Source organism: Balaenoptera ricei, chromosome 3 (assembly GCF_028023285.1).
Source record: "Balaenoptera ricei isolate mBalRic1 chromosome 3, mBalRic1.hap2, whole genome shotgun sequence".
Lineage (NCBI taxonomy): Eukaryota > Metazoa > Chordata > Mammalia > Artiodactyla > Balaenopteridae > Balaenoptera > Balaenoptera ricei.
The window spans coordinates 66,977,866-67,122,044 of NC_082641.1; the positions used below are offsets into that span (position 1 = coordinate 66,977,866).

The following is a 144,179-nucleotide window of genomic DNA, read 5'->3' on the forward strand; positions in this document are numbered from 1 at the left end:
TTAGCATTTTTCTGCATCTCATTTGCTTAAGTTTGTTTTCCTTTTTCCTTCCATATTCCATCTTGTTTGCTTTCTCCTACTCAATCCCACTTCTAATAGAAGGATTTAAGGATTGCAAAGCTCCTCCAAATTTGAATTTGAGGTAAAAATATGCCTATCATCTCAGCTCTCTTCTCTATATGCCATTGCCTTCTTTCCTTCCTGCTCCCTACCCCACCCCTTAGATATTTCTCCTAAGAACAACTTGCTCCTCAAGATCTCAGCTCTTTCACCTTCAGAGGTGAAAAGGATGGAGGCCTTTAATCAGCTGTATCAGCTGTTTTTGTTTCATAAGGAAGCAACCACAATAAAAAACAAAAACCACACTGCCTCAACACCTACTTGTAATTATAAACCAGATACAAATTAAAATAAAAGTCAAACAAACACTGGGGCAAAAGCTCCTTGAGCCAGAGTGTTCCAAAGGGACTGTCTTTCCCTTGGTTTTATTTCACTTTCTCCTAAAGCTTGTTCTTTGATTATTGAATTACAGGGTTCTGTCCTCTCATACCATTTTCAAAGGCTCAGTGTTCTTAATCTATGGCCTGAGAATACCAGCATGAAAGCTCTCTACTGGAATCATCCATGGAAGTGTTTCAAGGGGAAAAGACCCTTTATAACTATCTTAAAGACGTGTGTGTGTGTGTGTGTGTGTGTGTGTGTGTGTGTGTTTGTGTGTGTTCATATGTATAAACAGACCATTTTCTGGGAAAAGGGTCATATCTATTAGTAAAATCCCAAAGATCCCTCCAAAATTAATCACAATTGGTAGGACTTTAATCCTTCATCCAAATACTTCATTCCATTTATTTCAGTTTTGTTCCTGCTTCTCTCATTGCAGTTATATTTTCTTTTTACCCTAGTAGTTCTATACAGGCATTTTAGATCTCGAAGCAGAACTATTTCTTCCTTATTCACTATCATTTGAGAGGATTAACTCCCAGTTTAGGGCCTATGTAATAGACATTTCAATTAAAATAAACTTTTCAAAGAGCGTGGATGTGTGGTGATACAAAAGGTCGTTAAGCTTGGCTCCTGCTGTCTAGGAGTCTATAAGTAAAACAGGAAGGCATATATAGTTTTTAAAAAATGACCATCAACAGCAACCATCGCAGCAATGCGGAGTCATATGGGGGATAATGGGAAGGATAGACGAGGAATTTCTAAACCTACCCGGGAGAGTTAGGACGGACCTGTTGAAATAGGTGATATTCAGATGTATCTTGAAAGGCCTTGAGGAATTTTTATAGGGAGAACAGGTGGGAATGAGCATTCTTGGCAGGAAGGGGGACAACAGTTAGTTTGGGTGTATCTGGGGCCTGAGGTAAATGGGTCAGTGTGGTGGGACCTGTGACTGGTAGGGGACATTGGAGTCAGGTGAATGATCCCAGGTGGATGACTTGGGATTTCAGGTGAAATCATCTATGCATATATATGGGGGGTGTGTGTGTGTCCTTACATATATGCCTATCTAGAGAAAATGTACTTTGGGAGAAGTCTGCTCAGTTGTTGAGAACTTACAGGGCGTGGGATACGGGAAAACAGAAAGTGAGCAGACAGAGACCATGTGGGAACTGAGGAGTCCAGGATCTAGAAAGGCATGTCCAGGTCTGAGGTAGAGACACGGGGGCAGTTCCCTGAGACGTGAAAGAGGACCCGAAGCTGCCAGAGGGGAAAGAAGTCAACACTGCTATATACACTGATTCTATGAGCACTTTAAAATGCAACAATGAATATAGACCCTTAAACACTTCAGTTTGATTGTTTAAATTGGGAGCGTTCAGCTTACTTTATCAAGAAGTATCTTGGGTTTTGTGAAGAGTATTGTGCAGAGTGCAGTGGTTTAGGTCATGCAGTTATGTTCCAAATGAAACCCTATTATTCACTGGTAAAGGTCAAATACAAAATGACTATTTTTGAAAAGGTGACTCACACATAATTCCTTTGCATTTTAATAAATAGCATGTTCATAGATACTTTATCCTGAGCATGTCTTTGGTGCCTTGGCAAATAGGGCCACATAATATTTTCACTGATAAACACATTACCGATGGCAGAGCCTATAGACCACAAAAAGCAAGACTAAACATTGTAAAGTTGTTTGTACGTTACGGCTCTCTGCGAAAGAACCAGACGTTTGTATCCTTTGCCTAGGGCTGCTTAGAGACAGTTTAGCTGTCACATAGTTACTAAATGGCCTTTTAATTTACTGTATATATCTGAACCTGAGGATAATGTTGTGAGTATTTGAGAATTGGCTTATGGACGAAGCTAAATTTGGCTGTTATCAGTGCTAAAGGGGCCAGTTTGCAGAAGAATATTTTTAAGGTGTGCCGAGATAATATATTTGAATTAAATTTAGTGGGCAGAGTATGGAAAGAGTTTGCTCTGAAAATAGCTTTTATCTAAGCCCTTTTCCATGATAAAGATAGAAAATTTTATAAGCTGGTGTTTGTTTGTTTTTCCTCCATCAAGTAATATTTACTAGTTATCTTTTTTGGTGACACAGGTCTTGTTTCTTCCATTGTTACCCTTGATGATTTTGTCTAAGCATGTTGCCAGTGTATACCTTTAAATCAAGAAACCCCAGGGTCTTGCAGGCAGGAGGAAGTGTGATAATGTTTTACAGGATATAGTCACAGATTATAGGATTTGTTAGAAGTGGGGGGAGGGAAGAAACAGCCACCTGGAAGTTGCTTTCCTCCTCTCAGAGCTACAGCAGTCTGTGGAAATGGTGACCAGTACAGTCAGAGAGAAGACCCCCTTCCTGAGCCTTCCTAGGTACCCCCAGGAGGACACATTTGCAGATGGGAGGTAGCAGACAGTGAACCTCTTAGAGTCTGGCCCTGCAGGGCTCTGGACATTTCTGTATGCAGACTTTTTGCAGAAAAACTGAACTGTGTTAATAATGACTATAAGGTGTTTCTCCATAGTTGGTTGTTAGTAATGACTGAAAGGTATTTAAAAAGCAGTTTAGTAGTCTGATTTGACATCTTGTCATTACCACTTAACTTAGATGCTGATCTGCTACATTGATTTTTAAAGCTTTACATATCCTTTGCATTTACGTTGTTAGCTAAGAGCATTTTGTCGAAAAATTTCACCATCTGGCAATTTAATTCTTTCCAAAAGTGTCTCTTGTTTAAATACGAAACCACAGCTTACACTTTTATCTAGGAACCACTTAACTTGAACACAGTTATTTAAAATTTTTAAACTGTGGATAAACCTAGTCACATAAAATTGTAAATACTGTATACTTCAAAATATTACCACCTTCTCCTAACAAAATTTAGTATCAGCAATGTTATTGCCCTGTGTGTTAAAAAAACAAACCAAAGAAAAACCCAAAAACCAACCCAGTATCTTGTTTAGAAAGGTTTTTCTCCTAAAGACAAAGATGCCATCAATGCTAGCTCAGAAGGATCCGTTTAACAGCTGGTGTGTGGCATGCAATGCCTAAACACTTTTTACATAAAGATGGCATGAATCTAATAAATAAAAATTATTCAAATGGTCATAATTTTAAATGCAGTTAAATCAATGCATCTGGGTACATATCATTTAAAAAAATTCTCTCTTCATCCATAGCCTCATCTGGAGTTACTTAGTATGTTTGTTTTGAATCTCTGACTGCTAACCTTAATCCCATTTCTCCAGCATTCTGCTCAGCAGTTGTCCTTATATTATCATGAGGTTGTCGCCAATACCGAAAGTTTAGAATTTGCTTTGAAATTTCAGGATGTTTCCCTGCTCTCAGCTCTATAAAAAAATGTATATATGTGAAAAAAAAGATTTTTAAGTTTCTCTTCAGTGCTTATAGGGAAACTGTTTACCTGAGCATTGGGGGGAGAGAGGAAGCCCTCAGGGTGTGTGTGAACAAATTCAGTATTTGGGAAGAAAGATGCCAGCTGATACTTCAGAATATTGCACTACATCACGAACGTCTGTATTGTTTGTTATATGTGAGGTGGCATAGTTTGAGAACTGCTGAAATACATAACATTGTATGACTCGACCAATTAAGAAACATTTCAGTCAAACCTGGAAGTTGGTCTGCTTTTAAAACTGGTAGGCTTTCACAAGTTCCACTGGGACAAGTTACATGCATTTCCAGTCCTCTATTTAGCAGGCAGAGGAGCACCTGCAGACTTGGAAATTTGTCTCATGACCCTAATTTCTTCCCATATTTACCAAGACCAACTCATACTAAATTGCCCAACAAAACCTGAACAAGCATCAATAATATTTTCCTGTTACACAATTTGCTTTTCATTAAAGGCTACATGAAGAGGAGAAACTCAATTATTTTAAGATAAGTAGTTAGACTAGGTGGAACTCTGCACATTTGCCAGCCATCTGGTTCTGTCACAGACTCCCTAGGGATCCTGAACATGCTTGCAACTGAAAAGAATTTGAACCTGAATGACTTTTAAATTGGGACATAAAATGTGGCAACTCAGACTATGCACAGATACTTAGCAAGGACTAAGGACTACCAATTTTGAGGTTTGTGCTCCATGATGTTTTCTTCAGAGAGAACTAAAAGGGATTCAGACACTTTTTAATAATTGAATAAAAACTCTTTCCCTAAAATTAAACCATACCTATAAGATATACATATAGATAGATAGACAGATAGATAAAGATATATTTTAGTTTTTATTGGAGTATAGTTGATTTACAATGCTGTATTAGTTTCAGGTGTACAACAAAGTGACTCAGTTATACGTGTACATTTATCCACTCTTTTTTTAGATACTTTTCCCATATAGGCCATTACAGAGTATGAGTAGAGTTCCCTGTGCTATACAGTAGGTCCTTATTAGTTATCTATTTAATATATAGTAGTGTGTGTATGTCAATCCCAATCTCCCATTTTATCCCTCCCCCTGCCCCTTATCCCCTGGTAACTGTATGTTTGTTTTCTACATCTGTGACTATACTTCTGTTTTGTGAATAAGTTTATTTGTACCCTTTTTTGAGATTCCACATATAGGCAATATCATATGATATTTGCCTTTCTGTGTCTGACTTACTTCACTCAGTATGACAATCTCTAGATCCATACATGTTGCTGCAAATGACATTATTTTGTTCTTTTTATGGCTGAGTAATATTCCATTGTATATATGTACTACATCTATATGATATACTTTAAATTATTCCGAAAAGTCTTTTGCTCTGAGTGACCTTTCTCATTTGCCAGTTTGCAGGGAAACACATTATCAGTAGTTAAATTCTTATATAAGGAAACTTCTGTAAAGAAAATCCAAAGTGTTATATAGATTAGTCTAAAGACTATAAAGTAACAAATCTCATTTTCATTGTAGAATTTTCTTTTTATTCTTTTAATTGAAATGTATTTGACATATAGCATTGTATAAATTTAAGGTGTACAACATGTTGATTTGATATATTTATATATTGTAATATGATTGTCATTGTAGTGATAATACCACTATCACATTACATAATTATCATTTCTTTTTTTGTGGTGAGAATAAAATAAGATCTAGGAAAGGATTATTTTCATTTTCACATCAGACACCTCTTCATCTTTCTGTCCCTCAGTCAAGCTGCACCGTTTTTGAGATCTGCAGTGAGCAGTATATGAGAGCACAGGCTGCTGGACCGTGTAGGAAGTGGAGAAGTGTGCAGGGTGTTTGATCTCAACAAACTTGCAGTTTTTCTTTATCAAAAATGTCACATGTCAGAACACAGGTGACCAAGTCCTATGTCAGAACACAGCTGACTTTGTATTTTGTCTGGCAAACACCAATTTTAGATCTTTTAAAAATCATTAATAAGGACATTGCCTCCACGGCCTGCCACAATCCCCCATTAACTACCAAAATTACATTTACCTCCACTAAGGGACTGCAGTCTGTGCCAACACAAGCCTAGACAACAGATGTTCCAGGATGATCATTTAAAGATGTCTCAGACTTTTCATGCATGTAATTGACAGTGATTTTGAGACAGTTGACTCTGATTTTGAATCCTAGAGGGATGAGCTCTGATCAATGGAAAAAAAGCTTCACTTGCTACAGGAAGATATGCCAAGCCAGGAAAAAAATTTTTTGGTTCAAATGTCACTAGAATTATATATTAAGAAAATTCAAGGAGTTCAGCCCATGCAGAAAACTTCCAAAGGAACATGTACGGCATAAATCTTACATTGTATTTGATTTTACAATTCAGTAGGTGTTTGTAAACACAAAAGACCACGAATAACCAAAGCAATCTTGAGAAAGAAAAACGGAGCTGGAGTAATAGGCTCCCTGACGTCAGACTATACTACAAAGCTACAGTCATCAAAACAGTATGGTACTGACATGGAAACAGAAATATAGATCAATGGAACAGGATAGAAAGTCCAGAGATAAACACACACACTTATGGTTACCTAATCTATGACAAAGGAGGCAAGAATGTACAATGGAGAAAAAACAGTCTCTTCAGTAAGTGGTGCTGGGAGAACTGGACAGCCACGTGTAAAAGAATGAAATTAGAACACACCCTAACACCATACACAAAAATAAACTCAAAATGGATTAAAGACCTAAATGTAAGGCCAATACAATAAAACTCTTAGAAGGAAACATAGGTAGAACACTCTCTGACATAAATTGCCGCAAGATCTTTTTTGATCCACTTCCTAGAATAATGAAAATAAAAACAAAAATAACAAATGGGACCTAATTAAACTTAAAAGTTTTTGCATAACAAAGGAAACCATAAAAAAAAAAATGAAAAGACAACCCACAGAATGGGAGAAAATATTTGCAAATGCAGCAACCAACAAGGGATTAATCTCCAAAATATACAAACAGCTCATGCAGCTCAGTATCAAAAGAAACAACCCAATCCGAAAAGGCGCGGAAGATCTAGACATTTCTCCAAAGAAGACATACTGATGGTTAAAAAGCACATGAAAAGATGCTCAACATCACTAATTATTAGAGAAATGCAAATCAAAACTATAATGAGCTATCACCTCACACTGGTCAGAATGGCCATCATCAAAAAATCTACAAACAAATGCTGGAGAGGGTGTGGAAAAAAGGGAATCCTCCTACACTGTTGGTGGGAATGCAAACTGGTGCAGCCACTATGGAGAACAACGTGGAGTTTCCTTAAAAAACTAAAAATAGAGCTACTATATGATCCAGTAATCCCACTCCTGGGCATATATCCAGAGAAAACCATAGTTCAAAAAGATACATGCACCCAATGTTCATTGCAACGCCATTTACAATAGCCAAGACATGGGAGCAACCTAAATGTCCATCAACAGAGGAATGGATAAAGAAGATGTACATATATACAACGAAATATTACTCATCCATAAAAAAGAACAAAATAATGCCATTTGCAGCAACATGGTTGAGTGAAGTAAGTCAGACAGAGAAAGACAAATATCATATGATACTGCTTATATGTGGAATCTAAAAAAAAAGCTGCAAATGAACTTATCTACAAAACAGAAATAAAGTTACAGATGTAGAAAATAAACTTATGGTTACTGGGGGTAAGAGGGGGAGGGATAAATTGGAAGACTGGGATTGACACATACATACTACTATATATAAAATAGAAAACTAATAAGAACCTACTGTATAGCACAGGGAACTCTACTCAATACTTTGTAATGGCCTACATAGGAAAAGAATCTAAAAAAGAGTGGATATATGTATATATATAACAGATTCACTTTGTTGTACACCTGAAACTAACACAACATTGTAAATCAACTATACCCCAATAAAAATTTTAAAAAATAAATAAATGTTTGTAAAAACATATGTTTGTGAAGAATTTTGGTAATTCTTTTGAAAACTACATTGTCAAGGACAGAATCATTGTGTCTATTAGAAATATGGGTACAATTTATGAGGCCCAAATTTTGACTGTGGGGCAAGAACTGTTTAGGTCTTCAATTGATCATCACCAGATTGAAGAAGGAATAACTTGCTTTGTGCAGAGCATGGTGTATAGTAGACTAGAGGGCAGTCATTATAAAGTTGCTATTTGATATACTGTGCTTGAAAAGGAAATCACAAATAATGATTATGATGATGATGGTAATGACGACTAATGATGAATATAGCATTTGCTGAGCACCTACTAGCGCCAGGCACCCTTAGAAGCACTTAACGCATTTAATCAGCAAATAACCTTAACCAATGGGATAAATGCTGAGATGAGTTTATTTCCCTCCTTATCTCAGGCATTCATAAATGGACCACTGCCGATAAGATAATAGAGTTGGATAAAATATTCCAGGGCTTTTTGGAGAAGGTCAACCTTGACTGAACACCTGAGAGGTGGCTGGTTTTTTGGGAAAAGTACACTCATCTAGCTCGGGTGGATATTAAGGCAGGAGCTTGGTTGTGCCCACCTTATAGCAGATGTAGCAAAGCTCCACTGGGGCTTGAGTTCCACTGGTTTCTTTAGTTCTCCTTTTACTCTGATCATCCACCTTATAATAGAAAACTCAGGCTGTTCCCCAAAAAGGCAGTATTGCCTATCTTGAGTATGTATGGAAACTTGTGTGGTGTGTTTTGAGTTATTAGATTGATTGGAAGGGCGTAATCACTGGCAGTGGGTGGCTGGAAGAGTGAGGGATGTTAAGTGCCCTGAAAGGTGAGATAATCCCACACAGTAAAGAATCATTTTATCCAAAATGCGCACGGCACTTCTTGAAATGCAGTGCAGGTGATTCAGGTCCACACCAAGAGATAGCCAGGGTGGCTTTATAGTGGCAGACCTGGAATCGAGGATGGTACAGTGGGCAGGAGTTCTTAGAATCAAATCTGGAATACTTTTTTCCAAGTTTTTTGGAAATTGTTAGACTCCAGTGAGAATATACTAATATTATGGCAGATGAGTTTGTTAAACAATTTTTGCATAATGCACCTTTGCTGTGGAAACTTCAGAAGTAGAAATAAAAAGGATAACCCCTTTATGTTATGAGTTTGTTAGTATATATCTTTTATGTTATGAGTATGTTAGTGTATATCCTTCCAGGCTTTACTATGCGTATTAATAAATTGACTGCACAAAGATGAGATCATAAAGACAACACACAACTTCTTTAATTGCCATTTTTGAGTATTTGCATGGAAGGGAATAAGTTTTATAGCCTCAGATAAATACTATATGCTTGTAAATTTTTGATGTTTTAAAAAAATTCTATATGTGAAGAGACAGAAATATTTACATTTCAAGTAGCAGTAAGCTTTAGTGATATTTTCAGTGTTTTATTTATCTTTGCTTTATTCCAAACAAAATTGGAAGTGGTTCATTTACATTACACGTCAAAATTGACTTGTGAAGTAGTGCTTTGGTCAGTAAGATAAGGGCATTTCTGCAGACCGCTGTCACAGGGATAACTTTCTTCCGCAGACTCTCTAAGGCATTAGGCAGCAGTCTCTAGATACTGTTACTCTGTCTATTGCTTTGAGAATTTCTTAGTTTCCAAAGTTCATCCTGAGCAGTGGTCTCCTATCAAACCCTCCAGACCCTGATGCCTGAACTTTCCTCCAATGACCCTTTAATAGGGAGCCAGTTCTCAAGGGATTTGTCATACTTCAACAATTTCTTCTATCTTTTTGGTGGCAGGTAACTGTTATATTGTTAGTGCACCTTAGTGCAGTTAATTTGTTATTAACTGTTAGTTAATTTGTTTTTTTCTTTAGAATTTAAAATTTTTCTTCTTGGTGGGGAGGATACAAAACAGAACTTTATGCTTTCTTTTTGCACAGGCAGTATTCTGATAGGAAGCCTCTATGCCTTGAGCCACTAGTCTTTCCTTTGTTAGTCTAAAGCCAGGGAAGGAAGGGCCAGGTCCCACTCCCTCTGTGAATTCTAGACCATTGGCATCTGTGCTCTCTGGAGGGGCCAGGAAACTAAGGAAGCTGAAGAATGGCTAAAGGACATTTCAAGCTTATTTATTATTGAATCGTGTTGTTCAAGTCTTTCACTTGCCTCAAGGTGAGTTGCAGCTGACTCAGATAGCTCTGTCAGCTTCATAGGCCAGTTAGGTAATCACTTATAGCTTTATTAATGACATAGTTCATACATCTTACATTTACTAGAATTGATGAATCAATTAATTAATTGATTTAGCAAGTGTTTAATTAAAATCTGTAATGATGACTTAATTTTTATCAAAAACCATGCATGACCTTTTCACAAACATAATGGAAAATATGATATTATAAAATTTAACAGTATTTTTTCCTTGAATGTTTGAATTTTGAGTAATTTTCATTATCTTTCTTCCCTATTTTACCAGCATTGTGTTAGCTTGTTTTTTGTTCCGTTTTGTTTTGTTTTGGGTCTGAGGGCCCATGTTGTAATGTAAAGCTCACCGTGAGCATAGGTCTTTTTTCCTGAGATAACTAAATCTCAGAAGCCACTGGCTTCAGTGTGGAGTTTGAATTCTTGTCCCCAAAATGTTTTACACAATTATTGTTACAGCCTTGGGATTTTGGTACTTTAGATGGGAAAGAGTTTGATATTAGGATACATGTGGTTTCAAGTAGTTTTTACAGAAGTGACAATAGTAGAGCAGGCAGGCAGATAAATAGCTTATTACAACACATTTGCTAATGTAATGGGAACTATTACTAGAAGAAAAAGAGCAACTCAAATGAATTAAATGTTTACATTTGAAGAATTTCTAAGTTTGATCAAATTCAAACCAATTATGCTCTTTTTAAAAATTATTTTTAATTGTGAACTATAAATATCAATCCAATCATATATCAGTGGGATGGCTTTGGTTTTTCCTCCTAAGTCTGTTAAGACCAGTGTTTCTCAACCCTGGCTACTGATTAGAATTAACCAGGGGTCTGTGGGGGAAGGTTTAAACAATCCTGATGTCCAGGTTGTACCCTTGAGCATGATCTATGGAGAAGAGACCCAGGCCTCAAAGTTTTCCTAAAACTCCCTAGCTGATTCTAATATGCTTACAACTGCTTTGATAGATTATTGAATTTTTATGTATATTGAACTGAAAGATTGGCTTTTAAAAAACATTTTTTTTCAATTAGAAAAGCAGAATTTGCTTCTCAGCTGCTTGAAATTTGGCTCCTATCACAGGAATAAGTATCTTCCCATGGAGCAAGGATGTTCAATTTGGCAGACCTCAAGTACAGGGAGAGCCACAAAGGACTGTATTTATCTTTCCCCTGAGCTCACAGCAGTCATTACACGCAAATATGTTTATTTATCAGAATAATAAATGAGTGGTTCTGCAGTTCTGTTTCAGATTCACATGCAAGATTCTCAGTATCTTCAAAGAAGGGCCTTTCAAAGACTAAAACCTCAAACTCTCTTGCTTTTTATCTTTTTCTGCTCTCTACATATATATGAGTTTTGGCAGGCAGGATTTTCATTGACTAAAATCAAAGGGAGAAACATTAAAAAAATTTTAAAACAACAACAGAAGAATCCCAGATATTTCAAGCAGGATGAAGAGCTGGCAATCGGGCTCCTTCCTTAGAAAGAAAAATATGGGAACACGGTATTCTTAGAATTCTATCCCCATCCAAGAATCTTACATTTGTTGATCAAACCAATAGTTTCATTGTTAGAAAATGAAGAATCTAAGCTTTCTCTCCACCTTGGGAATACTCTCCTGAATAAACGGACCTCAGGCTGTAGTCAGATACCAACTGAATGAAAGAGCCATCTTTTTATAGCTGAGGCATGTGAAACTGGACAACCCCAGTGAACAGAGATAAGCTGAGAAGGAAAATTGTTTGATTTCAGAAAAAACATGGAGTTACCCTCTGGGCTGACCCAAGTTGTCTCAGATGATGAGTGGCTATGGAGGTGACAAAACTTTATTGGCCTGAAAGAAATATAGAGAAAATAAGTAAGCTTTGTTTGCTCTTAGTGAAAAAAAAAATGTGTGTGCAGTGAATTTCCTCCTTAAGATTGGAGCGAGTAGCCTGCTGTCAGTTTCCTAAATATATCACCTATAGAGAAGCAAAGACTTCAGAGCCATCTTAAGCTCTGCCCCTAAATAATCCTAAATGAAGGGCCCAAGAAATCATACTACCCAATAATGCTTTAATGTAATGCTTGAGGTTTTTTTTTTTATAACTATCCTTGCATATCTGACCATCCTGGACAGGGTCGCTTCTACTCAAGAATAGTCTTAGCATTAAGCCTTGTCACTTGGTAGGGAACCAAGGCCATCACATCTGAACAGTGAACTTGTTTTTATTTAAGCACTATGAAAACCCATAGGACCCTTCAATATAAGTACCAAGCAGGTTTGTATATGACCTAGCCTTAATAATACAAGAGATTTGCTGGAAAAGTGAAGGTGATAGCTTTCATCTGTGTGAGAACTTAAACATTAAAAGAAGATGATTTAATTTCATGTTATCCTTGGACATTCTTCTCCAAGGTTGTTCAGTGTATTTCAAATAAGTATGGGCAACATTTTAAAGTACATTTTTCTGTTTGAATGTCAGTGACCCAAATTGTTTTAGATGTGCTTGCATTCAAGTCATTGCATCAGCAAGAGACTCTTGCACCCAAGAAACCATTTTTAAATACCAGGAATATCCAGAAACTGTTTTCCACGTTGAAAATTCAGGAAGGAATGGAAATATTGAAAAATATGTTCCTTGTTATTGGAGTGTAAAGTGCTAGAGAGAAGGACTTTAGTAAGAAAATTAAAACCTTTCTTTTTAATTCAGTACTACTAATTAAAGTCATACAGTATCTCAAGTATGTAAATCTAATCAATGACATCACAGATTCCTGGGATTGCTGACCTGGTGAACAAAATAAATTGTACTTTGACTCATATAAAAAGCCAGTAGATTTGGGGATAGTACTATTGCTGATTTAACAACAGCACAGGTATACTCCTTTTTGTTGTTGTTGTTAACTTTACAAAATATAGGAAATGGGAATTCAATTGTGTTTACAATTTGAACTCAAATGTATCAGAACAAGGATGAGTTAAATGTCTTTTCTTGAAATAATGTATTTATAGAGTTTGACACAAAGAAAAATAGCTAAGATTCTATAACTCAGAAGAATCAAGAGATACTGCAGTAACACAAAATTGACTTTTAATGTTTGTTTACCAGTTCATTGTATCTTACAGAAAATGAAAACATTTTTTTTTTTTGTAATACAGATTGGTTCTTCTCCTCAGATTTGTACTCGGTAGGTATTAAATGCCTTGAAATACTGACTTCCTTTTAATCAGGTGGCTTAATGACTTTTGTATTTTTCATTTCTCTCGTTGTACATCATTGCTGTGCTGGCAGTAGTGAGCTATGATACAGTTAACTTCTCAACACAACTGTGTCAGTTATCCAACGATCATTCTTGATGCATTCTATGCTGAGAATGGATGGGTAATTCCCTTTTCATCCTTCCCTCTTTAGTGGTCAGCTACTCCTTGAGACCACCATATTCTTTGGAGCATTGAAATCAAGAAACCCAGTATGGCTGCCAGCAACCAAATTGGAATCTCCTTTGAGACTACTTCTAATTGCCAAAATAATAAGTGACTATATTATTGCATAAAATAAAACTTTAACAGGTACCGGCCCCCTTTCTATGAGAGAAAGTTTAAATTTACAAATACCATATTTGACTAGAAATTACTGTGATAAAATATGGCAGCAGTCATTAAAAGATGGCTTCCAGTGTTAACATGACTAACTTGTTTTTATTCTTATACTGTCTTTTATATGAATCATTTCTTTTTGTTTAGGTTTTCCAATGTAGGTGAGTCAGTGAAATGTGCAGATATACTTTGTTCCTTAAACGGGCCAAGTGTTAATTATGGACAAAATGATCAAAAGATTTCCTAACCCAGACTCCCATCTCATCCCTCTGATACTCTTGGTACCCAAGTCTGAGGAGCAATTTTCTGAATTAACCAGTGTTGTACCGACTTTCTGTTAGGAATTGTGTTAGGATAACCTTTCTTTTTCAGACATTCTCAGTGAGATATCTTGAGGAATGAAGTAGGAAAATAGACATTTGTTGGAAAATGGCAAAATAAGAACATTAAAAAGAAACTCTTATTCAAGGAGGAGTCCAAAAAGGTATGGGAACTCTGGTCCTTTGGGGGAAGTCAGAAGAAGATAAAAATTCTGCCCAGCAGTACTCATTCTTTTAAGACATATATATATATATATTTTTTTTTTACAAGCATGGAAAAATGGTGTGCAGTCAGTATAGATTTTAATCAGCTAACAGTCACTCCAGAGATTTTGATCAGCACCAATTCCTGTACTAGTAAGTATTCAAAAGTTAAGAAATGCTACTATGCTTAATATTATAAAGGTAGAGTTCTGCAGCAATAACTGAAAATTATATATCTGCTTCAATAGAAACTTGTTCCCACTTGCAATTCCAATAAGATTCTTGTAACGTGGGTAATAATCACTCAAGTATGGGTTTCCTCCAATGAGCTAACCCCCATATTTGAGGTACGAGAGTCACTATTTTGGAGATAGTCCCTCTTTGAATAATATATTCATCTTCTCCTAGACCATTCAGGTATTTTTAATTTAGAAGTTTGAGTTCTATTTGTATTAGCAGTGTTTGAGTTAAACCTCACAATCTCTTTGGATTTATATTTTTTGTACAATTTGCATATCCAACCTAATGTAAAACTGTGCATGCATACATTCTCATCTTTTAATATGAAAGCATCTGAAAATTTCCAGATATGCTTTTGGTGGAAGAAATGATCTACTTTTATTTATAATATTCTGCCTAGATAATGTATGCATATAGTTATGATTTCATGGAATTCCAATTGTTCTATACCTTCCACACACATAATTCTACATTTATAGAGTAAATTTATTAGAATTATTACAGAGCTTTGAATGCAACCACAATCAATTCAGGAAACAGATTTATTTACTCATGTTCACGGGAGGAAAATCTACATAAAAACATTCATGAAAGCATACGAGCTATGTCATACTTGGATTATTATACTAAATCCCATTTATTAGAACTCACTGTGAAACAATGGGAAACCATGAAATGTAATTTGAATACAAATATTGGTCCCTGTGGGGTCTCAACAGTCATAAAAATATAGGAAAACCGAGCTTTATTTAAGATTGGAGCTGCTAACAGGGAAAATTGTTTTCCTGAAGCTGTTCTTACCCTTTCATTTAAAGCCCTGAAGATTTTAGTGTAAACTCTTTGATGACAGCTTCAGCATTTCATTTAAGCCTAATGATGATCACCAAGAAAAGTGACATCACTGACCACATTTTCTATATGGAGAGAGGTTTAAAACTACTTTGTTGACTTTCTTCCCCAAACACAGGCACCATTTGGGCTTTCTAGTATACATACAAATAGGAATAATAAGAATTTTTAAAGTTGGGTTCTTATTTCTTGGTTAGACAAGTATAGTAATTCATTCCTTTTATGATTTAAATTTTTGTCATGTCATGTAAATAAAGAAATATTAAATATTTTAAAGTTATTTTTATAGGACAATAACATTTCATAGGCTAACATAAAATCAAGCTGCTAAATTTTACAATTTTTCTGTCCAGCAGTTTATCTATATAACTGCCCTGAGTAGATGCTAAATGCTGCTTAGCAAACGGCCCTTAGAATTTAAATATAACTCAGTAAAGCTACTCAAAAGATAAAACAATTCTTCTCAGGCATGTGTAGTTTTAATTAGAAGAAGGTAGGAGTCTCATTGGTTAAATATTACCTGCTTATTTTAGTTTCATACTTCATATAAATGGGATTATTAAGGGGTTTTAACTGTGCTTGTTATACATTGGAGTCCATAAGAATTTTTTTTTTTTTTTTGGTCAAAAAGGCAGGATTTTAAAGAGTAAAATAATTCTGTCTTTTGGAGCTTTGAAATATTTTAGAAAAGTGTAGATTGTTCCCTTGTGAAACTAAGTTTTGTGCAGCCTCTCAGAATCTCAGTTTATGTAAAGAAGGCTGTATTTCAAATCTGTTGCTCTAATCTGTTTATTGTAGTGCATTTCAAAATTGTACAAATGTGTAAAATTTGTGCTTGTGGCAGCTGCTACTCTGAGTAGCTTTACTTTCTTTAATTTAATCCTAGCAATCCTTACGCTATTGCATGCCCCGATCTTGAAAGGATACTTCGTTGGGATGGTGTAGCCTAAACGGTTTGGCTCTAAAGCCTCCTTATGTAGTGCTTCCCTTAAAATTATATTAATTTATAATATATATTGAATGATAACTTTACAAAAACAAATTAATGAATTGGTCTTTATGAAAATGACTTTACAGTAAGTAAAAAAGGGTTATCACAGTTTTGGTAATTTGCATGAGTTCATATTGAAAAAAAAAAACCTTTCACATGTTCTTAATGACTTTAAAACTGACGTGCTCTAGGGGCACGCTCAGTTGTATGCTCTGAAGCAGTAGACACCATACAGCTTATGCTTTTTATCTGGGAAACCCACGAAGCGCACCGCAGCCTCAGTAGGACTGCAGCGCCTTCTTGGCCTAGAGATGGGGTAGCGGACACTGCCGTCCGCCAACCAGCCTGCATCGCAACGGTCATATCCCAGAAGTTTCCAGGCAGCGAATATCTGGCCCACTTTAGCAATCTGAGCACCATCACTGAGACAAGCCTGCACCGCTTCGTCGTAGGTCAGCTTGGTGGGGTGGATCAGGTAGTAGAATCGGCCTGCGGAGAAAAGGAGAGAGGGTCAGTGGGCCTGACTGTGGCTCAGCCCCACAGAGGTGGAAGGAGCCCTAAATGGAAGTGTTTCTCAATGAAGGGGGATATAGAGCAGTGTCTGTAAAGGTTCTGAAACACAGGATTGTCAGTTAAATGTAGTGCCCCTAGGTTGCTCTCCGTTAAATTAGTTTTTTCCTTGCCCCTTAATGTGTGTTCAGACATGGCCCTTTTAGAGCTGTAAAAAAGAAAAGGGAAATGACAGATAGGTCTCTTTTAGCTAATTAGTGGCAAAAAGGGCCCTTCTGTGGCACTAGAGAAGATAGAATTCCATGTTAAAAGCAAGAGCTATTTAAATTCTAGCTGTAGCAAGACTGAAGCCCAGCACAAGTTTCTAGAGAGGCAAAATTTGAATGTGAAAGGATCAAAAAACATTCCTGACAGAAAAGTCCATTTAAAAATAATCAAAAGCCCTCAAGTCCTTTTCATTACAGGTATCAATAAGACATTATTCTTATTCAAAGACTACAGTATGAAAATGCAAAACGTACAGGAAGTCACTTGCCATAAATAATATGGACTCAGAATGTGAACTCAGTCTGTTCACTCACTGGCAAAGAGGATGAAGTTAGTTATTTTTTTCAGTTTCCCTCTGTGGGAGCTCTGACACCTAACCATTGCTTGATTTTACAAGAAAGAGCAAGTTAGTCTCAACCACTAATTCAATTGTGTTAATTACTGAGATTCCTTCAATTTGTATCAAATATGCATGAAATGTATAAAATATGACATCAACTGACTAAAGTGATACCCATCAGTGCAAGATTTTCTCAGACTTTTAGTTTCAGGCAGAGTAGAATCAGACTGTCTAACCTGATTACACATTGTAATGTGATACCCTCCTGCCTCTCTTTAAATACAGATTATTGAAGTCTAAATTAATGCTTGCCAGTTCTTTCTAGACTAAGAGGATATGATTTGGAGAAAGGGCAGCCGTCACGGGAACATTAATAAGAGGGTTAGTTTTATCATCTGTAGCTGAGGCCGGCAAACTACAGCGCACGGGTCCAGTGAGGTTTTATTAGAACACAGCCACACCCATCTGTTTAATATTGTTCATGGCGGCTTTTGTGTTATAACATACAAAGCTACATGGAGTAGTTGCAACAGAGACCATATGGCCCACAAAGCCAAAAATATTTACTGTCTGACCCTTTACAGAAAGTTTGTTGATCCCTGATCCCTTGCTGTTTTCACCAAAGCATGTCACCAGGCACCTGAAATATAAAATAATGGGGCCAGGGCCAGCCTCGTGGGTTTGCGACCTGTACAGTTACACTGGGCCGCACGCGTGATTTAATGCTTTACTGTGTCATCTTAAAATTCTTAATAATTGTTTAACAAGGAGCCCACATTTTGATTTTGCACTGGGCCCTACATGTTACGTCACTGGTTCTGGAAGGAGCAAGATAGGGTTGGGAGCTGTGTCGCATTCAATGAGTCAGTCATCAGCACTGATACAACCTGGATCTCTCACTTCTGCTTTCACCTCCAATGTTATTTCTACTTAATTTTCTTGCAAAGGTCTCTTTATCCTGAGCCCTCTCTTTATCAGAGAGATAATGCTGTCTCTTTATCCTAAGCTTTGCTGATCACCTATGAATAAATTGACATTGTAATTTAGAGAAGAAGACCATGACACAGACGCCATCCTTACTTCAGTGGAGAGGCCTCTGTCCCATGGAGGGCACCTGGTGGCAGCATCACCTTTGGCAGTGAGAAAAAGACTCCATACAACGTGACAGTTAAACTATTTCATAATAACAGTTGGATGCAATAAAACCAAAGAATCATGGAAATATGTACTTTTGCTTGATGTCTGTGGATTTTAAAAAATTACGACATTTCAGAATTTCTTATATCTGGAGCAACACTTCAAAGCTTTTTTTCTTTTTTTTTAAGTAGATAAGATTAAAAGTTTAATGTCACATCACAGTATGTATTGGTCTCTGGGATAGGAAACAAGGCAGTATGGTTAATACCTTACCATTGAAGTTGGATGTAAAACAGAAGACATCGTATCTGCTTTTATCTTTGTCCCAAAACCCGTAGTTCCTGACTCCGGGCACTGTGTTCTGGCCTCCGCAGGGTTCTCTGGGTTTTGTGATGGGATACTGTACAGACCCATCACTGAGCCAGCCAGCATTGCACCAGTCCAGCCCACCCCTCCAGGCATCATACAGCTGGTCAAAGGAGGCGATCGCAGCATCCTGGTCCAGACAAGCCTGCTGTGCCTCGTGAAAGTTGAGATTGTAGCGCCCCAGTCGTGGAAAATAAGGAAATACCACACCTGTCCAAAGGAGGAGGCAAGGAATCGTTAGTGGCACAAATAGTAAGAACTATGAGCAAATCCCACTTGAGTGGGGAAAAACATAATAGAATCTCCATCAGATGAAGAAGCAGTTTTTGTTCAACTTGCAGTGTTTTCTCATGGTCCCATTTCCCTTCAAACAACCTCTCAGCTCTGAGCATCTCACAGTTAGCTCTTTGGTCCGGTAACTTCAGTGATTTACCTCTTTTGCTAAGAGTTCAGCTCAGTCCTCACAATTCTCCTTTCCGAAACGATTCGTCTGCAGATTACAGTTTCCAAATAGCGCTCCCTGAGAACTTACCTATTGCATATCTAACAACAACATAATTAAGTGGTCTTATTTCATATTAATAAGGTAACTTTTTACAGTGAGGCACTTCCGTAAAAAACATCATGGCTCTCTTATCTGTTTCAACTTTCAGTGTAGTTCTTAATCTTATTTTATTCTGTCCTTGAACAATGCGACTAAAATAAGAGTAATGTTTCCATTACTATTTTTCAGTTTCCGTATTCATGTATTGCAAACTGAAACTAAGCTTTTAAAAACATTTTTATTGCAAATAGAAAAAAAAAAGCTTCCAGAAGCTTGTCCTACAAAATAGACATCTGTCAAAGTTATTGCCAAAGGATTAAATATTTTAGAGGACAAAAACCCTTAGTATATGTAAACACTGTGACTTGGCACTTGACTTTGGGAAGATGCAACAGCTTTCCAAAAGCATTTCAGATAATCGTGGGAGGTGACTGAGCTGTTTCACAACTTTCTGCACAGTTTCTTTAAAGGATAAGGATTGCATCATAAGAAAGCAAAGTTGCATCATTTGTTGGACTTTATGAAGGACCACTGTATCAAAATGTCTCCTCCATGGTTGCTAAAAGACAATTAATTTTGAGTGATTATTCAAGGCTTTGCCTTGAATTTTTAAATATAATTAAAAATAATTCATATTTTAGTGTGTGGAATGTAAAAAACTGTCTGCTGACGCAGTAATTTGGTGGATTATACCAAATGTGCTATTTTATGAGACTGCAGGCCCCATACAAGATGGATGCACAACCCACTAATGGTGTAACCAGTACACAGGAAATGTATTCTTTTAGAAATTGTCCTGGAAGACTCTACGAGAAGAAATTTCAGTAGCCTAAATCAAGTCACATCCACTGAAGGTCTCTCTGCTGGACACGTTTGTCCCTGTAGGGCAGTCCAGCTGGCACCATCCACTAGAGGCAGAGATCCAGGAAGGCTTCCTGATCTCATCCTGCCTTCTCAGGTTCTTGGCTGAAGGATCTGTAAGCTGAATCGGAGCCAAAAGTAAGGAGGAAAAGACTCCCTTCATTGCCTCTGGCCCCTGCAGCAATGGGCGGAATGGAGGTGGGGGAGGCCTGAAGATGACTCCTTCCAAGAAGGGCTGTGTCCAGCATCCAGCTAAGACTCAGTCAGCACTGGGAAGGAGCTGCTGTAGTGCTCCCTCCCCCTCGTGCCTTCCATCCTCTTTCTCAGCAACCCCAGGAAAGCCAATGAAAAGGAAAATATTTAATTTATCCAGTAGAGGTTTCCTTGGCAGCTAGACCTTAAGTGAGAGAAAATCTCAAAGTATCTAAACCTAAATTCAACCATTTAGGTTGAATTCCATTTCTCAAATAGCTCAAGATGGTAACAGTGGAGAATGCAGACTATTTTAATTTATAATAATTTTAAAGACCTAGACAGCCTCTCAGTTTAAATTCACCAGACTGTGTTTGGTGGACTCCCATAGGCATTGTGAAAATTTCTTCTTTAGTAATTTGTCCTTGATTAACCACTGAGTTACGTTTGATTCAGTTCCAAATCCATTGTAATATATTTCTGAGTTCCTTTCAAATTTAACATAATTTCATGCAATCATTACTCAAAGTCAAAGTGAAACCCTATATTAAAATTTTACTATTTTTCAATTGTAAGAATAAATGATCAACTTATAGTAACTCAAAAGATTTACTTAGCAGATTTTAATTAATGGTTGGTGATGCTGGAAAGAACACATTCCAAGTAAATCAAGGTCAATTTCTGTGTCCCTGCCAACATTTTAAAAGTTTCACTGTATTGTACACATTTGGTGCATACATTTCAACAATCAAATGTTTCGTGCAAGTGTGGGCATTTCTGGAACTGCATGTTTGTTAGTATTTTATTTATTTGCTCATTTTACTTTCAGCTAGTTAAGATGTCAACATCTAAGACTATAATTACAGAAACCTTCTTGGCTCTGTGGAAAAAAGTGCAATTCCTACAGCTGAATTATGGAGCAAATGGTGATTGCTTTCATCCGGCATTACAAAAATAAGAAAAGTTAAACTTTCATGGGTGAGAAAGAAAGGTATATGATTATTTTCCAAGTATGATTATTTTATACTTATATGTCAAAATATAATCAAAAGCTCTTTTCCATGAAGGGCTGGTATGCATCACTAAAAAGGGGATTAATAAGGAAGATACCTCACATGGAAAAGAATAATATCAAATGATGTGGGTAGTTTAGTCAACTGAAATGTTTTAAAAACACGTTCTTTAAGACTTATAATTGCACAGACCAGTTCATCCTAGTGGTTGGCAAATATCAATTTGTTGGATATATGAAAGGTTCTCATGCCATGGTACATATAAAAGCTTAAGGAAATTTCAGTAACTCCACAAAGTAAATATTTTTAGTAATAAAAAGGTAGAGACCATGCAGAACAATTTTACCTTCTTCAGTGCCTCTCAGAGTACCTTTCAGTGCTATGTACATATCTGAAATTAGCTTTCTATTTCTAAAAGTTCTCAGACTATATTTTTGTGTATTTGGCCCCATTTTCATCAATGGAAGACCAATACAGTGGAAGATTGGAAGCACAAATATGTTTTTCATATCATATCTATATGTTTATTGATTGCGCAAGTGAATTCTGTATTGGGCTACTCATGAATGTCTAGTGACACTCTCCTTGTTATATTCATATAAGGCTTGTCTCTTGCTGGGTGTTGTTTCTAGCAGTGTGGGTAATTTGGTAGTAATCAGAGGGCTTTACCCTATCCAAGATTCTATATGAAAAAAAATTGTGTTTCCACAGCTAATTCCAACTCATATGTAGATCAGTTTTTCAAAAGGGTTTACTTTTTTTTTAATCAGTATGATTTGAAAAACAGATCTTAAAACACAACTAAGAGCAAGGCATTGCACTCAGTACTCCAGGGTACCTTGAGTTTGGAGTGTGACCTCTTTCTGCAAAGAGTCCATGATTTGATATATATACTATGGATATATAAATTTGAATCCAAGACAGAATAAAATCTTATAAATACAAACCATACAATTTGGGCATCTTGAAGAAGAACGATATTTTTCTAATTGGGAAAATTCTTTGAAGCACATAGCATTTAATCTGGTATTAAAGGGCCAATATGATTAAAGGCATTGTACAATTACAGTTGGAAAGGCAGCTTAATTATGATATTCAAAATGATACGCTTCCCTGGTCTTATTTATGCATATTAGAAGATTGACAAGGCGCTTGAGTGAAACTTGCTGATTGGTAGATGGTCCTCTATAAGGATGTAATTGGTAATGGAAAAAGGTCAGGACCTGGAATAAGAGCTAGTAAATGATAACCACAAGGTATCTCTTGTGCTACATGTGGTTTATCATAGCCTTCAAACTCTTACGTATATAATTGCTGCACCTTGAGCATCTACCCCAGACTAGGTGGAAATTGTCAAGTCCCTCCCAGTGTCTATCCTCAGGTAGCAATCAAGGTTCCTCAGATCTTATTCTATAATTAAAATGTTGTAATTTTATTTTAAAATGAGTTCTTATTGCATGTTGAAGTATATATAGATAAAATAATGTCTTGAGATTGTCTTGAAAGTTATTCATTGGGGGTGGGAGTAAATAAAGCAAGATAAAATAAGATTGGCTATATCATGACATTTTTTGAAGCTGGTGATATATAGAGATTCATTATACTAGTCTTTCTACTTTTCCAAATGTTTGAAATTGGCTATAATAAAAAGTTAAAAATGTTTATCCCACCCTGTTGCCATGGCGAGCCTTAAACCAGTCAAGGTGGTTGCTGACTGTCTGTGGCATCTGTTAGTCACATGTTGGCCTTTGAAGAGTTTCTCCCTCACACCTGTGATGCCCTCTTTCCCGCTCTGTCATGCTGTCTACCCCTTGAAAGAACCAGGTTCACCTTTCATGGTCCCAATCAAATGTCTCTTCCTTTCCACCGCCTTCCATTGCATGCAGGCTTTTTTGTATTTGAAAGTATAAACCCATTGTATCAAACATTCACTCACCTATAAACTATTTACTGAGCACTGACTTTGTTTTGGCACTTGACTGCCTCAAGTAGATCCTATTTAGCAGGTGAAGACGGACAATTTGCAAATATTTACAAAACAAAATGTGATTAGAATTACAATGGAAATCTGTATACAGTGCTCTGAGAACATCATAGCTGGGGGTGGAAGGGAAGGGCTCAGGGGGTAGAGTTGATCTTTGATCTTTTTTTAAAAATAAATTTATTTATTTATTTATTTTTGGCTGAGTTGGGTCTTTGTTGTTGCCTGCGGGCTTTCTCTAGTTGTGGCGAGCCAGGGCTACTCTTCGTTGTGGTGCGAGGGCTTCTCATTGCGGTGACTTCTCTTTTTGTGGAGTACAGGCTCTGAGCGCACAGGCTTCAGTAGTTGCAGTGTATGGGCTCAGTAGTTGTGGCTTGTGGGCTCTAGAGCGCAGGCTCAATAGTTGTGGCGCACGGGCTTAGTTGCTCCGCGGCATGTGGGATCTTCCCGGACCAGGGCTCGAACAAGTGTCCCCTGCATTGGCAGGCGGACTCTCAACCACTGCGCCACCAGGGAAGTCCCTTTGATCTTATTCTCGAAGGATTATATTTTCTCCAGTTCAGAAATGAATTCATGTATATAATGTTAAATATGGAAATGTCAGTTATTTCAAGGCAGAGCCTCTGGGGAATGACTGCTTCTGCCCTTGTTATAGTACACAAGAAGGATGGAAAAACATTCTCTGCAGTGAGAATGGGCACACCAAGAAATGAAGTATGACCAAAGACAGTCCCTAGGTCATCTCCCAAATAACTTTGGGGCCTTTGAGAATCTTGAGAAAACTTCAGAAGAACTGAGGCTGTCAAACACCACTGCCTCTCTGAAACCTCCATTTTCCCCCCCCACAACAGAAACTTTCTTCTTCCTGCAAACTCCCAGATCACAGTAGATAAAAGCATAGACTTCATTCAGTGCCCTTGGTGTCAAATTCTAGCCCTAGCTCTTACTCCTAGCCATGTTACCTTAGAAAAGGAGCTTTCCCTAAGTTTCAGCTGTCAAGGGACATTACTGAAAGTGAGCAAAATAAATATGCATATGATTAGAGCAATTTGTTTTACCTACTTACTTTACCAAATTCTACCTTATTTTAAAGTACTTACTTTTGAAAGTATCTTAGAATCTTTAATGGACTGTAAGATTGTTGAATGAAAGGAGCCATGATTTGGAATTTTTTTGTTTCTCATGGTACCAAAACAGCACTTGTAAAAGTATTTATCAATTAAATTGGTTTCTTGGACACATTTACTTAGCTCATATACGTATGTGCTATATGGTAGAGAAATGTTATGAAAGCATGGAAAACATGGAGATTTGGGAGAGTGCAGGGCCTATACAGGAAAAATTACTCTTCTTACAATTTCCCTTCAACACCTCTAATTGTGTCTTAAAGGAAGTCTCAGTTTGACCATAGAGTGTATTATCTTCTAACACGTGTTAAATCTGCTTTTCAAGAAAAGGGAGAGCTGGCTTCATGCTCAAAGCCATCAGCAAGCATGTATCCATTTATAATTAGAAATATCTTATGTTCACTGTACTTATTTTTATGGTTTCCTTCGATTTCTGGCAAGTTATACTGGTTTCTATTTATTTTAAATGTATTTTTAAGTAAGTGTAGGGAGATAATAAATATGGCATGTGAATTACTTAAGTTTAAGAAAAAGTAACTTAACAGATAATACAGTTCAACCTATTATTCATAGATTGGAAGCCAAGGTACAATAAAGATAAGTAACTTGCTCTGGTTACAAAACATACACTGACAAAGCTGGGACTAACATAAGCATCTTGATACTACTAGCATCCAGCGCCTGATGCCTCTTTGATAAAAGAAAGTGACCCTCAATTAATATTTGATGATTGACTGTCTTCTCTAAGCCAATTACTTCTTTCATCCTGAATAATGCCAATGTTCATGGATATGAAAGTGAATCAATAAAAACTCAAAGTATAAGGTGGCATGCAATCAGGAGCCAAGAATTACAACTAAGAGAGACAAGAGAAGGTCACAAAAAAGAACTTTACAACATCAAGCAATGTATCAGATACATAAAGCTAATAAATCTGCATGCATGTGAGGCACTCTGGGGGATTCAGAAGGTCACATCTTCAATGAAGTGCTAGTGCGCCAAACATATTTTTCCAAAAGCCACAAATCTGGCCTAGAATGTGGAAGGAGCTTCTAGCAAACACACACCTATAGTTTATATAAGGAAGGAAAGTCTTCTATTAATGCAGCCAGAGTTCATCCTTCCTTGTAAAGAAACACTGAAATTCATGAATAAAGGGTGTCTTGAGATACATGAGAAACTAAGGAGAGGCCTAAAGGGCTTTGGGCAGAGGGGAGACAGGATGGCATGGATACATTTCATTGTTTAGCTTTGTATACATTTTGATCTTTGAACCTACTGAATGTATTACATATTTAAGAAGTAAAACTCCCCCCACAAAATGCCTTGACCATTTGGTATTCAGTGTCTAAGAGACTCTGGACCATTAAAAACAAATTACTTCTTTACAAGAATATTTAAATAAATCCAGAGTTTACTTTTTTGTTAAATTAAGTTTTCACAGTTATTTTACAGAATACAATTAAATGTATTTTAGTTAGCAGATGTCCTTCACAAAACTTGCCATTATTTTGAAACTGAGTTAATTTTAGAAGCATAATAAAAAAGCCTCCACTCTGAATTTCTTAATAACTATGTAATGAGATTTAAATTTTGAATGGCATAAGGCAGTTTCTGAATGTTGTTAATTCAGTTCCACTGCATGTTTCTCCTACTTGCAAATAGCTTCAAATTTGCATATAACCATTGTGTGTACATTTCAAATATGAAAGCTGGAATCATAGATTGTAGATTACAAAAGAACAGAAAAACATTCTTTACATGGACTTTTGATTTCTCACATCAGCACTGTGGTAACCATTAGACATTACTTGTCATGAAAAAAAAAAGCAATGATTAATTATCATTCCTAAGTTTAACATGATTTATAGATACTTACCTTGTAAATCTAATGCTACCACAGCGGTATCATCTTCTAATCCTTCAATCACCTCGCACTTATATCTCCCATAATCCTCCAGGGTAAGGTCTGTGATCACCAGAGAAGCATCATTATCACTGCCTCCTTTCAGAAATGCTCTACCCTGGTAGCCTCCATAGGTTTTCTTGTGGTATCCCATGGAAACAAAAACATCCACTTCCTTGAGGTAATCTGAAGTTAGCTTGGTCCACTTAATTCGGATTTTGTGGGTTCCTGAGCCAAGTGCTGTAGGGTCTCGGTAAAATTTACATGGCAGTGTAACATTGCCACCTCTGTGTGAGAACACCTTGGCTTGTTCTGCTTCCACGAGTAGACGGGGGCCATTTTCTGCTATAATTGAAAAGAGAGAAAAAAAGGAAAGAACCATTAATATGCTTTTAGACTTTTTTATAATATGAAATATACTACCTACATGGGGTATCTGACAAAGAGTAGCATTGGTGATAAGCTTCTCTGCATTGTTGAGCAGAGATCTCCTTTGAACCACATAGAAAGGTAGCTTTAGTAACTAGAGGGCATCTACAAGGTAGTCATGTCTTTTAAGCCACTGAAAAAAGGAAGGATGTGCATTATAATCAATGAGAAGTATTGGCTATAATACTCTATAGTCATCTGAAGTTTGAAGATGTCATCATAAATTCTATTTATTTTTCTTCTACAGTTAAATATCAAAAACGTAGAAACAAGACCAAGAGAAGTGACAGGGAACCATAACTATTTCATCAATATAAACCCAAAATGTTCAAGCTAGGTAAATTGATCTCTCCCCAGCTGAGCTTTCTAATACGATAAGTCTGTATTATATTTCTAGGAAAAGTATACGGCAACATGATTAACTTTCATTGTACTGTTCTGGCCAAAGAATTAGATTGTCCTTCCATCTCTGACTTCAAATATACACCTGCGATATGCCGTTCTGGAGCATTTCAAGCAACATGTATGTATTATTTTCACACAAAGGCCAGACATCAGAAAGGCATTTTTAATGAGTGCTTTTTAAAAAACTCCAGATTTTGAAATATATTCCTCAAACCTTGGATGTTAAAAATGTATCCAAAGTTGTATTTATTTTCTAATTAACCAGATAATTATGTTTCTTTATTCCCTTAAATCTCCTTCTACACCCCCCCACCCCCCGCTGCCCCTGCTTTCTGCTGTATCTTGGTTAACAGAATCCTCTTGCTTTGCTTCTGCCTTGCCATGCCTTGCCCTTTCGCTTCCCTCCTCCCTCCTCCAAGGACTTTATTGCCTTCCTGGGAGCCAGCCCCATGATATTCCTAGCCTGCCAAGTTAGCACAGCCGTCGGCCTCTGGAGAGCCCGCTGTTATTTTCAGATCTTGGCTTTCTCTGGGGTTTCCCCTGGTTCGCTCATTGCGCTTTTGACCTTGACAAGGTCTCTTGAGGATGTGCAAGCTTTGAAAATGAGAAAGCGATATAAGAATTCCTGGACACACATACCTCATCCACACACAGCTTTCAAAGGCTGCCAAAGCTGTCTTTCAAGCAGCCCTTCCCGCTTTAGGCTGGAGGTTCTGAATAAACCTTGGTCACGAATCATTAGCGATAGTACACAGGTCATCAGGGGAGTAGCCAGTCATCTCCAGACAAACCTCAAAACTTAGTTATTTAATGGCATACGTAGGATTCAGATTTTAAAATAAAGCGACCAAGAATAGACAGTGGTTATATTTTTATCATAGAGCAACCAAAATTCATATTAAAAAATGAACATATTTATGTCAGCCCCAGTCCTCAGAAACTGAACAGCTTAACCACTTTTAAAGCCATCAGTGCCCCTACTTTGAATAGATCATAAAATGAGAGGATAATGGCTTAATTAAAATGAATCACAAATCCAGCTCATTAAGCATTTCCTTTAGATTCTCTTCTTTATCTTCTTATTTAGGCCCATAGAATCATAAGACATAAAAGGTAAATGTTTCCAACTCTACCCTATGTATAATAGTCCCCCTGCAATATCCCCAGGGACTGCATCCATGTTCTTCCTAAATATTTCTAGTATCTTCTTTCTGGGAGGAGGAAAAGGTGCTGTTTAATAAGTCTGCTCAGCAATGCCTGAGGCCCTAGGGAACATGGATCTACCCACTACCTTGGGAGGACGCCTGAAGCTGGGCCTTCCCATGCTGGGACTTGAGTTTAGACAAGACATGAGGCCTTCAAAAAGTTGCAGTTTCATGATTCTCTCAAGCTTTTTACTTTAAAGTCAAAATTAATGCCCAAATGCAGTGGGCTAAAGGGGCGTTACAGTAGTTAAGAACATGGGCTTTGATGTGTTAGAGACCTTGTTCTAACCTCACCTCTTCAATTTGCTAGCTCTGAATCCTTGAGCAAGGTGTGCAAGCCCTAAGCCCCAATTTCCTTACGTGTGAATTAGGGAGAGTAATATCTACTATGTATAGTTGACCTGATAGGCACATAAAGCACTTAAAATAATGGCTGGCCCAAACTGTTCTACTGCATAGTTTTTCCCCTGTATTTCTCCTATATGATACTGCCTAATATTGAGCATAATTTTGACATATATTAACCTTCCATGGTTCCACTTACTTATAAAGTTTTTAACCATGTGGAGTAAAATAATACATACAATGCCACCTGTGTTATATAGGAAACTTGGACATTATTGTGTGGTTTAGCATAATCATAAGGTATTCCAGAATGAATACAAGGCCTGAGTGTTTTATCAATTAAAGAGTTAAAGCACAGATCAAAAGTCTTGTACAAGAGACTGAAACTTCTAATTTTTTTTGAGGTTAATTGTAAATGATCTTGTAGTATTTTAGAAGTATAAGCTTCTGATTTTTTTTTTAGGTACTATTTACTTTTACTCTAGCATTCTGCGTAGATGATGACTTATGTGGTATAATGTTGAGAACTAAGCAGACACCAAAAATCCATTGGCTTCCCACAAAATAATTTTTCTAACAAGCCTGCTAGAATGTATAAATTTCCACCATTCTTATTTTTGGGGCAACTGGGGTGTTGAGGTAGTAGATGCCACGAGGCCCTGGCTGAAATTCAAAGAACCCTAAGAAAGTTGTGTAATGTGTAACACTCTGAGTGACTGAGGGCCATTAACGTTCATTAACCTAAATCCCCAACATGGCCTTTAGAACAATGTGTTTTATTAGTTTGCTTGCTTTTAGAAGCTCAACACTGCAGATTATACAGCACTGAGCATTGCTGGCGGGCGTGGCCTGTTGCAGAGCAGGTAAGATGTAGGAAAGACCACTGGCCAGTGAGTAAGGAGCCCTGGGTTCTGTTGCAGGCTCTAGCAGGGCTTAGCTGTTTGAGTGACAGGTCTACATCATGAGAACATTGAGCTTAAGATTCGTATCTGGCTCCCTATGGCAGGTTGTCATGATAGGGATCAGCCAGGAAACACACTAAGAGGGAGAGGGTAGAGGGCAGGAACAAAGGGAGCCTATAATGCTGATGGCAAACTTTGCACAGTCTTGTCTAGAGTAATCTGATCATTGGGTTAAAAATGTGGATTGGTTTGAAATTAATGTTTAAGTCAAAACTGTTCAATCAATAGGGCAGTTGTAAAGCAAATCAAATGCAAAAGATAAAAATAAACCTTGATCATCAGAATGAGTATTGCTTATCCTTTTTTTTTTTTTTTTTTTTTTAAATATTAACTAGAGAAAACCAAGCAGCACACATGTGCTCATTTTAGGGGGACTGAATTTTTTAAAAGTTCAATCTGTAAGTTACAGGAATTTCATATTTTTATTAGTGAGTGTCAGTGACAGTGACGAAGGATTTGATGCACTTCAAAGACCACAGTTGTCTCCAGGGGAAACAGCAGGGCTTCATTATTACAGTCTGCTGTGAAATCCAGAGGACATCATTCAGTTTCACCAAATTATGAAAGCAATGGCATGACCGAAAAACTGATCTTTGTATCACTCTGTAATTTAGATGAAATCTTTTAAACAATAGGACAAAAACAATTAGTTGCAGAAAAACAATTTAGAAGTATGGTATTGGACTATTACCTATTGTTCTTAGTTCTATTAAAAGTTTAAACATTTGGGGGGGACAGTTCATTGCCAAATAAATAGAGGTAACAGAAAGAAAAAAAAAAGGTGTTATGGGTCAAAGTTTGTCTTTTAAAAATAAATAACTTTTTGGATTGTACAAAATAACCAGTCTTGGTGTTGGTTACTTTCTCACTGGTGTATAATGAAGGAGCCTCCAGACTTTTGGATTTCCTAGACCAATAAAATGTAAAAAGAACCCAAACAAAGAAAATTGAGGAATATATTTAAGATGGCTAAACAAAGACAAAAAAATACTCCCCTCCCAAGAAAAAATTCTACCAACATCATCTGATGGTTCCTTATTTTTGCGGCATTTGTTATCACTTTGGTGGGTTGAGATGTGTAAGACTAGCACTTTGGAAGCTGTTACTTCCTTTAGGGTAGCCAACCTGCCCGATGATGAGCAACCAGGATGGTTTTGTATCCTTATCGTTGTGCTTACCACAGTCTACTGAAAACAGTCACTCCGCCTCCCTAGTCCACGTCTTGTTATATTGTTCCTCCAGCATCAAAATAGTGCCTGGCCTGTGATAAGTGTCTGTGACTGAAATAGACTAATGCCTTCCGGAGGCTGTGCTCAGCTATGGCAGTAGACATAGACCCCTGCCCTTGCTTTATACCATATTGCTCTAAAATGCAAACACTTTATGAAAACAGATAAAGATACATATTAAAGACACAATATTTAAAAAGAATACATAATTTAGACATTTGTCTCTCATCTTACACATGACATTTGAGTAGGATACATAATTTAGGAAAAAATTATCTTACTCATTAATCTTTAACTGTTTATAATTACAGTCAGCCCTCCATATCTGTGTGTGCCTCATTTGGGATTCAACCAATCAGAGATGGAAAATATTTGAAAACGAAATTCCAGAAAGCTCTGAAAAGCAAAACTTCAATTTGCTGCTTGCCTAAGTATTTACATAGCATTTACATTGTATTTACAGCTATTTACATAGCAACATTTACATTGTTTTAGGTATTATAAGGGATGATCCTGTAGGTTAGGTGCAAATACTGCAACATTTTATACAGGGGACTTGAGCATCTGAGGATTCTGGTATTGGAGTTGGGTCTTGGAACGAACCCCCAGTGGACATTGAGGGACGACTGTATTTTGTTTCCTTCCAACTGGAGTGAATCCCATTGTTCCCGATGTTGCTCACTGGGAGCCAGAAGCTCCCATCAGTGAGTGGTCTTGATTCTGCTGTGTCTTGTCAGCTTTGCATCAGAGACGTTTACAAGGGCCCTCCCCACTGCCCCTCCCTCTCTGCATCTAGTCTTTACTGTTCTTTCAGAGGGCTTTTCGTTTATCAGAGACAGAGCTTTAGTTTCTTGCCCAGCTGTTCCTCAATGTAAGGACTCTGACTCTCTCCTCTATGACTCAGCACTTCAGGAAGGGTGACCTGAAGAGGGCAGGAAAGAAGGTTTAAGGAGGATCTATGTCTGCCCTCTGCCCTCTACTACTTGACTTGAGTTTGAAATCCTGCTGTATTTATCCCTGGCCCATCTTTGCTTTCACCTGGAGTTCAAACGCTGACCTGAAGACATATAAGAATATGTGTGCTCCTTACCATTTGTGTAACTTGGAAAGAAATATGTATACTTACATAAACTATATCTGAAGGAATCCCTAGAAACCCATGAAACTAATAACCATGGTAGCCTGTGGAAAGAAAAGGTAGATGTCTGGGTCGAGAGCTCCTGGGATATTTTCACTGTGTACACTCCCATATTTAAAAACTTTTGAACCGTGTGCACGTATCACCTGCGCACGCACTAAGCAGAAATGGAATAAAAATATAAAAAATGGTTGACAAAAATTAACAGAAAACTTAATTGACAAAGATAAACAAAAGCTTTCCCTAAAGTGTCTCTAGAAATACACACAAGAAGCTGGTAGCCAGAATTGCAGTATATTGTTATAATTGCAAGATTATATTTTTGTAGAAGACCTATGGCTCTGTTAATAATAATGTTGTATTTAAACAGGTCTTCAAAACGTGGAAATTTTACCTCGTTTTTTCAATTCCTTTAAGACACCACTGACAAAGGTACTGACTGTCTTCTAGTTTTGACTGTAAAGGAAAAGTCCAAAGCTGGAAATAAGGCGAGTGAAGATTGCTCTTTGCTGTAGAGTGATGACTGCTGTTTCTCACCCTCCGCGACCCTGTCTTTTGGCCTCACAGGCTACAGGAACATACTCCTCCCAACACCCCTCCGCCCTCTGCCGGGGCCTACCTGCTGTCTAAGCACTGTATAGTCATCGTGCCCTGCTAGTTCCTATCAATCTACAGCTGAACCACATTACCTAGAATTGTGTTTTCAGTTTCCTTAAAGGGCATGTGACCTGCATGATCTGATGTGCTGTGCTGCGGAGCATTCCCTTAGGTATTGACCACATCCGTCTTCCTTCCTGTGTGGTCAGACCACTCAGGATGGCTGTTCTCTTACTTTCTGTACATCCCCTGCTCGACCAGTGCCTGCTTCACCTACTCCCTACTCTCATGACTGACCTTCCTACACAGTTGCCCCAGGCCCCAGCTAATGATTATTCTAGCTTTAGATCAGAACGTCTCCACCAGGATAGCTTCTCAAAGGGGAGGTGAGGGGTGAGCTCCTCTTCTGGTTTCCCTGGTAACTGATGAACCAACCTGACATCAATTCCCCCTATAAATGGTAGCCTCCCCTCCCCCTGGGGAGCTAAGACTGCAGCCAGGTCCTGCCTGCCCTCTGCCACACACAGTGGGGTGTCGCTCCAGGACCTTGCTGCAGACGTGTAAGCTCCCCAATCCATTAAACTGTTGATGTCTCTGTTGCTGACTCCGGGCTCTTTCTTCAGTCTTGAAGCTGGGCAGGTACAGGGCTTGTAGGCCTGTGGGGTGCAGCCCAACACTCGCCTTAGAGCTAAATTGATCCTGTGATGGGAGACAGCCCAACACCAACATATAGTGTTGTTTCGGGTGATGTGGATCATGAATGTGTACCATGTTATTATATCTAAGTTTCATAGTAAAAAATAAGGATAAGTGCTATCACTATTTTAGAGCCTGAAGGTTTTTTCAGGGACAGTGGAAATTTTTCTCCCCAAAGGATACTTTAGACAGATCTTTGCCATATAAAAGGTGAGCTTCTTTGCTGGAAATGGGCATCAAGAGCCTCCAAGTAGTTCTAGGGGAACTACTATTGAACATAGTTCAAAAATCTGTGTTCTGAGACGTAAACCTGAAACTGGGTTACTATCTTGAAAAATATTGTCTCTTTTTAATTCCTTTTTCTTCATCTTTTTCAACCAGGAAGAAGTAACGTGTGAGGAGGGTGTTTAGCTCTGTTCTATTAAATTCTTTGTGGCTTTTGTCTTTCCACATTCATTATTGTTTCATCTATTTTCTCAGCAGCTGTAGTTTATTGGTTAAGCATAGGGACTGTGCCTCTTACGTGGTGTCACCTAACCTTTATGTGCCCAGTTTTCTCATCAGGAAAATGGAGTTAAGCCACCTTCCTTGCAGGGTTCTTGGGAGGGTTAAAGGAGGTGATACGCTGAGAGCTTAGCCTAGTGCCTGGCACCCTGAGTGCCCAGTAAATGTTGGCTGTTACTAACAAACATTTCCTGAGTGTCCAAAGTGTGCCAGGTATGCAAACCAGCTTCTTCTTCTTTCCTATGCTCTTTCAGAAGACAGTTCCTAGAAAGTACTGATTCCTGAAAACTCGCATCTCATCAACTGATCATGAGTCTCCTAATCTAGTGGTTCTTAATAGAACAGGAGCTCATTTCAGGACCACCACCTTAAAGCCTTTTCAAAAAAAACCGCTGTATCTAATCCGGCTTCTTCCTGCTTCCTCCTCAGTTTCCTTGGGGGTTCCAGAAAGTCTTCGTTTGGGGGTAGAGGTGGAAAGTGTGTCCTGGTAGCTGTCCCCCCACCTTGTTCCTTGAACTGCTCTTCAGAATCACTATGGTGGCCTGAGGAAAAGTTTCTCCAAGGCTTGAGACCAAATCTTTTTTTTAATAGTGATTTGATTTCTTCTGGAACATAATTATATCAGTTGAATGGAATAAAATGGGAGCCGTTTGTACCCACTGCTTCACTCAGAAGTTTCTCAGAGAAGGCTTAGATGGAGGCTGTATGGTTCCTGGTGGGTCAGGAGCAGAGCAATCAGCCTGCCTGAGTTTGAATCTCAGCTTTACCACTCAACAGCCATACGACCTGGGGCAAGCTACAGACCCTCTCTCAGCTTCAGTGAGGGTAACCACCTTTACACAGTGCGGTGGTGAGGGCTAAAAGAGATGACCTAGGTAATGAAGTTTCTATTGCGCATCACACATAGTAAGTGGTTTTAAATGTTAATATTAATTTATCAGTATTATTGCCATTGGTAAGTCCAATATAACTGGTCCCAAAACTTGAGACGGTCATACTAGCTTTGTCAACTCGGAGTTGTCTGCTCTTGCTAATAATTTTCAGAATTTAGATGTATGCATGTTATCGAAGATTTATGGGTAAAGAAATAGTATTTGGTTTCTATTATTTTAGTCTTAGAAAAAAAATAGAGTTATCACAGATACAGAGAAATTAAGGAATACATTATAAGAAAATAAAATTTGAATGTTTCACTAATATAGTAAATGACAATCTTTGAAGAATCATACTTTCCAGGACTGTAGTACAGACTTCTTTCAAAGGGTGTGGAGACACTGAAACATTAGCATGAGTCATTCTTCTTCATTAGGCTGTAACTAACCACACACTCCCTAATTATTGGAAATGTGTTTTTATGTGGTAAAGGGCTCAAATCTACTTGTCTCTGCTCAGACTATTTCCACTTTGTGGTAAAACGTAAGGTCAAGTTACCCATAATTTGCAGAAAGGACACTGTTGGTTTTATACATTGGTATGGTTAGTGTCTTCACTTAGTGTGAAAGATATCAAGATAGTACTATCCAGAGTCAGTTCTGGAGGCAAAAGGGAACTTTTGATTCTTAATCAACAATCATGAATTGATAGCCTATAATGTGTCAAGTATTAAAAGTTTAGTGCTGATACAAAACGAAAGGTAAGTGGAACACAAAAGCCCAGGTGGGCAAGGCTGAGGGAGAATGAAGGGAGCACCATGGTCCTGAGAACACAGGGAGTGAAAGGCACCGCACCATTGCTGGGTGCACGCACTCCCTGCTAACGGGGAGCAGGTACTCGTTCCCACTGATGTTGTCCAATGGGAATGCAGGCTGAAAAGCAGCAGGTCTTTGGATTTTTCAACAGATGCTAGAAATACACTTTTTTTTTTTTTTTTTGGCTGCGCCTCGTGGCCTGTGGTATCCCACTTCCCCGACCAGGGATCCAACCCCTGCCCTTACGCTCTTGGCAGTGAAAGTGCAGAGTCCTAACCACTGGACCACCAGGAAATTCCCTAGAAATGCACATTTTAATGTGAATATCTCCTATTTTTAAATACTTGCAATTAATTTAGATTTTTTAAGAAAGTTACCTGGGAAAAAAAATTACCACGTATCAGTGATCAGGATTTAGACTCTGGGAAGTGAACATGTGACCTTTGTATCCTCCTTTATCCCACCTGTTGATGCTGAGGGTTTCCAAATTTCAGACCAGGGCGATCTCCTTGTCTCTGCTTGCATTTCCTCCTTCTCCAGGTGATCTCATCTAGTCCCATGGCTATAAATATTTATGTGCTGGTGATTCCAAAACTTTCTAGCAGTGTACTTTTTCCTGAGCTCTGAACTAGTAAATCCAACTACCTGCTGGTCATATATTGGATGCCAAGCAGATAACTTGAGTTCTCCTCTCCTGCCCAGACTTGTTCTTCTCCCAATCTTCCTCAATTCATTTTATGCCTCCATCATCCATCCATTTATTCAAGCCAGAATCTAGCAGGTGTGTTTGATATGCCCCTTTCCCTTAATCCCTACGTCTAGTCTATCAGCAAGTGCTGCCATCTCTACCTCATTTTTTTTTTTTTTTCCAAATTGGTTCATCTCCATCCATCTCCACTGCAACCATCGTGGTCTACACCATCATGATTTCTCACCTAAACTACCTCAAGACCCTCCTAAAGGTCTCCTCACTTTTACTCTTGACCCACCATAATCCAGTAGTCACCTAGTCTTTTGTACATGTAAATCATATTACATCATCCCCTTGCTCAAAACATTTTAGCCATTTTCAAGCACTTTTAGAATAAAATCTGAACTCTATACTCTGAACCAAATAAAAAGTACAATGGTCTCACTCATGCCTCCTCTTCCAGTCTCATCTTAAACCACACCCTCTCCACTGCCAGGCTGTAGTCCCTTTCGCTTCTTTCTGGTTTCAAAATACCATGTTTATTCCCATCTCAGAGAATTTGCACTTCCCATTCTTTCTACCTGGAATGCTCTGTCCCTGGCTTTTGATGTGACTGGCTTCTGCCCACTATTCAGAGCTCAGCCTACAGAGCCCTTCCTAATGCCCCTCTATGGGGTTCATCCTACAGCCTCCTAGGGGCTCTCTCACAAGATTTTCCCCCTTAAAAACACTTTTATATTTATTGTTTATATGTTCATTTGTTTTTATTTATTCAATTACATATGCAAGCCAAATAAATAGTTATAAGAAAAGAGGCCAAAGCTTGGTTTTGGAGCACACTTTGATTTTAATATATTATGGGTAGCCTATAAGTAACTGTTATACATCTTTTAAAATAAGATATTCCGTTTACATGGAAACATCTCTATGAAGTATTAACCACCCAATCAGCTTTGCAGTATTTTAAGCTAATTAAGACCCTTCGTTAATGATTGTGTGATAAAAAACAAGCCAAAGTGAGGACATAAAATAATCATATGTAGATTCTGGAGATTTAAAACCTTTCAGTATAATTTATGACACTTTTCAAGAGAAAATAAGAATTGTTCATAACCCACATTATTCTAAGGAAGAAAACTTTAGAATTTTCCTCTCTATTCTTGAAAAAAGCAAAAAACAGAAAAGGAAAAAACCCTTGTGTGAGTGTTCATTATTTTTTACTAGCAATATTATTGGTCACAGATAATCATAAATCCATTGTGAAAAAATGTAGCCATATAACTAAGAAAATAAAAAGTATATGTAATACATACTGTAGTTTATAAGGAAACCTGTCTTTAACTTACATGCCTTTCACCTGTTTCATCTGCGCCTTCCCTACCATTCAGTTACTCTGAGCCAAATGGACAAACGTCATTTCCAATGCTTTCCAGGAACAAGGCAAAGCAAGGAAGCAAACAAACACCACTTCAAATAGAATCCTCTAGAAGTGGAATCTCCTCACTTCAAGGATATGTTTTCAGTGGTGTTTCTATTTTAAATTTACGATCTCTCTTTAGAAACAAGAAACGACTCTCCCTTCTTTCCACCCCCTTCACCTAATCTGAACCCTTGACTGTAGTAAATGCTCCCTGTTCTAACTTGCTTTGTTAATTTTGTACTTGATGGACTATGGTCTTTCTGTGTTTTTATCCTTAATGTCCTTGTCTTGTTTGAGTGGACAGTGTGTGGAAAAGGTAGGTAGAATTCTTGTTTAACATAATATTCTTTAGTACCTTTTACAGCATAATCCTTGAGTATGTAAAAACATACTACTCAGAGCTTATACATGTGATAATTAGTTACCGAGTAAGCACTCAAGTCAAGCAACCAACGTGTTTAATTAAAACAAGATTAAAATGGCTCCAATTTGTACTGACTACTTGATAATCATTTTTGAGAACACATGTATTTAGTGCTGCTACTACATTGTAGCAATACAAAATACACAAAATGTTTTTGAAGTGATTTGTATAGAACTTTTAGATTTCTTATGCTTTCAGTGTCTTCATTTTGAAATAAAAATATTTCTGTAACAGAGATCCCCTCCCACCCCCTGGATATTTTCACTTTGATACCTCTTAATTAAATATTTTAACTTAGCACTTTGGTAGATTTTTGTACTCCAAAATACTGTCCTAAAAGAGTAGTTTCCATTTTCCATTTAAAATAAAGAGCCAAAGCAATAAAGAAATCTAACTATTCTTTCTTGGTAGCTGGGAAAGTCAGAGAAATATAGCATGTTGAAATTACTTTAACATTAAGCCATTCAGCTATAGGTCAGTGCTTTAGCTGAGTCAACACTGGTTCCAGCAAAGCTGCAACCAAAGAAAAAGGCTTCTCTATTTAATGGATTTTTCTGGGGGGAAAAAAAAAAGCTTTGGGAAAGTTTCCAAACAGTCATTGGCTTCCTGCATAATTTGCCAATTTCAGCACTCAGGATGGAACAGAGAAAGCAATGGCTGTTAGTGTGAATTTGTTGCTACCTGAAAATATTATTAAATATAGGTTTTTATACCTGGAAATATTCTAAAATTCATTGTTTTAATAGATGTATTATAGAATAACATAGAATTCAGCATTTTAGGCTACTCAACAACAAGTTTAGAAATATTCTTAAGGTGTATTTTATGGGTTTAAAAAGTGAGTATGAATACAAAATTCTAAATAGTAGGATATTTTTGTTTGGTAACTATTCTTTTCTTCATATTTCCACCTCTATATAACACTTATTTTATTGTTTCTTGTCATCTTTGTCGCCCCGATAATATTGTCATTAAGCTCATTGAGGAGATGGTTTGTTCTTCCATAGAGAATAACTCAGTATTTTGCACAAAGAAGGCCAATGTTTAGCAAATGCCCGAATGAGTAGATTATTTCAAAAGGACACACAAATGCAAAGAAGACTGGGCAATGGGCTAGCAAATGCAAAGTTGCATTTCATTCCTTGCTTTTTCTATTTATAACCGTTGTGTATGTGTGTATAAATGTATAAACTATATGTGTGTGTGTGTATCTAGTGTACCAACTATATAGTTGAGGAAAATTATTGCCATGCTTGACTTACACCTATAATTTAGAGAAACTGCTTTATTGAATGGCAGTTATCACATTTAGTAGTTCTATATTCATAGTAATGTCTGCCTTTCACTAGACCATAAGCTTGATGAAGACAAAGACCGTGAGTTTTGGTCATCATTCTATTCCCAATGCCTATTAAGGTGCTTACTGTAGATGACACATTTGTGCCCCCCCCCCAAAATTCATATGTTGAAACCTGATTCCCAGTGTGATGATATTTGGAGGTGCGGCCTTTGGAGGTGATTAGGTTATGAGGGTGGAGCCCTCATGAATGGAATTAGTGCCCTTATATAAGGAACCCAGGAGCGGTCCCTTGTCCCCTTCTGCCATGTGAGGACACAGAGAAAAGATGACCATCTCTGAACTAGGAAGCCAGCTCTCACCAGACACCAAATGTGCCAGCACCATGATCTGGGACTTCCCAGCCTCCAGAACTGAGAAATCAATTTCTATTGTTGATAAGCCACCCAGTCTATGGTATTCTGTTATAGCAGGCTGAATAAGTGTATATATATATGTGTGCAGTATTTTTACATATGTATGTATATGCCTATATACATTTTCCTTCTTCTCTTTTGGTTTTATTTATTGTATTTATATGGTGATATTCTTATTCTGATCAAATGATAAGGCTGTGTTTAAAGCAGTAGGTTCTTATTAGCATATTTGGTTTCACATCCTATAGTAAATTAAGAAGAGATTTTAGCATTAGGATGTTGCTAATTTTTATAATTTCATGATGAAATTCTCTAATATTTTATAGCTCATAATTTCTAGATAGTATTATTAACAGTGTATGCATTTAGCCAAATGCAATTTGGAAAATATAGTTGATATTCATGGATTTTGCATTTGTAGCTGCAGATAGTGTACTCTGCCTCGAAAAGAAAAAAATAAATTATAATTTAACTTTTAATAACAGACTCATGGAGTCTGAGTCCAAACAAGTTTTAAGTGGAAGAGAGAACGCTTATCTAGCTCTCCCATTAAACTTTGGCTCTGTAGATGGTTTATGATCATCCATTATTAAATTCACTTCACTCCTTTTGATCCTCTCTGCACCACCAGATCCCAAGTCTGCAGATATTACATAAGGAACACGATAGCATTGCAGTGACCAAATGTAAACCAAATACTCTTCAAAGCTTCGTGCACACATTAGGAGGATTGCTGCATCCTGCCTCTGGTGGATTCTCCTGGATTGTAAGACGCTACGTGCAGTGTGGGAGCAATAAAAAATGACCAAACAAAAATTGCTATCGAAACTCAGAATCCTCTTCCTTATGTGCTGCCTCTCATCGTACAAACCGTAAAGTTTCCTGAGATTTGGAAAGACCGACTAGGACTTGATTAGGAAAAGTTCCTAGATTTTGGTCCTGAATTTATTTAACAAATGTATTGATTACCTATACTATGTGCCCAGTATTAGTTTAGGTGACTGGGATACATCAGACAAAGATCCCTGCCCTCGTGGAGCTGCTATATGTTCTTGTGGCAGAGATGGACACAAACAATTGCATAAAAATAAGTAAAGTAGATATCCAGGACTACAGAGAAAAGGAAAAGAAGATCAGAGATAGATCGGGATGCCACAGGAGGGGAAGAGCACAGTAGTCAGGGTGCATTCATTAAGAAGGTGAAAAATGATCCCAGATTTGAAGAAGGGGGTTAGCCAAGAGAAACTGCTCCTCATCAGCCATGCAACCTGGGCCAAGCAACATTTAAGTGCTGGGTCTTGATCTGCTCATTTATACAATGGCGTATTGATCTCAATGATCTATATTAAAGTCCTTTTAAGTTCTTAAATTCTGTAAACTATGATTTACTTTATGCCAACATTACAGAATGAAAGCAGTGATCTATTAATGTACATTAGGCCCACACAATGTGTCATGTGTTGCTAAATGCCATGGATGCCACAGGATTTGAGAAGTGCTCATTATGATAGTGGTAATTTAGAAGTGTCTCATTGCACTCATTCATGTATTCAGCACATATATTAAGCACCTACTATGTGCCAGGCACTACTGTATAGCTGGAGTGTTACAAAGCTGACAGTCTGATGCTAAGCTAGGATGGAAGAGTGGTTTGGGGCACAAGAAGGGGGAATCAACCACATTGAGTGGAGAGTGTCTACTTCTGTGAGGGATTCTAGATCTACATTATTTTTGCCACCCACAGAGATGAACTTCTGACAACTCTTTCTTTAAAAAAATCTGATTGCTTTATCTTTTGAGAAAAGTGACCATAAGTTTTACTTATTATAAAGAAGGGAACTGTTTTCATCTCTAAGATTTCCTCTTATTATTCTTTTAAAAAGTTTAATGTAGCTTATTTGTGTTCACCTAATAAGTATATTAAGGGGAATATTACTTAAGTTTGGAAAGCTTCATTTTCTACACAGAAAGTAAAAGTGATCAGATAGTGTTTAATACTACTGGAGAAATTTAAAACTGGAATTAAGGAGGGCAAAGAAGGCAACTTATAAAATGTTTACTTGATTAGAACTAAGGTAGTGATATGGTTCTGCTAGCAAATGAATTTGAAAAGCATGACCTTTCCCCACCAGTATTTGTGTTCCTTTTTCTACTTAAAAATCAGTTTTCCGTGACAGTGAAGAAATAATCAACATGGCGATAACAACTATCATCTACTGGAGCTTATTGTGTTCTGGGTACTAAGCACTTTTCCATATATTATCTAATTTAATTCTCACAAAGCTTTATAGAATAACAGTGATTATACCCAATTCTATAGATGAGATAACTGAGACTTGAAGAGATTAAGTAAACTGCCCAAGGTCTAAAGCCAGTAACTGGCATTAGGGGAAAAACACCTGAACTTGTCATCAGAAGACCTGCACTTGGAATGCCAGAGGCAGGAAACACGGGATCGCTGACATGGATAAGATCGGGCGGTTACTATTCAGTATAACTATAATTGTTTTTCAGCTATTTTGGTTAATAGGCAAATGGTCATAAAATTTCTCTGCTGTCCATATAAATGTCTTCGTAAAAGTTGTATTTTAAAAAGTATATTCATCATCTCTGAACTTCTACTGGTAATTGAAAGTCTGCAAAGAGTTTTTTTTATACCAGATCCAAATATTTTAAAAATTGTGCTTTTGTGTGATTTAGTACTCCATACAAAATTCTTCCTAATGAACTCAAGTTTCAAAGGATTGAGAAGTTGTTTGACTAGGCACATCATGAAATGAGGAGTATAATCCATTAGTTGAGATTGTTATAGAGACAATGTCAACAGCAGTTATCTCTTCCTGTAGAAGTATTTGAGGAAATGACTATCCCCCACACTGTGAACAGTATATGATACAGAAGCTGATATCTTGATTGCAAATTTTTAGCAGACTCCATGGACAAGTGTAGTTTACTTTCTTGTATAACCAAGTTGATTCAATAAAAAAATTAAAGGAAGTGAATTAGTACAAGTGCAATTTTATCTAAAGCTTTTCAATAGAAACACTTTGCACAGGAATCTATACTTGCCATTTTTTCCCCTGATATTCTGACATTTTTTTTTTAAACCAGATTAAAAATTTTTTTTTGCCTATATCTCTATAGAATCTCCCACAACTAGATAAGGAGGAAGCCTTCAGAAAAAATAATTAGGTACCTCTTATGCATAAGAGTTAAGAACATATTAAAAAAGTGTTCAGCATCTTTATCAAGGCAGCCAAGGAGAATTTGAGGATTATGTGCATTATTCCCCTGGTATTATTTAAGCCTGGGAAACTTGAGTTACAAAAATAAAAAAATAATTAAAAATGAGAGATAGAAAAGGTGTTTTTGTAGTAACACAAATTTTGAATAATTTTCTGTCACTGAGAGCTCATACTGCTTATCAGTACAAATTGGGAATTTGAGATTCAGATTACTAATTTAATCATTTGATTGCAAAATTCTTATAAAATTTTATGAAGGCTTCAGCTCCCTTAAATTCCTTCTGGGCCATGTTTTTGTTTTGTTTTTGGAGGGCTGTTTGATAAATAAAAGTTTTAAATATGAGAAAATAATCCAGTATTTCAAGTAGGTAATGCAGTTTATCTGCTTTAATGATTATCTGCTGTGCTGTGGGTTTATTTTTGTGTTATAAAAGGTGACTGAAATTATGGCAGGCCATTTGGAAGTGTTTCTCTGAAGGGCTGAGAACATGAAAGTTCAATCTGAATGCTATAATAAAGTAAAAAGAAAACTTTTTGTTGGATAAAAACTAATGAGAACAGGTATTTCGAGCAATTTTTAAAAAAATTTCAACTATGGACATAGCATCATAATATTGACCCAAATCACATTTCAGTGTTAATTTCCACAAGCAAAACGTAGGCCTTGTAGTTTTTGTTTGTTTGTTTGTTTGTTTTGTAGTTTTATTACTTGAAAGCTCAAAGCAACTTTCTAAGAACATGAATTTACAATTAAAATGAAGTGGACTAGCAAGTCATTTTTTAAAAAATTGGATAGTGTAGGCAAATAATCTGGATAATTCTGATACCTTGTGTCAGCAATTCCTTTGCACTAAATTTCAACAGAGTATATGGGAATGGAAAGACTGGAGCAACAGAAGTTTTCCTTGCTGAGAAAACTTGCGTCTGACTTACAGGCTTCCTTCAGGAGTAACTTTTAAAATGTTAATATAGTTTTAAAATAATATTTTTATACTCTGCATGAAATTTAGACTAAATGATTTATACATCGATAACAGGTATCTAGTCTAGTAATGGCTTGAAACCATTGCTAAAGTTTATCCTCCATCGGATTTAAAACTGCTGTTGTTAACAATTACTAGGTATTACTGTCTGGCTGAATTGACTTCTGTGACTTGATGTTAAAAGGATGTTCTCCCTCATCAGAAATCTCTATGTGTAAATGTCTTAAGTCTCTGGGAAACAGCTTTGATTCTACTATATACAGTAAAGGAAACAGCTGAGTCAGCAGCTTGCAGAGTAAAACTTATGATTATGTAATTCCTTTTTATGGTCCAACAGTGAAAATCGTAAAGCTGTTAGAAACAAAGAGAACTGAAAGAGAAATGCCTAAAATAGCTAGACATTGTCACATTCAGAATTCTATCTGGGTAGTTGTAATACATGCAGGAAAATACTTCCAGCCAGACCTACACTATCATTTGACCTTCACAAGTCATACTTTTCAACAGTGGATGCAGTTTTCTGAGACTACACTTTTGACCTTGAAGCTATAACTTGATGTTTTATGTCTCTTAGCAAACTTATAATGTTCTGGTCCCCAAACAGAGTTCATCTAAAATTCATACCATCATATGTTTAAACTGTTAAATCCTGTCATTCTTATTTTAATTATTCAGCATACAAGGGCAAAGAGAGAAGCTCCAGCTCCTTTAGAATTATATTTTTCTTATTGCATTGAAATGCAACATTGAAAGCTAAGTCTTATGGAAAGCTAAGTCTCTTAGCCTGCTTAATGCAGGATGTCCCTCATCTGAAGCTGGGGCTGAGGAAATAGCTGCATTGTACTGCAGCCTCAAATCCTGCTACAGCTCCCAGGCTTAGGATTCAGCTGAGCTGAAAAGAAATATGCAGGGCAATACATTGGTCTATGGGAACTAAAGCTTTACCGAAGGAAATTTTAATAGGGTAAGTTACTTTTTCCTGAACCTTAGCTTGTCTGACTTTCATTTTCACGTTGTTTTTCTTAATGATGATTCTAACAAAATTACCTTACATCTCAAGTTTTACTTCCTATTTCTCCCCCCCTTTTGCCTTGCCTCTAAATAAACTTTCTACCCTCCATTCTACTTAGAAGATAGCAACTGAAAAGCCTTGAACAATTGCATCAGCTCCCTGCAGTTGGACATTCTTAAGCCAATCCACTTTAATTGTCCCTGATTCTTAACTCTACTGTAATGCAATAGCATTCAGAAGCCAGGGAGCATGTTCACCAATTCGCTGAAAGGAAAAGTCAATGCAGCAGAACTAAAATTAAGAAACACTAACCAAGCATCTCAACTCTAAGTAACTTGAAATGAATTTGACTTTCATAAGAGAAGCTGTGTTTTCTTACCTTGGATGTGAATAACTCTGTCATGATCTACAGTATAGTTGTCTGAATGATGATCGGCCCAGCAGATTGAAATCAGCACCAGAAGAAGTAGACTCTTCATCTTTGTAGCCCAAAGAATCTTCTTCACTGTGAGAGCATCACATACAAAGAGGCTTGTGAGATTTGGAACCCTTTGGAGTGTTGCACTGCACAACTTATTACTGCCTTATCATCATAGAATGGGTCTGTAAAAATATTTAACCCGATGTGCTCAGAAAGTTACTGTAGCTGTCTTTGGGAGCTGAAGACTGCAGCTTTGAACAATTCCAATTTCTCTTATGTAGCCAGAGTCCAAACAGTGTTTAACTCTATCTTTGCAGAATTGTAAATCTTGAAATTTATTTAGAACAGTATAGTTTCGATGTAGAGAGTTACAGCAAGTTACAAAAAGACGTGGCAAGGATATAAACAGACTTCTCAAAAATATTTAAACCTCTGAATTTGAAGTATAGGTTAATAAAACAGTTTGATATAGCTACATATGAATATTTATCATCAGGTTTAATTCAGAACTGAATCCATTCATTTTACATATGGCTTCCTAAGCAGGTTAGATTTGCTTGTTCTAAATAGAAAAGAGGACAAACAAAAACATGCCTGATTAAACAGAAGCAGCACATTTGTTACAGACTCACCATCTTAAACACTGCTTGGGTCTATGGTGAATAGTTGAAAATTATAGACAAACTCGGTTAGAGTTGTGCATGCTACCACTGCAGGCATCCTGATTGATTTTTCATTCATTTCTACCTAAAATGCTGACGCATCAACTTGGAGTGCCAGGTAGGGTCTCTGCAGTCAGCAGAGCCACGGCTGCAGGGACCGTCCCTGCCAGCCTCGCAGGGCAATTAGGCAAATAAAGAGCTGAAATAGACCGCCAGGCGCAGCTCTAGTTCTGAGTGAAAGAGGCTGAGCCATCGCCTGGCTGTCCTTTATTGCAAGACCGATTTGACAAAAAGGGACACAATCCCCCCAAAACTTTGTCATTCTAAGGACCAAAAAGTGATTCCAAATAATACAAACCGGACGACCTTTGCAGTATTTGCCAGGCAAGATTTTCAGTGTAGCTCCTCCTTTAATGTGGAAGCTGAGGCAGACATTAACAAGAGCTTTCTTTTTCTCTCATGCACACAGCAGCCTTAACAATACTTGGCTATTTTTAAGACTGAAATTGCACAGTAATGACTTCTCACGCTAGTTTGTTTTTTCCAGGAAAGCCTAACTCCCTGGAATACTTATTAAAGAGCTCTGAGTCTGTTCCTGGAGGTCCTTGCAGGCCAGCCTCTTCTGCAGAGCCTAATGCACTACTCACAGACGGCCCCCAAGTCTCTTGGGACAGCAGTACCTCTCTGCCTTCTCCCATACTTTGAAATCGGCATCGTTGTGATGCTTATGGATTCAGTCTCTCATGTTTGCTTTAAGCCTTTTCTTTTTCTTCATTATGTCACAGAAAGAAGATGGTGGATGAGCAAATTGAGAAACTTACTTTCCCAGGAAACTAAAACTGCCACCTGCAAAATTCTCTCCGATTTACTGATCCTGTTTTCAGGAGTTCACTTGCTTGCTCCTCTGAGGTTTCTTGGGAAATGATTATTTTTTTGAAGCAACTGACTTTTGTCCATAGGAATACTGTTAACAAATATTACCTGTTTCCAGCCCCGAACTACGCTTTGGGTGAACAGATATAATAGAGGTGACCTTTTGGAATTTGGAATATGATTGACACAGTTATAGACAGACACATAAGACAGTGGGCCAACGGGTATACGAGGTGTCCTGTGCTCTTTGCTCACCACGGGAATCAGAGGAGAGGGGGAAATGTGGAAGAGAGGGTGTGAGAAAAACATACAATTTTGACTGTTAAAGGAGACATTCTAAGAAGGGTCAAGATGAGCAGAGGCAGAGAATTTGCTAGATTATCTTTCACATTAGGGTGGACATCTACAGTATAATTTATAGGGAGTTGTGTACTCCCCCCTAAAAACACACACACACAGTTATGCATCCTACCACAGAAGTCACCCTGATTTTTACTCATTTGTACCTAAAATATATCACACACAAATATATCTACTTTAATTCCATATCATAGTATTAAAAATTATATCACTAAGGATTCATTCCATTGTGTCACAGTATTAAGTATCCAACGACCCAATTTTAAAATGCAAACATCCTGGGGTGGGGGCAGTGCTGGAGATAAATAATAATAATAACAGCAGTTCCTTTTAATTGAACGTCTACTATCTGCCAAGTGCTCTGCTAAGCACCGTGCGTGTAATGGCTCATGCAGTCCTTATAATAACCCTGTGAGACAAATCTTTCCATTTTTTCTGACACAGTTACCTTGTTGGAGGTCACACATCTAAGAAAGCGACAATGTTTGTATTTGCCTTAGGCAAAAGCAACACCTACTTTGAGTTGCACTTATTTTTCTGGAAGAGAAAGTTATATGTTTTGTTGCCTTTCTTATTTAGGCTCTTTTACTTGAACGTAGGTGATATGAAAACTTTGACTTATGTTATATGTGAGTATAAACTTTTTTTCCCAAGGCTTCCATATGAGAGTCAGATGGCACTTTTCGTGGCAAGGTCGTGCCCTGCCTTGTTTACAGCACCACTCTGGTGCCATGAGCACCACCACGGTGGCTCACGTGTGGGCACACACACGTGCATTCACACGCGCACCATCTTTAATTAAAATAGCTGAGGACATTGCACATCCTCAGTGCAAATACCCCTACACGGGCATCAGTGCAGTCCAGGTAGGAGAAAGTGGAAATGGTCTTTGTTACCCTGGCGGTATAACAACTGTGTCACCAAAAGACATGAAACTAGGAAGGCAAACCTCAGGGACACAATTTTCAGGTGTTTAAGCAAACTGCAAGTACACGCGAGGCACTGCACACTAGGTTGAGGTTCCTGAGGATGAGGGCTGTGCCAGCTGTCTGTGTGCTGGTCCTCAAAGGAGAAGGACACTGAACCCTGTTTATTTGCATTTGTAATGATGTATTCTCTGAATTTCCAGGTATTTTTGGTTAAAATTTTTCAGTTATTGATAAGAGCAGAATTTAGGAAATTTGGGGGCTTTTATAGAACCAGTTATTGGCAGCCTTGAATTAACAGTCTTAGTTCACCTGCAGCTCACACACTGATGGTCTCTTTCTACAGTCTACCAAACCTTGCCACCGTGATGCTGCAGCCAGCTTCAAGATGAGTTCAGATTAAGATGTCTGTTCACAGTCACAGGCATGGTAGTACTGTGATTTTACAGTTCTGCTTTGGTGACAATTGAACCACTATTTGGAAGCAAGATATCTGCCCAACTTAAAAGTCTAATAGTTCGATAGACACAAAGATATACAATACCAACAGTCTAATACCAAAGTGGCCGACTGCTATTTCTTAAACACCTACTGTGTTAAAATTATTGTATTAGGCGATGGGGAAATAAAGTGGAAGGCATGTATGCTATTTTCTGTGTCTTGAGAGCTAATGCCACATATTTCCTGAACTACTGTTACAGTAGAGCCCTCTGTATCCATGGGTTCTGCATCCTCGGAGTCAACCGATCTCAGAACAAAAATATTTGGGAAAAAAATTGCAGAAAGTACCAAAAAAGCAAAACTTTAATTTCAAATATTTTCATAGCATTTACATTGTATTAGTTATTATAAGTAATCTAGAAATGATTTAAAGTATACAAGAGGATGTGCCTAGGTTATATGCAAATATATTAGGGACTTGAGCATTTTATTTTATTTTTTTTTAATAAATTTATTTATTTTTTGGCTGCATTGGGTCTTTGTTGCTGTGCGCAGGCTTTCTCTAGTTGCAGCGAGCGGGGGCTACTCTTCGTTGAGGTGTGCGAGCTTCTCATTGCGGTGGCCTCTCTTGCTGTGGAGCACGGGCTCTAGGTGCATGGGCTTCAGTAGTTGTGGTGCATGGGCTTAGTTGCTCCGCAGCATGTAGGATCTTCCCGGACCAGGGCTCGAACCCGTGTCCCCTGCATTGGCAGGCGGATTCTTAACCGCTGCGCCACCAGGGAAGCCCTTGAGCATTTTATATAAGGGACTTGAGCATCTGTGGGTTTTGGTATCCACAGGGCATCCTGGAACCAATTCCCACAAGGACTCTGGGGACAACTGTACATGCCTGGTACTGTCCTTGAAGCTTCACCCATTTAATTGTTATTTCTCAGAACAGCTCAATTGAAGTATGTTAGTATACACATTTTACAGCTCTGGAAACACGTCAGGGTGGTGAAGTCCGCATCATGTAAGGTGAAAAGCTGGGGATCTGGGCAGTCTGATGTGACCCCAGAGCCTGCACAATCCACCGCCATCACTGGTGTCCGGTGTACCCTGAGGAATGCCATCAGCTCTCACAACTCTTTCAAGGCTTCACACAAGCTGCAGTGCTTCTCCTCATCCTTCTCTCACTGGGTTGTAGGCATAGCACTGATCACAGCACTGTTGGCACAAGACGTGTGTACATCCAAAGTTGGAATGCTTTCCTCACTGCACGCCCATCCTGTGTGCCAAGAGGAAGGGCAAATGGAAAACTGGACCTGGGAGAAACAGTTACCAGGACTAAAGGAGCCAAGACTGAGGCGAGATTTACACTGTTTGAAGATCACGTGTGTAGTTATATAGAGGACAGGTGAAGAGTTGTTTTTTTCCCTCCATTGAGGGCATAATTAAATACACCAGGTTTCAATTCAGCACTTGAAATTTAGTTTACAGGTTATGAGAATCAATACAGAGGTTGCTAGAAACTGAATGAGCAAACCATAAAATCTGATTGGACAGAATTATTTTACAATAGACTGAATCTTCTCCTCCTTGATATCTTTCAAGTCTGATCTAGTTACAGGCAGAAGACGGTCCATGATCAGTGGTGCAGTGAAATGAAAAAAAAACAAGGGACTGCAAAAGTATACTTTTTCATTAGGTTAAATTAATTCAACTTTTAAAAATTGTTCTTTTTTTCTGAAGTAACTTTTCTGACTATTTTTCTGTTAGAATGGCCTTTATTTCATGGAATTATAACTTCTAGACTTTTTAAAATTGTAGATTATTTTATACTTACTTAGCAATATATTTTTAATGACAATCTTATGCTGACTCATCACTTGTTTTGTTTTTGTTGGTTGGCTTTGTTTTCTGTTTTGACTCTGCAGGTGTGTAAAATCCAGAAGTCAGACCACTGACCCAAATGATGGCTAAAGAACTCAGACTACTGATGCATTTGAATTGTTCAGTGTGCGGAGGGACCCCTGGGTGTTTACCTAAGCCCCAGGATTTACTGCACACAATGGGGCAGAATGCAGAACTGCTTGGAATATACCCAATGATCAAAAGAGAAGCCATGAATGAAAAAAATCTGTGTTCAATTATACACCAATAACTACCCTCAGGGAGTGAGTCTGTATAAACTCCAAGTGAACAAAACATCTGCCCTGTCATCTTGCATTGCTCTATGAAAGTGCAAAATACTGAAGTAGAAGAGAATTTATGATGCCCTGAATTAGATGTCTAGCCACAGACATTGGGGTAACCTCCTTCTCAGGCCATGGTCAGTCTACTGCTTCCTTGGCATGATCCTTTGGCAACCTAAGAAGCTGGAAAAAGTCCTAGGTCAGGAGGAAGAAAACATGAGTTCTATACCAGGTCCCATCATCAACACATCAGGTCTCAATTTTTTCACCTACAAAATAGTAATTTTTTTCCCCAAGGTGAAAAGTGTTTTTGAAAAGTATAAAAACTATGCAGACTAAGGTATTGTTATCAAGCTGGCATGGTTCACCTCAAACCTGATCAGTTTTCATAGATAAATGTAAGAAAATAGCAAACTAAAGATATCTCCTTCTCAGAGGCAGGTGAGTTTTTAAAAGTTCACTATCGCTTGTATGTGGAATCTAAAAATGATACAAATGAACTTATATACAAAACAGACCCACAGACAGAAAACAAACTTATGGTTACCAAAGGGGAAAGGTGCGGGGGAGGGATAAATTAGGAGTTTGGGATTAACATATTAACATAACACGCTACTATATATGAAATAGATAACCATCAAGGGCCTACTGTATAGCACAGAGAACTCTACTCAATATTTTGTAATAACCTATCAGAGAAAAGAATCTGAAAAAGAATATATATATATATATTATATATATCTGAGTCACTTTGCTGTACACCTGAAACTAACACAACATTGTAAATCAACTATACTTCAATTTAAAAAAAAAGCTCACTATTTGGAATGAGTGCAGGAATCAAAACACAGAGGAGCGCCTGAAGCAGCAGTAGTAACAGCACCAGGCAACTCATTAAAAAAGCGAATTCCCTGGCCCCTACGACAGATCTCCTGAATCAGAAACTGAGGGTAGGGCCCAGCTGGCAGTGTTTCACAAGCCCTGCCCCCTCCTCCAGGTGAGTCTGACGCAGGCTCAGATTGGAGAACCACGTGTCTAAGCCTTTAAGAATACCAGGCGTTCTTCATCTCGTGCTTGAGCTTCAGGGAGTCAAAGCTGAGTTACGAAAGGATCACGCCAAGGACAAGGAAGCAACAGACCGACCGTTTCTAGACTACGAGGTCACCAGGGTGTCCGGTAATGTTAAAGCCTTAGAATAATTGAACCTAGGGTCCTCACGACTCTCAAAATAAGCTGCATTTAAAATTTTATGACTTTTTTCCTTCCTCCTCCATACTTTGAAATCAGCCTATTTAATTTCCATTTTGCCCCTAAATTTTTCATTTCAAAGATGTTTTTTATCTTTTGTTTTGCTTTTCTGCTTCTGTTTCTCCATTTGTTACCTACAAATCTTACCCATCCACTGTAACCATTTTTTTCTCTTCTCTTTTCCCTGTATTTATTATATTTATTACATTATTTGATATTGGATGTGATCATATGATTTATCATCCAAACCAGGGCAGAGAGTGAACAGAAGAACTATTTATAACTGTATGGGAAACCAGTACCATGTAAATTGGGGCTATCCTAGGGAGATGGGCAATATGTTATCAGTGTGATGGAGGAAAGGCAGAATTTAGTTTCATTCTTTGCTCTGTCACTCCAGTTGTGTGACTCTTAAGTAATTCAACTGCTTCAGGGTCAGATTTTTTTTATCCATCAATTAGAATAGTTGATGACAAATGTCAAAGTCTTCCACACAGTCTTTGCTGTTATTATTATTCAACTTTTTCTTAACAGAGATATCAAGCCCTCCATTCTACTTACATTGCATTTTAGGACTGTTCACCTCAAAAAACAAATTAATGGATTTTTAAAGGGATGACATCAATAACGCTTGTTTAAGTAGCATTTTGATTCACTTCTTGCTTTGTGGCTGGTTATTCTTTGCCAGCTGTCTCTTGGAGGAATATTGATAGAGTTTGGGACAAACTCAGCAACTCTTCACTTAATCAAAGCACATTTGCTCCAGCAGCTCATTGACCCATCTGAACCTGCTTTAGATAATTCCTGAGATAGGGGTTAGACTTCTCCAAAACCAGCTTTAGGAAAGGGTTCCACAGTGGTTTTTTTTCTTGATTGCTTTTCTAAAACATAAAAAGCATATACAAATAAAAGCACATATTATATTTGGTGTTTATAGTGTTCAGTCCTGCAAGTTTTTATTGAATCCCTAGGGAGTATGGGGGAAAGCAGTGCATATAGATACTAATAAGCACAGTGACTTATTTGGACTTTTCTTGTTTCTGAGTAACTAATAGTCTGGCATTGCTCAACGAATAAATGAATGAGGCATAGACACTCCCAGGTTATAGACTATGTGAAACCCTAACCTTATAGTGATGCTTAAGAGCTGGGAACACTTCATTCAGTGTTTATTTACATGCAATACCTTTGGTTGGAATTGTATTGGAGAGTAGGCAGCATAAACTATGCCTCTCCAATCTTGTGGGATAATACCAGTGGACAGGTAGATGTCAAAGTCCACTCATATAACAAGACGGAAAAAATATAAGTTGTAACTATAGTAATGCCTGCGCATTTACACGGGCAGTCAGTAAGACTGTCTTCCCAGGTCATGCCAAGGAAATTCCAGACTTCCTCTCATTATATTCCAATATTCTAGTTCTTTTTTTTTTTTTTTTTAGAGGGAAGGATTTTTAAATTTATTTATTTATTTATTTATGGCTGTGTTGGGTCTTCATTTCTGTGTGAGGGCTTTCTCCAGTTGCGGCAAGTGGGGGCCACTCTTCATCGCGGTGCGCGGGCCTCTCACTATCGCGGCCTCTCTTGTTGCGGAGCACAGGCTCCAGACGCGCAGGCTCAGTAGTTGTGGCTCACGGGCCCAGTTGCTCCGCGGCATGTGGGATCTTCCCAGACCAGGGCTCGAACCCGTGTCCCCTGCATTGGCAGGCAGATTCTCAACCACTGCCCCACCAGGGAAGCCCCCAATATTCTAGTTCTAATGCTAGTGGATAATTCACAATCTGTTAGAGAAAAAACTAGTATAAGATATGGACAAGACTTAAGGTCTCAAAGCCCTGGAGTGTAGTGGACGTTGCTACAGCAGCTTGGGCATGTTCCCGTGAGCTGTGTGTGCGCCACCTGCAGGGTTCTCACGTCTACTCAAAAGCCTTTCAGTTACGTGAGATTTCTATGTTTTTAGGGTTGGGGCATGTCTTCCATAATTAACAGTTTGTTTCTTAACCAGAGAGTTATTAGTAAAGGAGGTCAATAAATACCTGTGAAGAAATACATTTTGATGATAATGGTGAGATTAAAAGAAAATGAATCTTTTACCTTCCCTTCTGTTTACCTGTGGGGAACTTATCCTACATTTGTTGCCCTAAAAAAAAATCATAATTTTACCATAGAACATTAAAAATTAGACTATAACTGATATGAATATTACATTGCTATGCAATTAAAAATGCATCCTTCATAGAATGCAGAAAACATTCATTTTCTATCATTACACATAAAAAAAAATTTCAAAAATCAAATCGCCTCATGAGCAATTCTTAAAAGATGATTAAACCTGTTGGTATATAAATTAGCAGTGCTGTCACTTCCCAAGCTCACTCACAATCTCTTTTATAGTTTGATTGCTAAATGCTGCCATGCTACATGGTGTCTTGGCATTATAATCATGATCAAATTATGAGAATAATAAGTCCACATGCTAGAGGTAATTTTGACTAAAATTAAAATTTCACTAAAATTTTGTTTCTGGACTAGAATAACCTCCTCAAAAACCAAACAAGAAAAACTTGTACATATGTTAGCATTGTTCTGAAAAAAGTTGTTTTACTCTAAACCATATACTTGCTAGGCATACTTGTATAGGTAACACATCATTTTATAGATTCATTCTTCCTTGAGTCCATGATCAAAATTCTCAGTAGCATCATTAACAAAGCATTATACTGAATAATATAAAATTAAACGTTAAAAATATTTTTCTTAATGTATAAAATCAAATGACTTACTGCCATTCTCAGTAATACTAAATGATTTTTGAATGCTGACAAGGAATTTGGCACTAAATTAAAAACTCTACAAAGGTAAACATATTCCCTAGTGAATTGCAATGCAAATAGAACTTAAACACAGGCATTTTAAAGAGATTGGAAGGCCCCTTTTAACCAATGATGTATAGTAAACAGTTTTTCCTGAAGCACTGTAAAAGAATGAATATATATATATACACCTATATGAATATTAAGAGCTTAGATTGCTATCTCATTGTTTCCTAACATAACAAATCTAAAAACACAAAAGTGAATAAAATAAAACAACTTCCATTTTTATTAATCTTTTACATCATTTTAACACCATGGAAAATAACTCTCCTCTTTGTATTTTAATGTGCAAATATGAATAAGATGGTAAGTGTTAGGACTGCTTTTAAATGTAGGTTACATAAAAGCAAGTTACTCTAGCTCATATTCACACAACTAAATAAATCCAAACCTCTTAGCTATAGACTTTATAATTTGAAACAATTTTTTTAAGCTATTTAGAAGTACAGTTTATACCTATAGAAAACTGATCATAACATGAATTTCAACTAAATTGCTTTTGAAAGTGTTTCTAATTAAGCTAGCAAAACAGTATTTTAAGGCTCCATTTCGTTTAAAGTGTTAGCATTTCTTATAAAGATCAAAATTTCAACAGCTGTCAGTTAAACATTATATTAACACTAGATCTAAAAATACAACTGCAAATTATCTACAAGACAGCTTTGGTGCATCACAGATGTGACAGTAACAAGTTTTCAACATAATGCAAAATCCACCTCTAAGCTCCCCACTGTATCCTACATGGAATTCTAAACTAGCTGACAAACAACAAGAATCAGGCAACTCACATATTTTAAACGATGATCAGACTCTGAGAAGGTGTAGAAAGATTTTAAATATATGTCAATTCTGGTTTTTTACTGAATACAATGAAGAGTTTTATGATCAATGTTTTCCTGAGGTATCTGATCATACTAAGTCATGATAAAAACAAAAATAAATCCATTAATGATCTTTAGAGCATAAACTTCTCTCCTCTTTGCTTGCTGCAGCCCCCCACCTCTTTTGGCTGTCACTTTTTTTTTTTTTTTTTTTTTTATTTATTTATTTTTGGCTGTGTTGGGTCTTCGTTTCTGTGCGAGGGCTTTCTCTCGTTGCGGCAAGCGGGGGCCACTCCTCATCACAGTGCGTAGGCCTCTCACCGTCGCGGCCTCTCTTGTTGCGGAGCACAGGCTCCAGACACACAGGCTCAGCAGTTGTGGCTCACGGGCTTAGCTGCTCCGCGGCATGTGGGATCCTCCCAGACCAGGGCTCGAACCCGTGTCCCCTGAATTAGCAGGCAGATCCTCAACCACTGCGCCACCAGGGAAGCCCCTTGGCTGTCACTTTTAAGATATCTTCCAAGACCCTGAAGCAGGTTTACTATTGGTCCACATCCTACGTCAAAGCATGATCTCATCAGAATTCAGTTCATTGGCTTATGAATAACAAAGCCTGTTCCAGTCTGAAAGGCTGTGTCTACACAGCACAAAAAGGGAAAATCCAGTATTCTCCGCAAATATTGACTGCTAAGCTCATTAAATCAAGTTTCCAAATTGGTTTTGTGATACAAGATACAACCCAAGAATATGTCTTAATAGATTTTTAAGTTACAGTGATCTTTCAGTGTTTTTTAAGCTTTTAAAACTAAATAATCCTCATTTACATCTTTAGCTGAGGAATTTTTTCATTCTGAAAACATCATTTTTTTTTAATTTTAATTTTTTTAAACATCTTTATTGGAGTATAATTGCTTTGAAAACAACATCATTTAATCAACCTTTATAGCCACTGAAGCTTAGACAGTCAGAGCTCTAGGCTCTAAAAATATCTACATAATTTATAACTTTCATAAAGAAGAATGCCATTTAAAACTTTTATGTAATATAGGTATTAGTCTTGCCATTGATTTAGAAGTAAATAATCATCTGTGAGTATAATGCATAAAAATATGGGCAGTATTATCAGAAGAATGGAAAGTAGGTACACATAGATCTCGAAGGTTTTTCAGTGTCCTAAATACCATAAAATTACCACCCCGAACCCTCCCACAGACTTTCAACCTCCCTCCATATTCCCTCCACTAGAATTACCAATACAAAGTTGCCCAAGGTCTTTTCCATTTCAAACTTGACCATGGTTTTGTAAGATATTATGGAGAGTCTCAAGTCCATGCTAGCGAGAGCAGTGTAAAGGTGACAGAGTTCCTGGGTGGGTGCTGTTAGAGTTAAGAGGAAAGGAGCAACCATAAAAACTAAACTAAGTTTCACAGAAAGAAATGGCTGTTCATGAACAATTACATAAAGATCAGAATTCTCATCAATGCCGGGTAAATGACAGTTGAGGATTATTTGTGTACTAATGACCTTTGAATAATCTCTTTCATCCTGCTAACTTCAGCAGTACGCAGATCTATCTGTATCTAGGCGATAAAATGTAATCCTGAGAATAAAGTACCTAGAAAGCAAGGGAAATGGTGACACTGTGCAACTCCTCAAAAAATGAACTGCTATTAAAAAGTTGTAGCAAAACCTCACAAACTCAGCTGTCAGTCATCACCCTCAGGTGTTGGTAATAACTGCAACCTGAAAATCATTTTTAGTGCACACAATACTGCAAATACTGAGAGAACCACAAAAGGTATAAATGTCATGGGAAATAAAGTGTCAATGGCTGATTCAGAGTGTGCATTTGCAGACAAGCGTTTAAAAGGCAAAAGCTCCTACCACTGAGAAGCAAGCGGAAAAGAAGAAGAAGAGGAGGAGGAGGAGCGGGAAGGAAAGGAGGAATTGGGGGGAGGAGAAAGAGATGGAAAAGAAGAAGAAAAAGAGGAGGAGGAGGAGGGAGAAGAAAACAGCAGCAGCTGGGCCGTGGAGAAGGAGCAGTGTCCTTAGAGCTCATGGACTCCTGAAAAAGGCCGCCAGCAGCACAGCCACTGGCAATGGGAGGAATGACTTGAAGGACAGATAACCCAATAGAGAAAAAATGGCCAGTTAGGCTAAGTGAACAATCTGAACAGATCCAGGGAGGGAAAAACCAGCCTGACATATCTTGAGGGCTCCTAATATGTACTGTACCGCGTGAAGCCATAATTCAAGTAATTATCCATTGAGCGCCACTTCATGCCAGGCAAGTAGAAATAAGGTTCAGCTTCAGATGGCAAAGCAGTTACCCTTTGGGAGGCTGCGAAGCGGTAGACAGCAGGGTGCTAAGCATATAGAGGCATCTCCGTAGGATACTATTGGAGAAGGAGGAGGAGCTCTGTGGTATGCAGAGGGAATGGCACCCCCTGGAGCTGTGAAATGCAGCAGCCTTGGCAGGCACCTAATCCTGGTGCCTGGGAGTGGCTAGGAATGATTTCACAGAGAAGGTGACTGCTCAGCTGGATCTGAAAGATAAGAAGGAGACAGAGAAGAGGGAAAGGGATATCGCTGTCTGTTAGAATAGCACATGCAAAGGAAATGAGCTGTGAGAGGCTTGGGCTGCTTGTGTGACGACACGTAGCTCCCTGTGACGGGAGAGTGGGATAATCAGAATGGGCTGGCCGGAGACGAGGCTGGACAGGCGGGCAGGGGCAGGGGCAAGAAGGCCTTGCGTGTCACACTTGTTTGCATTTTCCCTGATGCGCTCAGCTCTTCTAAACAAAGTGCCACAACCACCGAGAGTTATTTATCTTTACACGTCTCACAAAAATATTCTCAAAATACAACCCTGTTAGAGCATATTACTAAGAGAGATTTTCTTTTCTTTAAGTATAGTTGATTTACAGTGTTTCAGGTGTACAGCAAAGTGATTCATTTATACATATGTATATATATCTATCCTTCATTTTTTTCCCATTATAGGTTATTACAAGATAATGAATATAGTTCCCTGTGTTATACAGTAGGTCCTTGTAGTTTATTTTATGTATAGTAGTATATGTCTGTTAATCCCAAATTCCTAATTTATTCCCCCCTCCCCTTTCCCCTTTGGTAACCATAAGTTTGTTTTCTAGGTCTGTGAGTTTATTTCTGTTTTGTAAGTAAGTTCATTTGTATCATTTTTTTTTTAGATTCCCCGTATAAGTGATATCATATATAGATAGTATTTGTTTTTCTGTGTCTGACTCACTTCACTTAGTATGGTAATCTCTAGGTCCATCCATGTTGCTGCAAATGGCATTATTTCATTCTTTTTATGGCTAAGTAGTATTCCATTGTATATATATATACCACATCTTCTTTATCCATTCATCTGTTGATGGGCATTTAGGTTGCTTCCATGTCTTGGCTATTGTAAATATTGCTACAATGAACATTGGGGTGCATGTATCTTTTCGAATTAGAGTTTTCCTCTTTTCTGGATATATGCCCAGGAGTGGATTGCTGAATCATATGGTAGTCCTATTTTTAGTTTTTTAAGGAACCTCCATACTGTTCTCCACAGTGGCTGCACCAATTTACATTCCCACTAACGGTGTAGGAGGATTCCCTTTTCTCCACACCCCAAGAGGGATTTTCTTAACCATGTCATATATTCTCTGTTTACTAAGGAAGATGCAAACATAACATGCTTTAAAAAGATTTCCAATTTTTTATGAAAGTAAAATGTAAAAATTTTTGAAAGTAACGGGTTAACTTTTAGTATTGGATTCTCACGCTTCAGGAACACCAGATTAACATAATATTGCTATAAATTCAATGATCAGTGTAATTATGGAACACCTTAGAATTTTAATACATTTTCATATTGGGTTATAGCAAAAGACTGTCAAGCCATGTACTTTAAAGTGCTTCTAGGAATATATTTTATAGGATTTGAGAGCAGAATCCAGCCCATTGCATGGATGCATAACAACTGGAATGCAAGCTCCAAGAAGGTAGAAACTGTTCACCACAATATCCTCTGCACACAGTAGGAGATCAGGGACGCTGGTTTTGCTTTGTGCGCTGTAGGATGAATGGCAGCCTCCAGTGCTGTATAGTACACAATCTGCACAACCATATGCTATAGCTCTCTAGATATTAGATATGCCACACACACACACACACACACACACACACACACACACACACCTTACCTATTGGACAAATCATCACATTTCATACAAACTTAGAAAACGGTCATTTAATTTTCAAATGATAAATGAAGCACCTAAAAGTGTTTGATTCCATGCTAATGTTACAAAAGTTTAAACCCCCTGAGGACAAAAAATGTATTTTATTAGTCTTTGTACTCCTGGCATGTAGTGAGTGTTCAGTGAGTGTTCAGTGAATGAATTAAAAAGATTGGCATTTCTGTGGTTCTAAATGCAGCTGATGGAGGGTGTACTAGAGTTAACTAAGTAATTACTAGAGTCACTACTAGTTACTCCATTTTTTTTGTTGATTTCTGTGACTCTTTCTGGCCTGCCTCAACCTCAACCTGTCATCTTTCAAGTTTGCTCCTCATTTGAAAAGATAATCTGCATAATCTGACTTAAAAGGACCGCTTTTGGCCAAGAGCATATGACTGCCTGTACCTTCCTGCAAGTGTTTCCACCCAGGTTCTTGAAGTTCATTTGTAGAACAACATAAGGCATAAAATCTTTAAAGGCATTTACGTGGACTCTCATTGCTGTCTACCTCCTCTACCCCCATTGCTAATCCCCAGCCCATCTTATTGACAGAATATTCTCACACTGGTAGAAAATAAACACAGTACAAGCCATTGAAGGCTTCGTATGAGTAGAATTGATTTTTCATCAGCATTTCCTATTTGGTTTCTTCACCCAGTACTATGGAGATTGTTTGAAATTGTACTACCACCAACAGCAGACTCAAAGCAAAAACTATAGATGTAAAATGTAGTCAAATAGGGGCAAAAAAGGGAAAGAACAAGACCTGAGGCCAAATTATCTATGTCATTTCCTCCTAATTTAAAATTTGCTTAAGGATCATGACTTTTGATGCACTCCTTACACAATTATCCGAGCTCTGTCATGAAAAGAGAAAGGTATGACATGTAAAACAAAGAAGCAGCTTTTTGCTAGTGGTGAAAAAGTGGAAAAGGGAGCGAGACCAGTCTGTCAAATGTAATCACCTTAGTGAGGCTCTCTGAACTCTGCTGTCCTTTTCTGCCAGGCTAATGGAAGCCTCCCTGGGCTTAGAGGAGAGACAAAGAGAGTGAATAGTAAGAGTAGCCATGAAGTAAGAAAGTTCAATGTCGTTGGACTTTAGATGGTCATTTCGAGCAATGAATGAGTTCAGGGGCAACCACGTCACCTCTTCATTCTGCTAACGCCGAAATGCGTCAGATCCAATGCCAACACAGGCATATGCCGCAGTCCCCACTCCACCCCGCCATGTTAGAAACAGTCTACAAGTGAGCTTAGAAACGCTCAGTGAATCTATGTTGCTGGGCCAAAGGGGTGGTGGAAGAGAGTAAATGGGTGGGGTGCAAAGTACCACAAAACCGAAGGTCATTTAAATTTCAGGAAGTTCAAGGGCAGGATAATGTTTATTTTCTTCACATATGGAAGAGTGTGTCATTTTTTCATTCATTCCTGAATTTCAAGGGAAGAATTTCATTCTATCAAAATGCCATTGCTTAAAAAAAAACAACAACCAGGTTAATAGGTTAAGTTGGCTGTTCGACAGCTAAGATAGTTAAGGTGACAGGTATTTTGGAATAAGATTTAAGATTAAGATTTCCTCTTCCAAGAGGGGAAATGTGCTTAAAGTATTTAATAAAATGTATACAATAAAACTGGTATGAAAAAGGGCAACTTGTCATTGAAAAGCAAACAAACAAAAAACTCCACAGGAAAAGAGGAAGAGACAAGGATCTCATTGAATCATTAACTTCTACGATGTGGTTTAGGCAAAATCAATTTTTAAGAACTGCACAGTTGGCAAATATTCTCTCAGTATGTAGTGAATGGCCAAAGGATACATCTGCAGTTTCTCCAGTTGAGAAGCAGAGCATGGCCTGCTGTTAGGAACCTCTTGACTATGATTTGCATTTTTAGTGATAGTTTAGGAAGGTCTTTGCAAAATAACCCTTTCAGCAAAAGCATAAATTTCTATTTAATCATATGCAAAGGCAGAATAAATAACTACTTACTGGCATCATGTGAAAAACATTTATTCAATAATATTTTAGAGGCAAGTATATAAAATGCAGTCTATATCGCCATTATGGAGACCAAACCAGGAAGGACCTCTTTAAATCCCACTGGATTGCATTTGGTGTCATACTGATGTGATTAGACACTCAACTTCTCCAACTAGGATGCAGCTGCCTTGATCAGAGCAATGCCTACATTGTAGTATCTGTCCTTGAATCTTCAGCTGGAAGAATACCCTCATGACTATCTTGCAATTTATATCTGTCAATTCTAATATTTTGGAACACCTATTCTTTAATCTACATAATGGAAAGAGAAAAAAGAGAGAAAACATCAGGAGGATTGATAAACTTTTATTTTGTGCTCTTTGGTGTTAGAATATCTAAATTCTGGAAGTGCATTTATATAGAACATTCCTAGTTAGTGCTCTTCAACTGAAACATCAAAAGAATATTTCTATCCCCTTGGTTTTCTTAAAGTACAAATATTAGCTAGACAAGAATTTCTGAGTCACAAAACAGGCCAAGTGGGACAGGGTAAATTTGCTCCTGCTTCCCTCCATGTCTTCCTTTGTTTCCATCTTCTTCTTTCTCTTTTTAGGACACGCTTGTGTCTGGGGCATTTTAGCTACTCATGGATCTATACTTCCAGGCTCCCACCTCAGACCTGCTGTCCTGACCCTCTCCTCCCTTGAAACCAACACTTCCTTTGTCTTGAGTCTTCTGATAACTCTTGCTTCTCTACTAATGCTTTTGATTCAAAGGTTTATCTTTCACAGTGAGCATATGAGGCAATGGGAGAAATATTTTGTCCAAGAAGTCATCCCATTGACCACTGAATCACACCATCCACCTTGGCTGCCTGTTCTGGGGCACAGGCTCCATTTATCTCTATGCAGTAGCATAGCTCCTGCCATTCTTTATTTGGTTCTCATCACAAATTAAACTTTTCGGTGCCCACAATGGATCTGGCATAAGCTCACTGGCACAGTCCCACTTTAAGAAGTTCGCATTCTCAACAGCAAAATGAAGCTGCTTCAGAATACTAGCATAATTGGCAAATCAAATTCCCTCCAATAATTAAACACACATGAAAAGCAAATGGTTGTTGACCTCTTTTGTTGGCATCCATGATTTTGGATAATTTCCTGGGATGGTATTTGCCAAATGCAGCTTTGAGTCTTTTTGTGTGTGTGTGATAACGGGTACTTTAGGAAAGCTTATTTAAATGGGAGACATTACTATAGACTGGGGAGACAACAGCCCTAGAAAACGATGCATTCTGGGCAGTGGTGGACAGAAGCAGGAAACCTTCTGCTTATGGACAGTGAGAAATAGCTGCTAATAATTCCACTAATAAAACAATGAGGCAAGAAAGCTAAGCCGAAGGCCGTGACAATATTCATTTGCCAACCAAAGCTCCTTTGGCCAATCACTGATAAAGGTCAGCAGCACCATGGAGAACTTAAATTCAGTGTTCTGTATTCAGAACAATTCTTAGTACAGACATTGTATTTACACAACCAAAAATGCCATTTAGAATGAATTTGCCTGGAGGAGTTGCAAAGTCTACAATAGGTAAATAGTCTACCTTATTTAAATTTGTTCAGTCCACTAGCCAACCACCCCAATTGTTAGGTCCCTGTTTGTGGAAGACTTTCTTTTTTAATGACAGAATTCATTTGACTATCCTTCCTATTTGGGGTGGGTGGGTGGAGAGGGTTTGGGGTTGCTGGATTTAGCCAGGACCAATATTGAGTGCTCTGAATGCTAAGTGGTGACTATTTTCACTGTCAAACTGTTAGACTGACGCATCCAGTGTAGTACTGAAAATCAGAGTTACAGGCATTTGAGTAGTGAAGATGACTAATATTGTCAGCCTGTCCTCTGTTTCTCTGGAGGGAATAGCTACCTAAATGGATAATTTTCAGGGAAATAAAAGGCCTCAAAACTGAAATACAATTTTTTTTTCACTGACCGGCCAAGAAGAGTAACAAGGAAAAAGGAGTCTCTGGAAGAGAATGGAGTGCCCATAAAAGCAACTTCAACTACTTCAGTATTTTGCCTAGGGCAAGCTGTAATGGGGGGATAATATTGAAAGAACACACAGGGGTGATTTCAGACCCAAAAGTGGAAATGAAATGTGCAGGCTAAGTAATAGCCAATTTTCTCAGAATTGCACAGAGTTCTTTATTTACTACATGTCCCAGATATTTTAAATTTATTATACACTGACTTTAATATAGACTGCAGAATGTGTGTATGCATCTATTTACATATAAAAATAAGCAAACCAAGTAGTTTACACACACACACACACACTCTCTCTCTCTTAATTAATTAAGCTTGGCTAATTCTAAGCCCAAATATATACACATCTTTTTTAAAAAAATTTCTTCCATTGGATTTTTTTAGAATTTTTCGCTCTTAAAAGTCAGAGATAGAAAATTCTATATGAATAAACAAAAAACATTGAATTTCTCTTCATTCTTTCTTAGATTCAAAGTTAAAGGACTAAAGTTTTTTTTTTTTATAGTATTATTAGTTCACTACTTTCTTCAAATAACTATTTTTAAAAAGACCACCCAGAAGTTTCAACTAATTGAGGAAGCAGTCTTCAGCTTACTTAAAAAGAAAGGCTACATGGGACACATTCTTGGCACCAGGACTCTGTCATATCTGTTTGGGCTGGATATAATGCAAAGGACAATCTTAAATTTTGAAAGGAACTTGGTATTTTCTTTTTGCCCCTAAAACACCCAAAGCAAGAAAATAGTTAGGAATTTCTGATACCTTTTTCAGAGAGATTGTTTTATAATTGAGGTTTAGTAATGCCAGGGAAAAAATGAGCCACACAAGGAGATCATAAAAGCCAAAATCGCAGATGTAGAAACAGGTTTTAGTAGTGTGATGAGTTTCTGAGTTTGGGGAAAGTATTAAGATGTTATTCAAAGTAGATCATTTAGGCCATGGAATTCTCATTAGCTGTTTGGTCATGAGAGAAACATCTGTAAATGGGAACTAAAAGGCTTTATGAAAAATATTTGATGAATACATTGGGACCTAGAATAAGAAAAATGTTGGGTAATGGTAGAATTAAGTTGGAAATCAATAACAAAAAGATATGTGGAATATATCCATGTATTTAGAAACTAAACTACCAACCTCTAAATAACCCAAGGGTCATAGAAAAAAATCAAAAGGAACATTAAAAATTATTTCCAACTGAATGAAAGTGAAGATTCAACATATCAAAATTTCTGGGATGCAGCTGAAGCATTATGTAGTGAAAAATTTATAGCTTTGGGGCTTCCCTGGTGGTGCAGTGGTTGAGAATCTGCCTGCCAATGCAGGGCACACGGGTTCGAGCCCTGGTCTGGGAGGATCCCACATGCCGCGGAGCAACTAGGCCCGTGAGCCACAACTACTGAGCCTGCGCGTCTGGAGTCTGTGCTCCGCAACAAGAGAGGCCGCGATAATGAGAGGCCCGCGCACCGCGATGAAGAGTGGTCCCCGCTTGCCGCAACTAGAGAAAGCCCATGCACAGCAACGAAGACCCAACACAGCCAAAAATAAATAAATAAATAAATAATTAAAAAAAAATTTATAGCTTTACACACCTACAGTAGAAAAGACGAAAAGTCCCAAGTCAATGACTTCAGATTCCACCTTAAGAAACTAGGAAAAGAAGAGCATATGAAACCTGATATAAGCAGAAGAAAGAATAATAAAGATCAGCACAGAAATCAATGAAGTAGAAAACAGAAACAATGAGAAAATCAATGAAAACAAAAGATGGTTCTGTGAAAAGATCAATAAAATTGATAAACCTCTATCCAGGCTAATCTGATGAAAGATAAACAGTTAATAGGACTAACCATACCAAGTGTTGGAAAGGATGTGGAGCAACTGGAACACTCTGTCACACTGCTGGAGAGAATGTAAAATGACGTGATCACTTTGGAAATTGGCTGTTTATTAAATAAATAAACATAGTTGGATAGTTGAAAACTTTCTGGGTGATGAACGCTTTTATTATCTTAATTGTAGTATTGGTTTTACAGGCATATATACATGCAAAACTTATCATTTGTGCACTTTGAACATGTCCTGTTTATTGCGTGTTGATTGTACCTTAATAAATGTTATAAGTTAATACAATCATCTGTAATTCCAATGGAGATTAATTTTGTTTGCATTTTATTGCATACTTATCCAAACATTTTAGCCAAATAGAAATGCTTTTTATTTTTGCTGAGATGGAACAAAATTATATGGCCTTTTTAAAAGCGATTTTTAAAATTGAATATATAATGGTCATCTTTTCATTTCATTAAATCCTCTTTTACATAGTTTTTAATACCTGCATGTTACACTATTGTATGTGTATGTCAGAAATATTTTAAATAATTACCCAGTTTTGGATATTTAAGTATATTTGTATTGTTTTACTAATAAAAAACATTATTACATAGCTTTAGGTAAATATTTTCTTCAGCTAGATTCTACAACGTGAGGTTACTAAATTAAGATGTATATCCACAAAGTTGTGCAGCCATTACCGCTGTCTAATTCTGGAACATTTCATCACCCCTAAAAGAAACCCTGTACTCATGAGTAGTCACTCCCCATCACCCACCCCCCATTCTCTGGCAAGTATTAATCTACTTTCTGTCTATGTGGATTGATTTATTCCAGACATTTCATGTAAATGGAATCATACAGTATGTGGTCCTTTAATGACTGGCTACTTTCACTGAGCATAATTTCAAGGTTCACCCATTCTGTAGCATGTATAAGTACTTCATTCTTTTTATGGTTGAATAATAATCCATTGTATAGATACACCACATGTTGTTTATCCATTCAGCAGTTGATGGATATTTGGGTTATTTTTTCACTTTCTGGCTCTAGTGAATAATGCTGCTATAAACGTCCATGTACAAGTTTTTACGTGAACATATTATACACCTAGCAATGGAATTGCAGTTCACCAGTTTATATTTCTACCAGTGATGCATGAGGGTTCCAACTTCTCCATGTCCTCACTAGCACCTGTTATTGTCTTTTTAATTATATCCTCCCTAAGTGGGAGTGAAGTTGTATCTCATTTTGTTTTTTATTTGCCTTTCCCTAATGACTAATGATGTTGAGCATCCTTTCATGTGCTTATTGGTCATTTACATATATTCTTGGAAAAAATGTCTCTTCAAATCCTTCGCCCATTTTTAATTTTTTTAAGTGTTGTAAGAGTTATTTATATACTCTAGATACCAGATCCTTACTAGATATATGATTTGCAAAATTTCTCCCAATCTGTGTGTTGTCTTTACATTTTCTTGATATTGTCCTTTGAAGAAAAGTTTTAATTTTGATGAAGTCCAAGTTATCTATTTTTTTATTGGTTGCTTGTGCCTTTGGTGTCATGTCTAAGAAAACATTGCATATTCTAAGTTCATGAATATTAATTTCTATGTTTTCTTCTAAGAGTTCTATAATTTTAGCTTTTATGTTTAGGCCTTTGCTCTATATTGAATTAATTTTTGTGTGTGATATGAACTAGAGGTCCAACTTAATTCTTCTGTATGTGGCTACCTAGTTGTCCCAGCATCAATTTTTAAAACAAGTATACCTTCTCCGTTGAATTGTTTCAGCACTCTTGTTGAAAAGATGGTACTAATTTTTAAGAACTCGTTGTATATTACGGATACTGCTCCTTTGGTGTATGTTGAAGACTTTCCCTCTATTTTGATTAATAGTGTTTTCTGTGTATAGAAATTGTGAACATTTATGAAACTAAATGTATTAGTATTTTCCTCAATGATTTCTTCTGCCATTATTAGATAAATATTTACCTATATTTCCCCTTAGTAGTAGTTTATGAAGATAATATAAATAGCTTTATATGGTGCTTTACGTTTATTATCATGGTAGATTCTCAGAACTACAAACACTATGAGGCAAATACTATCAATCATTCTATTTTAAAATGGATAAGGAAACTCAAGGAGCAATTTGCACAATGTACATAGGTGGTCACAGTAAAATCTGAATTGGGATTTAAGCTCAGGTCTACCTAACTCCATAGTGCAAACTCCAAAATAACTGAAATAACTTAAATTTGAACTTCATCAGCATGGATATAAAAAGTTGCCCCAATACTTTTCTAATGTGGCAACCTTATATATGATACTCAATTCTATTTAAGGATTAGCCTCTCTTGATTAAGGGAAATATAACATTTTTAGTGTAGAATATGCTATTTCAAAAAATTTTAAACATGTTTAATAAATTTTTAATCCCCATGTAATATATTAGCTATGAAAAATCAAATTCACTGTTGTGTGTAAATTATCAATGATTTAAAAAAGAGAATGCTAAGTCAGTAAAAAGTAAACTATCAGTATATAAAATAAAGTTGAGGTTTTAAAAACCATAAAGTAGCCAAACAAATGTAAAATATTTAATACAATGAATGTATCTTACCATCAATAAACTATTGAAGGTAATTTTTTAAAGTATTTATTTATTTATTTGTTTTGGCTGCGCCGGGTCTTAGTTGCGGCACACGGGATCTTCGTTGCGCATGCGGGATTTTTTTTTTTTTTTTTTTTTTTTTTTAGTTGCAGCATGCGACTTCTTAGTTGTGGCATGGGGACTTCTTAGTTGGAGTATGTATGCGGGATCTAGTTCCCCGACCAGGGATCGAACCCGGGCCCCCTGCTTTGGGAGCTCGGAGTCTTACCTACTGGATCACCAGGGAAGTCCCTTGAAGGTGATTTTTTTTTTTTCATAGAATTGATTCCTTCTGTCTTCCATCTCCTTCCATACTCCCCCTTGAAGTAAGTTTCTAATCCCTGTTACGCTTTGTATCTCAGCCCACAGGCAAAGGTTTTACAGAACCCAAATGTAAAGATCTGGCTTTATAAATAAAGGTGCAGTTTGTCTGCATCTCCCTTCACCACTTTTCACTTGGCTGTTTAACCAGTTAGTAAACCACCAAGGGCAGATAATCTTGACGGAGATTATTTTTTATCAAGTGTGTGTGTCCAAAAACTGTTTTGGTGACTTTATGTGGTGACGACTATTATTAGGGCATCTTACATAGAACCTGTTCATGCTGAATGACAAGCACTTTTCTGGTTGTCCTTAAGGAGCATATATACAGTTCAAATTGTAAAATTTATTGATTGATTGATTGATTGGCTGCATTGGGTCTTCATTACTGCACACGGGCTTTTCTCTAGTTGTGGCCAGAGGGGGCTACTCTTTTGTTGCGGTGCGCGGGCTTCTCATTGCGGTGGCTTCTCTTGTTGTGGAGCATGGGCTCTAGGCGCGCCGGCTTTAGTAGTTGTGGCTCGTGGGCTTAATTGCTCCGCAGCATGTGGGATCTTCCCAGACCAGGGATTGATCCTGTGTTCCCTGCATTGGCAGGTGGATTCTTAACCACTGAGCAACCAGGGAAGTCCGAAATTGTAAATTATCAAGGCCCAGGATGCCTTTGTTTTACTTCAAGGAGAAATCCTATGGGCTGTGTAGAGAGTCGCTCTGCTCCTGAGCAATCTTCCTTAATCAAAGGCTCATAGGCATTACACAGAGCACGAGTGCAATTACATCAAAATCTCAACTTCACAGGAAGTCAGTACACTGTAAGGCATTTTTGTGTATGCTTAGGTAATTTTCAATTATATGTCAGGGCACAGATGAAGGGAAATGTTTTTGAATTCATTCAAAATTAAGTTTCCTATACTGTTCACGCATGCACCAAAAATTCAGATTTGTGATTCATGGGAACATTCTGTTACATAAATGAAAAGTGTAAGCAAAGAAAGAACTGATTCCCAATATATTTAATATTAAATCAATCCTGTTCCATAGTTTAGGATAATAGGTTTAATTAAAAATCGATTAAAATGTTGGTAATAATAGGAGCATAATTCAGGCTACACTTCTACTTTAACGTCAAGAGTAGAACAGTGGAATTCTCCTGTTGGTAGGTTGAAACAAATGCTTTATTTAAAATCTACTGCTGTACTGTGTAGAAACCAAGAGGTTTTTAAAAGTGGGAGGCCTGGCATTCACGGTATTGCAGATGTCTCATCTCTGAATGACCCTCTTGCCTTCCGTCAGTCTGAGGTGACAGCTGCTGGCCTATGGCAAATCCATTACCTTTCAGAATTTACAATTATTATTATTATTATTCAGGAGTCACAGATTGTTCACTTCTCATCCTTAGCATGGATACTGCAATACTGGTACAGGCAAGGAGGATTGGGGTGGAGGGAAGCATTTTTTCAAAGAATGTACAGTAATACAAATTAATGTCACATTTTGCTTTATACCAATTACAGTAAATTGGTATTTTCTTTTAATGTTTAGATCTCATATTCTTCAAAATATATTATTTTATCTTTGGGAAATTAGTGCATTACCACTAATCATCACTATTAGACAAGCTTGGTTTCAGTTTTTGATATCCTAACAGTTTAAGGATATAGATATTCAGCGACGGTACAATGCTGTTTTCATTCTGCTATCTGAAGATTAAGTTGAAATAGTAACAATACGTAATGAAGTGAAGTTAATAAAAGAGTGCAGATGATCAATGCCTTCTGTTTTCAAAAGAAAGGTTTTCAAGTCTGCATTGACATTTATTTTCCATTTCTCTGGTGCACTGGCTATTTGTTTAATAAAAAGGAGACCTTTCCAGTGACAAGGACATTATCTTACTCATTTCAATAATTCTGTGAGCACTATCAATCAAGAGGTTTACTTTCAAGTCACGTTAATATAAATGAAGTTTTTCCTTTCAGAGTTTCAAGACTCAAAGCCCGCAAGGGCCGTAAAGCTAATACTAAGAGTAGTTGAAATGTGGCTTAGAAGCTACAAGAAATAAAATGATCTGCAGAGTTTGGAATGATGTGCCCCAAATAACAAAATTTTACAGAACATAACAGTGTTTTGCATTTAGAATTAAATTGCTCACATATAAACTGGGGAAGGTATTAAACTTATTCAATGTAATTTCACAGGGCAAAACGAGAACACGTGGATGGAAGTTAAGGAAGCCAGTTTTGCACAATGTCGGGAAGAACTTTTTGGTAAGTCCTCTAAAAGTGAAATGAATTGCCCTGTGAAATACTAGTGCTTTCTGCAGCTGCAGGTGTTGAAGCAGATCAACAAACGTCTGTCAATTATACTACACAAGGGATTCCTAGAGTGGGTGGAACATTGGAACAGATTTGGTTCTCTGAACTCCAATTTCCAATCTAACCTTTCAGGTCAGAACTCTTTAGGACATCAGATGGATAAACAATCTACTAACAAGAAAGACATTTCAACAAATAAATACAGTATAACACATAGAAAAGTGTGCTAAGTAATTGTGATACAAATAAAATATTAAGAAAGAATTGAGAGAAAAGTGATGAATTCCAGCTAGCAGTACAATGTAAAATTTCTTGGAGGAAGTGTTATATGAAGGATCCTAGCAGGAGTCGTATTTCAGGTAGGAGGGTTAACGTGGTAAGGGATGCCTGCCTGAAAGGAGGGCATGAGCAAAGAATTAGAAGAGTGGAATTCCATGAATGTCTGGTAAGAGAAGAGAAATATTCTGGAGCTTTTAATTATCGGAATCTTTGTGATAAATTTGTATTTACTTTGGCTGCCAAGACCTGTCTTTCAATGCCTTAAACAAATAGTTATAACATTGGAAAATATCTGGCATACATAAAAAAGAATGAAATAATGCCATTTGCAGCAACATGGATGGACCTACAGATGATCATACTAAGGGAGTCAGAAAGAGAAAGACAAATACCATATGATATCACTTATATGTGGAATCTAAAATATGACACAAATGAACTTATCTGCAAACCAGACTCCCAGACATAGAGAACAGACTTGTTGTTGCCAAGGGGGAGGGAGGGGGGTGGGGGAGGGAAGGACTGGGAGTTTGAGATTAGCAGATGCAAACTATTATATATAGGATGGCTAAACAACAAGGTCCTACAGTGTAGCACAGGGAGCTATATTCAATATCCTGGGATAAACCATAATGGAAAAGAATATGAAAAAGAATATATATATGTATAACTGAATCACTTTGCTGTAATATACAGTAAGTCCCCTACATACGAACCTTCAAGTTGTGAACTTTCAAATATGAGAACGTACGTTTGCATGTCCAGTCACATAAGTTAGTTCACGTGTCTGGAGTACATTGTCATGTGCGTGCATCCTCCGTAAGTGGTTGTGCTTTTGTGTACTTTACTGTACAGTACTGTATAGAGTACAGTAGTACAGTGTCTTTATTTTAAGCCCAGGATGTCCGGAAGCAAGCGTAAAAGCAGCGGTGATGTAGCTGGTACTACTGTACTTTTCAAGGTAATGTACTGTAAGATTTAAAATGTTTTCTTTATTTTTTGTGTTTGTTAAGTATTATTTGTGTGAAAAGTATTATAAACCTATTACAGTACAGTACTACATAGACGATTGTGTTAGTTAGGTACCTAACTTTTTTGGACTTACGAACAAATTGGACTTATGAACGTGCTCTCGGAGTGGAACTTGTTTGTATGTAGGGGACTTACTGTATATATATATATATATATATATATATATATATATATATATATATACATACACATATATAGATAGATAGATATAGGTATATATATATATGTGTATATATATATATCACCAGCATAAATCATCAACTTCTCAATCATATTTATTTCTTCTTTGTAATCTAAAATAATCTTAGTGATAAAGATAGATAGGAGACTCCCAAATTGCTTCCAGAATTTTCCTAGATAGCAATAGGACTGTACAGCATCTGAGAACAGATTGCAGGAACTGAGTCACCACTAAGATTTATCTCAGTGCAGCTCCTTTGGGGAACCAGCCACACTGCTGTCCCTCTAGGCTTGAAGACTTTGCTCTCAGAGAAAGTAGGCTGACTCGATAAGATCCACCCAGAAGACGACCAAGCCAACCCACTGATTTTTGGCATTTTCCTAAAGTGAAAAGAAAAGCAAAATTTCCAACTAGCTAATTTTGCTACTTGTTAGTCTATCTGAAGTCTTTTGTTTCTGGAAGTTTTTAACATTCTCTCTTTGTTTTTGTCAGCAGTTTTTCTGTATCATGCCTGGCTGTGAGTTTTTCATTTTTTTATTTTCTGTTTTTTATCCTGTTGGGCTTTGTAGCACTACTTGAATCCCTGACATGGACAGTCACAACGTATTATTTCTAAGAGATTGTTTCTGCCCCACTTGCTGATTCTCCTGCTGGGACACCAGTGTCTATACCCCACATACCTTTTACTTTTTTTCTCCTCCAGTATCTTTCATCCTTTTTCTATCAGGTTTCAGTCTGGTTATTTTTTCAGAACTATTTTCCAGTTTACTAATCGTCTCCTCAATGTATCTAAACTTTTCATAAGCTCATGTATTGAGTTCTTAATTTTGGTTATTACATTTTCTCAGTTCTAGAGTTTCCATTTGAATCATATTTTTGTAGTTTCCAGTTTTTTGCTAAATTTCTTAGGACCCAGTTTCTTAAAATAAACATAAAATCTGTATCTGGTAACTCTAATATTTAGAGCTATTGATCTGTTTCTACTGTTTTAATTTTTCTGGTCATTTGATCCTGTCAGCTGGGATGCCGGGTCACTTTAGATGAGAGATGAGGCTGGAAAGGTAAGATACAGCTGGTCACTGAGAACCCTGCCAATCATATTAAAGAACTTGGACTTAATTTTCACAGCAATAGAAAGGCATCGAAGGGATTTAAGCAGGCAAGTCTTTTCCGTTTACACTTCAGAAAGTATGAGAGAATGTGGGAGAATGCATTAGAAAGCAGTAAGACTTTCTAATCTAAGCAGTAAGACACAAAGACCAGTGGGTAAGGTTTACAGGAATTTGAGAAGAGAGGGTGGCAATTAGGGGTAAGGTTTATGCTAATGGAGATAAAAAGGGTGTATATATCTAAGAGATATTTATGAGCTAGAGTCTACGTGATGATTCCCATGTTTCTGGTTTTTGGAAACTGAGTGAAGAGAAAATGGTGCCATTTACTAAACTAGACAAAAATTGGGGGAAGTTCAAATTCAGGAGAAAGAAAAGGAGTTGATTTGGAGTTGACCTGTGGAGTTTGAGATGTTAGGGTGACTCCCTAGTTGTGAGATGTTCGTGGTCCCGAACACTCGGGAGAAAATTCTGGGCCAGATATAAAGCGCTGGGCATCATCTGCACACAGGTGAGAGTGGTGTAATGCAGAGGAGTAGACGCGAGAGCACAGGTAGGGTGAGGTGTCCTGGGCGGAAGCTGTTAGAGTACAGAGCTGCCAAGGGGCAGGCGGGCTCTTGGAAGCCTGAAACAGACCGAGATGGAGTCAGCAAAGAAGTCTGTGTCGACTAGGGGAGTGGCTGTCACAGAAGCCCAGGGTAGAGATGGTTGTGAAGGGAACGTGGTCACCAGCGTGAAATACCACTCAGCAAACATACTGTAAACAACTCATCGGTGGCCCTGGTGAGGAGCGTTCCACTGGAGTGCAAGGAGAAAGCGCGGTGCCAGCGGGCTGAGGAGTGGATGGGTGAAGGGGTGGAGAGTGAGCGCGGCGTGCTCCTTGCCCTCAGAGTGAAGTCTGGCTCTGAGGGGGGGAGGAGAAAGATGAGTAGATAGGATGTATGTGAGGTTAGGGAATGTTTTATAATTTTAGGACAAAAAGATTTGACCATGATCAAATGCCAATAGGAGGAAATTACCAGAGTGGGACAGGGTGAAGAATACAAGAGAGAAAAAGCCTAATGAATAGCGAATATCTTTGAAAAGACTGGAGAATTCGGGATCTAGAACTCAGGGGGCAATGTCTGCCTGAGATGCTTAGAGGCAAAGGAGAGAGATCCTTTTCTGTTGTTGTTTTTCCTAACAGAAGGGAAAAGAAGGATGTGTTAATCAGGGACTAACTAGTTTTGGTGGCAGGACAAAGAGAGGATTCTTTACAGATGATTGATTAGGGAGGCTTGGATATCTGCTGCAGGAAGTTGGAGAAGCAAAAACTTTCAAGCAATATGGTAGAATGGCCACATAGCATTAAAGATCCAGCTGAAATCAGATACCATGAAGTTGTGCACTGGCCCCGTTCTGCAGGGTGATGAGTTCTCCCAGCAGTTGCCAGCAGTTTGGAGCAGCTGTGGAGGAAAGGGACTGTTTGATGTACCCTGAAAAAGGATCTGGGCCTGCTGGGCCCCTCTGCAGACAACAGGACAAGGCTAATGAGAATGTTGACCAGTTTGATGGACAGTGGAGATGAAAGGGAGCAAGTAGGTAGAAGGAAGTCTGAGATGGAGGTTCCAGGTCTGTTCGGTGAAACAGTAGTCTGTGACTCCACATTTTCTAGTTTGGGTGATTGGGATTATGATGATTTTTAACTTATATATAAGAAGACCGGTTTGCTTGAGACAGTCTTGGTTTATACCTGTTTTGCTGGAGTAATTAAGTAAGGCACCCCATTTCATTTCACTTTCGAAAGTGTCCTGGTTTGGATAATAAATGAAATGTCTTGGTAGCTATATAGAGATGACATGGACCAGGTTTGGTAGAAGGGAGATAATGAGTTTAATTTTGGACATGTTGGGTTCAAGGAGTTTATAGGAAATTCAGGTTGAAAGGTTAAGTAGACCAAACATACAGGCAGATACAACCTATACTCACCCATAAAACATAAATTAATACAGTAATAAATGACTTATAATTTAGCGATTATCTCGAGGGATTTACTAATTTGCAGATAATACATTTAACTCCTAGAAAATACTTGCATTAAATACTTGAGGGCCCTTTCTTGGTATTAAAATATGTGGCATTTCTGAGTGAAATGGAAAATATTAATCATGTGAGGAATCATTGTAACATTGACCGAATTGTCAATCTGGTACAACACATTAATGGACTGAGTTAAATTGGGTCATACCTCAAAACATCACAAGGTGGCAGCACAACTACAATAGTACATATAATTAAGCGAAAAGATCCTTTTCAGATATTCTGCAGTTAGAATATTTAAGAGTTTATAGCCATTGTATATTATATAAATTTTTCTAAATGTATTCTCTTTCATTTAAAAGCAATTAATTTGTTTTATCATTATTGCCAACTTGAAGATGTGAAAATTAAAAAGTTTTATTTTGAAACGTACATTATTTTTAAATATTTAAAATAGACTAAAACACATCACTGATAGACACTCATGGCATTCTTAAGATAGCTATTAGTATCCAGGGTATATCATACAGTAGTTATAAATGTTTTATAAATTTGCATCTTGATTGGTATATTGTAGTTAGATAATTTTATTTACAGTATCTTTTTAATGCATTTATCTCACTCGTGAACATTCACTCAGTAACTTCATTTGTTGGCCTTTACAAGGAGAGTGTTCAGAAGTCTCATGAAGAAATTCTTGTTTGCCATATTTTGGCTTTAGTAACACAAATGTGGGAGGTGGGTAGGGTTATCTGATTTAGCCAATGGAAAATACAGGATACCGGTTAAATTTGAACTTCAGATAAACAGCAAATAATCTCTTTAGTATAAGAATGTACCATGCAATATTTGGGACATACTTATACTAAGAATTACTCAATTCTTCAATATAGTTTACATGGTAATCCAAGTAGGGGGCAACAGGAGGGAGAAGAACTAGGAGGAAAAAAAAAAGCAAGGTGCAGAGAAATCCGGGATTCTAGGCTGCAAATCTGACCTAAGATTTAGAGGTCTTCAGGACCAAGGAACCAGAAAAAGAATTATAAATGGACTTGAACTAGGCTACATTCTGTGGCGAACTCATTTGTATGTTAAGCTAAACAACATGGGCTAAGATTAATCAAGTACTGTGGTGAATTACCATCTACACCACACATTGATTACTGATTTTCAAACAACAAAATGCAACAACATATATTTAAAGCTAGCTCAGTTCTGGACAAAATTGAATAAGTAACTGCAATTCAGACATTTTGGGGGCTTACCCATGCTCAGGGTTATCATTATGAAAATCTGTCATTAGAGCCTGAAGGCTCGGAAATGCGATTTTAATTTCATTTAATTCAACAAACATGTCTGGCACCTTCTATGTGCAGAGGACTGACTAAGACTGTGAGATATAAGAATTAATAAAACATTGATGTTATTCATCTCGGTGGACATTTATTGTTGATAAAATGAAAGTTAAAATCATTTATAAATAATGGCAAACTCATTCTTACCAATTTTTTCCTGGGTTTTAGTCCTTGGTCAACTGTTTCTCCCTTTCTTCTTCCTTGGAATGAGCTCCTTTCTCTTCCATATGATTTGCAACTACCATTTTAATACTAAAGACTTCCAAATATCTATTCCAGCCATGACTTCTCCCCTGTACCTAAGTATGTACATTTAACTAATATGAGTTCTCGGCTGTCCCATGGGCACTTCCTATATTAGACTCACTGTTTTCTCCAGAAACTTTTATTCTTCCTTTATTCCCAGTCTTAGTCAATTGCACCCCTCTTCATGTTATCATCTGCCCTTGAAACATTCACACGATCCTCAAATTCTCTCCCCCATCCAGTGTATCCTTATTAGATCATGCCTATACTGTTCCATGTCCTTTCTAAACTCATTTCCTTCCTCCAGTCTCAATTTCCTTAAATTTAGAGATTTATTAAAATTATCCATTAATTTTATTTACATTATTAATTTTATACCAATAATTATTTTTTAATCTGAGAAGAGTTTATGAATTTAATGACATTGAAAGATAAGAAGAAGACTGATAAGGAAACAAAGGCAGAGTCAGGGAATGGCCTGGGGTTGGGAGGTGTTCAGACATCTGAAATATAGGCACTTGGAAGAGAAGGCGGGGAGACCCGTCAAGCCTCAAGTTCGGCACGGTACTAGGCACTGATGGAAACAACAGGAAGCATTTATAGGGCCCTTACTGAATGTCAGGCACTCATATCTCCCAGCTAGGTGACTGATGCAGGTCAAAGATCACTATCCTCTAAGCTGCAGGGAATTCCGTAGGGGAAGGAAACCAAGTCTCTCAATCTGGGTCATTAGTCCTAGCAATTTAGAGTGATGAACACATCTTTATATTACAGGAGCATCTTACAGGAGCATCAGTGGTGGCATAATCAAAGGAGTGTAATCAAAGAAAACATAAATAAATCTGAAACAACTAATAACGTGATTATCTGTATGCCCTATGTCAAATATAAAATAGGAAAATATTTAAACAGATAACTCTGATCATTTGTTTAAAAAGCCAAGGCAGATTTTCACTGTTTTTTTTTTTTTTCCTCCAGTTAGTTTTCCAGAATCTGTAGTCAGCATTGATGTTGAAATTTCTCTGAAACCAATTGGAAAGTACCTGAGCACACATTTAAAAAAGATGCTGGCTTTGACCCATATTTTCAACATGATGGCCAATTCCTGTGCTTGTCCTATGCATATCCCCGTCTTTTCCTCCTTCAAAACCTTGACTTAGAGGAGTTCTGGACTGAATATGTGGATTCTCACTGCTCCGTCCATCTATTTGGGGTGACGTAAGGGCTCAAACAACAGAACATAAGAAGCTATAGGTGTTCTACCTGTCCAGGGGCGGCCACCCAAGCGTGGTAACAAAGGGCTGAGAGGACCCCCAAGCAAAGAGAACAGGAGGGTTCAAAGGGATGGGCTGGGATGCCCCTTGGGGTGGGGGAGGGAGATTGTGTCTGGGCCAAGCCCTGTGGGGAGGGTGGAAGGACAGGTTGTTCAGGCCGTGGGTTAGCAGGACCCAAGGTCCTGCACATTTCTAGAAACAGGCCTTGAGGGAATCTCTGTGGCCTCACATGGGAATGGGGATAACAGAGATTGAAGACCATGGAGGACTAAATCGGCTTAATTATACACTGTGGTGTAAGGATGGGAAGGCCCCCAGATGCTTGAAATTCTTTTCACAGAAAACAAAACATTTACTTTACAGAGATAAAAGGCTTGAAATGTAAATGCATGAGTGAAACTCATTCACACTTGGGTGTAATCAGTCAGTCAAGAAATCAATAAACAGAGAAGTATCAGATTCTTGGGGTAGGGAGGGGAGAGCAGGAGTCGCAGTTTTAAAGGTGGGGCGGGGGTTGGTGGAGAGTTTGGCTAAGTGCCACGGAAAGAGACCCAGGATACTAGGAAGGCCAGCTTCACCTACTTGGCACATTTTACTAGTGATTTATGAGGTGCGTCCATCTGTCTTCTCCACTGGCTTGTGAACTCCTTGAGCCAGTGACTCTGTAACACCTAGCATGGAGCCTGGTGCAAATGGTAAGCACGAAATCATTCTGTGCTCAGGCTGAATTTTAGTTCCCAACTGGCAGACAGCAGCTGTGTGCAAATGAATTTTTGCTTTTCCTGCCCATCCGCATAGACAGATTATTGGAACCCTTGCCCTCCTGGGGTTTTGGAGTGTCAGAGCTGTGCTCTCAGGCCCATCTGTGCCCACACAACCAAGAAACAAAGCTCTTACTCACTCAGCTAGGAGATGGCAAACAAGGGAAAATGATTTTAAGGATGCATGCTCAAAATTCTCCTAATACAAAAACTATGAGGCGAGAACATTTTGGTTGTTTCTGTCACTTAAAATGTACCTCAGGATCTTGCAACATTTTCCATTCATTATCATCAATGTGGGCTTTTTGATTTTTTTAGTATCAATTTTCATGGTATAAAGTGAAGGGCCCAGCACGCAGAGCTAGCACAGTGCCTGGCAAATAGCAAATGTTCAATAAATTTTTGTTGAATGAATAGATGAACGCATGAATGATTGATTGAGGTGATCCCCAAATTCCAAATAAGAGAGTCAAAGTGAGGAAAATTCACATCATATAGGTGGAGACTAAGCTGAAACACTATCCATAAAACTTTGTGAAAAGTTGAAGAAAATCCAGATTTATCATAAAAATAATTGAATGTTATTAACTTAATTGGATTTTATTTAATAAGTAAATGGAATTGGAATATAGTAATCAGAATTTTGGAACCAATCAAGTAAATTGTGTTCTCTTTGGGTTAAGCAAGGTTGGCCAAAAGGGGAAATTTCTGTTGCCCTTATAAGACTGAGGACCTATCCCTGAACTTCCGTAATTTTTCTAGGTTATTTAGAAAACTCTGTGAGTTTGTTTGTTTTGTTTTGCAAATAGTCCCCTGGCTTTCTTGCAATACCCCCATCTCAGATATCACTCCCCTATCCCCTATTGAGCTCTAAAACAATTAATAGAAGCTCAAAATAGTCCAGCAACATTTGCTATTTTAAACAAACCTGGTTTTGTCTTAACATAGCAAAGAACTTTTCAGCCCCAGCAAAGCCCCCTCCAGGTCTCCACCACTGGAGAAAGCCATTATGCGGAGCTCCTACAATACAGCCAAGAACCCAGTAGCGTCAGACCATTTCAGAAAGCTTGGCTGGTTCTCTCTTGTAGAGTTCTTCTCTAGTATCAAGTCACCTGAAACCGTCGTTAAAACTTCTTGTAACGGTTTTCCAATTCTTGACTAAATTTCTACTTTGAGGACCTCTGACTTTTAGGCAATCTCTCACTAAAATGAATCTATGATTCACGCTAAATCACAAGGATGATCAGATGAAATTGTTAACAGAACGCTGTGTTTCTGGTGGATAATAACTCATTGGAAATAAGAATTAAGATAATATGCTTTATTTTACATGATTGTTGATGTTGATTCCAGCCATTACCTCCGATCAAGTCAGGCTATAATTTTGTGGCATTAATGAAGAAAGACTTAATGAGCAGCTCTCCTTTCACAGCGTAGGTCTTGCTGTTGTACACAAAACCAAAGTCCCCTAAACAGGAAGGTTGCATTCCACACAAGCAGGCCTAACTCGATTTGTGGATTACACCTTCAGAGCTCAGCAAGCAACAAATTAATCATTTTTTTTTTTCCCCGACTGAGGCATTTTTCCTTCCAATCTGAGTTTCAGAACTTGTCTTGATTAAGGCTGATGTGCTGAACACTGTTGCCATTAAGTCATATATCTTGCAAAGAGCCAATTGGAGTGATAATTCATATATCTCCCAGAGAAAAATTTTTCAAAAGTCTCTGTGCAATATTCTGATGGATTAATCTCCTGTGATATCCTGATGCTTTTTATTTATTTATTTATTTATTTTTGGCTGTGTTGGGTCTTCGTTGCTGTGCGGGGGCTTTCTCTAGTTGCCGCGAGCGGGGGCTACTCTTCGTTGCGGTGCGCGGGCTTCTCATTGTTGTGGCTTCTCTTGTTGCGGAGCATGGGCTCTAGGTGCACAGGCTTCAGTAGTTGTGACACATGGGCTCAGTAGTTGTGGTTCGTGGGCTCAGTAGTTGTGGCGCACGGGCTTAGTTGTTCCGCGGCATGTGGTATCTTCCAGGACCAGGGCTCAAGCCCGTGTCCCCTGCACTGGCAGGCGGATTCTTAACCACTGCACCACCAGGGAAACCCCTGATGCTTTTTTCCAACAGTGGCTTTCCTTTGTAATTGTTCTTGCTTAAGATTTTTTTCTATCATGTCGACTTAGAAGCAATGTTCCTGCTTCAAAACTACATATGAACAACAGGTATAGATGAAGTTGTTCTACATGCTGATCATTAGTGTCTGAGAGCAGTATTCTGTAAAACATACCTCACTACCCAAAAGCAATTTTTACTCTTATCCTTTTGCATTTAGTGAAAAAAAATCTAAAGAATATGTAATAATATGTGCTAGTATCAGTGTTCTAACCTTTTAAGCTAATCATTAGTTACCCACTTAAAATCAGTAACAGTAAACTTGACAGAAATTTATTTCCATTTGAGAAAGTAATTCAAGATTCAAACTCTCCCCACCCTTTTTTAAGCTAGGTCATGACATCTCTGCCAAAAACCAATCCTGTATTAGAAGCCAGTTACTGTTATTAAACTGTATCCTCATGAAGGCAGAAAGTTGATGGTAAATTACCCAGTAAAGAGTAAACTGATTTTAAATGCAACTACCGGGAATTTAATCAACCGTTAAGTGGTGCCTTGATTTTTAAATTATACAAAAGTCAGCTGCTGTATTTTCTACTCTGGGCACCTACCCCAACGTCTGGCCTGCAGTTAGTGTTCAATGACAACAAAATAGAAATCTCAGAATTTTTTACTAAGAGGCTGGTGAGAAAGCTTTCTTTGACTCGTCCACTAGGTGGCACATAGGGACCGTGCTTCACACGTGTAACCTTCACAGACTCTCCCATTCATAGTGTAAATAAAGAGCTGCATTATTAATTTATACCATCGCGTCCACTCTACACCTAATATTTGTTTAACCAGCTGTCTCCTCTAATCCTCCTTAAACACTATTGATTAAAATCCTAATATTCAGGTTTCCATTCCAGTTTTTCCCCAACAATATATCGTTACCTTTAAATAACAGACTAAATACATTTAAATACCATAGGCTAAGAACTAGGGTTACTAATAAGGAATACAGGAGGTCAGAAAATTAACTAAAGGTAACAGAAGACTGTAATGTAAAGGTTATTTGCAAATTTGCTCTGCATTTTGCTGGAATTTTAACTGGTGGAATACCATTATTTAAAAAATGTAACCTGGAAAATAAAACATGCATGGGGCAAAAGGAAATGAAAAGAAAACCATTTCTGAAAAAGGGAGTTATTTTCTGAATATGCCTCTTGTTCATCTTTACAAAGATGAAGTGCTGTGTTACCTTAAGATTCAAAGACTTCTTCAACTACTCAGAAAATACCGACATTCCACATCCAAGATGCTAAAAGGCAGGACTGTTTAGTAGACCATCTATTCATAAAGCATCTTTCTGAGTTCGCCGAATGTATTTATCCTGGATGTGTTACCAGCTCCCAAAGGAAGGAAAAGGAAGTGAAACCACTAGGGATATAATGAATCAATTCTTCTCTGTGAAAGTATCTTCAGTTCTTCTAAATTACAGTGTCAGTCATTCCTCTGAGAGACAGGGCCTAGCTGACAATAAATGGCTCACTTTATAAGAACATGATGTTCTCCTCTTGCTTGTTTCTCACAGAAAGCCCAGGCCCACTGAACACTCCTCTTTGGAATACTGGCCTCTAGGTTCATTCTCTTAGGAGACCAGTGGTCTGCAGGTTGTTGGGTTTCTCTTGATCATTAAGTTACATTTAAACAAAATTAATTCTTATCTAGTTTTCCCATTTTTAAGCTGTATTCAATTTTCTGAAGAGATTACCAAAACATGTAGTCATTCTCTTAGCTTAAAAATTAAATTATTAAGAACATATAGTCCCAAAATGTCTAAAGGCTAAAGCTTAAATGCTCAACCAGCATTTGGCATACATTCTATTTTACTGAATGAAAGAAAAACTTCTTTATTCATAAAAATATATGGAACTGAAGTTAAAAACTGATGTAAGGATTAAGAAAAGTTATCCAAAGAGAACTGCTATGATGTATTTTCGGTGGAACAATATTCCCATTTTATGATTCCATTAAAATAAGTCACTAAAGGGTGTATAAAATGACTGCAAATTTAGTACACTGAAATAATCAAATCGAAATGGTTACCAGAAACTACATTTGTAATGAATAAATATTACATTGCATTCAGAAATTAATTCACAGGCTTTATTTCTTAAGAACCATTAACTTCCAAGAGGTATGTTTGATTTTATGACATCACGCTGGAACGTGTACAGGAACACTTTCCACCCTAAAAACTCCCAAATGTATTGGCTACTTTGTGTATTTTTCCAGGGATAAATGAAAATAAAATAACTTATTTTCAAAATAATAAATCATCTTATTTGGAACACAACAGTCATAGTCAACGGAAGAGAACAACTTCATTTCAATCCAAAAGAGTTCAGATTTGCTTAGGATGGTAAATAAACAGCCTCAACACAAATAATTCCTTTAAGCAACTTTAAAAAGTAATCTTACCAACCATGACTTAAAACATCTTTTTTTCAGTGCATTAATATTATCTACCAACATCATTCTATATATGAAAAGCATCATAATTCTATGATCTTAATTTCAAAATTAAGTTGAGAAGAGTGGACCAAAACTGGTAACATCTCAAAGATTATCAATCTAACAGGTATTACCTATGATTACAGTAACTTTCTTTTTCACATACACTTACATATTCTCTAAAAGAAAACTCATACATGTGGAATGGACATTCCCATTCCTCAGCATTTTCTTCAGTCTATACTATCCTTTTTTTCAGGTGTTATAAAAATGTTCGTTGAAATACAGATGGAAAAGCTGCCACTTGGAAACCATGCATCTACCAGATTTACGGTAGCACTAGCAAAAGCTGGGATACTGGACTTAATTCTTGCCCCAGTCGAGACTGAGCTTGTTTACTGCAGTACAGTATTTTATCTGACAATATGCATCTTAAAAAAAGTTGAGATGTCATGTTAAACTCAAAAGAAAATTAAAGAAAATAGAAGTTATTTTAATGTATACATATATCATGATATGAATTGCTCTCTGAAATCTTAAAGGTATCAAGGTTTGACAGAAAGAGTAAAAAAATTATGGAAGTTTTACCTTGTCCTAAAATCCAGAAGTTCAGATGCTCTCAAGTCCTGCTGAAGTTGGAGCCTGGAGATCAAGTGAAGCTAGGGCTCTTTCCTCTCACCTTAAGTTTGTCTCTGGGTAAGTGTGTGTGCTTGTGTGAGTGTGTGTGTGTGCCTGCGCCGCGCAGAATGTCTCTTTGTGGCGCTGGATGGCAGAGGTCCTGGTCCTGGGAAGAAGGAGGCACTTTCTCACCAAGAGCAGAAGAAAAGCAAAGCAGCGTCACCAGGAAAGTTCTCCTCCCAGATCCCCTAATTACAGCCTAACGTGCACTTCATGCAAACTTCAGGGAGGAAAGGAGGGGCAGCTCAGTGCCCAGACCTTGTGAAACAGCAGCCTGTTAGATGACTTTGCCCTCTGCTCCTATCCCCGAGTAACTCGCTCCTCTGGGGTTCAGGCAAAGCGGTAGCGAAAACCACAAGCCCCCCACTCACAGCACACCTCCTGGATCTGTCCAGAGGGGATGGGGCAAGGGGCTTGTGGAATGATCGTGGGGCAGCGGGGTGAGGCAGACAAGCGAGGACAGTGAATTTTCATTTTGTTTTTTAGCCTCTGCTTAAAAGGAAAATCCAAAGGTAGGAGAGGTCCTCGCTTTCTCGCCTCCCTCTCCCCAAAGTAGATCCAGGGTAACCAAGTAGAAAGGTAATTATGACAACAGCGGATAAAGCTTCCTAAACTTGAGGTACCCTTTCGCCCAAATTGCCAGAAGTATGCTTTCTTGTTTACTGGACTCAGTATTGATATTGAGTTTGAATCTCCGTTAACAAACAAACAACTGCTGTCGTATCCCTGGATGACAGAGCTCAGAGAACCTAGATTTATTTATAGAGTGAAGAATGCGAGGGGCAGACAGGATGGGTGGGGTTGGTTTATGGATCCATACCCAGGATTAGAACCAGATGGGTACAGGGCGCGCGCGCGCACACACACATACACACACACACGCGCGCGCGCGCGCGCGCGCCCCTAAAATAACCACTGGGGAAGACGCTGGGACGCGCGGGAAAACGCCTCCTGAACAAATAGACATTTATTTATAACTTCTGGGAGAGTATATAGGTCCATTGATTCCCGCTTTGAGTAACCAAGCGTTTTGGAGAGGAAATGGCTTCATATTTCAATAACAGAGCCACCTTTGATGGAGCCTAGGAGGGGAAAAAAAGAAACACACCGCAGGAAGCAAACGGCTGTTGCAGCCGCCGGGAGGAGGGAGCAGGGCTGGCCCGGGGATGAGGACAAGCAAACAAGCCCGAGAGGCCCCTGGCCAGGGAGGAGGCGAGACGCAGGCCGGTCCGCCTGGGAGCTTATGGGTGCAGGCACCATGGGTGCAGGCACCGTGGGTGCAGGGCGCTCAGGGGCGTCCAGGGAATCGGGGCTGCGCTCCCGGCTCTCGCCCGCCGGCTTGGGAGGCGCAGGCCGGGCTGCGGGCTCGTCACGTCGGCCGCCGCTCTACTAGTGCACTGGAAGGGCAGGGGAACCGGTGGGGCAGAGGTTCTGGAGAGCCAGAGGACTGATGGAGCAGAGGATTGGCGGGGCAGGGAGACTCGTGGGGAGATGATCTAGTGGGGTGGGAGGCACGGGGACCAGTGAGGCAGGGACGCCGGTGGAGCAGGTCACTCGTGGGGCTGGTGAGCTAGTGCGGCAGGAGGACAGGTGAGGCAGGGGCGCGAGTAGGGCGGTGCGCGCGGTCTGAGCTGCGCTGGAGGCGGCGAGCGGCGCTATTGTCTTGGAGATAAAACCTAAGCAGTGTTGGCAGCTTCCTCTTCGAAGAGAGGCGGGAAAGAGTTCTTTTAAAAAAAAAAAAAGTCTTCTTTCCCGCTTTTCCCTGATGTATTTCACCGGTTCCTGCCCCCAGGCTCACCCTTGCCATTCGAGTCTTTGGTAAATTTACAAGTGCCTCTTGAAAAGATTTTATTCCAAAGACAAACCGAACACCCACAAAGTCTGGCTGAATGAAGACAGTTATATTCGAAATGTAATAATTAAAAACGAATCCTCCAGCAGGCAATTCTACAGTTTTCTTGTAATTTCAAAACCTGGGCAAGGCGCCTCTTTTTCATTTTTTCTGTTTGTCCTCACAGGGAACGGGCCGCTCTAGGCTTTGCAATTTTATGTCGTTAATTTCGTAGCTATTGAGACAGCTGTTATACTGTAGGCCTCACATTAACTGCCAATAAAAATAAGATACATCTCTGGCTTTCAACTGTGAAAAGAGTTTTTATGCTATTTCTTGTAAACGTTCAGGATGGTATGTATTTTAAGGAACATAAAGGAATTGGACTTAAGAACAAATATCCTACATTTTTTACATTAAAGCTCCACAAAGGTGGTGAAGCTGGTGGTACCTGGCTAGGAAATGATATAAATATAGTGAGAATACTGATCTTGTTCCCTCAGCTTAAACACCTAATCTCTGGGAGTTGCCTGGACAGTAAATCAGATGAGCTGGTCCATCCATCATGGCACGTGTTTCTTATTCTGCGGCCTTCTCCATGCATATACTTATTCCAGCAGAGCATTAAGAGAATGTAATGTGTTCTCTTCAGAAATTGTTTATTAGCCACATAAAACCATCTGTTTTGCATTTTAGATCACAGTGAGTTGTACCAGAATTTTTGTTTTTTTTTTTTCAGGTAAAACCCTACCAATTGAGATAGGCTTCCAGAGTCATCTCGTCAATCCTTCTCCACCCCTATTTCCTATCTTCCCAGATAGGCCAGTTGCTAGCTGTGTAGTCAGGCCACCTGAGATGGCTATTCTCTTGCTCTCTGTACATCCCCTAGTGGACCAGGCCCTGCTTTACTTAAATCCTACTCACCTGAGAGATCCTCCTACAAACTTGCCTCTAGCCCCAGCTAGTGATTGTTCTAATCTTTAGATCAGAACATCTCCACCAGGATAGCTTATTAAAGGGGTGGGGAGGGGCATGCCCCTCTGCTGGTTTCCCTGGTAACTAATGAGCCAACCTGACTTCAATTCCCCCTATAATTAGTAACCTCCCCTTCCCCTTCCGCAGGGAGCCAAGACTGCTGCCATGTTCTGCCCGATGCCTGCTGCACTCGATGGGGTGCTGCTTCAGGACCTTGCTTCCGGCATGTAAGATCCTCCCCTCTCCATTAAACCAGGGGCCCCCAAACCCTGGGCCGCGGACCGGTAGGAACTGGGCCATGCAGCCGGAGGTGAGCGGCAGGCGAGCGAGCAAAGCTTCATCTGCTGTTCCCCATCGCTCCGCCCCGCTCTGTGGAAAAAGTGACTTCCACGAAACTGGCCCCTGGCGCCAGAAAGGTTGGGGACCGCTGCATTAAACCCCTGACGTCTCTGGCACTGCCTCCAGGCTCTCGCTTAGGTTGAGGCTCAGCATGTACAAAGCTTGTAGGCCTGTGGGGTGCAGCCCAACACTAGCCTTTGTTAAAAGATCCCCAGTACAGTGTTCTTAATCACAAGTACTTAAACCTGTCAATAGTGTATATTTAATTTTACTGATATGGATACATGTATTGATATTATTTATATACATTTTGATTCACTTGGGGGTTCACATGGTGTACTAATTATTTAAAATTTACACTGGAATTAGCTTTAAGTCTTTTAAAAAAGATTTTTGTGTTTAGTTAATGTTCAGTTTTGTACCTATTTATAGAGGTATGCGTTACTTTGATCAGTCATTATAATTATGCATCAGGGCAAAGTCATTATAATAAGCTTTGGTTAAAAAAATCAAATCAAGTAAGTCAACTAGTACAAATCTATTTTCATGACTAAATAATTTTTCAAAGGTATAAGTTGTAGAAAATATTAGAAGACACAAATATCTTTTCTAGGAAAAGCATATCAAAAGAGTATTCTGGGTATGAAGATTCCTTCTAATTATTAACATTAATAATTCATGTGGAAATGTTCCCGAATGCAAGTTTGTGTGCCCCATGCGTGGTGAGGCCAAACAAACATTGGAGTTTGGAGCAGAGAAAGGTTTATTGCAGGGCCAAGCCAGGAGAACAGGTGGCTCGTGCTCACAACCCCAAACTCCCCCGTGGTTTTCGCGGAGAAGGTTTTATAGGCAAAATGTGGAGTAGGGGCTGCGAAGTGTATGACTTTTTTCTGATTGGTTGGTGGTGAGGTGACAGGGTGTTGCTTCCCGGAACCTGGTCCTCAGCCTGAAGTTCCCATCCTCCACCAGGGTAGGCATCTTAGTTCCTGCAGAAGAACTCAAAGATATTGTTATTTATATCCCTTCAGCGGGGGGGGGGGGTGGAGGGTGGGTGGGTGTCTGGGACCCTGACCCATTGCTGCACTATTGCTTCTTGACTGTTCCTCCCCTGTTTCTGCATTCCCTCACATCCCTGATTAGCTATTGTTTGAATCTGCCCTTTGGAACTCAGGTAAGATCTAGGAGGCTGAATGAAACCTATTTCCTACAAACAAGAAACTGGGGACACGGAAAGGATTTGTACCTGGGAGGGCCCCAAAGGGTCCTGCTGAATTTCAGAAACATGTCTTTCATGACCTAATGAAGTATTTTGTTTTTGTTTTGGAGAAGGCAGGGAGAGCAGCTTTCTTAAATTACAAGGAAAAGAAAAACCAAATATTTTCTTCAAAATTAATTTTCAAAATGACTAATGTGCTTAAAATTCATGTTTTACCTTAAATTACCTGGCTAAGTGCTAGAGATACAGAGCCTAGAAATTAAATGCCAAATCAAGGTTCTGGAAAAGCCAATACCAATTTAGAGCCAATGGATATTGAAAAGACCTTGTTTAGCATAATGCAAAAGTATTTTTTAAGAATGAAAAATAGATCAGAATGGTGTTATAAAATGTAACTTCGCCTTCTTTTGCTAATTGTAAGGCAATTTGAGTAATTGGGTTGAACCAGATAAAATGGAATATTCAACCATTTTTGACCTACCAAAAAAGGCAATTCATCTGGCTTAACCTAGCACAGACTTAAATATGTGCATAGTATAAACATAGCAGGAACATTTTCAACATTTAAAAAATATCGGTATAAAATATCATGAATCTTTAATGTGTGATAGATTTGCAAGCAGAGTGGTATTCCTCCTGGCATATTACACTTCTAATGAAATATACATTTATATTCAAATGGAGATTATCTAAATTCATCTCCTTTTCAAACTCTGAAAGTGGCTGCTCTATTATCTACTAAATTTCAGAGAACTCCCTCCCAGTGAATTTGTGTTTCCTGGAATTTTTGCCTCAGACTAATATCATACCTGGTGGAACATCTGCTAGGAAAAAGGTGCAGCTATGCGCACTCTGAGATACTGGGATGGGGGTGGGGAGGAAAGCCATTTGACCTTTCCTGTCTGAGGGCTCAGAACTTCATTAAAGCATCCCTTGGGCTTATGGGCATAACCATGAGAAAAAGACATCATTTGTAATTAAGTCATTCCCACTGGCTATATCCCTGTTGAACTCCATGATTAAGATACAAATTCAATATTTTAAATGGTCACAAAGCATTTGATAAAAGGTTATTTTGCTTTTAATGCAATGGGTGGGATGACTTTCCAAGGGCCCACTTTTTGTACTCTCACTCTCAAAAAGTGTCCTGCAGAGAAACTCTTCAAAGGGCAAAAGAAGTAATTAGGCAATAAATTGTTCAAATGTTAAAAGCAGAGATGTTCCAGAAGCTAGTGAGGCCACATGAATATCATACCAAGTGATAAATATCCTCAACTCCTGAGAAGTTAAGTGCCTGCATGTTCTCTGGCTTGTCTGTTGGATTGGTTTTGGTTTCACAGCATCTTTCTTGTAATCTATTGTTCCCTCAGTGTGTTTCTTTTGTCCAGAATGCCCAAACTCTTTCTTTAATTTTTCAGTACATTGATGTCTATTTGATTTTTAACTAGATTATACTCATTTTGCTGTAGGGCCCAGATTTAGTCCCATCTCCTTTGTTGTGCTGTGTTGATTGTTAAGAATTCCCCCACTCACAATCCCATATTACTCTTAAGAGCACTCATTGGCCAATTTTATACTACCTTGCATTTTATTTATATTTTCATGTATGTAGTTTTTTTAAAATCAGGTGTACTGTAAACTCTCTGAGGGGCGATATAATATCTTTGTATCTTCAGTTTCTACCACACAGCCTTGCTGGTAGAAGCTGATCAAAAAATATTTATTGCTGTTGTTGAAGATGACGATGTCATCTTTTATATTCAGGAGAGACAATAAGAACAAATGAGGAAAGCTAGTTATTGAACAAGCTAGTTCAGGGTATTTTGCATCTAATAGCCAGTGGCATAAATAGTAAATCATCAGAGGTTGATTAATAATTTGTATCATTGTTATTGGTCTCATAGAATTAAAGGAAACATTATACATATTTTTCTTCCATGCTTGGCTGATGAGTGATTGTATAAATGATAATCAACAAAGGTAAAATATTTTACTCTTAAGAAACTAGGTTGACGTTAGTCATAAAATAAGGTTATTGTCTTAGAATTACAATATCAGCCACTTGAATATTGATGTTTTTTGGCTTGTATTTATAGTTATTTTAAATTTAGGCCAATTATAACTATCAATAAATGTAGTCCTTATTGTATTTTCTTCTTGCTCCCTATAACCTTCAGAGAAAAGGATGTCAAGTCTAATTGAGCTAAAGTGATTTATATACAGTTCTTCTTAGGGTAAAACGGGTGAATTAGCTAATGCATCAAGGTTGGCATAGGGCAAGACTACTTGGGAGAGACCAAAGTGTAGGGCTTTGATTATTGGGAAGTGAAGGAAAATAGTCCAGCCTTGTCAGGAAAATGGAGAGAAAGACAGGAGTATATTGTATCAGAAACCTATGGAGAAGAATTTCAAAAGGAAGAGACTGGTTAAGTGCCAAGCTTAGAGATAGTTCTACTAGAGACGAGAAGAGAATATTAACCTAAATACTTAGAACAGCACGCCTCTTAGTAAATTTTGACTTAAGTGGTTTGGAATAAACATCTGGATGTTTTTAAAATTGTCTATATCGGTCTATGCTAAACTTTGAATAAACATCTGGATGTTTTTAAAATTGTCTATATCGGTCTATGCTAAACTTGATAGGTAAAATCTATTTTTTTTCTTAATATCACCAGAAATACAGAATTAATTCTTTCTTTACATCCAGGTTTTAGGTAGGCATTAGGCAGTATTTAAAATAGCTAATATACCTATCAATATCTTTATATTCATGTATCTATCATATATATATTCCCCTCCCTTTTTTTTTTTTTTTTTTTTTTTTGCATTAAGTTCATTAGAAAGCTCGCTTGTGGTCTATTTTAAGCACTGAGGAAGTAAAAGGATTTTGGAGGGAGCCTTTGAACAGTACATGCGGAAATAGTCTTACATGCATTTATCTTAAACTTCCTTTCACAGACTAGCTCAGTCAATTGATTCTACTGTAAATAGGAAATCTGCACTTCTTCCTTAACCACAATCTAGTTGTTCCGACATATGGCTAAATTAAGGCACGAAAGGTTAAATTGGAAGGAAGGCTCTTATGAATAAACAAAGAAAGGAAAAAGAGGAAGTATTTCTCCATTTTGTGTCTAATTGCTACTGGCCTTGTTGCTGAATGCACCACAATTCTTCAGTAATCCTGCCCTAATGTCAACTAGAGAATATTCGCTTGCTGGTGCAAATGCCTGGTGTTGGATCTCTTTTGAGCTTAAAGGCCGGTAATTTGGGAACATGAAAAATTTGCAAAGTTGAGGTGCCTATTATCTCATCTTGTACATGGAAAGAAATGTCAGTAACTTTAGAATCTGGTGATCTCTAGGAATTTTTTCCCTATTAATGTTCTCTATTCTAAACTCTGTTGACCCCCTTCCAGTAACACTTAAATAGAAATAGAAAGTGTTGAGAATGAACAGTAAGCTGAAACGATTTAATTCAATCCTTTACTTTCTGGATAAGTAAACTGAGTCTGCTCAGATTAAGGCATTGTCCCCAAAGTTACGCACATATCCTGATTAAGTCTGTGAATTGTCAGAGCCACCCATGTCTGCGAATCGGAGTAGTACTTAGGATGCAGTTGTGACCAATGTACTTCTTTTAGAACATAGCTAAGAATTAATTATTTCTTCCTCCCCATTTATTACCTTATATCTCTGTTATGGAACTTTGCACAGCTCAACTCATCAGTTGGGTATATATCTATCCCTCATTATACCGTGAGCACATTGCTTGTTCATGTCTAATTCATTCTTAAATCTTCCAGTGTTGTCTCCACCCCATCCCAAGCACAGTGCCTTGCCCACGTAGGGGTAGAGAAAAGCTTGATGAATTGAATCACGTCAAAACCATAGAGAAAGCATGTTAGCAGGGAGAAATCGGAAAGTGATTTCTAGTCGAACTTCTCAGGTTTCTCTTTCATAAAAAATAGCCATGTGTTTTGATTTAAAACCCAGCTTGACTGATTTTTATGCCCTTTATTTTTTCCCTCTTAGTTTCTCTCTTCAGCATCTTAATGCCTCGCCACACAAATGCTTGATCTTTCCTGCTAGTTGGAAATTACCATGTCAGTAATCTGTTGACTCTGGAGGGAAGTCTGAAATGTTTCTCACACCTGTCACCTCTTTTTCATTTTGAATATGCCTTTCTTATTTGATCCCTACTCTTTTGTAGTAGCATCCTGGTGCCTTCCCCGACTCAGTTCTCCTTTGCAGGGGTCCATTTCTACATGCCTGTAATACTATTTTCCTCTGCCATAGCTCTGAACATAGCACTTCCTTCATCAAAAACTTTTTGATAAGGCTTGCTGGATAGCTGAGTTCTAAAAACTTAAGATGTGTATTTAGTTTTGTGACCTATACATTGAAATCTACACTGCTTTACTGTAGTTGGCCTGAGAGTGGCATTCTTTACTCTTTGAATTAACTGCTTTGTTTGGAGGCTATAGAAACTACCTTTGGATCAAGTTGAGTGAATATACCAATAGTGGTTCATCAGACTCTGGCAACTCCTAAAATATATATTTTTCATTACTAAATTACTGTGCATGAATGTTTCTTAAACAAATAGGTCTCTGCTGAATGGAATTTTGTACTCCAATTTCATAGACAGTCACTATGCTCCGTTCCTGTATATCTAGGCTCATAAAATAATAGACAAATATTTGTAGAGCAAAAAATATGCTTGATAATTTTGTATTATGGTTTGATCACTTTGTGGATTTTCTTGTGGATAAAAGGCTTTGTGTTATTTGAGTATTACTTATTATTTGAGTACTACTATTAGAATTGTGTGCGGAGAGTTCAGAAGCCCCCTCCCTCAACTGGAATATTTCTAAAAAACTAACAAGCAAACAAACAAACTGTGTGCATGGCCTTCTTGAGATTCTATTTCTTTTAAAAAGACAATTTTTTAGAGCAGTTTTATGTTCACAGCAAAATTGAGAGGAAGGTATAGAGATTTCCCAAATACCCACTGCCCCGACACACGCAGAGCCTCCCCCATTGTCCACACCCCCCATCAGAGTGGTATATTTGTTACAAATGATGAAACTATATGGACACATTCTTATCATCCAAAGTCCATAGCTTACATCAGTGTTCACGCTAGGTGTTGTATATTCTGTGGATCTGGACAAATATATAATGACATGTACCTGCCGTTTCAGTATCATAGAATATTTTCAGTGCCCTAAAAATCCTCCGTGTTCCACTTATGCATCCCTCCTTCCACCTAACCCCTGGCAACCGCTGACTGAGTTTCCATTTTTAATGCCTCTAGATAATTTAAGAAGCTAACAGTGAGCTTCTGTGAGATCCCATACTGAATGAAAATTTATAGTCCTAGAAGCCACTTAAAAAACACAAATTAGGGAGCTTTAAATACATGTTATTTATTTCTAAATATGTCTAATATTGTCTAGTTCTATATAGAAGGGGAAAAATAAAAGTTTTGAGGTAAAATAATTCAGTATATCAGGAGTATATTCCTGGCTTTTAAATGAGAGTAAAGCTTCATTTCTGCCTAGTAGACTGTCATGCAGGCTGCTTTACTACTACTGATATTCACTAACTAACTTTCTTTCCATCTTTATTAATGGTATTATTTTCTATTTTGTAATTTTGCTATTAAAAATCATGAATTGTTTTAATCAACTACATAACTTAAAGTGAAATTAAGGTTCACAGCATTATTTTCATTTCAGTGTAAAATATGTATGTCATTTATGACTACCCTTTTATAAACTAACTATGAAAATGACTTCTTTCTACCACCTTTTTTTTTTTTTTTTTAATAATTAAACTTGAAGCATATTTTGTCTCACTGATTCTTCAAAGTTCTGGCTGTCAAAAGATATTTTTTTCCTTAGAGGAAAAAAGCACTCAAATAATAAAATACTTAATTTTAATGCCTGTATTCATTCTTTAATGCCTGTATTCAAAGAGTAAGAAAAATAACAGGCCCATGACTGTAATTTCCATTCTTTACTTGACCTTTAGGAATGAAGTAATTTGATGCAATACATGTTTGTTGTTTTGATGGGATGACTATTTTAGTTAAGGTTAATTGACCAATAAGATAATCTGTTCTTAATGCTTTAAATCGTTTAGTTTGTGTTCTTGTATCAAAATATTCATCAACAATTGTTCAGGCTATTTTCATTTGTTCAGTCATCATGAGACAATGAAATAATAATAGAGTAAAAGCATACATGTATATATATGCTTTTATTCTGTGGCGGGAACTGGAAAAGTGTGCATTACAGTAACTCTGAATAGTTTTGAGGTCACATGCTTAGTTGAACTTGTACTTTATATATTGGTAAAATGATTCTCCATAAAAGTCTTTGTGTCCTCCTGTCCAACAGAACACATGTTCTGTCAGGGAAAGGTTTATAATTATGAATCTTTGATGCTTGGAAAAATTCCAATTGCTCAGTAATTTTGGAATCCTAATTGTCTTGCTAGGTAAATTTTTGTTGGTTTTTCTCAAAGACATGATTCTCTCTTCCTAAAAAGTGTTTACCAGCACATTGATAAAAGGGGCTGTAATCATTTCTGGTTTTTATTGGTACTTGAGGAGTAGATTTTGGGAAAAGTCATCCATTTAATCTGCCAAAATACTGAGAGACTTCCGCTTATGCGGTCTTAGAATTTCAGTCTCTATAAAGTGATATTTTAAACCAGATTAAGCTGTTATCATTATAATAGATAAGATTGCTGCCTACCCGAGGTCTAACCATTTTTAGGAGTTACGAGTGCAGTTACATATGAACAAGAAACAGAAAAGGGCCAGAACTTTAAGTTTTCTTTTGCTCCCATTATTAAGGTATTCTTCATATGAGGGACGATAAACGATGGAAAATGTAATAGATTTGGAAGTGAATGTTATCTAAATTTTTTGTCTTAAAGAATTACAGCTTTAGCTTCTCTGTCATATACTCCCTTAGCATCCTGAACCCCTTAACATCATATTTTTATGACTTGTTTGATATCTGTCTTCCTTGGTAGAGTTTAGGCTACCCTAGGGCAGAAACTAAGTCCATTTTATTCACTGCTTTATCTTCAGTGCCTACCATGTGGTTAAGTTATTGACAAATATTTGACAAGTATTTTAAAAATAAAGTTTATTTTAAAAGTAATAAAAATAGAAAAGAGCAAAAACTCCTTAACTAAAATGAGGTTTCATGTCCAGGGTGTCTTTAATTGAAGCTTTGAATGACATTGACATTTGAGAGAAAAATGTTTCCCTACCCTAATTTATATATTCCTCCTCATAAGTCTTCTTCCAGATCTATTAATAAGAAATGGTATTAAATTCCTTTGAGCTGGGATGATCTTACTTATAAACAGAGTGGGAAGCAATGTTAGTGGTATAATGTTAGTGGTTAGTGGTATAATTTGAGGGACAGCAAGAAGTAGGTCTGTTCAAAAATAGCTCCCACCTGGTAGCCAGAGTATTTGGAATCCCCATCATTGGAGTTGTTTTGTTGTTGTTGTTAAAGGGTCTCTAGGAGGACCATTTTAAACTTACATCTTCTGGTCATTATGAAAACAAGATGACATACTACCTCCTTTCTGGGGCAGGACTTGTAATTAGGGGTTATTATGTGAAAGGTAACATAAACTTTTGATCAGCAAAATGATATATGATGGGCTATCATTTGGTTGGATAGGCAGAGATTTTCTACCTGAAAAAAATTTGAGAAAGAGAAAAAAACATCTCTGAAAAGTTCTCTTAAGCGTCAGGTAAGGATTAGAAGCTATTCCTTTATGGAGGGTAAGCAGAGATTAAACAATATTAGCTACAAGATTATTTGTGGAAGATTTAAGGAAAAAAAAGAAAAAAGAAATATTCCTGAAGCATGAAAGAACCTGTTGAATATGGACACTCAATGTATTATTTATGTATTTGGCTTATGGAATGGGTAGGATGACAGGGCCAGAGTTTGAAGAGTAGTGATGGGTAGGACACATACAGGGGTGAGGAAGGGGCGTTGCTTAGCAACCCAAAGGCCATCAAGGCAAGGAGACCTTTTCAGAAGAGATGCCCTGGCTTATGGAATCACCATTTGCCCACTTACCTAAGCCAGGAAACAAAGGAGAGGTGGGAGATTTTACTTGTTTTACTTAAGGCTGACTGTGATATCGTGATTTATAATAAGCAATATATCTTTGATATTGGTCCTCATTTCTAAAACCCTTGGAATTCCCCAAGTGATAAGAGAGACAAAGGTGTCTTTTGTTATGTTAATGAGGTGACTTCTGGACAACAGCTAGGGATGGGGGCTGGTTGTCAGTGGAGCCAACCACGTGATTAGAGGGTTGGGACTTTCAGTCCCATCCCCTGACCTCCTGGGAAGGGAGAAGGGGCTGAAGGTTGAATCAGTTGCCAATGGCCAATGATTTAGTCAGTCACGTCTTTGTAATGAAGCCTCCATAAAATCCCCAAAGGAGAGAATTTGGAGTGCTTCCAGGTTGGCCAACACATAGAGTTTGGGGAGAGTGGCACATTCTGAGAGGGTGTGGAAGCTCCCTGCCCTTCCCCACACCTTGCCCTATTTATCTCTTCAGTCTGGCTGTTCCTGAGTTATATCCTTTCAGAATAAACTGGTAATCTGGTAAGCAAAATGTTTCTCTGAGTTCTGTGACCTGCTCTAGCAAATTAATTGAACCCAAGGACAGGGGTTGTGGGAACCTCTGATTTATAGCAGTCAGAAATACAGGTAGCAACCTGGACTTCCGCTTGGAGTATGACGAACAAGGAGGGAGTCACGGGAGCCTCCAATCTGTAGCCGGTGGGTCAGAAGCACAGATCACCTGTCTGATATGGGAGGAGAGGGGCAGTCTTATAGGCCTGAACCCCTAACCTGTGGAATCTGATGCGCTCTCTGGGCAGATGGTGTCAGAATTGAGTTAAATTGCAGGATCCCCTGCTAAGGTTCTGAGCTTTGCTTGGTGATGTGGGGGAAGACCGTCCCCCTCCACAAACCACAACTGAATTGGGTGCTGTTTGCTGGTGTGGGGAGAAACCTCCACACATTCGGTGACTGGAAGTAAAGTGTTCTGTGTGGCTGTGTCAGTAGCATGAGAGTAAAAGAGAAACACAGGGGGAAGGACTGGGTTTCCCCTACACAGGGAGATGGAACTGTGTTTTTCCCGTTTATTGACTCTCTTGTGTGACATTTACCTTTTCTATTTTCTGCTTTCTCTCTGGTAAAGATGATACTGTGTTCTGTGGTGGGTAGAAGGCAAGCTCAGGAAAGAAGGAAGGAAGTAATTCATGACTTATTCCCATAATAAATAGTCAGGCTCCTGAATCATTAGGAATATGAGTCATTTGCTACTTGTTTTCTTAACCCAGCTTTTCCTCCACTGAATAAATGAATGGTGTGCAAGTAGAGGAAAAGCAAAGGATGAAGCCACTACCCGGTACAGGTTATTTATATTCAAATCTGGGCCCTGCCCCTCCCCAGCAGAGTCCTCGGGCAGGTCATCTAATCTTTGTAAACTGAAATTTATCCGCTACCAAATGAAGATCATAATGGCTGCTGATTGCCCGCATATGTGAGGGTTAAATGACCATGAAGAGAGTGTAACCCGAGCCGTGTTCGCAAACTGCTCGGTAAATATCAGCTGTTACTCCTCAGGAGACAAGAACCCCCAAGCCTGGCCAGGCTGGAATGATCTCCAAGTTAAAGATGACCCAGAAATTCCTGATGTATTTGGAGATTCCAGTTTTGACATCTTTCTAGCCAAATATGGGAAATTATCCAAAAACAAAAACCGCTGAGGGCTCCAAATGGCATCAGGAAGTAACTGCCTCACTGTCACAAATATGGGGAAAAGGAAACCTTTGATCTCTAACAAAAGTGACATTTCATTGAGCCAGTTTTCTCCCTAGAAGATTTGAATCACGGGTGGTTTGTTTCACATGAAATTAATGCTAACTCATAACTAAGTTAACAGAGAAATGTTAATAAACTGTAATCACGGAGAATTTAAAATACTACACGCTGGATAATTAACCTGACAAACAAGTCCTGCTGGGCAGACTAATTTAAATACTCAACCTTTTGAACTTCCCTCTTGCACGTTACAACAGACCTACTTTTTTTTTTCTTTTTTGGTCTAAACTCTGTCACTGTTTCAAAATTTTCCTCGAGAAGCTTCTGAAAGTATCTTCTTTCCCTCACTTTTAATGCCCAACCAACTGTAAGTTTGGCCGCTGCCTCATCCGCTTTGCTGCTCTCCTAACAGCATCAGTAGTGTCAGCTTTAAAACCAGTGGATACTATTCAGTCCTCATATGCTACTTTTATACTGTTGCCCACATTACATGGTTTTCAAATTATTTATTCCTTTCGCTTTGGTGATGATATTCTCTCCTTGTTCTCACAAATCTCTAACTACTGCTTTGTTTTGCAGGTCTTTTCTCTTCTGCCATCCCTTTAGTGTTTCCAAGGTTTAATTCTTGGTCTGTTGCTCTTTTCTTTTTACCTGTTCTTAGGTAATCTCGTTTATTTATTATCAACATGTCAATCACTCCTAAATCTGAATCTCCAGAGTTTAGACTCTAATTTTCAGATGTATGGCTGACCATCTGTCCCAAGTGAACATCTGCACCTAAACCAGCCCCCTCCTTCTCTTTATTTCTTGTCTTGGCTTATGGACTCACCATCTACCCATTCGCCTGCAGCAGAAAGCCTAGGAATCATTCTCAGCTACTCTTGCATCTTCACCCATCTCCAAGTCCAGTCAGATTTACTTCCCAGTATTTCTCATTTCCGTCTAAATGCCTCTTTACTGATGTGAGTCACTGTATCTTTATTATTTTAGTAGCCTTCTAAATGCTCTCCATTCTTACCTTTTAAATAATGATGATAACAAACCCTGAAATAGCAGTTACTACTTGCCAATCTCTGTTCTAAGTGCTTTATTTATATTAACTCATTAAATTCCCAAGATAAGCTCCCAAAGCAGGTACTCTTATTATCTGCTTTTTACAGATAAGATCACTGAGGCACATAGAGGTTAAATAACTTGATCACAGAGCTGGTGGACGCAAGATGTAAACCCAGGCAGTCAGGCTCCAGAGTCCATCCTCCTCACTGTTATCAGAGTAATCGATGCACAAGGACATTTAACTATGTTGTGTGCCTGGTGCCCATAGCCCGAAGAACAGAGCTTAATCTCTTCAATGGGGCATAAAAGCTCCGTCTCTACCTGTCTGTATGGCTTCAGTTGTCACCTCCCACTTCACACTGTGTTCTAGCCACACTCGCCTGATGCCATACTCTGTCAATAATCCCTACAGCGATGATGTATTCTCAACCTTTGCTTGTCCACCATGCAGCTCAGCATTCATTTTCTCTGTTCTCATACTGATATATTTCTTAAACACACAGTTACGAATGCTGTAATAGTTCAGCCAGTTTGTTAAAAGGGTATTGCGCCAGACAGAATTCCAGGATGCCCCTGTCTCCCCCAGTTCCTGACCCTTGGTGTACGTATAGCTTCTCCCAGTTATTCAAACAGACACTAATCTAGGTATTGCTATGAAGGGATTTTGTAGATGTAACTAGGGTACCAAATCAGTTGACTTTATAATAAGGAGATTGTCTTAGTAGGCTTGACCTAATCACATGAGCCCTTTAAAAGCAGAGTGTTGTTTTTTTTTTTTTTCCATCAGGAGGAAGTCAAGAGATTCAAAGCATGAGAAAGATTGGATGTGCTATCACTGGCTTGGTTGGAGGAGGCCCCATGGCAAGGGCTGAGGAAGGCCTCTGGGAGGTGAAACTAGCCCCTGGTTGAAAGTCAGCATGGAGACAGGAACCTCAGTCCTACAAAGGCAAGGAACTGCCTTGTGCCAACAAGAATGAGCTTGGATCTATTTTTAAATACAAGATCACACCATCTGTGAGTAAAATCTGTTTCACTTTCTGCTTTCTAATCTGAATGAATTTTATTTCTTTTTCTGCCTGATTTCCCCAAGTAGAACTTCTAGTACAATATTGAATAGAAGTGGCAAGAGTGGAATCCTTGTCTTGTTCCTGAACTTAGTGGGACAAACTTTTTTTAAAAAAATTTATTTATTTTTGGCTGCATTGGGTCTTCGTTGCTGCTCGCGGGCTTTCTCTAGCTGTGGTGAGCGGGGGCTACTCTTCGTCGCGGTGCGCGGGCTTCTCATTGCGGTGGCTTCTCTTGTTGCGGAGCATGGGCTCTAGGCGCATGGTCTTCAGTAGTTGGGGCATGTGGGCTCAGTAGTTGTGGCTCGCGGGATCTAGAACACAGACTCAGTAGTTGTGGTGCAAGGGCTTAGTTGCTCCGTGGTATGTGGGATCTTCCCGGACCAGGGCTCGAACCTGTGTTCCCTGCATTGGCAGGCGGATTCTTAACCACTGCACCACCAGGGAAGTCTGGGGACAAACTTTATTTAGTCTTTCCCCATTAAGTATGATGTTAGCTTTGGGTTTTTTGTAGATGCCCTTTTTCAGTTGAGGAATTTCCCTTCTCTTCCTAGTTTATTGAGGTTTTTTTTTTTTTTTAAATGAAATGATGTTGGATTTAGTGAAATGATTTTTCTGCATTGATTGAGGTGATCATGTGTTTTTGTTGTTTACTCTATTGATATGTTGTATTACAGTAATTGATTCTGTGATGTTAAGGCTATTTATTTCATTCCTGGGATATATCTCACTTGGTCATAGTGTATAATCCTTTTATATGTTGTTGGATTCAGTTTGCTAATACTACATTGAGGATTTTTGTGATTCATAAAGAACGTTGGTCTGTAGTTTCCTTTTCATGTCTTTGTCTGGTTTTGGTACGATGATAGAATAAACCACAATAGAATTATATTATAAATCAATAAAAGAATGAAATTTAGAAAATTCACAAATATGTGGGAATTAAAATAGTCATAAATAACCAATGGTCAAAGTTGAAATCACAAGCAAAATTTCATTAAAGATGAGTGAAAACAAAAACACAACATGCTAAAATGTATGTGATGCAGATAAAACAGCGCTTTGAGGGAAATCAATGCTGTAAACACATAGATTAAAGAAGAAAAAAAGAAATCTCAGATCAATAACCTAACCTTTTAACCTTAAGAAGCTACAAAAGAACTAGACTAAACTCAGACTAAACAGAAGGAAGGAAATAACAGTGATTGAAAATAAATTAAACAGCGAATAGAAAACATTAAAGGGAATCAATAAAACCAGAAGTTGGTTCTTTGAAAATATCTACAGAATCTATAAACTTTCATTTATAGAATGACCAATAAAAAAAAAAAAAAGAGAAAGGGCTCAAATTAGTGAAATCAGGGTAAAAAGAGAACATCACTATCTGAGCCCTAACTTCCTCATCTGTAAAGTGAAAATTATAATATATGCCTCATCAAGTTGTTATAGATATTAAATGTGAAATTACTGGCTACTGTGCCTGGAATATAATAGGCTGTTTATGAGAGGTTGTTTCCCCCTTCCTCTTTTGTACTTCTAGTTCATTTTACACTGTTTAATTCTTTCCAAAGTCTAGCTTAAAAACCAGAAGTGATTATCCATACCTGTTAAAATCTACTTCACTGCTTATCTTCAGTGCCTTCCATATTCTAATCCCAATTTACCTTTCCATTTATAGTCCTCCCTACACTTTGGCACTGATGCTTAGCTTCAACCAAACTGTTTCATTCACTTCTCCTTGGATTGTAGATGATGTAGGGATTTGTTTTCATGTATTTATCTGTTTATTTTCTGGCTCTGGCTTTCCCTTTATCTCTGTTCTCTCACTGGTACTCTGCAGACTATTCTTTTCCCCTCCAGCCCAGACCAGAGCAGAGCAGAGCAGAGCGGAATCAATGAGTCAAGGCATTTCTTATTTGAGTGAAAGGCAGAAGCTTTTGGCTTCTGCTAGCAGATCTGTTTCTGGGTCCCCTACTCCTTATATAAACAGCCTTCAAATTTTTTTCTGTCCCCATACTATATACCATTTAGGCCCTCAAGTCCTGCATCCCCCTTTAACTTTTCTTTCATGTCCCGTTTGAAGCTCATTTCTGAATGTGATTGCAATCAACTTATTCAATTATTTTATCTTTTGATTTGTTTAATTGCTTCATGACCAAAGCTTTAGTAGGGTGTGTATACCAGTGTATCGTTACAATGTTACCTTGGATTGAATTACAAATATCAAAAGAAAAAGCTCAAAATTTTAAAAGGTGTGAGTATAAAAGTAAACAATATTTCAGAGAAGGGTTAATAAAAGGAGTTTTTATGCAGTTTGTTCCTGCATAATTTTGCCCACAGCTTCTAAAATAAAAATGAGGTATCGTTTAAACAATGCCATTCAGAAAACGGTAACTTCAGACAGCATCTACTGCATACCTGCTGTAAAAGATTAGGAAATCAATCACACACATTTTCCCACTTCCTATCAAACAACTTTGTCCTGTTTTGTCAGGCTTATTATTTTTTACATTTTGAGGTTTATAGTCTTGACCTAAAGATAAATAGACTGCCAGTTAATTCCCCAGCAAAAATGGGTGTGTTCGAGATCAAAAAATAATTGAAATTCGGGTCTGCAACCATGGCGAGCCATATGCAAATCCGCAGGCAACAAGAAGAGAACTGTTTTAAAGAGGGTAAAAGGAAGTTGGGAAATTTGTAGTAGACAAAGTGTTCATTGGCGGAATTGAGATTTCGAGATGTAGTGGTTTTTCATTGGCTGCATAGTGACAGTCTCTCATTGGCTGAGCTCTTGCCAGCCAAGAAGAGGAAGTCTTTCTTCTTCCTGTTGGCCTCTGCTATCATGATAGGGTATGAGAGCTTCTCCTTCTAGCCTCCTGATTTTATTTTAATAGAGGTTTCTGTTTAATTTTTATAAGAGTATTCGCATTCTTGAACTGGCTTTTTAAAACTAAGCGACAAAATGTCTACATCCCTTTGAGATGATAAATATATTTTTCAGCATTTGTTCTGTGGATGTATAGTGTATTCTGTTGTATGGCTGTACCATAATTTATGTAACCTATGTACTATTATAAGACATGTATGGTTTTCCATTTTTCTTATATAAGCAATATTCTGATGATTATTTTTATAGATAAATTTTTGCTCATATGTTTAATTTTTTTCATTCTTTCTTTCCTAAGTTTATCAAGATAAAACAAAGGCAAGTTTAAAAATATAAATCCGGGTAGTCATTGGCTATCATGTTGACCAAGCACACAGGAGTTTCAATTAATGTATACTAAACCTACTGTAATTCACCCGAAAATTAAAATGTAATGTCTTTCTCCCCAGGGTTTTGAAAGTTACATTTTGATAACATCTGAAAAAGGTACGCTATCAAACAGTGCGGTGTGTTACTAATTTCATTGCTGAGGCAGTTTTATGAAATCACTGCCCCCACAGCACTGCTTTTATGCTTTATTACCTTTTGACATAAATGACTACTTACAAAAACTGAAAACACAATGAAAATGTCAGAACAGTCCCGGTTTCTACACATCCCTGGCTTTATAGACTCTAGTGCATTGTGAGGTTTCAGGTGTGCTGTCATTAAGAATTCCTAACACACATCTTTTTGGAAAAATACAGGGTAATGACTTTTCCAAATATTTCCTTCATTGTTGTATTCAAAATTCTAAATCTAAAATTCTATTTTTATTTATTTAGTTTTTAATTAATTAATTAATTATTGGCTGCGTTGGATCTTCACTGCTGCGTGCACGCTTTCTCTCGTTGCGGTGAGCGGGGGCTACACTTTCTTGTGGTGCGCAGGCTTCTCATTGCAGTGGCTTCTCTTGTTGCGGAGCACGGGCTCAAGGTGCGCAGGCTCAGTAGTTGTGGCTCGCGTGCTCTAGAGCGCGGGCTCAGTAGTTGTAGCGCACGGGTTTAGTTGCTCTGTGACATGTGGGATCTTCCCGAACCAGGGCTCGAACCCGTGTCCCCTGCATTGGCAGACGGATTCTTAACCACTGTGCCACCAGGGAAGTCCCTAAATCTAAAATTTTAATATGCAGATTATTGTTCCCACAATTGCAGTATAATCCCACCCATTTTAGTGATGACATTTTGTGTGCTTAAGGAGAAACATTGTCAGAGGCTCTACATATGCATTGTAAATATAGAGACTAAAAGAATCACTGTTAGCTAGTAAGTACTTTTCATAATATTTCCAAATAACAATGACTTCACAAAATGGGTGAAGTTTGGAGGAGTTTATTTTTAAGAATCTACCTGAATATGTGCTTAGGTTAAAGGAGAGGCAGTGTGCATTAATAATTCAAAATGCTATCTTTCGTACTTGCCTAATTAAATAAGGCTCTTCACTGAATCTGTCGAGTGGAGTGGCGTGTCTGTATGCTACTAACGTCTCCACATCATTGGCTTTCCTCTTCTATTTAGAAATGTTTAACAGAGAAGCAAATACTATTGTAAATATGCCATGGCTTTGCAAGGGATAGACAGTTAAACAAACATTTATTGAGATCCTACTATGTAGTGGGCACTATGCTACTTGGTAGAGGTCTTAAGATCAACGCTCTGTGGTTTCTATCTTTGAGTTTACAGTTTAGAGGGAGAAATAGACACACAAACAGGCCATCTCAATATAATAGTTTTAGATTAGTATTCAGGCAGAAGCATTCAAAGTATTTTGGGAAACAGAGTATTGACCCTGTCTGGTAAGGTAAGGAAGGCAATGCCCGAACCAAGTCTTCAAACTTAAAAGCTAGCCACAAAGAGGCCAGTCCATGCAGCTGAATGGATGGGAGCAGTTTCCACCTGGTTTTATCTAGTCCTGCCTTGGCCAGTGTGCTGAGTGCGGTCGTTCAGGCTGTGCATTGGAGTTCAGCCCATGCTGCTCTCACTTGTACTCTTTTGCCAGTATGTAATTCATCTGCGTAGAGGGGGCACCTTTCTGTAATTCCCCCATCCACAGAGGTGCCTTTTTAGATTTGTTCACTCAGAAGGGCCTGTTTTCTTGCAGTTTTACAAAGGTGTTATACTTTTAGCCTTGTACTGCTGGTCAGAGAGCAAGGCTTGCTCTTGATACCATCTTTAACTCACGAGTTTTCTAAGCATCTAACAGTCCCTCATCCTCTTTTCTGAAAGCTTCCAAGTGTCCTAAGTTTTCTACCTGTGGGTTGCCAGCAGCTAGCGAATTGAGAAGCAGATGGAGAGGCTTGTTTGCACCCCGGGCTGTCTCTCTGTGGTCTAGATCGAAGTCAATACAAACCAAAAGAAATGTGGACAACTGGCTGCCCACTCAGGGAGTGTATCTCAAAAGGGAACAACTGCACACTGAGTTAGCTTCCAGAAAAGTGAGCTCCCAGCGGCTCGAATTTTCTCCGCTATCTTCTCATTTCTACATGGTGCCTCCCTATCTTTTTATTCTTTCCTCCCAACTGGTTGCTTCTATAGACTCTGCCAGTGGAAAACTTCCTCTGCCATAAGCCTCCAAATCGCTTTCTCTTGCATTGTTCTCAGGCTTTGTTTATCTTCTTGCAGTAGGTGATCATATCTACCTGTCCCTGTGCAAGCCTGGGAAATGGAAGAGGTCCCCTGGGTGGGGGATGGAAGAATTCACTAAGTTCAGGGAAGGTGGGGATGGAAGGAAAAAGCAGGTTAAAATTTAGAAATATATTTATTACCGCATGTGTATATGCTGGAAATCACTCACAAAAGAACTTTTAGGGACTACCTAGGGTAGTGGCCAGTACGTATTGCCACTTGTTTTATGACTGCTTCATTCAGGTAAACTCAGTCTCTGAGAACTAGGTCTAGTACTGGTACTGAACAGTGTCCCAGTACAATTTCAGAACTCCAATAAGCAAAGAGATGTGCTTGGTCAGCTCCTGACTATCTTTGAAGTCGTTTGGCAAATATTAACCCTGTAGATAATAAAGGATGATGATAAATAGTTTAAATTCCTTTTCTACTCCTTGGGGGAGACATAAGGAGGGCCCCTAAGTGTATTCAAAAGCCTTTGAATTTCTTATTTAGCATCTCTGAGGCATTCCAAGGAAAGGTTGCAAACTGGGAAGCATGACTTTGAACAGAAGTTGTGTGATCTTCGGGGAAGTCCCAATCTAGCAAAGTCCTGCTTTACTTAGAAGTTGGACACAAAAATCTGATCCCTAGCCAAGAAAACCAGCAGCAGTTGTTCAGCAGCAATCACTTGGCAAGTAAAATATACATTTTGGAGAGGAAAAGTACTGGCATATTATCTAGACATTATCTAGAATTATCTAGGCAAATTGGATGATGGGTTAATTTGATCAGGGCTCAGGGAAGAGGTGGATATTGAGATGTAAGCATGACCTAGAGAGATTGAACAGATACTGCTCCTTAGAGTAGGCAGGTGCAAAGTAATTTTCGGCAAGGTGACCAAAAGTCTGCACACTCTGCCATCACCCTATGCACAGCCTTCTGGCAATGCTTCATAGGTGTAGGCTGAAGACCACTGGGAGCGCAGTGTCCTGGGATACTGTAAAATGTCTGATTCCTGGATCTTACCCTGGCTTAATGGCATCAATCTCTCTGAGAGTGAGACTTGAGAATCTGGCTGTTTTTTTGTGACCCTGAGTAATTCCTGGGTCTATCATTTAATGAAGAATGAGAATACTATGTGCTGTATACAATACTAACAGGCAACCTTGTGGGAGTCTGTTTACACAGAGAAGCTACAGAAGTAAACTTGAAGATGTCGAAATTCCATGGTATGCGCGTATCTCTTCATGGGAGGTCTGCGGAGATATATTGCTACTTAAAAATAAGAGTACTCCTACCAAACCAATATGTTTCTCAATTAGGTTTTTCCTCCTTTAAAAAAAAAAAATTAAATAGAGAGTTTTTTTTTATGGATGAACTGGGAGTGGATAGATGAGGAGGAAGGGAAGAAATGTCTGATGTTTATAACTGAAGTGATAAATGTGGGTACATAAATTGCACTGAGTGCTCTGGTGGTATGCTGGTAAATGTTGAAGCACTAGCTCTTTGGGGAAAAAGTCCTGATTTGTAGAATTCACTGATTTTTGTGGTATAAATACTTCCAGATTTATCCATTTCAAGCTACCAGTGATTTAACAACCAGCTAACAAATTTCCTAAAATTTTAATATCAGTTATTATGAACCAATAAAAGCCTACCAGCCAGCTCCACTGATTTTATACAGATGCTAGTATATTTATATCTATTTTTCAAAGTGAACTTTGTAACTTATTTATTATATTGAACATTACATAGTTTCCTCTCCAAGTCCCAGCCAACATTTGTGTGTCAACGTATTTTTTCCCTTTTGCTGCTCTTTTTGCATCATCATGACTTTGATATGTTAACGTGGCCAGTGCGCTTTTCATTCAATGTGATTTTCTAGAATTACATATTCTTAATGTGCTTTGAAAAGGAACAAAGAGACTTTATAACAGTAGCGGAAAACGAACTACAGCTACTATATGAAGTAAAAGTTATTTTTTAGAAGTATTTATAAAACTAAATGGCACCAATATATCAGATACCAATCTGATTTGTCTTAAAAAAATTTTTCTCCTTTGCAAAATAATTTGTTTATAGACTTGGAGAGTAAAGAGGTATCTGGTTCAATTGTTAGAAAACTCTGGCAGCCAGTGCATCTGTCACAGAAATATTCGTTGTATAATTTTCTGAAAGGAAAGTAAAGGCATGAGGAGAAATTTGGGAAGATCTTTTAACAGTACCTACAGATATCCACATACAACTTTTCAGAGTTGGAGAGCTTAGTGAGAAAGACAGGTATATTTTGAGAAAGCTTCCCATGATAATTCTGATTTAATTATTATGTAACTGTCTACAGGCTGTGCTCCCCGCCTCTGACCAACTCACTCTCTCTTCAGAAGCACTTTGGTAGGATATAAGCAAATATTGGATTAGAGCTATGATTATAGTAAGTTGGTTCTGCCTGAAAATGCTATTTTTAGAGGAAATTTGGAATTAGGAATTTAATTTTTCAGAGTGCCATTAAATTGTTTTACTGAGTAATGCAGCTAAAGCAACGTGGGCTAAGTAGCAGGGAGGAATTGCATGGGGACATTGGTTAAAAATGGTAAACATCTGGATTATATGTTATGGACTGAATTGTGTCCCCCCCCAAAATTCATAGGTTGAAGCCCCAACTCCAACCTATGACTGTATGTCTTCCTGCTTGATGACACATGCAGCTGCATATGCAAAAACATTATTTTGAACATCCAGCATTACCAGGTGGTATGAGTTAATCAGAAAAAGTAATTCAAAATCTGTCTTCAGTGAGTGCCCATCATAGCTGGCGAGCAAATTCTAATATACCTTGGAGAAAAAAATTTAATATAAAGAAAATATATTTCAAGATTGGATGGAAATAATTTAAGGTAGGACTCTATTATCCAATTATCTGTATTATTTTATTTTAAATATAAATTTAGCTCTTTCCAAAATAATTTAAGGTGGATTTTAAAACACTTATGTACATAACTGATAAGTTCTTCTGTATATTGCTGTATGTGGGAGCGTTAAGGACAAAAAGGGAATCACATGGTAAAGGAAAATAGTTCTGCTCACCAGGGATAACATGGTCTGCAGAAGTGCAATTAAATTGGCTCTGGGAGTCTTGGTATTTCAAGGAAGGAATAATCTAATAGCTTGCATAGATCTCCTTGTTGGTATTACTTGCTTTATCACTTTGTGGTACATTTCATTGTCCAAGCTCTGCTTAACATTCTGCTGTAGAACAAAAATAGCTGATTTCTAAGGATGAATCATGATGGATCTGTAGGGTTTCATCAGTTCACTTAGGTGCAGTTTTTCCTTGTGGCCCTTAGCTTTCCCTTGCAGCTGGGTGATTGCAGTATCCCACGTATTCTGGCTTCATGAAAAGGAAGAACGTGCTTGCTACTGCCCTATTTTCTTTTTTTTTTAAATATCTGTATCTAATATATGTGTATATTTCCTGGCTAAAACAAAGAGTGACAAAGATCCTTCCTGTTTTTGCTATCTTTGGTCTCTTCCTGCATTCTTCCTTCTGGCTCCTCAGCTTCTTCAGATCCCGTGTTGCCCATTTGCTTGAACTTTGACCTCCCATCCGGCACCCTCTGTATTAGTCATGCTCTTGTCTCTGACTGTGTGAGATCTTTAGTATCTTTGAGGATTCTTCTTTTCTTTTTTTTCATAGATAAACTACTCAGAGGTTAGTTTTGGGTTCTAATAACTGGAATTCAATTTATTGAACTCACACGTTCAAAAACTTGTGAGTTCAATGAGTGTAAGTTATTGTTTTTAGCTTACAAATCTGACAATTATAATTTTTAGGTCCAGCAACTTTTAACCATCATTTTTGTACCATTTCAAACTTAGTTAACTAATAAACACCTTTAAATATATTTAGCTGAATTTATAAATTAAATATATTCAATATTCTTCTTAAATATTTCAATTGTCCAAAAGACATGTTCAAAATTAAAAGATCATCTTTCTGCATAGTAAATATTTCCCGTTAATGTGACAAACAAATTCTTTCAATTCTCTTAATATTTATGTACAACAGTTTAACTTTAATTGAACTCTATCCTGGGACACTTCATCTTAAGACTGAAGCTTTCTGCTTGGTTCTACCCAGCTGTCATGTGCTACTGAGAAGTCCCTTTAGAGGAAAGCCATCTAAACATGGATATCTCTCAGTGCAGTACATTCTTCAGTTTCTGCCTGTTTTTGATCCCTCTCCATTGCTTTCCAATAGTTGTTTTTCATAATTTGTCCAAAATTTTAATTGTTTTCTGTGGGAGAGTTAGTCTGATACCAACTACTTTATCATTACCTGAACTGGACCTCTTGCATCAGAGGCTCTTGATTTGTTAACCTGTCACTGAATATAAGGTGAAGGCTGGGGAAATAAAGCTACAGCAGATAGTTAGCAAACAACAAATAATATCTTCTTTCATAGGCAAAGCTGGAAAATTAAATGCAGAATTGATACATATCTTGTGTCATACCAATGAAGTAAAAATGTCTGAAAGTCTATTCTGCTGCCAGCAAACTGTTAGCCTACTAACTAGCAAGACTAAAGAGAAGCTGTCTTTTCATTAGTGTGACCAGCAGTGCTCTGCACTTGGCAGTGGCCCACAGCTGGTCTTTCAAAACTGTGCCCTAGAACCAAAGTTGTATTTTGTTCTTCTTCAAGTGGCTCAGATACCTGACAAATGGCAGATTATTGGCCTTTTAGCCTGCAAAAAATAATGGATTTGTCTTTAGCATATTGAGACACTTATGCAGACTTCAATAACTGTAAATTCTGTGAGTCTAAACCCATAAGAGAATTTGTCATTACTCCATTTGAAACGTACATGCTATTAAAATGCCTCATTAAATGCGATGGATAAAAAGTAGCAAGGAACAAGTTCAGAGAAGGATAGTGGAGGAGAAGATAACTTCCAACAGAACATTACACGTAAAATGTATCTGAGAAAAAGGAACAAAGAAAAGTAGGGAGATAGGATGAACCATCTCCCACAAAAGACTAACCCCTTTTGTGAACTAATCTAAGTCAATTTAGCTGGCCAACAATGTCACCTCAGATGAATAGGAATATGTAGGGTCTACGCATTCCCACCTTCATGTTACCAGGTGATGTTTTATTAGAAAAGCAAGTCTGAACCTCGAACCCAGTTCTGCCTAATGTACAAACATCTGTTAGCAAACAGGAACAAATACAGTCATATAATCCGTTCTTGTTAACTTCTGGGACATACGTCTCTCTGTCCTCAGCCCCTCTGACATGCATCTTACTGAAACATTCAGCCAGAGGCCAGTGCAACCAACACTTACTGGGGTCAAATGACAGGGCTGTCCTTGAAATGGAGTGGCCCAAGGCTGTTGGAACCCTAAATCTCCAGCAATTCCCAATTTAGATTTGTTGAATTTTTATGCCTTCTTTATTTAGTCTCACATACCCTTTCTAGCCAGTCATATATTTCAGAAACCTTTTCAGCAATGAAAAAATTTTTTTTTAAGATGATACACATTTACTACTATATTTTTCAATCATGTGGTTAGAAATTACAGAAAGGATTTTGGATAGGCCTTCTACCAGAAGCAAATTACTTTCTTCAGTTTCAAGTTTAACAGTTATTACGTTTGCTACACTTCCAGAAATAAACACTGAAAACAGCCCCCACTCCTAAGAGATATCTCAAGCTTTTTGCAGATGATTTACTACATTAATCACATCTGTTCATTCTTTTTTATAATTAATTTTTATTGGCATGTAGTTGATTTACAATGGTGTGTTAGTTTCTGCTGTACAGCAAAGTGAATCAGTTATACATATACATATATCCAGTCTTCTTTTAGATTCTATTCCCGTATGGGTCATTACAGAGTATTGAGTAGAGTTCCTTGTCAGCAATGAAAACTTACTGCTAAGATTTCTTTGTGATTAGTAAAATTTCTCGTAAAGATTTTGATAAAATATTAGAAGGGCTTAAGTGCACTTCCAGAGTATGGATTCCTCTTTAACCTATTTCAAATGGTAACTGAATGCCCCACCTTGAGGATTAGAGTTAACCTATACCTGTATACATGACACTGCTTACAGCTGGATTTTAAAAGTAATTTATTACACAGATAATATAACGCTCTCAATGACAATCAGATTTGTCTAGACTCTCTTAGCCCAAACGAATAGATTTGAATCACCACCCATGTACTGAGGGTAGACACTACTAATGAATAATTAACTGCTTTTCTTCTACTATTAAATGTAGATTCACATCTTCAGTGGCAAAGGCAGCCACTACCAGTCAGCATTTTCAGTCAAGATATAACTTGTCATCCTAGCCTTAGTCCTTCCTCAGTTTAATATCAAACATTTATCTTATTTAAACATCAAAGTAATAACCAACATTCCCCATTTCACATATTGTATGGCGGCAGCTTCAGCAATACATATCTGACATTTGCAGTCATTAAGCTTTTTTTTTTTTTCTAGTGGAGACAAATAAAGTGGAAGGCAGTTCAGTTCTGAGCATCACAGCTTTAAGAGACGTCAACATTGCAGATGATTGCTTGGAAGTTGTAGCGGCAAGAGACCACCTATGAGGAAAATAGAGATAATTACAAACAACAATCACAGCTGTTAACGGCAGCACTCATAACACGCCCTCAGCATGAAAAGATTGCAACTGATGCATCAGATGTTCAGCCTCATTCAGTCACTGTGATGGACCCGGAGTAGAGAAAATCTATAGACTAAGCCAACATTAACAGTAGGAGAGGTCAGAATTAAAGTCCAGAGCTTTCCTTGCATGAGAAATTTTTAATCATTTCAGAATTAAGGCCTAAAGTCTTAACGTATTTTGCATAAGAAAGTTTACTTATCAATCAACGCTGTAAAATTTCTTACCATACTTTAACATTTCCTATAGATGGCACTTGAATCATTGTGCTTATTTTTCCCAACTGCATAAAGAACCACCCTTCATGCAGATACTGTGCTCTGCATTCTTGAGTTCCAAAGCCATTTAGGAAACATTTCATCGCTCCCAGACAGGCACATATAACTTTCAGTAGCCAAGGACTAAAGTATGTTGGATTTTTCTCCAGAAAAATAATTATGATTTATTGAAGAATATTCCTTTTTTTGGAAACACTTATTCATTTCATTTCCTGTAAAGCATATTTAATATTGGAATTGTTTAGTGTCTTTTATCCTCTAATTTCTTTTGTGTTAATATCTTACCAAGCCCACGAAATAACCAGCCACCATGACAAGTAATACAAAAAAATAAACCATGCATAAAAATAATAATAGTATAAGTCCAATAGACTAATTCAAATTCTGATAAAATCACATATAATTTAAACATAGTTAATACTACTTTGAAATAAGCAGCATAATCAGAATATATTAAGATTTATAAAAATGATAGAATAAGATGATATTGCCATCACCTCTTTTCTTTGTGTCCCAAATCTGCATATCCTGTTAACATGAATTATATGCATTTGAACTGTTTATTGTCACACACAAAAAAGATGTTCTGCCTTTGGCAAAATGTTAGTATACAATGTATTTGCTTAAGGGACACTGAAATGCAGGAAAATATTGACGAATTTAGTTTTTGTTTGAAGTGAATGCGGGTTAGCTGGTCTGTAGTGAGATTTAGCTGGAGGTATCTATTTGAGAGACAAAATCCTGCAGATTAGTTGCAGCCTTGGCCAGAAAGGAGCTTCTACAGGGAATGTATAGAGGAACATCTATCCTAAGAGCAGAGGAAGGCAAATAATGATGTGTATAGAGTTAGACAACTTAAAAGAAAGAAGAGGGTTATTAAGAGAATTCCTGTGTCATATATTGTTTTCTCTTAGATGAGAGGTGAGGTCAGTTTAAAAACCCATAGTGATAATTACTTAGAAGTCTAGACAGTAGCCCCATTTCTTTTTCAGGCCTTAGTTTTCTCCCCCAAATCTGTTTTCCCTCCTGCTAATGATGATTTTGGGGGGGACCTTAGAAAAACTTACTTTTGCCATACATCTGGACCCATATCAATGTGGAGATATAACAGTGGGAAAACCGATTTCTTACCTTCCTTAACAGATCTTCCATCTGTGTTAATAAGTCAACAAGTTAAGCAACTTTCGAGTATATCCGAATGCATTCTCCATGTAAGATATATTAAGTTTTCAAAGCGTTGTCACATTGAGTATTTCTTTTGATCTGAACAACAGTCCTAAAAGTAGAAAGGAAAGACGCTCTTGTTATTAATAAGACACTATCAGCATCTCATATTTATAGAGAATATAAATAATATGCAAAATGTTTTCATGTAATTTTCTCATTCCAGCTTCAAATTATCAGAGTATCAGAACAATTTGCAATAGAATAAATATGAGTAGTTAATATTCACAAAAGTTGTTCAAGATTACTTAAGATCAAAGAAGTAAAAATTAAAATTACTGAAAAATATTTTCACCTATCAAATAATTGAGGGAATGATATACTCAATTTTTTCAAGAGTGTGTGTTGGCAAAACAGGTACAGTTAGGTGCTGCTGGGAAAGTTGTAATTTGTTATGCCTTTCCTGAATGACGTTTTGGCACTAGGAATTTATTCTGAGGAAAAATGGGAGATATAAACAAAGGTTTACCTGTAAATAAATTCATTACAGAGTTTTTTTATAATATAGAATATTAGAAACCACATTTATCTGGGCAAATGTAATTTGAGGCAGTCATCTTGGAACATGAGATCTTGGGAATGTAGACCCTATACTGTGAAACCAAAGTTGGAAGAAGGTTGGGATCATAGCTGCCCTAATCATCTACACTGACATCCCTAGAGTTTAATATGAGAAAAATAAAATACTTATGTAGGGCACTATTCTTTGGGGACTCATTTGTTACAGCCCAACCTAATTTTAACTGGCCTAGGTATACTTGCTTGCTTATGTATGTATGAATGCATTTATTTAATACATAAAAATGTGTCTTAGGAAAACTCTCAATCTCTTTATTATAAGCATAGAATCTGTGTTATTAAGGAAATTGTAGGAGTGAGCCTACAAGGTAATAACTTTACCCATTGCAAAGCCAATAGATTTTGAAAGCCTAAAGTTATTTTTAAAACTATCAAAATGTATGTCTCTGATTAAACTGGCTTAGGTAATATCCTTTATTCTGATTCTAGGACTTGATGATCCTGAGATTTCTTTTTGCTTTATGAGTCTATGGCTGATGTAGCAGCCACATTTATTATTTGAAGAAAGTGAGAAAGATGGTGTTAAATGTTCCTCAAAGTGGAATTGAGGTTTTAATTATTACAGGATATATGGGGAGAGAGACACTGAACAGCTCAATTCTAAGCCTGAGAATTTTTCAGTGAATATTTAAAAATACAACAGTGTGGCTGTTCAATTAGAAAGCTCTTGGTATTTTTTTTTTTTGCTTTCACTGGGCACAAATTTGGCCACTCAAGTCATTACAGCACTTCCAAATTAATAAGGAGAAAACTTTTTTAAAGCACTGATTAAAACTCCCTTAATTTTCACTTAAAATCAATGCTATGAAAACTGTAACACTTTTGGCTACGGATGCATATTTTGTGATGTAAATTAAAGGCCACCATAACAGTTAGCGAAATCTGCAAAGTTGAATTCAGTATAATGGGCTGTAGGAAATTCTCAGATTTCTTCTCTTCCTGAATTCTTATAGTAAAAATGCAGACTTCTTAACTATTAAAACAACTTTACTTAAAGAATACAGAGTCTCTTCCACAGACGCCCTCTCAGAAGACTTTGTTCTTTTTTTTGTGACAACCCTTATGCTGTTTAACTCTTCTATAGCACCTTACACTATTTATTATTTTATCATTTCTCCCTCTCTCCCTCCTTTCCTTCTTTCTTCTTTCTCAGTTATTGGGATCAAAATGTTGGTGCTACTATAGATAAGGACAATGGGAAATTGTAGCTTCATTTGGGCAGCCAAATGGGCCTAAAATACTCCCCTGAATGAATTTTCGCCACTGAGGTAGATGAACCTGCAGGACAGTGTACCTGTCATGTGTGACCTGAGGACATGTGGCTGCAGAGGCGAGCTCTGCCCTTTTGGAAATGCCCTTGACCCTTAGTTTCTGTCCCAGCTCACTATCCCGTTCTTCTCTGCCCTCTCTCTAGCTCTTGGATGAAGCTTCTTTCTTCCCTGCTGCCTCTTTTTCCTTTACCATATTATCCTTAGGCTCAGATAGTCCTGAGGTTCAGTCTTCTTCCATATACCCACTTCCTTTGGGGCCTCTTTTTATACTTGTGGTTTCACCTACTATGAAGGCAGACACCAAATATATTTCTCCAGTTCTGGCTTCTGGGCTCCTCACTGGACATCAGTATTAAAACTCGTTTTTAAAACCAAACTCTTTCTCTTTCCCCTTTATAAACCATTCCTTTGATGTCACATTTTTGCTACTATATCAGCACTTTTCCAGTCCCCCAGACGCAGAAAGTCCGATATCCTTTCCTCTAATCAGACATTCCTTTGCCATATCTCCAGCATCCATCCTTTCCTTTCTATTTCCACTGATACCAGGCTGGCTCCATTTGCTGTGAGATCAATTGCACCGAATCTGAAAGGACCACACAAAGATTAGTTTATGCTCGCTGTGTTTTCAGTCTTTCCCTTGTCCAGCTCACCCTGCATACGTCTGTCTTTTCTAAGATTAATCTCCTTTGCCTTTGGGATTAAATCCCTTTGTACTGCATTGGAGGGTTCACACAATTTACCTTTTATATACCTTTGCAGCTAATCTACTTCTCTCACAAACTTTCCATTCCAATCCAGCTTAACTAATCGCTATTTCTTTAATATTGTTTTTCCTCTATGTCTTTGCTCACTCTGTTCTCCCTACCCAGACATATTCAGTACATTTCTCTAGCAAAATCCCACCCTTTCTTTAAGGTCCAACTTAAGCTTCACCCCCTTTCATGAGCTTCTCTGAACATAAAATTACATATGCTGCCTTTTGCGTTCAGTGATGAGTTTTTATAACATTTCTTGTTATTATCAGTTTTATGATGCTTTGTTGCTTTGTATATTTTAATACGTTTTATCTCTAGTTTTAGATTATAAGCTACTTGAGGGCAAGGAGTTTATTTGTATTTTCCACTGTTAATAGGAAGGTTCAACATATCAGTTTACTGATTGTTACCTAGGGATTATGTCATCTATTATAAAAACTACTTACCTCCTTTCTTTCCATGAATGATGAGTGATTCTGAAAGTTATTATTCAAAATAGCTACCTACATAATAGGAACTGAATTTTTCTTGATGACATATGTACTCAGTTTTTCTTTCCCACGTAAATACTGATGTAGGTTTTACTCTATTATTAATTTTATTCAACTCTTGGGGGACTCTCAGGGTCTTTAGAGCTCTAAGGCTCTATTTATCCATGGTAAATAATATCATCATCCAAAAAAGGAAATCAGCAAAACAAATTTCCTCATTGTATAACCACATGCAAAACTGCCAGATTTAAACTATCTGAGAACAGGAACTGCCCCATAAGATTTCTTTGTTAAAATCCATAAAGCTTTGAAGACATTCCCAAGGCTAAAAGTAACACATAGTCAAGTCAGGGGTCCAAAAAAACCTAAGGAAAAGACTTTTCCCAGAAAGACACTGTAGTTATCGCTGTCCGGGGGCATGATCTTTTTCTCCCCCCACAAAAAGGTGTGTGTTGATAATTAAGCTAAGAGTAGATTCCCTTTCAGTTTTTGAAAGCAAGGGTTGCTAGCTGGAAGTAAGAAAACTAGTATACTGACAGCAATTTCCTAATATAAAAAGGCACATTGCTTAAATTTCAGCATGAAATCAAAAATTTTAAATAAATGGAATTGATGTTCTAAAAAAGCAGATTCACATAATTTGCAGTACTTACACTATTCTTTTGCAAAAAGAAGCGTAGGAGAGCATGACCAGAAAATGATGCAGTTGCTGACCGAGAAAGCCCTTTATTCTCAAATGTGAAGTAATTTGGACTTTTTTATATATTGAAAGCAGCATTGAGTTACAGCCATGCTGGAGTTGTAAAGATCTATAGAGTCCTCTCTTTAAAATAATTTTTACTGCTTCATCTCTAAGCAGAAATATTAGAATCCTATTTTCCATAAACTGCATTCATCAAGTATTCATTAAAATATTCCATGCATATTTCCCATAGCCTCTCTTTTGCATTCTCTTTTCCAGGCAAGCTAAACTAGTAAGTGCTCACTTGGTATAATTCCCCATCTCTGAATTTCTACTCTTACTGTCGTTCCCTCAGAAGTCCCAGGGGATTGCAGTACATAGGCAAGCCAGTCTTAAGTCATTTAAGACACAACTAGCCACACCCTTTCTAATAGCAGACAAATATGGATTCAGGTTCACCCTTAAATTATATCAAAGTCATCTAGCACATACTCCATTCCAGCTACTGAATAAACATCATCTTATATCTAGCAAAGGGAGGATCTCTAAATAGTTAAAATAGTGGGTGTATAAACCACCCTTGCAGTTTGAACAGTGATCTTGGAAAAATATCACGGTCTCTAATTTTTGGATCTTAAGATACTTGCTGAAAGAGCAAGAACATAGAGTTTTTAACATCTAGATTTCATTTTCAGGACTCCATAGAGCATTTTTATAACACACCAAGTCTGTAGTCATTTCAATGGCTGTTTATGTCCTCTGTCTCAGCCAGTTCAAGTGGAGGTTAAAGTTGACTCCTTCAGTGGTGCTCCCTATTTTGAAGCGGACCAATTTTCTGTTCTTTGGCAGTATGTGACTTTTGAGCCCTTCAGTGTATTGCTTGCAATCTGTATTTTGATTGCTAAGGTTTTCAGACTTTGTTTTGGAAGTAAGGACTTTTGATTATTTCTTTGAAAGTTCTAGCTTTAACTGATCATGTTTAGCATGTGCTTAGAAATTAAAGAAACAGCATCTGATTAGACGCTTGAGAGACTGCTGAGCAAAAGACAAAAAGCTAACTTTCAAGTCAGAAGGTGAAATGCCTGGACTGAATTGGCTTATCTATGTAAGGAAGCTTCTTAAAATATAATTGCTGAGAGTCACTGTGTCAGGTAATTTGCTGAAGTTATCTCATGTATTTGTCATGGTGACTCTGTAAAATAGGGATGAGTAGACCATGTTGTGGACGTCGGCTGCTTTTTGAATTGCTTTAATCTTTTTCTTTCGGAAACTACCTCTCCACGTAATTCAAGTGGTGCAGTAGGGTAATTGTGCCTTCACTTCCGTGTGACATAGATGAAATTTGCCAATCTGTACTAATCTCAGTAGCCAAAGTTACTGTCCCAAGAGAAAGAACTCAAGAAAAGCCATCCAGAATCCACGTTGGAGATTCATGTGGTTCTTGGAGGAGAGATACCTTGCCATTTTGTCCGAAGTTTCTAATATTGAGAGTATGTATACTTGGAATGGCAAGGGACCATCTTTGCTACTCCCTGGGAAGAATATTCCTACAAATGAAACCAACCCAGAGGAAAGCAGAGCCAAAAAACTATGTTAACCAGTACTTTTGTTTGTTTGTTTGTTTAATGCTGAAGCCAATTTTAGTAGGGTTACTGGCATTTACAATCAAAAGAATTCTAACTAATATTCCCTTCCAATTTTGTTACATGAAAAAGGTTACCTAACTTTGCCATATATACACAGCTAGTAGGTGGCAGGCCCAGGATTTGAATACAAGTCTCTACGGTTCTAGAACCATTGTCACATAATGACACTTAGAGAGAGTAGCTTGGGGAATCTTGGGACCAGTCAGCTACTTAAGACATCAAGATGGCCTTGGACTCTGATTCCAAATTGTGCAAACCATTTTCTTCCCAAGAGGTTTTTGTGTGTTCCCAAATGATAAGGGGACTAGTTTCTGAAGAGTGGATGTAGCCCCACAGATTCTTGCACATCTTATCTATTTTTGTTAAGACAATCTTACAGGATGTTTGCTTATCTTAACCTTGGCAAGTGAGAATGTTTTGTAGAAATTGCCTCTTGACCTCTATCAGTTGGCTTGCACTGTTTAAAAATCCTGACGTTTACTGTTGTACAAATAGTCAATGTAATCTGGTACCGAATGATGGGAGTTGCTGAGAGAATCCCTGGATTTCGATCACCAACCTGTCCTGAGATGGACCTTCCCACTTCCGTAGGTGGAGCAGGACTGTTTCTCCTCTCTGGCCCCCAGTGTGTTTTGATGGCCCAGTTGGTAAGAGGTCTCTGCTTGGATGGCATGGATAACTGTAACGTGGGGAAGCTGCTTCTCTGATGTCTGAGACATTCTGTGAAGTCTTATACTCTGGTAAATATTCATGGACCACTAAGTATATCCCCTCAGGTTGAGATAAAAACAGCTGTAGGAATTCTTTTCAAACAAGATTGCAAAACCCATTCTAAAATTTCCTTAAATTAATATGTTGGAAAAGAAGTGACAGTGTTAAGATAGATGGTAGTTAGTTGTAAGGAGAATTGCCTTCATTTCTTCATTTCATTTCTTTCTTCATTTAAAGAAATTTAAATCTCTTAATAATTTATAGGGATAGGGTTGCAGGTATTCAATTAATTTAAGTGTCTCAGACTTAGTGCATACAGTGAGAACTTATGAATGGTAGATTGTTCAGGTGTCATAGATGTTCAGGTTTTTGTTTTATTTTTTGGACTCTTTTGTTTACTCCAAAGCGTGAAGAAAACTTTCAATACATTGATTCCAAAGGCTAGGGTTCAAATATTCAATATTTATCAGAGTGCACGTTTTAAACTCAGTTTACCCAAGTTCCAGGACAGAGGCTGAGTTAAATACCTTATCAAAATTACTCTAAAGTGAATTTGTATTGCCTGCTACCCATTCATATTTAGTTAAAAAAAAAAAAGAAAGCCTACAACTTTCTTGTTAGAAGATCTGGTGTTTTGGGATTACAATAAATAAGCAGACATGGCTAGCTTAGCCTCAATATTAAAGTCTATAAAAGTATACTATAAAATGCAAATTGGAAAGTTAAACACAGTGAGTTGCACAAGCATTAGCTTCTGTTCCTTCCTGAAACTGCAATAAAATGACAGTAAAGGTATTTTTTTAAGGTTGTAAATAAACAAGGACAATGAGAAGAGACGAGAAGATGTCAGTAACGCAATGTTGGAAGCTGAAGAACAGATGGAAGAGTTATAACTGACTTAGCAGATCCCAGAAAACTGAGTCCCAATCACACAGTGGAGAAAGCAAAGAGCAAACTGATTTATACCATGGGACCTCCAAAAGGCTCCAGAATTGCTGTTGCTGGCTAGTGCTGGAAGTGGAGATGCAAGTGCGCTGAAAACAAGGGTTTGGGTTGAAAGTTTTTTAAGAAAGTTAGTCCTCCAGTTCTTTCCTCCTCTCTGTGAGGCTCATCGCTCCTCCTCCCCAATGTGGCTGGTTTGCTCTCTACAGAAGGTCTCTGTCCTGTTTCCGTTCTAAGGCACATGGAGAACAGAATGCCCCATGTAAACAGGGAATGAAGTGAAGATTTATGTACTCTACGTTGACCCGCTAAGCTTGGCTGTTAGGCTTATATCCTCAAGCAAGAATTGAAGAAGCTGTCTCTGAGGGATCTGATTGGTCACCCAGTGGGCTAATTTAGGCAGACAGCACTGAAAAGAATTCACATTCAATACCTATCAATACCTATGGGGGCAGCTCCATGTAAACCTTCTAATCAACAGTTGATGGCTCAGTCATAAATTTGAGCAGACAGTCAAGGATCACTAAGTATTTGAGAAAGCCTCCAAAGTGAAAGCCATAAACCAAAATAAAGAAACAAAACAATTAAAAAAACCCAATAACTTGGAGGAAAGAGATACATGAAACAAGGAGAAAAACAATAATGACTCAAACCGAGTTCTCTTCAAAAGACTCAGAGATAAGAAAATATGTTGTGTCCAAAAAGTAAAAACAGAACGCCAGTAAAACAAAACACTTTCATAGAATATAACAGAGCTCTTGGAAATTAAAAATATATGAAAGAACAAAAATGAAATACTTTGTAGAAGAGTTGGAATGGTTGAAAAATTCCCCCAGAAAATATAGCAAAAAAAAAAAAAAAAAAAAAGAATAAAAGATAAAATTAGAGCACCAATGTAGAAAGTTCAACATCTGAGGAGTTTGGGGTGGGGGAAGTGGGAGAAGATCATAGAAGAAATAATTCAGTGAAATTCTGAGCATTGAAAGTTATGAGTTTCTAGATTTAAAAATGTATACTGTATCTGATAGAAGGAATGAAAAAAAAAGGCCTCATACCTAGACACACTATTTTGAAATTATCTTGAAATTTCACAACATTAGAGACAAAGAGAATAAACTAAAAACCACTTTAAAATTCTGATGGGAAAATGGCTTCTAATCTAGAAATCTGTGTCCTGCCAAACTATCACTCAAGGTTGGGACAAGATTAAAGACATTTTCAGAAATGCAAGACCCCCAAAATTTTAGAACCCATGTTTTTCTCCAGGGATATTTGTGAAGTGTATGCCTAAAATAAAGAAATAAACCAAGAATCAGAAGACACAGGATCCAGGAAAGACATCCAACATAAGACAGAAGAAAAAGGAATCTCTAGGAAAAAGTTCAAAAGAATAATTGGCCTTTATTGAAGCTTATCATCAGGCTCTAGGAAAACCTTTTTCTAGAAAATAAATTTGAGTGCCTAAAAAGTTTCAATTAATTTAGAGGAGATTTAAGTAATGGGTGGGGGAATAGTATAGAAATCAATTAATAATAAGTTATAAAGAAACAAAGCAGGGGCTTCCCTGGTGGCACAGTGGTTGAGAATCTGCCTGCCAATGCAGGGGACACGGGTTCGAGGCCTGGTCTGGGAAGATCCCACATGCCGCGGAGCAACGGGGCCCGTGAGCCACAGCTACTGAGCCTGCGCGTTTGGAGCCTGTGCCCCGCAACAAGAGAGGCCGCGATAGTGAGAGGCCTGCACACCGCGATGAAGAGTGGCCCCCACTTGCCACAACTAGAGAAAGCCCTCACACAGAAACGAAGACCCAACACAGCCATAAATAAATAAATAAATTTAAAGTGGTGGAGGAGGAGATTAAACACATGTAACAAATAAAAAAAAAATGAAAGAAACAAAGCGTACAAAAATAAGATGCTTATTAACAATAGAGACAGTAAAATGTTGTGTAGAAAAGGCAAAGTAATCATGGTATATAATAAATAGTATACTACAGCTGAAAAATGAACATTGATCTAATAAAAATTATGTTTTGATTATCTTGAGCGAAGGGGAGATGGCAGGATGAATGCATGTGATGGGAGCCTTGTCTGCACAGTGGGAAGTCAACAGTGTCTAAAACTCAAAGATCAAGAAGAAGCAATTTAAGTAAATTAGTCAGAGTAAAAAGTAATTTAAAAGTTTTTAAATGATTTAAAAGTGGTTGCCTCTGAAAATCAGGAAGTGGTGGTACATGGGAGGTCAGAGGCGTGCTGTTTTTTAGAACAAGCTATTAACTCTAAACTGTGTTCATGTATAACTTTTCAAAAATGAAAAACCAAATTAAGAATAACAATAAGGAAGGTACATGCTGGAAAAATGTTTCAAAGGATACATAAGCATTTGGAATACTATTTGCATGAACCTCATCCCTGTTCTATGTCATAACATGTAGTCATGATTCTGTGTGTATATAGACATACATATTGTACACACATAAATATATTTTCACATTTGTTTTTACTAATGAGAATAAATCTGCAGTGAATATCCTTAATCATGTAACTTTATTCATAAATATACACATACACATGAGCACACACATGCTTATACATATATCCAAATAACTATTTTGTAACTTAGAAATGAGGGTCTCCAGAAGGGAAGACAACAGAGAAAGTTCCAAAATCGCACCAGAGCACCCTCTGGTACACATAAAGCATGAATTTTCATTCTTACCCATGTGTTAGGTCAAGCTGAAGTGCCACTTCTTTTGTTTTTTTGTGTGTGTGTGATTAACATAATTTTATTCATTTATTTTTTTAATTTAATTTTTTATATTATATTGGAGTATAGTTGATTTACAGTGTTGTGTTAGTTTCAGGTGTACAGCAAAGTGATTCAATTATACATATCCATATATCCATTCTTTTTCAGATTCTCTTCCCAATAGGTTATTACAGAATATTGAGTAGAGTTCCCTGTGCTATACAGTAGGTCCTTGTGGATTATCTGTTTTATATATAGTAGTGTGAATGTTAATCCCAACCTCCTAATTTATCCATACCTCCCACCTTTCCCCTTTGGTAACCATAAATTTGTTTTCTAAGTCTGTGAGTCTGTTTCTGTTTTGTAAATAAGTTCATGTGTATCTTTTTTTTCCCTTTAGATTCCACATATAGGTGGTATCATATGATACTTGTCTTTCTTTGTCTGACTTACTTCACTGAGTATCATAATCTCTAGGTCCATCCATGTTGCTGCAAATGGCATTATTTCATTCTTTTTTATGACTGAGTAATATTCCATTGTATGTATGTGCTGCATCTTTATCCATTCCTCTGTCGAGGGACATTTAGGTTGCTTCCATGTCTTGGCTATTGTAAACAGTGCTTCAGCGAACATAAGGGTGCATGTATCTTTTCAAAGTATGGTTTTCTCTGGATATATGCCCAGGAGTGGGATTGCTGGATCATATGGTAGTTCTATTTTTAGTTTTGTAAGGTGCCTCCATACTGTTTGTTCTCCATAGTGGTTGTACCAATTTACATTCCCACCAACAGTGTAGGAGGGTTCCCTTTTCTCCACACCCTCTCCAGCATTTATTGTTTGTAGACTTTCTGATGATTCAAATGTCCCTTCTTTCATGAGCCTTCCCTGACCTATCCGTCTGAAAGTGAAGTGTACTGTCTGCGCCCTTCTCTGTCTTACCTTTTGGTATCACAAGTGATTTTCTTTCTGTTTCTTCCCTCTAATCTTCTGTTACCACTGATAGCTCCCTAGCTTTACATTCTCACAAATTCAATCTCTTGGTGAGACTGCTTGATTATTTCTTTGGTTCCAAGTTCGAAACCAGCTTGGGTCAGGTGCCCGTCTCTATGGCCAGGGCTTAGGGAGGATTTCGTTGACCATAGCGGCTCCTCTTAAACTGTGCGTGAAGGAGAAAGGCTGTTTCCATAAGAAGGTGAAGGTACTGGACAGATGCTCCCTCAAGTGTTTTCTCCACTGGTATTTATTATTATTGCTTTGGGAAAGAGATTATTGAAAAGATCACGTTGGGTCAAAACCGTTAAGAGTACGAGATGTAGAGTATGTATGCATGTATGCATGCGTGTATGTATGCATGTATGTATGTATGCATGTATGTAGAGATTTGGTAAAGAAACCGAGCCGTGTAGCCTGGTTCAATGCTGCTCTATTCATTACATTAACCTGTTCCTTTGTTAGGTTTAATTAATATTGCATAACATTATTTTTAACAACTTCCATTTTGCCATATACAAATCTGGCAGTCAAAGCAGTAATTTGATGAACTATTAATTGTCTTTACTAATAAAATTTATCCAACACAGCATCTTCAGAGGCATGTTCTGAAGTGTTTAAATCTTTTTAATTTCTGTAGAAATTCCAGTGAAGGGTTGGGATGAATCATTATGGAAAATTAGATTAAACCAGAATCTGTTCAATAGCGAAAGGGACATGACTATAGGAAACAGAAGACACTGGGGGGAAATGTACTGTTTACCAGTTTAATGTAGCAATAAAATTGTCCAGCACAACCCATTGATTCAGGAATTATCATTGCACATCCTGTAACTGAGCAACAAAGTATGGCAAGCGAGCTTTTAGAAAAATCTATGTGACGTTTAGATTATAAATAGAAATATCAACTTATAAATACTCGTTGGAGGGGCACTCACCTCACTGAGAAATGATTCTCGTGAACACCATATTCAGATTCGTTGTTATTTCATGGTTCAGGTTTTCACACTGAAAATACCTTGTCCTTTCTTTATCTAAACGTGTGTCTGTTCATTTATACTTAGTCCTGAACAGAATGACTTAAACATTATAATTTTCTTTAAAGAAAGTTGTATTCTTTGAGGAAAAGTTGCATTTTTATGTTGGATTCCTTTGTCATTAATGGATTAATGTTGAGCTCTCCGTACTTCTGCATAAATGGGTATCTGATTGCTTGTGTATTCAGTGTACATATTCCTAATTTAAAATACAGAACCTAATCATCTGATTTCCCCTGCTTTGAGAGCCTTGCTCTCCCAGCTAACCATTCATCATTTAATTGCTGCAGGCATGCAGGAAAGGATTTCCTTCTTTATATTTTCTTAGTATATTTTCACAGAAAAGAAAATTAATAGAAGTGTAAAAGACTCCCTGAGAACTTCTGGGCCACTGCGATTTAGAAATGTTACTGAATTGGTAAAAAAATAAATAAATAAATAAGTATGAAATAAAAGAAACAAAAAATGAGGCTAAGGAAACCTGCAGTTTTGATTTTTAAAGTATTTCTGTGATGAGCAAAAAAAAAAAAAAAAAAACTAAGGTTCAGGCTGCCAACCATAGTGTTTCTAAACCCGCAGCTAAACTGGGACTAACGTTCTCATACATCCTCTCACTACACTAACACAACCACTAGATGATGGTGGCAAACGCAGACACACCCACTTTCATTCTTAATGAAAGACAAGTAAATTACAACTGTAATGAAACACTGTTTCCAGCTATCACACTGGCAGAGTTAAAAAGGCTTGCTTATATGCTTCGAGGGTAAAAGTGTGGGGAAGACAGCTTTCTACCTTCACACACCACTGGTGGGAATGTAAATTGGAATGATCTCCACTGAGGATGATTTGACAGTATTTACCGTAATTAAAAATTCTCATACTCTTGGCCCAGAATTCTACTTCTAAAAATTCTTCTTCAGAAAATAGATCCACGTGTCCAAGGATATTCATTGTGACTTTTCTTTTTGCAAATAAAATAATAAACCAGAGAATACCTTAAACGTCCATCAATAGACTGTTGGTAAATTTATGATAGGGAAAGTCTATGCCATAGGCAAGAGGTGTTATTAAGTGCAGAACAGTGTGTAAAGGTGAAACACTACCATTCATGGGTTTTTTTTCTTCCTTGATTTTTTTTTCTTATTTTTTTAAATTTTATTTATTTATTTATTTATTTATTTTTGGCTGTGTTGGGTCTTCGTTTCTGTGCGAGGGCTTTCTCCACTTGCGGCAAGCGGGGGCCACTCCTCAGCGCGGTGCGCGGGCCTCTCACTGTCGCGGCCTCTCTTGTGGCGGAGCACAGGCTCCAGACGCGCAGGCTCAGTAGTTGTGGCTCACGGGCCCAGTTGCTCCGCGGCATGTGGGATCTTCCCAGACCAGGGCTCGAACCCATGTCCCCTGCATCGGCAGGCAGATTCTCAACCACTGCGCCACCAGGGAAGCCCTTTTTTTCTTATTTTTAAGGGTTTATGGAAGGCTTCAGAAAAGCTACATAAGAAACTATTTACAAAATTTGCACTGGGAAGGGGGGCTTGAGGAGGACTGGGGTGGTCTGTCTCCATATATCTTTTTGTTGTGTGAAAAAAAATGATGCCAACACAACATTTTCTGTTCAGTTAAATCTTCAAAACAAAATGGCAAACCCAGTTCCACGGGCTCAAGTTCCTACTGACAGCTGCAGCTCTCACCTGTCACAGGTACCCCTAAATGTCCACAGGGGAGCTCTGGAGGTGCAGGGAAAGTGGAAAACAGTTGGATGGAGCCTATATTGTGACATGAGTAACATTAGGAACCGTGAAGTTACCTCACAGTTTTTTGAACACTTACAGCATGCCAGGTGCTGGTCAGTTTTCCATGCATTAACCTGCTTAATCCTCACATCTAGCCTGGAAAGTATGTATAATCATCGTTTTCATTTTACAGACGAGATAGACCTGAGAGACAGGGAGGTTGCGGAAACTGCCCCAAATCACATAATTATGAAAAGACTGCCTACAGTTTCAAGGACTACAGGCAGTGCACTCAGCAGAGCAAAAGGTCCCTGCCTTCCCACCAACACTCTCCAGCCCTTTTATGACCAGCTAGATCCCCAGTCCAATAAAAAAGGCATTTTTCTCTTGTCAACTCATTCTCAAAGAGGGAGACCTGTTTTGATTCATTATTTGGATTTACAAATATTTGCAGAGACTGTGTGGGCACTATTAAGACTAGTTTCTTGGAAATTGGAAGGCTAAACAAACAAAGGAATGAGTGAAAGGTATGCCAGGCAAATGCCAAGAGAAGGACAGGGGGTTGTCGATATTAATATCAGAAAACACCATGCAAAAGTCATAATACAGGAGGAAAATTTTAAAAAATATTGACAGAATATTAAATTTCCACAGTGAAAATATCCACAGCCATGAATGTTGAATTGTTAAATATGTACAACCAAAGATATTAAAAATTCAAGAGGAAATGGACAAAACCACAGTCAGTATGGCAGATTTTGACGCCCAGCCCCTTCTGTCTCTGTCACATCAAATAGATGAATAATGATGATGGTATCAATAATAATAGAGGAATAAAAGAAAAAAGGGAATTAATATATATTTACTGCCTTAAAATGATTTACAAATCTATCTCATAAAATTTGAATATGCATTTATTAAAATTTTTAGTGGTCTAGGGATTTTGATGCTTCCTTCCCCTATACACTTTCCTGATGATAAAATAGATTATTTTAAAAGGTAGAAAAAAACATGAGCATACTGTAGGAATTATGCTCAGATGCAGACAACAGTACCATTCTTAGTAAGATTGAGAAAAGAAAGTCTCTAATAAAGTATCTGGAGTCACACCGTAAGATACTGTCAATCTTAGGGGTTATTTGCCTTGTAGCTCTTTCACCCTGTTGCTGGACCAGGAAAAGTAGAATTTCTTTCACATCCTCCTCCTACAAGCAGGCCCTGATGTAATCATCAGTAACCAAATGACTGACAACCTAGGCCAGAGCCCATGCCAAAGAAGCAGAAAGATTCTGATGGGAGATCAGAAGGGATAAAGGACCATGGAGGGAAAGATCACATTTTTATGTTGATTGAGCACCAAGATTTCTTCTTCTGCGAATTGGCTAATCCCAATCTTATATCTATTTTTCTTTCACTTACTGGTTTATAGAAGCTCTTTATATATTATTTATAGTAACTATTTATATTCAAATTATATCTATTATGTCCAAATATTTTAATATTTCTATTCAAATAATTTTACCTATTATATTGAATGTTAATGTTATTTTATATACAAATATATCTAGCATATTCACATATTTCCAGTGCATTTTTTGGTTTATTTTTGTGTAGACTTTTTGTCTACAAATGTTTATATTTGATATAGTGAAGTGTGTTTATTATCTCCTTTATAGCTTCTGGGTCTTTGTTTTGTTAAGCAAAATTTAACAACTCCTCCAGGTAATATTTTTCTCCCAAATTGGAATTTCTAAACTATATCCTGGTAGTTCAACTTACTGCTCTTTTAGGTGTTTTAATTATTACATGGACCTCCTTTAACCTTCCGCATCTATTCCTTACAGTAACTTTGGAGTTAACCTCTCACCCAGGGCTCAGTTTGGAGAATAACCTTGGTGACTCTTCTCTTCCTTGGTCCACTTCATTTTCATTCTCTCTTAGCCATCTGTGTTATGCAGTCTGTGCTCTGCTTGGATGTTCATTTCCTAAAACCTGTCAACAGGGAAGAAATAACTATAACTGCCTTGATCCATAGAGAGATACAGAATATCTTTATTTCTGTGTCAGATTTTATTTTTCCCTATTGCAATTTATAATTCCAAAATGTTCATTATCTAAGCAACGCATCAGTAAGCATACAAGCATATTAACATGCCCTTGATGACTCTTTTCCTGTGGGACATCCACCCTGCCACATCTCTTCACTGGTTCACAGCCCTCAGCTGGTGTCTTTAAGTGGTATCTGTCACCCCAATGGGGCGGTTGATGCTGCCTTTGCTCTGAACCCCGTATTGAACCCCACCACTCTTTGGAACTGCTTTGCAAGGGCTCCGTTCTCTCACTGTTCTATCAGTCTTTCTCTACTTGTCACCACCTTGAATCTTCATGGCGCTGGGAGCTTTGAGAAAGTCTGGCAGAGTGGGCAAACGGTCTTTCCCCCGGCTTTGTATTATACCCTTTTAATGGAATTCAAAAGCTGAGTTATTTGGACCCAATGATACATGGAGTTCAGTGAGTATCACTGTTTGGCTTCCTCAAAAGCCAACTCCAGGACAAGGATTTGGGAGCAGGTTGTTCATCTGTGAGGTAATCCAGTAAGCGTGAGTAAAGGAGTGAGGAGAGAGAAAGAGAAAAGGAAGAAGCACTGATCAAGGTTATGATAAGCTGGTTATGTGGAGAAACAGGGGCTCCATCTGTCTAGGGGCTGTCTGAGATATTGGGTGGAATACACCACAGACTTGTCCGCCGAGTATCTAGGAAGCTTGGGTATTTATCCGCCGACTCCCATTTCTCATTTGTTGAGGGGTGCTCCTGAGGGTGTTAAATCTCCAGCATTTCTGAGCTATGCTGTAGCACTGGGGAAACTCCCGTGGCTTTGGAGAAAGCCCTAAGACTGAGAAATAGAGAGCTGGCCGCCTGTATGGGAATGTCCACCATGGCTGCCAGTAAATGGAGTGGGCATGGACAGCACCTGCCACTGAGAAACTGCACCTTCGTTTTCTACGTAAAACTCCCTTCTGCCGTCACTGCAAACGTACGTTCCGGTGTGTTTTCTCTGAGCCAAGTTCACCGCAGATGCTGCTGTCCTCTGTGGAACGCACTTGCTGTCAGCACATTCCTCACCCTCTCCTGTCCTCCCCCATTCACTCTGTCACCTCCTCCAGTTTTCCAGGCAGACCTGAGATGTCCAAACCCCACAAATGCATACAGGTTCAGTTATTTCCTAGGAGTCCCATGAGGCTTCCATGCAAATAGATTTCCCAGTAGTTCACAAGCTGCGGCCCATGACATATCTGAACTCTCAGCAGTGGACGCAGCCATGGTCAAGCTGAGCATCACACCAGACAACCTTAAAATAAAATTTAATCTTTTATGTCTTTTTTCTTTCCTGAACTCTGCCAACTGGTACTTGACTTATTCTATATGATGTAACGTAGATTTACTTACAAACAGTTCTTGCCAGGTTTCCCTAGATACCCTTAGCAACCGGCTCCTTAAAACTTGCCTAATGTGCGGACTTAAAGTAACAGCATTTATTTTTAAAAGGACAGAAAATTAATCGGTTCTGTCATGCGTAGAATGCCACATAATTGTTGTCTCTGGCTTGTTATATACAGCCTCTTCCATTTATTTACTTAACGATGACTTCGGAAGAAATGGCATTCAGTCAGAACCGTTCCAAGGACAGAAGAGAATGACTGGGGCTCAGATGATTACTGAAGTCCTCCCTCTTCCATTGATTTATGCTAAAGCTCCAGGCAAGCAGGCCAGCTCCTCTGTGTTGCATTTCCCTCAGTTTTAATATGGAAATGCTCATGTGCTAAAGGACTCCAGGGAAGGAAAACCAGGGGCAAGATGAGTTGCCCCTGGCAGAATTGGAAGTGGAAGGACTTGACAGAGGGACAGTGTGTCAGAGTTTGCAGACTCTTGTTAGCAATTGACATAAAGTGAAATTAACTTGTGTGTGGGGTACCTTCCCAACTAGCCATGCATCTGAAGTAGGCCTTGTAGGGTTGAAGGATTTGTTGTTTGAGTTATTTGAGTTCTAATATTGGTTCATATGGGTTGCAATCTGATTGGTGTCTCCTCTAGAGGACTTAGTTTAGTGCTTTATCCATGGTGTACTTAATAAATGCCAAGTGATGTATTGCTATACATTGAGGCTGTATTAAATAGCCTCAAACCCCTATTTAATATTTTTCTCTGTATTCGGGGGAAGGGTGTGATAAATTCACAGAGAAATAGAGAATTTCTCTTTTCCTCTAGTTCTAGAACGGAGGGAAGACAAAGCAATCAGCCTGTGTGTTCATTTCTCTCCAGTTCACATCTCTGTGTCTCTGTTTACCCTATTTCACACACACACACACACATACACACATACACACACACACACACACCACACAATATGTAGATTCTCTTTTCCATCCCAAGGACATTCCCCACACTTAAAGTTAGTCTTGACCTGTCTGGCCCTTTTGAGATCCATGGTAGAGGCAGTGTGGGATAGTGTAAAGAGCTGAGGTTTTGACAGTAAAAAACCAGTTTTGAATCCTGGCTCTGCTACTCAGCTACATGGCCTGCAAGTTACACTAACTTTCCTGAACCTTCCTTCTCTGAAGGTCCAAATAGTTGCTACCTCTTGCAGTGAGAGAATGATACATCCCTTCCCACGGTACGTGGCTCATGGTACAATCTCCCAAAGAGAGGATTAGACTTCCAGCCGTTACGTCACCCTTGTCCATGTATCTTGCTTTTGCCAATAGAATGTGAACAGAAGTCTTAGGAGCCATGTTGTGGTTCCACTATTGGTCTTTTCTCCTGTCACAAGATGAGTATGTCCCAGATAGGGGCTGTTCCTTCAGCTTTGGTCCAGAAGAACAGATGACATGGAGCACAGACACAGTGGATCCACAATGGAGGCCTATGATGTGAGCAGAAAACAAACTCTTATTGCTGTAAACCGCTAAGACCACACAGCACCTTAGCCTAAAGTGATTTGTACATTTCCTTATCTGTAAGGTGGGAATAATAATATCCACTCTGCAAAGCTAATGTAAGACAGAGTGGGATAACTATATAAAAGCCCAGCAACTGGTAGTCAATCAACAGCTTGGAGCTGGCAGTTTAAAAGTTTTAGGAGCTAGAAAGGAGGAATTTCTGGAGCCCCTACTGCATTATTTTTGAAGGTGCTTCTAATCAAAGGAAGGCCCTTCTTTCTGAAATAATCTCTTTCCTCCTTTCTAGGAAAATGTCAGCATATAAATCAAGTCACAGTTCTAATTTCACATCCTCAATAAAGCTTTACCCAACCCTCTGTCCCTGCGTGAAATCAATTGCCTCTGTATAGCCATAAGAACATTGTATTATAAATGTTTACATGCTGAATTTCCCACGAGACTGTGCAGACCTTTAAGGTAGAAACTGATTTTCATATTCAAACATCCAAAAAGCAATGGAATAGGTAGAAATTATAGTGGAACCTCATCATAGAAACTTTTATTTATGCTGAGAAGCATAACAAAATTTGATATTCCATTATCTTGCACAATGACAAACACATCTAGTAATATGCGTTCCAACGATCGGGTTTATGGTGTAACAGAATGCAGTAGGCACTGCATATAAGAAGGATGCCTTAGAAATTTTCATCCTACTCTTCTCTTCATCACTGGGATTAGAAGCAGAATGGTTTGAGTGTGTGCATATTTTCCTTTTGTCTTTTTTTAGTCTACTTTAGTGGGTCTCACAGTATGCTCTGTATAAGAATGTCTGTGTGTAATATATGTGTGTTTATTGTAGTTTAGGGGCAAGTTAATGGGTTTTTAAAGAAAAATTTTTAATAACTTTATTGAAGTAAAATGGACATGTGATACATTGCACAGACTTAAAAAGTACAGTTGAAAAGTTGTAATATATGTTTATACCAGTGAAACCATCACACAATCAAGATAAATCTATTTCAGTAGAAGTTTTCTTGTGTCCCTTGTAATCTCACCCTCCCCCCCCATTCCTCCTCACTGGCCCTTCCATCCCTAGATGCCACTGACCTGCTTTCTGTAATATAAATTAGTTTGCCTTTTCTGAGCTTTATATAAATGGAATCATACAGTATGTACTCCTTGTTGGGCTTCTTTCACTCACTATAATTATTTTGAGATGAACATTTGGGTTTTCCCCAGTTTGGGGCTATAGCAAATAAAGCTTCTTTGAACATTCATGTACATGTCTTTGTATAGGCATATGTTTTTATTTATCTTAGGTAAATACCTAGGAATGGAATGGCTAGATCATATTATAAGTTTATATTTGACTTTCTAAGAACCTGCCAAAGTGTTTTCCAAAGTGGTTGACCATTATGCATTCCACTAGCAGTGTATGTGAGTGCCAGTTTCTCTACATCCTTGTCAACACTTGGTATGGCCAGTCTTTTTAGGCATAGCCATTCCATGAGGTATACATCTCATTGTGGTTTTAATTTGCATTTCTCTAATAGTTCACAATGTTCAGCATCTTTCCATATGCTTATTTGTTACCTATATATTTTCTTTGGAGAAGTGTTTGTTCAAAATATTTTTTCCATTTTTTATTTTGTTATTTAGATTTTTACAATTGCAGTTTGCGAGTTCTTTCTATCTTTTCAATACAAGTCTCTTATCAGAAATATGCCTTGCAGATATTTTCCCCATCTGTGGCTTGTCTTTTCATACTCTTAAGAACGTCATTTAGAGAGCGGAAGTTTTTACTTTTAATAAAGTCTACTTTATCAATTTTTTCTTTTATGGATATACTTCTAGTGTCTAAAGAATTGGTTCCTAACCCAAGGTCATTTAGATTTTCTCTTAAATTCTCTTCTGAAAGTTCTATAGTTTTAGGTTTAACATTTAGTTCTGTGATCTGTCTTGAGTTAATTTTTATTATAGTGTGAGTTAGGGATCAAAGTTCATGTTATTGCATATGGATTTTCATTGTTTCTGCCACTATTTGTTGAAAAGACTATCCTTTCTCCACCTTTGCAACTTTGTTAAAAATCGATTGCCCATACCTTGGCAATTGTGAATAATGCTGCAATGAACATGGGAGTGCAGATACCTCTTCAAGATAATGATTTTGTTTCCTTTGGGCAGATACTCAGAGCTGGGATTGCTGGATCACAAGGTAGTTCTTTTCTTTTTTTTTTTTAATTTCTTGAACAACCTGCATACTGTTTTCTATAGTGGCTGTATCAGTTTATATTTCTACCAAAAGGGTTCCTTTTCCTGGACATTCTTGCCAGTATTTGTTATCTCTTGTCTTTTTGATAATCTAGCAGGTATGGGGCAGCCTCTCACTGTGCTTTTGATTTGCATTTCTGTGATGATTAGTGATGTTGAGTACCTTTTCATGTACTGTTGGCCTTTTGTAAGTCTTCTTGGAAAACTGGCTATTCAGGTCCTTTACCTATTTCTCAATTCGGTTATTTGTGGTTTTTGCTATTGAGTTGTATGAGTTCCTTGTATATTTTGCATATTGACCCTTTATCAGTATTGTGGTTTGCAAATATCTTCTCATATTCATTATTAGGTTGCCTTTTAATTTTGATGATGGCTTCCTTTGATGTGCAAAAGCTTTTTAGTTTGATGTAGTCCCACTTGTTTATTTTTGCTTTTGTTGCCTTTGCTTTTGGTGTCAGTTTTAAAAAAATCATTGCCAAGACCAATGTCCAAAGGGGCTTGCCTTCTATAAAGAAAATGTGGTATGTATACATAATGGAATATTATTCAACCTTAAAAAAGAAGGAAATCTTGCCATTTGGAACAACATGGATGAACCTGGAGGGTTAGAATATCTAGTATAATGTTGAACAGAAGTGATGAGGCTGAACATCCTTGTCTTGGTCCTGTTCTTAAGAGAAAAACATTTAGTCTTTCACCATTAAGTATAATTTAGCTGTAGTTATTTCATAGATATCCTTTTTCAGGTTGAGGGAATTCCCTTATATCCCTATTTTGCTAAGAGTTTTTATCAGAAATGACTGTTTGATTTTATCAAATACTTTTTCTGCATTAATTTGGATGTCACATGATTTTGACATGTATATGTATATGAACAACTAGGGTGAATTACCTTGATTGACTTTTGACTGTTTAATCAACCTTATATTCATAGGATAAACTCTACTTTGTCATGATGTATTTTCATTTTTTAATGTATTGCTGGATTTGATTTCCTAAGATTTTGTTTAAATGTTTGCATCTCTATTCATGAGGGATAGTCAGCTCTATTTTGCTTGTTTGTTTTTGTTTTAGTTTTTGTAATGCCTTTGGGTTTGATTAAAGAGTAATGCTAGCCTCATAGAAGGATTTAGGGAGTAGTCCATTCTCTTCAATTTTCTCAGAGTTAAAGTGAAATTGGGATGAATTCTTCCCTACATGTTTGGTAGAATTCACCAGGGAGACATCTGGGCTTGGAGTTTTCTGTTTATGAAGGTTTTTACCTACAAATTCAATTTCCTGACTAGATATGGGGTTATTCCTGTTATCTATTTCTTTTCTTCTTGAGTGAAACTAGGTAGCTTTTTTTTTTTTTTTAATATTTATTTATTTATTTATTTTTGGCTGTGTTGGGTCTTTGTTTCTGTGCGAGGGCTTTCTCTAGTTGCGGCAACTGGGGGCCACTCTTCATCGTGGTGCGCGGGTCTCTCACTGTCGCGGCCTCTCTTATTGCGGAGCATAGGCTCCAGACGCGCAAGCTCAGTAGTTGTGGCTCACGGGCCTAGTTGCTCTGCGGCATGTGGGATCTTCCCAGACCAGGGCTCGAACCCGTGTTCCCTGCATTGACAGGCAGATTCTCAACCACTGCGCCACCAGGGAAGCCCCTGAAACTAGGTAGCTTTTATCTCTCAAGAAATTTGTTCAGTAAAGCAATTATACTCCAATAAAGATGTAAAAAAAAAAAAGAAATTTGTTCATTTCATCAAAGTTGTCATATTTATTTGCATGAAGTTGTTCATAATCCTGTCATTTTTTAAATATATGTAGAATCTTTGGTGACGTTATCTAATTTCTGATATTGATAATTTTGTCTTCTTTTTTTTGGGATCAGTCTGACTAGAGGTTTATTGCTTTTATTGATCCTCTCAAAGAACCAGTTATTGGGACTTCCCTGGTGGCGCAGTGGTTAAGAATCCGCCTGCCAATGCAGGGGACATGGGTTTGAGCCCTGGTCCGGGAAGATCCCACATGCCGCAGAGCAACTAAGCCCCTGCTCCACAACTACTGAGCCAGTGCTCTAGAGCCCGCAAGCCACAACTACTGAGCCTGCGTGCCTAGAGCCCGTGCTCCACAACAAGAGAAGCCACCGCAGTGAGAAGCCCGTGCACCGCAACGAAGAGTAACCTCCGCTCGCCACAACTCCAGAAAGCCCATGTGCAGCAACGAAGACCCAACGCAGCCAAAAATAAATGAATAAATAAAATTAAAAAAAAATAAAAGAACCAGTTATTGTTTCATTGGTATCTAGTCTGGCTGGTGGGAACAGACGCTATTCCCTGTCATGTCTGAGTTTCAGGAACTGTTCTCTCTTATCCTTACAGGTGGTTCTGTCTCTGTCTGTGGGCAGTTTCTTCACATGCGCCCACTGATCTAAACTCTAATGAATATTCAATAGCGACCTTCTGCAGATCTCCAGTGTTCTTTTTCTGTGTAGCTCACTTCTCTCCAGTACTCTGTCTTGAAACTACATCTTCTTGGTCTCTTTAGACTCTCAGCCTTATCTCTTCACCTCAGGGAGCCGACCAAGCTCCACCTGGATTCCCCCTCCCCGTAATACCATCTGGAAACTCTCTTGAGGCAATAAGCTGGGCAATTATAAGGATCACTTCATTTATTTCCCATCCACAGGGATCACTATTTTTCTTTGCCTGATGTCCAGGGTCCTTAAATTCATTGCTTCAAATATGTTGTCTGATTTTGGGGATTGTTTTAGTCAGGAGAGTAAATCTAATCCCTCTTCTGAAAGTCTCTCTTCCAAGACGGCAGAAGTCCCTCAAAACTAATTTTGATTTTGTGATTTTTCACCTCATTAAATTAAATCTGTGAAAGTTAATCGATTTGACTAAGGTTTTACTACTAGTAAATAAAGCCTAGCTAGGAACAGTTAGGCCTAGAACTCACAACCTGTCTGTATTTCACGCAGCAGTCAATCCTCAACAAACTTTGGTTTAAAACATTTGCATGTAGTCAGATGTATGTTTGGCACATATGCACTACTATACCAATTTTTGGTGCTTGATAACTTAATGTCAAGTAATTTACACATATGCCAGTAAAAAATAGTGAGTGCAGTAAAATGATTTTTGCAAAGAAGATCTATTCCTGTCTGTATGCCTACAGTTACTTTGGTGTAAATGTACCATAACCTAGAGTTACAGAGCTAACAGATCTAATTTTACCGAGTTTTTCCAACACTAATCATACAAAACTGTCAGCTGTCAGCTGTGAGCTATATGTTTATTTTGCATTAAGTATATCCTAGAAAGTGAAAACTTGCATCCATATACCATGGTTTTTATGCAGAAATAATACTTAAATTGACACATAGGGAGATTTAATTTCATTTGCGTATTTTAACATTATGAGACATTATATCTGCCAGATTTGTTGGTGAAAACGATGTTGTAGATTATTCTAAAAGTAAAGTTGGCTTATTTTTGTCTGTTATTGGCAAACACGTAATATTAATTTCTTCCATCTGGGAAAAGCCCTAGTGCTGAGTGAAATGTATCATAGGAGAGTTTCTGCCAAGTGATATATATACTCAAAATATATTTATTGAGTGAATGAATGAATACTTGCATGTTTCTTCAAGTTCCTGACCCTACTTTTCTTTTCTTTTTTTTTTTTCACACACACACACTGTATTTTATTTTTACAAGAGATAAGTAAACTGACACCAAGCATTGTAAATGGATGACCACAACAAAAGCAACAATGATTGCAATTACCAAACACGAAACACACTCATACTATGTCATAATATTGACATTCAGTCCAGTAATCCCCCACTGTAACAGCTCCTTTACTTTGCAGTGAAAATTGATTTGTATATTCTTTGCCTCTGAGTCCTTGTGGGATTTTTTTTTTTTTATTCAAACAGAAAGTCACAAAAATTATAATCATCCTCATCAGTTCACTCAGTCCCATGTAATTAATTTTTTTTTCATCTTGATCTTTTGTTAGCACTTTGATGAATTCATCAGTTTTCCATTAGAGTTCTGAAAATGCTTATTCATTCAGTTCAGCAGTATAGTCAGTTACCAGAAACCTGTACTTGTCAGAGTCTTTTCCATGAATTCCTTGAAGATGAAACCCTTTTACTGGAACATTTTTGCAAAAGCATCAGAGTACATCCAGAACTGTCTGTAAATGGCAAAAGACTTAAAAATGACCACGGTTAAAGATTTGATGAAAGTGTATAATAATGCAATTGACAAGGAAATTTAGTTATTTCTGAGATATACATTTTAAAGTAATAACTAGAATTATGACTTATAACATTATACCAGAAAATATAAGATTTTTAGAAGTTTCATGTAATGTCTGAAACATTTATATTAACATATTTCCATACAAATAACCCAATGAAAGTTTAGTATTAGTTGTTCTTTTTTTTGTTTCTTTGTTTGATTTTTTTATACTGCAGGTTCTTATTAGTCATCAATTTTATACACATCAGTGTATACATGTCAATCCCAATCGCCCAATTCAGCACACCACCATACCCAGCCCACCACGGTTTTCCCTGCTTGGTGTCCATATGTTTGTTCTCTACATCTGTGTCTCAACTTCTGCCCTGCAAACCGGTTCATCTGTACCATTTTTCTAGGTTCCACATACATGCGTTAATATACGATATTTGTTTTTCTCTTTCTGACTTACTTCACTCTGTATGACAGTCTCTAGATACATCCACGTCTCTACAAATGACTCAATTTCTTTCCTTTTTATGGCTGAGTAATATTCCATTGTATATATGTACCACAACTTCTTTATCCATTCGTCTGTCGATGGGCATTTAGGTTGCTTCCATGACCTGGCTCTTGTAAATAGTGCTGCAGTGAACATTGGGGTGCATGTGTCTTTTTGAATTATGGTTTTCTCAGGGTATATGCCCAGTAGTGGGATTGCTGGATCATATGGTGATTCTATTTTTAGTTTTTTAAGGAACCTCCATACTGTTCTCCATAGTGGCTGTATCAATTTACATTCCCACCAACAGTGCAAGAGGGTTCCCTTTTCTCCACACCCTCTCCAGCATTTGTTGTTTGTAGATTTTCTGATGATGCCCATTCTGACTGGTGTGAGGTGATACCTCATTGTAGTTTTGATTTGCATTTCTCTAATAATTAGTGATGTTCAGCATCTTTTCATGTGCTTCTTGGCCATCTGTATGTCTTCTTTGGAGAAATGTCTATTTAGGTCTTCTGCCCATTTTTGGATTGGGGTGTTTGTTTCTTTAATATTGAGCTGCATGAGCTGTTTATATATTTTGGAGATGAATCCTTCCTCCGTTGATTCGTTTGCAAATATTTTCTCCCATTCTGAGGGTTGTCTTTTCGTCTTGTTTATGGTTTCCTTTGCTGTGCAAAAGCTTTGAAGTTTCATTAGGTCCCATTTGTTTAATTTTGTTTTTATTTCCATTACTCTAGGAGGTGGATCAAAAAAGATCTTGCTGTGATTTATGTCAAAGAGTGTTCTTCCTATGTTTTCCTCTAAGAGTTTTATAGTGTCCGGTCTTACATTTAGGTCTTGAATCCGTTTTGAGTTTATTTTTGTGTATGGTGTTAGGGAGTGTTCTAATTTTCATTCTTTTACATGTAGCTGTCCAGTTTTCCCAGCACCACTTATTGAAGAGACTGTCTTTTCTCCATTGTGTATCCTTGCCTCCTTTGTCATAGATTAGTTGACCATAGGTGCCTGGGTTTATCTCTGGGCTTTCTATCCTGTTCCATTCATCTATGTTTCTGTTTCTGTGCCAGTACCATATTGTCTTGATTACTGTAGCTTTGTAGTATAGTCTGAAGTCTGATTCCCCCAGCTCCATTTTTTTCCCTCAAGACTGCTTTGGCTATTTGGGGTCTTTTGTGTCTCCATACAAATTTTAAGATAATTTGTTCTAGTTCCGTAAAAACTGCCATTGGTAATTTGATAGAGATTGCATTGAATCTGTAGATTGCTTTGGGTAGTATAGACATTTTCACAATATTGATTCTTCAAATCCAAGAACATGGTATATCTCTCTATCTGTTGGTATCATCTTTAACTTTTTTCATCAGTGTCTTATAGTTTTCTGCATACAGGTCTTTTGTCTCCCTAAGTAGGTTTATTCCTAGGTATTTTATTCTTTTTGTTGCAATGGTAAATGGGAGTGTTTCCTTAATTTCTCTTTCAGATTTTTCATCATTAGTGTATAGGAATGCAAGAGATTTCTGTGCATTAATTTTGTATCCTGCAACTTTACCAAATTCATTGATGAGCTCTAGTAGTTTTCTGGCGGCATTTTTAGGATTCTCTATGTATAGTATCATGTCATCTGCAAAGAGTGACAGTTTTACTACTTCTTTTCCAATTTGTATTCCTTTTATTTCTTTTTCTTTTATGGTTGACGTTGCTAGGACTTCCAAAACTATGTTGAATAATAGTGGTGAGAGTGGACATCATTGTCTCGTTCCTGATCTTAGAGGAAATGCTTTCAGTTTTTCACCATTGAGAATGATGTTTGCTGTGGGTTTGTTGTATGTGGCCTTTATTACGTTGAGGTAGGTTCCCTCTATGCCCACTTTCCGGGGAGTTTTTATCATAAATGGGTGTTGAATTTTGTCAAAAGCTTTTTCTGCATCTATTGAGATGATCATATGGTTTTTATTCTTCAATTTGTCAATATGGTGTATCACATTGATTGATATGCGTATATTAAAGAATCCTTGCATCCCTGGGATAAATCCCACTTGATCGTGGTGTATGATCCTTTTAATGTGTTGTTGGATTCTGTTTGCTAGTATTTTCTTGAGGATTTTTGCATCTATGTTCATCAGTGATATTGGTCTGTAATTTTCTTTTTTTGTAGTATCTTTGGTTTTGGTATCAGGGTGATGGTGGCCTTATAGAATGAGTTTGGGAGTGTTCTTTCCTCTGCAATTTTTTGAGAAGAGTTTGAGAAGGATGGGTGTTAGCTCTTCTCTAAATGTTTGATAGAATTCACCTGTGAAGCCATCTGGTCCTGGACTTTTGTTTGTTGGAAGATTTTTAATCACAGTTTCAATTTCATTTCTTGTGGTTGGTCTGTTCATATTTTCTGTTTCTTTCTGGTTCAGTCTTGGAAGGTTATACTTTTCTAAGAATGTGTCCATTTCTTCCAGGTTGTCCATTTTATTGGCATAGAGTTGCTTGTAGTAGTCTCTTAGGATGCTTTGTATTTCTGCGGTGTCTGTTGTAACTTCTCCTTTTTTATTTCTAATTTTATTGATTTGAGTCCTCTCCCTCTTTTTCTTGATGAGTCTGGGTAAAGGTTTATCAATTTTGTTTATCTTCTCAAAGAACCAGCTTTTAGTTTATTGATCTTTGCTATTGTTTTCTTTGTTTCTATTTCATTTATTTCTGCTCTGATCTTGATGATTTCTTTCCTTCTGCTAACTTTGGGTTTCGGTTGTTCTTCTTTCTCTAATTCCTTTAGGTGTAAGGTTAGATTGTTTATTTGAAATTTTCTTGTTTCTTTAGGTAGGCTTGTATAGCTATAAACTTCCCTCTTAGAACTGCTTTTGCTGCATCCCATAGGTTTTGGATCGTCGTGTTTTCATTGTCATTTTTCTCTAGGTATTTTTTGATTTCCTCTTTGATTTCTTCAGTGATGTCTTGGGTTATTTAGTAACATATTGTTTAGACTCCATGTGTTTGTGTTTTTTACGTTCTTTTCCCTGTAATTCATTTCTAATCTCATAGCATTGTGGTCAGAAAAGATGCTTGATATGATTTCAATTTTCTTAAATTTACTGAGGCTTGATTTGTGACCCAAGATGTTATCTATCCTGGAGAATGTTCCGTGTGCACTTGAGAAGAAAGTGCAATCTGCTGTTTTTGGATGGAATGTCCTATAAATATCAATTAAATCTATCTGGTCTATTGTGTCATTTAAAGCTTCTGTTTCCTTATTTATTTTCATTTTGGATCATCTGTCCATTGGTGTAAGTGAGTTGTTAAATTCCCCCACTATTATTGTGTTACTGTCGATTTCCTCTTTTATAGCTGTTAGCGGTTGCCTTATGTATTGAGGTGCTCCTATGTTGGGTGCATATATATTTATAATTGTTATATCTTCTTCTTGGATTGATCCCTTGATCATTATGTAGTGTCCTTCCTTGTCTCTTGTAACATTCTTTATTTTAAAGTCTATTTTATCTGATATGAGTATAGCTACTCCAGCTTTCTTTTGATTTCCATTTGCATGGAATATCTTTTTCCATCCCCTCACTTTCAGTCTGTAATGTGTCCCTAGGTCTGAAGTGGGTCTCTTGTATACAGCATATATATGGGTCTTGTTTTTGTA

At 37.8% G+C, this 144,179-nt stretch overlaps 1 protein-coding gene across 1 annotated transcript; it reads right to left on the reverse strand.

Annotated features, from left to right (window-relative positions):
- Nucleotides 1-15,746: 15,746 nt before the first annotated feature.
- On the reverse strand, nucleotides 15,747-85,045 carry HAPLN1 (hyaluronan and proteoglycan link protein 1). The gene is made up of 5 exons (XM_059919381.1): nucleotides 84,833-85,045; nucleotides 45,565-45,690; nucleotides 26,473-26,844; nucleotides 18,783-19,085; nucleotides 15,747-16,744 (listed from the first exon to the last, which is right to left on the reverse strand). Exons 2-5 carry the CDS (start codon nucleotides 45,662-45,664, stop codon nucleotides 16,455-16,457), a joined length of 1,065 nt encoding a protein of 354 aa, XP_059775364.1. The 5' UTR covers nucleotides 45,665-45,690; nucleotides 84,833-85,045; the 3' UTR covers nucleotides 15,747-16,454.
- Between the last annotated feature and the right edge of the window lie 59,134 nt (nucleotides 85,046-144,179).

What these genes read in the sequence shown, in the direction of transcription:
- HAPLN1 (XM_059919381.1), bottom strand. Translation starts at nt 45,664, where the DNA reads ATGAAGAGTCTACTTCTTCTGGTGCTGATTTCAATCTGCTGGGCCGAT. An exon ending in CAGAGTTATTCACATCCAAG is followed by an intron (nt 26,845 to 45,564) that starts GTAAGAAAACAC and finishes TTTCAATTATAG; the next exon opens with CAGAAAATGGCCCCCGTCTA. An exon ending in GGTAGCATTAGATTTACAAG is followed by an intron (nt 19,086 to 26,472) that starts GTAAGTATCTAT and finishes TCCTTTGGACAG; the next exon opens with GTGTGGTATTTCCTTATTTT.